The 141,188-nt window shown below is 49.8% G+C and overlaps 2 protein-coding genes across 4 annotated transcripts; one reads left to right on the forward strand and one right to left on the reverse strand.

Annotated features, from left to right (window-relative positions):
* The first annotated feature begins 20,148 nt into the window (after positions 1-20,148).
* Positions 20,149-80,570, forward strand: GSN (gelsolin). 3 transcript variants are annotated; one of them, XM_068974156.1, is made up of 18 exons: positions 20,149-20,204; positions 33,554-33,641; positions 51,985-52,189; positions 52,835-52,989; positions 59,298-59,459; positions 61,361-61,510; positions 63,497-63,586; positions 66,133-66,265; positions 66,744-66,832; positions 67,022-67,237; positions 69,211-69,344; positions 71,523-71,613; positions 72,563-72,733; positions 73,365-73,539; positions 74,960-75,084; positions 75,313-75,390; positions 79,560-79,620; positions 80,203-80,570. In XM_068974156.1, the coding sequence occupies exons 3-18, from the start codon at positions 51,994-51,996 to the stop codon at positions 80,370-80,372; spliced, it is 2,196 nt and encodes a 731-aa protein (XP_068830257.1). In that variant the 5' UTR covers positions 20,149-20,204; positions 33,554-33,641; positions 51,985-51,993; the 3' UTR covers positions 80,373-80,570. The 3 variants fall into 3 exon arrangements, with proteins under 3 accessions (XP_068830257.1, XP_068830256.1, XP_068830255.1); XM_068974155.1 differs by lacking the exons at positions 20,149-20,204; positions 33,554-33,641 and adding an exon at positions 37,789-37,837; XM_068974154.1 differs by lacking the exons at positions 20,149-20,204; positions 33,554-33,641 and adding an exon at positions 50,444-50,581.
* A 6,491-nt stretch (positions 80,571-87,061) lies between these two features.
* Positions 87,062-121,470, reverse strand: STOM (stomatin). Its single transcript, XM_068973738.1, has 7 exons — positions 121,350-121,470; positions 105,063-105,166; positions 103,268-103,340; positions 101,716-101,798; positions 98,451-98,654; positions 97,142-97,276; positions 87,062-89,011 (listed from the first exon to the last, which is right to left on the reverse strand). Exons 1-7 carry the CDS (start codon positions 121,408-121,410, stop codon positions 88,817-88,819), a joined length of 855 nt encoding a protein of 284 aa, XP_068829839.1. The 5' UTR covers positions 121,411-121,470; the 3' UTR covers positions 87,062-88,816.
* Positions 121,471-141,188: the final 19,718 nt, after the last annotated feature.

Consider the following 141,188-nt stretch of genomic DNA (forward strand, 5'->3'; position numbering starts at 1 on the left):
AATTTGGCTACTGTTCTTTAAACTAAAGACTATATTGAAGGCATTTAAGTATTTTCAATACTGTTGAATGTTAGGACCAAACTGAAGCCAGGACAGGCTCTAAGGGGCAGGCTAGGCCTGAGGTTTAGTCTCTAGGAAAGCTGAGGCACTGGGAACTCCCGCAGGCAGTGTAGCTCGACCAATCAGAAAAAATCCCCGTAGTCCCCCGCCTGCGCCAGACCTGAGCCAATCCGGATAGGGATGCGAGGTTAAAAGTCCCGCGCGCGCGTATGGTTTAACCAATCAGCTATGCTGTTACAAGAACAAAGAACCGTCTGTATAAAAGTAGATGTGATTCAGAGCTTGGGGCTCTGGTGGAGGCTCCACTGCGCTGGATGAGACTTGAGCCCTAGCTAGTAATAAACCCCTTCATGCTTTTGCATCGCTGTGGACATCTTATTCTCTCAGTTTTGGGGACTCGGACTCAGGGCACAACATTGAACATTTAAATATGTAAGTATTATGGAACAAACAGAGCTCCTAAAACCTTCCTAGGTGATAAGGTTGCTAGGAGCATATATATATATACACACATATACACCTTGCTTAGTAGCTCACCCATGTCTGACTCTTTGCAACCCCATGGACTGTAGCCTGCCAGGCTCCTCTGTCCATGGGGACTCTCCAGGCAAGAATACTGGAGTGGGTTGCCATTTCCTCCTCCAGGGGATCTTCCCAATCCAGGAATCGAACCCGGGTCTCCTGTACTGCAGCCAGATTCTTTACCAGCTGAGCTGCTAGGGAAGCCCATATATGTGTGTGTGTGTGTGTGCATGTGTGTGTGTGTGTGTGTGTGTGTGTGTGTGTGTGTATAGTTGTAACGTGTGGGATCTATTCTTCTGACCAGAAATTGAACCCAGGCCCCTTGCATTGGGAGGATGGAGCTGTAGCCACTGGACTGCAGGGAAGTCCCTAGGTGCATCTTTCGTACTGATGTTTGGTCTTTGATACTCTGGTTCCCGACAGAGAGCTCCTAAATCTTTAGGAGTGCCCTGGGTGATAGGAGTGTCTGTGTTTTAAGGAGGAGAATTTGGGTGAGTAGGCGTGCGTATTGTTCTAATGAGGAGACCCTTGGTAAACTCATGGATGCTTCAGCATGGGAGCTGGTCACCAGAAAAAACCAAGCTGTGATTAGAAGTTTGGAACTTTCATCCTCCTAGAAGGGGAGAAGGGCTGGGAATTGAGTTAGTACTTGATCATGCCTATATAACGAAGCCTCCATAAAAATTCCTGAACTCCGAGGTTCTGAGAGCTTCCAGGTTGCTGAAAACATGGGGCCGCCGAGAGGGGTGGCCGCAGAGAGGGCATGGAAGCCTGGCCCGTCTTCTTCCACGTTGTGCCCAGTGCATCTCTTCCATCTGGCTGTTCCTGGCGTGTTGTTCAGTCGCTAAGTTGTGTCCGGCTCTTTGAGGCTCCATCACCTGTGGCACCCCAGACTCTGGTCCTCCGCCGTCTCCCGGAGTTTGCACAACATTGTGCCCATCGAGTTGGTGACACCATCTGGCCATTTCATCCTCTGCCACTCCCTTCTCCGTTGGCCTTCAGTCTTTCCCGTGTATTCCTGTTTGTAAACTGGTCACCTAGTAAGTAAATTGGGCTTCCACGGTGGTTCAGTGGTAAAGAATCTGCCTGCAGTGCAGGAGACTCGGGTTCAATGCCCGGGTCGGGAAGATCTCCTAGAGAGGGGCATGGCAGCTCACTCCAGTATTCTTGCCCAGAAAGTCCCATTGACAGAGGAGCCTGGTGGGCTACAGTCCGTGGGGCCACAAAGAGTCGGACACGACTGAGCACGCAAGGGTCTAAACTGCAGTCAAATGATCAACTCAGAGGAGAGGGTCATGGGAGCCCCCGACTCACAGCTGGGCGGCCAGAGGCACTGGAGGCTCAGTTCAGTTCAGTTCAGTCGCTCAGTCGTGTCTGACTCTTTGCGACCCCATGAATTGCAGCACGCCAGGCCTCCCTGTCTATCACCAACTCCCGGAGTTCACTCAGACTCACGCCCATTGAGTCAGTGACGCCATCCAGCCATCTCATTCTCTGTCGTCCCCTTCTCCTCCTGCCCCAAATCCCTCCCAGCATCAGAATCTTTTCCAATGAGTCAATTCCTCGCATGAGGTGGCCAAAGTACTGGAATTTCAGCTTTAGCATCATTCCTTCCAAAGAAATCCCAGGACTGATCTCCTTCAGAATGGACTGGTTGGATCTCCTTGCAGTCCAAGGGACTCTCAAGAGTCTTCTCCAACACCACAGTTCAAAAGCATCAATTCTTCGGCGCTCAGCCTTCTTCACAGTCCAACTCTCACATCCATACATGACCACAGGAAAAACCATAGCTTTGACTAGATGAACCTTTGTTGGCAAAGTAATGTCCCCGGTTTTAAATATGCTATCTAGGTTGGTCATAACTTTTCTTCCAAGGAGTAAGCATCTTTTATTTTATTTATTTATTTTTTAGTATCTTTTAATTTCGTGGCTGCAGTCACCATCTGCAGTGATTTTGGAGCCCAAAAAAATAAAGTCTGACACTGTTTCCCCTGTACTGGAGGCTAGGGCTTGTGTTTGGCATCTGAAGTGGGCAGTCCTGTGGGCCTGTCTTTAACCTGTGGGCTCTGACCCTAATTCCAGGTCCATAATGTCAGAATTGAATTGAACTGAACTGTAGAACACCCAGCTGGTGTCACAGATTTGTCAGTGTGGGGAAAACACCTCCACATCTGGTGACAAAGTAAAGTTCTTTGTGAGTAGTAAAGAAGAAATAGTGTTTCCCCTTTACACATATACACACACACATTTCAGGGTTGTTACAATGACTCAGACTTTTTTAAAATATGAAACTTGGGAAAAGCCTACAGGTGATATCTGATACAAATCTAGAAGGCTAAGGAAGCAGACATTTAGAGAGAGCAGCTTACCCTTACTAATTAATGTAAATTGATAGCAATGTCTTACCTATTCATTGCTCCAGTCATTGGATTTCTGTGGTGATTGTTTTTTAAAGGTTAGCCTTGACCAGCTCCATTATAATTTTTTTCCAGTAGTATAAGCAGACAGAATCAAGAGAGGAGGCTTATATTTATTTCAAATAGTGAAAGTAACCGCTATCAGTTGTTTGTTTCGGAAAGGTTGTTTGGAATGTCTGTATTTGATCGTTTGTTCACCCTGCCTTCCCGTCAGTTCTGCTCTTACTCATTTAATTCATTCGTTTCTTTATTTATCTCGCATTTCCTGGTCTTCTATTGTATGCCTAGTGCTGTGTTGGGCCCCGGAAGCATAACAGTGAGCAGCACTCGGTGCCTGCCCATGCGGGGTTTGCTGGTAGACCTAGAAACATAAAGGGATAATTATAGCACAGTTTGATCGGTGTCATTTCAATGCAGTTAAATGTGTGTGCAGATGGTCTACACAACCCAGGATGCTGGGCTGGCCACTGTCACAGACAGTAGAGAATTAGAGATTTGGCCTTGCCCTCAAGGAGCTCATAGTCTAGTGAGAAAGACAGTGAACGATTGTTGCTGTTGTTGTTCACTTGCTAAATCACGTCTAACCCTTTGCAACCCCATGGACTGCAACACACCAGGCTCCCCTGTCCTCCCCTCTCTCCTGGAGTTTGCTCAAATTCATGTCCACTGAGTCAGGGAAGCCATCTAACCATCTCATCCTCTGTCGTCCCCTTCTCCTTTTGCCTTCGATCTTTCCCAGCCTCAAGGTATTTTCCAATGAGTCAGCTGTTCGCGTCAGGTGGCCAAAGTATTGGAGCTTCAGCTTCAGCAAAAAAAATGGTAACTAATCCATTACAAATAACTGTCATTTATAAGGGAATTAAGCAAGGTTTGGGGATGAAAACTAATAAGGACAGGGGACTCTGTTTTCGCAGAACGGTCCAGGAAGTATTATGATGGAGGCATTGGAGGGGACTGTGGGAGCAGGGAGGGGCGGCTAGTATACTGGATGCTGGAGGAGCTGGGGAGGGCTTTGCTAAAGAGTTCCTCCCAAGTCAAATCTGAAAAGATAGGGAAGAGTTAAACAGGGGGAGAATGTCAAGATGGGCAATCCTAAGAGAGAGAGAGAGAACTGGGGTAGAAAAGTTTGAAGATGTCAAGATGATGGAAAATCTGGGTCTGCTGGAAGATCAACAGATGATTCAGTGGCAATGGAGTACGGAGTTCAGGTTGGAAGGGTTCAGGTGGGAGGGGACGAGATGGAGCCGCAGTGATAAAGCAAGGTCAGATCATGTGTGGCCACCGAGGCCTGGCTAAAAACGCTTGGAATTTAATGATGATAACACATAGAGCTGAGCAGCCTATGGCCCTGAGCACTTAAAGTTCGCCCAGCTTTCCATGGGTCTCATAAAACCAGACGGTACCGATTGTATTTCATGCCATGATTAAGTTGCGTACTTTAAAAGAGTGTTACAGGTTGCCCACTGAAGATCTGTGTTTTCCTTTTTCATCTCTAGGGAAAGATGAGCTTAAAGGACCTCTCTGGGTAACTCACCTTTGGCTGCTTCAAGTTCGCTCACTCTGAAGGGGGACAGGTAAGACACCTGGAGGCGAAAAGTAAAAAGAGGTTTGGAGTCCCAAAGGGCAGACATGCACACAGATTTTGAAATGGACTCCTGGCAGGCTAGAGCCTTGGAGAATGGCTGTATGAGAAACTGGGCATGGGATGTGTGGTGAACAGCGAGAGCTGGCTGGCTCCTGGGGACCCCCGGCGCCTGCCGGGGAGCTGGGCCTGCAGAGCCGTCCATCCAACGTCAAGGTCAACACAGCATGACCACACCAGGGAGAAAGCAAACTCCAGATCGCCTGCTTGCTGTGGGGGTTAGGAGACCTCTCCCTGCTGGGGTTGCTTTAGCCTTGGAGCTCAGGGGAACACTCTGGAAAGTTCCATCAGCGAAGTATCGTGTTTCTTGTTAACCAGGTATTGCCTTTCTCAAGTTGGTGATTTTGATTTGAGAAAAAAAGAAGTGATCACATTTGTAGATTTGAGTTTTTGAAGACAGTCTTACAAATCACAGCTGTAAAATAAAATAACCTAGAGTAATTTGACCTGAAGTTTCTAACATTTTGAAGGTTGACTAGATCTTACAAGACAGAGGCCCTCTGGCTCTCCCCGGGGCCAGTGCAGTAGAAGGGAGGGCTGGGAGAGCTCCGGGGTTTATAAGTCGGGTGCAATCAGTGGTAAAGAATCCACCTGGCAAGCAGGAGATGAGGATGTGATCACTCATGGACTCGGGCGATCCCCCTCCAGTTCAATCCCTGGGTCGGGATGATCCCCTGGAGAAGGAAATGGCAACCCACTCAGTATTCTTGCCTGGGAAGTCCCATGGACAGAGGAGCCTGGCGGGCTGCAGTCCATGGGGTCACAAAGAGTCGGACACAACTTCAAGACTAAACAGCAACAAGAACATAAGCTTTCTCAGAGGTGGTTAGTTCTATTGTCCCGTTTGCCACTGATACAATGGAGGCTCAAAGGAGTGCTGACTTGCCCCGAATCATCCTGCAAGCTAGGGGTGAGGCAGGGAGTGAACTCAGGTGTTCTAATTCCCTGGGCAAGGCTATTAGGACTTCAGCAAAGCGCCACCACTGCTGAAACAGCAGTGAGAAAGAAGAAAGAGAAGAAGTAAGAGGGAGAGAGAGAGAGGCACAAAAGAACAGGAGGAAGGGAAAGCAGAAGTGGAGGAGCCGGAAAGTGGCGGAACGAGCTCAACCTTTGATGCAAACCTTAACCTAGAGGTGCCCAGTCTCCAGGATTTAGCGCCGAATTAGATCTAATCTGAGGTGACATTGACAGAATAATAATAGAAATAAACTGCACGATAAATCTAATGTGCTTGAATCATCCCCAAGTCATCCTCCCCCACCCTGGTCTGTGGGAAAACTGTCTTCCACGAGATCCATCCTTGTGCCAAAAAGGTTGGGGATGACTGCAGCCAAATCAGCTGTTATGCATGACTTTCTGTTGTGTTTTACTTCCTCTCAGCCCAAAGAAGGTAATGCATTGATGGCCTGCTTGTGTTTCTACCACGACTTGCAACCCAAGATGCAGCCCAGCCTCTGAAAAGCCCATTGTTCCGGGCAGCGATGTTATAACTCTCTGTAAACGGGCAGTCCAGGGCACCCAGCGCTGCCTGCCCCACCCCACTGGTGACCTGCAGGGACAGCTGAATGCCTTCTGGTCCACTGAGCCCAGAGGAGTGGGGCTGGGCTTTCAGAAACAGCAGGGCTGATTCATCGAGAACAAAAGCCAGCTCTTCTGCTAAATCCCTGGCCATCAAGGGCAGCGAGGCAAGCAGGCCCCTGCGCCCCTCTGCAGAAACTCCTTCATCCGGCTACCGCGGTGGGGCTCCATGGCAGGAGAGCCAGCTTCCCGCTGCCCCGTCCTTCAGCCTGGCCTGCTCTCAGACGCCCCTGGGAAGCAGTGGCTTGGGAATGAAATCTGGATTCTCGTCCTGGTCCTGCCATTTCCCAGCGGTGCAATGTAAATGAGGAGCTTCACTTCTCTGAGCCTCAGTTTATCCATCTGTGAACTGGGAGTGAAAATAGTTCCAGCCAGAGGAGCTGCTGTCAGATTTGAAGGAGACAATGCCCAGAACAGGAACCTGCGACGGTTTGTCCTCTTGCCATCTGGCATCATCTTTCATAATTCAGTCCGGTACCTCGCATTCCAGACACATTGGCACAGCTCACCCATCTTAGCTCCTCCACGTCATTACCTGTTCAGTTCAGTTCAGTCGCTCAGTCGTGTTCGACTTTTTGCGACCCCCCAGTTCATCACCATCTCCCAGAGTTCACTCAGACTCGCGTCCATCAAGTCCGTGATGCCATCCAGCCATCTCATCCTCGGTCGTCCCCTTCTCCTCCTGCCCCCAATCCCTCCCAGCATCAGAGTCTTTTCCAATGAGTCAACTCTTCTCATGAGGTGGCCAAAGTACTGGAGTTTCAGCTTCAGCATCATTCCCCAAAGAAATCCCAGGGTTGATCGCCTTCAGAATGGACTGGTTGGATCTCCTTGCAGTCCAGGGGACTCTCAAGAGTCTTCTCCAGCACCACAGTTCAAAAGTATCAATTCTTCAGCACTCAGCCTTCTTCACAGTGCAACTCTCACATCCATACATGACCACAGGAAAAACCATAGCCTTGACTAGATGGACCTTAGTCAGCAAAGTAATGTCTCTGCTTTTGAATATGCTATCTAGGTTGGTCATAACTTTCCTTCCAAGGAGTAAGCGTCTTTTAATTTCATGGCTGCAGTCACCATCTGCAGTGATTTTGCAGCCCCCCAAAAAATAAAGTCTGACACTGTTTCCACTGTTTTCCCATCTATTTCCCATGAAGTGATGGGACTGGATGCCATGATTTTCGTTTTCTGAATGTTGAGCTTTAAGCCAACTTTTTCACTCTCCTCTTTCACTTTCATCAAGAGGCTTTTTAACTCCTCTTCACTTTCTGCCATAAGGGTGGTGTCATCTGCATATCTGAGGTTATTGATGTTTCTCCCAGAAATCTTGATTCCAGCTTGTGTTTCTTCCAGTCTAGCGTTTCTCATGATGTACTCTGCATAGAAGTTAAATAAGCAGGGTGACAATATACAGCCTTGATATACTCCTTTTCCTATTTGGAACCAGTCTGTTGTTCCATGTCCAGTTCTAACTGTTGCTTCCTGGCCTGCATACAGATTTCTCAAGAGGCAGGTCAGGTGGTCTGGTATTCCCATCTCTTTCAGAATTTTCCACAGTTTATTGTGATCCATGCAGTCAAAGGCTTTGGCATAGTCAATGAAGCAGAAATAGATGGATTTCTGGAACTCTCTTGCTTTTTCCATGATCCAGCGGAACGTGGACAGAACGTGGTCCACTGGAGAAGGGAATGGCAAGCCACTTCAGTATTCTTGCCTTGAGAACCCCATGAACAGTATCAAAAGGCAAAATGATAGGATACTGAGAGAGGAACTCCCCAGGGCAGTAGGTGCCCAATATGCTACTGGAGATCAGTGGAGAAATAACTCCAGAAAGAATGAAGGGATGGAACCCAAGCAAAAACAATACCCAGTTGTGCATGTGACTGGTGACCGAAGCAAGATCTGATGCTGTAAAGAGCAATATTGCATAGGAACCTGGAATGTCAGGTCCATGAATCAAGGCAAATTGGAAGTGATCAAACAAGAGATGGCAAGGGTGAACGTCGACATTCTAGGAATCAGCGAACTAAAATGGACTGGAATGGGTGAATTTAACTCAGACGACCATTATATCTACTATTGCAGGCAGGAATCCCTCAGAAGAAATGGAGTAGCCATCACAGTCAACAAGAGTCCGAAATGCAGTACTTGGATGCAGTCTCAAAAACGACAAAATGATCTCTGTTCGTCTCCAAGGCAAACCATCCAATATCACAGTTATCCAAGTCTATGCCCCAACCAGCAACGCTGAAGAAGCTGAAGTTGAACGGTTTTATGAAGACCCACAAGACCTTTTAGAACTAACACCCAAAAAAGATGTCCTTTTCATTCTAGGGGACTGGAATGGAAAAGTAGGAAGTCAAGGAACACCTGCAGTAACAGGCAAATTTGGCCTTGGAGTACAGAATGAAGCAGGGCAAAGACTAATAGAGTTTTGCCAAGAAAATGCACTGGTCATAGCAAACACCCTCTTCCAACAACACAAGAGAAGACTACACATGGACATCATCAGATGGTCAACACCGAAATCAGATTGATTATATTCTATGCAGCCAAAGATGGAGAAGCTCTATACAGTCAGCAAACACAAGACCAGGAGCTGACTGTGGTTCAGATCATGAACTCCTTATTACCAAATTCAGACTTAAATTGAAGAAAGTAGGGAAAACCACTAGACCATTCAGGTATGACCTAAATCAAATCCCTTATGATTATACAGTGGAAGTGAGAAATAGATTTAAGGGCCTAGATCTGATAGATAGAGTGCCTGATGAACTCTGGAATGAGGTTCGTGACATTGTACAGGAGACAGGGATCAAGACCATCCCCATGGGAAAGAAATGCAAAAAAAGCAAAATGGCTGTCTGGGGAGGCCTTACAAATAGCTGTGAAAAGAAGAGAGGTGAAAAGGAAAGATATAAGCATTACCTGTCGGCTTCCCATAATGATACCAGCTTCTGTTTACAGAGCCCCTGCTATGCCCCAGGCCTTGCTGCTAACAGTTAACATGGATAATTTCACTTCATTTTCCCACTACCCTTTGAGGTGGACGGTTAGCAAATAAAGAAGCTGAGGCACAAAGCGGGATATTCCAAGCTCCAGCCCATCTCCTTTGAAGTCTTCTTGGATCCCATCCCCGCCCTGAGCCTCCTCTTTCTTAGTTCCTGTAACACCCTGCTGTAATTGTCCGTTTCCTTGGCCACAGGCCCTGCAAATATTGAGTTATGACTGATTCATCTCTATGCCCATTGCCCAAGGCACAGACAGGGCTTGTACACAGAAAAGCAGTAAGTAGATAATAAATAAGGAAAAAACCCCAAAACATGAACTTCCTGTGTGGGTCCAGAATAAAAGAATACAAAAATAGCACTGTATCAGAGGGTTTTTTTTTTTTTTTGGTTTGTGTGTGTGTGTGTGTGTGTGTGTGGAAGGGGTTTTATGAATTACTTTTTATTTGTATAGCACAGCAGTTTACAATTTTTCTTAAAACAGGCTTACATTTCTTAACTCCAGGTACTTTCCACATAAAGAAATATAAAGCATTATATGAAATGTACAGGCAAGGGCCCAACCTCAGTCCCTAATGTTGTCAAGGTGAAGAGAAAAAAAATCGTGACCATGAATAGGAGGCATGGAAAAGGTTTTATCTTCCCCTTACTTTCACTTTGGCTGTAGAAAGAGCCTGGACTTTGGAGACAGACCTACGTTCAAACCCCAGACAGCCACTCAGCACCTGAATCGGGTTCCTTCCCTTTTCTGAGCCTGTTGTTGTTGTTCAGCCGCTCAGTCGTGTCCGACTCTTTGCAGCCCCGTGGACTGCAGCACGCCAGGCTCCCCTGTCCATCACCAGCTCCCAAAGCTTGCTCAAACTCATGTCCATCGAGTTGGTAATGCCATCCAACCATCGCGTCCTCTGTCTTCCCCTTCTCGAGACTTCTGCCTTCAGTCTTTCCCGGCATCAGGGTCTTTTCTAATGTGCCAGCTCTTCATATCGTATCAGGCGGCCAAAGTACTGGAGCTTCAGTCTCAGCATCAGTCCTTCCAATGAATATTCAGGGTCGACTTCCTTTAGGATGGACTGGTTTGATCTCCTTGGGATTATTCATGAGCCTGTTTATTTATTTGTAATATCGAAGATGATACCTAACTTGGAAGTAGCTGCAAGACTTACTTGAAATAGTAAAGTGACCAATAAGCATTCCAAAAGTGGTGCTTATAATTACAATTCTAGTTTTTGTTGTTGAAAGCGCTACTTACTGTCTTAGGACCAGCTATCTGTAGCTGCAGATGGCAGTGACATGCATGGCAGAAAGAAGGGCATCTGGGTGCTTTTGAAATTTCCTTGAAAATCCAACCTGGGAGGCCGGATGGCGGGGGAATCAGAAGTAGAATCCTCTCTGAAGCTCATGGTGTTCAACATCTTGCTGGCATATATGGGGCACAATTATAGAATCAGGCCTTTTAGAAATTCCAGCGATGTGGGACTGTATAAACTATGGGTTAGGACTGAGCTGACAGTGACCTTACGGCACCCACACTTCTAACTCCTCATTAAAATAGTAAGACACACAGCTTCCTCCTCAAGGCATTCAGAAGACATTAGGGCTGGCAGCTCTTGAGATTCAAAGTGCAGCCCTCTCCTGAGGGCTATAGTCCTTCTGACGCATCCCAACTCACTCTCGTTTCCCTCATTTATCGATTAGTTAATTTAGCAAAAACTTGCTAAGCACCAGCTCTGTGCCAGGCACTGTTTGACACTGAGTATATATTGACAAACCAAGCAAACACACTTCTTCCCTCCACCGAGCGCCCAGCCAGTGAGCAGGAGAGGCTCATAGACAGGCAGTCTCGATGCAGAGACTTGATGGGGGAAACCCAGGCTGCTGCCAAATGCTAAACAGGCTCCTGGGTAGGACTGGGGGTGGGGCAAGTCAGGAAGAGGGGAAGCTCTGGTCTCTATCCCCACCAAGGTTTATTTCAGGTTGCCAGTATGACATCACTGAAGGTGAAACTGGGAAGCGATGGGGAACAGCACACTATTTATAATAGTATTTTCACCATAAATAGCTAAAAACAAACGCCTTAAGAGCTTAGTTGCTTAGTTGCTAAGTTGTATCTGACTCTTCCATGGTTCCATGGACCGTAGCCCGCCATGCTCCTCTGACCAGGGAATTTCCCGGGCAAGAACACTGGAGTGGTTTGGCAGTTCCTTCTCCAGGGGATCTTCCCAACCCAGGGATCGAACCAGCAGGGGACGGAACCCTGGTTTCCTGCAGGGCAGGCAGATTCTTTACCACTGAGCTATCAAGGGAGCCTATAGGTCACAGTAGAGGAACCTAATCAGGCTGTGACAGCTTCCGAGACATTATCACCTGCATGATTTTTTTAATAATAAGCATATAAACATTAATTTTTATTGAAGAGTGTGTTTAACAGCTAGCTGTAAAAGTTCCTGGAAACTTAACAAGCAGCTCTTGTAAGCCAGTTCAGGCTGGCTCCAGCACGCCACCAGAAGCACCCAGGCTGAAGCAAAACAGACTCCTCCCTTTCTCCAGCCTTGGTTTCTCCCAGCCTGCACATCTTCCCTTAGCGAAGGATGCCATCCCATTTCTGCCTCCATTCTTACTCTTCACGGCCTTCCCCCGAGGGAAGCTGTTCACTCTGCCTGGCTTCCCCTCCGTCCACAGGTTACAGTGGGAGCGGCCAGTCTAGGGCGGTTTGACCCCACCACTCTGGCTAGAGTCAGCTGGATAAAGGGTAGGCATCTGACCCAAGTTGGCATGTGGGCCACAGACAACGAGTCCAGCTCACTGCTGGTAAAAGTCATTTTGTGGAAGGCAGAGATTCCTTTCTGATGTGATGCAGAGCAGCGAAGCAGATGGGGAGATCCAAATGACGAAGTGACGGTCCTGGCTGGGTTTCCTTAGCACTCAGGCCATGCTGCCAGTCTGACCCCGAGGTCCGGCTGCATCCCTGCCCTGGGGACTTTGGGACGTTCCAGGATCTCCTGAGAGCACTTCTTCAATTCTTCCTTTGCACAAAATCTCCACCTGGGCTTTGCTTCTAGGAACCTGATGCAAGGCTTTCACTGCTCAAAAAACAGTTGTCTTGGGCTTCCCTGGTGGCTCAGTGGTGAAGAGTCTGCCTGTCAGTGAAGGAAACACAGGTTCAATCCCTGGTCCAGGAAGATCCCTCACGCTGCAGAGCAACTAAGTCCATGTGCCACAGCCACTGAGCCTGAGCTCTCAGAGCCGAGGAGCCGTGGCTCCTGGAGCGGGAGCACCCTAGAGACGGTGCTCCGCAGCCAGAGAAGCCTGCACAGTGGCGGCTCCTGGAACGGGAGCACCCTAGAGACGGTGCTCCGCAGCCAGAGAAGCCTGCACATGAGAAGCCCTCGCGTTGCAAGCAGAGCAAAGCCCAGGCGGCAGCGGAAGGCCCAGCACACTAAACATAAGTAAAATTATATTTGAAAAACTCTTGTCTTAATAAGTTGGCCTTCACACGTGACTGGTCCTCACAGGCCCAGTTAATTAACCATGACTGCTCTGGTCCAAACTGTAGTTCCGCACTCGGGTAGTCTGGCTCGGCGGCGGCGTCCACCCCTAACGCTGCCACCGTGTTTGGAGTGGGCTTGGAGTCCAAATGAAGTCATGAGTGCCAAGTGAGGGCCACCCCTGTGGGTGGGGAAAGGCATTCTCAGAAGAGGGAACGGGCACCTCACGTTGTCTACTGCACGGCCTGGGTGTGGCTTCTGTCTCCCCCAGCCTCACTCCCAGGAAAGAAGTGGTCTTCTGACAAAAGACGTCAAAGTGCTTCCGTGAGAGGAGAATCATGTCAGCGAGAACAAGAAGACATTCACTCTGAAGGTGAGATACGGGGCACACAATCCTACTGACCCCTAGACCGATGGGGTAGTGTACAAAAAGGAGTACAAAAGGAGTCTAGAAAGAAATGAGAAAAAGACAACAAGAGAGGGTGTCTATACATCCACGCCAGGCAGACCTGACCCTGACTGAGGGGTCAGGCCGAGGTACACCCCGATTAGGTGTGACATGCCCGTCGCCCCACTGATGTGCATAGAGCAAAGTGTGGCGGATTTGCTCGGCCCTCTGATGTCGTGTTGGCTGTCTCTACTGCTGTCATAATCATTATTCTAAATTATCCCCAGTGAGAGCCTAGATGAACGGGCTTCTCCAGTACCAAGAGGAGCCATCAGAGGGTTCTGCGGGCAAGCCTCTCTGCATTCTTGGCTTGACTTCTCCGCTTCTACAATGAGGGGTGGGACTAGATGTCCCGGATGTGGCCTTCCTCCCAAAGTCGTATCTTCCAGTTCTCTGGACACACAGATTCAGAGGTTTCTCTCTCTGCCCAAGAAAAGTTGCTGGGGTTGGAAATGACACGTTAGATAATTCCAGGTCATGTGGGTGCCAGGGGCTGTAATCAGAGAGCTGAGAACAGAATAGTCTGTGTTTATGCCTTTCTCCCCAACCTGTCCCACAGGCTGCCTCCAGAAAAAGCAGGCAGGGGTGGAGTGAGAGAGCAGAAGTCCTGCGGTGAGTGGAGGCGCCTTGCTCAGTTCTCCCAGGAGGTGGAATTAGACAGTTTCCCAAGCCAGCCAGAGCAGCAGAGTGTGACCCAGGACGCTAAGCAGAGCGGGGGCCAAGCACCCAGCTGTGCTCGGTGTCACCTGTGTGAACGCAGGAGAGCTGCTTAACCCTCCTGGTGCCCGGGGTTCCTCCTCTGAAAATGGCACCCCTGATGCCTGCCTCGGGTAGGAGAAGGTGCGGGGAGTATGCAGGGAGTGTGCAGGGGAGTGTGTGTGGGGGATGGGGAGTGTGCGGGGGTGTGTGGGGAAGGGGGCAGATCAAGCAGGCAAGGAGGTGAGGATGAAGGTTGGGAGCATTCGGGAAGCCGAGAGCATGGCCCAAGCGCTCAAGAAATGGTTCCTATCATCACTCAGTTCAGTTCAGTTCAGTCGCTCAGTCGTGTCCGGCTCTTTGCGACCCCATGAATTGCAGCACGCCAGGCCTCCTGTGCATCATCAACTCCCGGAGTTCACTCAAACTCATGTCCATCGAGTCAGTGATGCCATCCAGCCATCTCATCCTCTGTCGTCCCCTTTTCCTCCTGCCCCTAATCCCTCCCAGCATCATGGTAGTTTCCAATGAGTCAACTCTTTGCATGAGGTGGCCAAAGTACTGGAGTTTCAGCTTTAGCATCAGTCCTTCCAATGAACACCCAGGACTGATCTCCTTCAGAATGGACTGGTTGGATCTCCTTGCAGTCCAAGGGACTCGCAACAGTCTTCTCCAATGCTACAGTTCAAAAGCATCAGTTCTTCAGAGCTCAGCCTTCTTCACAGTCCAACTCTCACATCCATACATGGCCACAGGAAAAACCATAGCCTTGACTAGATGGACCTTTGTTAGAAAAGTAATGTCTCTGCTTTTCAATATGCTGTCTAGGTTGGTCATAACTTTCTTTCCAAGGAGTAAGCGTCTTTTAATTTCATGGCTGCAATTACCATCTGCAGTGATTTTGGAGCCCAAAAAAATAAAATCTGACACTGTTTCCACATCTATTTCCCATGAAGTAATGGGACCAGATGCCATGATCTTAGTTTTCTGAATGTTGAGCTTTAAGCCAACTTTTTCACTCTCCTCTTTCACTTTCATCAAGAGGCTCTTTAGTTCTTCACTTTCTGCCAAAAGGGTGGTGTCATCTGCATATCTGAGGTTATTGAGATTTCTCCTGGCAATTTTGATTCCAGCCTGTGCTTCTTCCAGCCCAGCATTGCTCATGATGTACTCTGCATAGAATTTAAATAAGCAGTGACAATATACAGCCTTGACTTCCTCCTCTTTCTATTTGGAATCAGTCTGTTGTTCCATGTCCAGTTCTAACTGTTGCTTCCTGACCTGCATACAGGTTTCTCAAGAGGCAGGTCAGGTGGTCTGGTATTCCCATCTCTTTCAGAATTTTCCACAGTTTCTTGTGGAAACTGTTTCCACACAGTCAAAGGCTTTGGCATAGTCAGTAAAGCAGAAACAGATATTTTTCTGGAACTCTCTTGTTTTTTCCATGATCCAGTGGATGTTGGCAATTTGATCTCTAGTTCCTCTGCCTTTTCTAAAACCAGCTTGAACATTAGGAAGTTCAAGGTTCACGTATTGCTGAAGCCTGGCTCGGAGAATTTTGAGCATTACTTTACTAGTGTGTGAGATGAGTGCAATTGTGCAGTAGTTTGAGCATTCTTTGGCATTGCCTTTCTTTGGGATTAGAATGAAAAGTGACCTTTTTCAGTCCTTTGGCCCCTGCTGAGTTTTCCAAATTTGCTGGTATATTGAGTGCAGCACTTTCACAGCATCATCTTTTAAGACTTGAAATAGCTCAACTGGAATTCCATCACCTCCACCAGCTTTGTTCGTAGTGATGTGTTCTAAGGCCCACTTGACTTCACATTCCAGAATGTCTGGCTCTAGATGAGTGATCACACCATCGTGATCATCTTGGTTGTGAAGATCTTTTTTGTACAGTTGTCCTGTGTATTCTTGCCACCTCTTCTTAATATCTTCTGCTTCTGTTAGGCCCATACCATTTCTGTCCTTTATCGAGCCCATCTTTACATGAAATGTTCCCTTGGTATCTCTAATTTTCTTGAAGAGATCTCTAGTCTTTCCCATTCGGTTGTTTTCCTCTATTTCTTCGCATTGATCGCTGAGGAAGGCTTTCTTCTCTCTTCTTGCTATTCTTTGGAACTCTGCATTCAGATGCTTATATCTTTCCTTTTCACTTCTCTTCTTTTCACAGCTATTTGTAAGGCCTCCTCAGAGAGGCATTTTGCTTTTTTTGTGTTTCTTTTCCATGGGAATGGTCTTGATCCTTGCCTCCTGTACAATGTCATGAACCTCTATCCATAGTTCATCAGGCACTATATCAATCAGATCTAGTCCCTTAAATCTATTTCTCACTTCCACTGTATAATCATAAGGGATTTTATTTCGGTCATACCTGACAGAATGTGGTCCACTGGAGAAGGGAATGGTAAACCACTTCAGTATTCTTGCCTTGAGAACCTCATGAACAGTATGAAAAGGCAAAATGATAGGATACTGAGAGAGGAACTCCCCAGGTCAGTAGGTGCCCAATATGCTACTGGAGATCAGTGGAGAAATAACTCCAGAAACAATGAAGGGATGGAGCCAAAGCAACAATAATACCCAGTTGTGGATGTGACTGGTGATAGAAGCAAGGTCAGATGCTGTAAAGAGCAATATTGCATAGGAACCTGGAATGTCAGGTCCATGAATCAAGGCAAATTGGAAGTGGTCAAACAGGAGATGGCAAGAGAGAATGTCGACATTCTCGGAATCAGCGAACTAAAATGGACTGGAATGGGTGAATTTAACTCAGATGACCATTATATCTACTACTGTGGGCAGGAATCCCTGAGAAGAAATGGAGTAGCCATCATGGTCAACAAAAGAGTCCGAAATACAGTACTTGGATGCAATCTCAAAAATGACAGAATGATCTCTGTTCGTTTCCAAGACAAACCATTCAGTATCACAGTAATCCACGCCTATGCCCCAACCAGTAACACTGAAGAAGCTGAATTTGAATGGTTCTATGAAGACCTACAAGGCCTTTTAGAACTAACACCCCCAAAAAATGTCCTTTTCATTATAGGGGACTGGAATGCAAAAGTAGGAAGTCAAGAAACACCTGGAGTAACAGGCAAATTTGGCCTTGGAATATGGAATGAAGCAGGGCAAAGACTAATGGAGTTTTGCCAAGAAAATGCACTGGTCATAGCAAACACCCTCTTCCAACAACACAAGAGAAGACTCTACACATGGACATCACCAGATGGCCAACACCAAAATCAGATTGATTATATTCTATGCAGCCAAAGATGGAGAAGCTCTATACAGTCAACAGAAACAAGACCAGGAGCTGACTGTGGCTCAGATCAAGAACTCCTTATTACCAAATTCAGACTTAAATTGAAGAAAGTAGGGAAAACCACTAGACCATTCAGGTATGACCTAAATCAGATCCCTGTCATCACTAGAGATGTAGAAAACGGTTGTGGAAGGAGAAGAACCTGGCTGGGAATCTCCAGGTCCTGTGGCTTCCCTGGCTGAAACTAGGAAAAACCAGGAAGAGATCAAATTGCCAATATCCGCTGGATCATGGAAAAAGCAAGAGAGTTCCAGAAAAACATCTATTTCTGCTTTATTGACTATGCCAAAGCCTTTGACTGTGTGGATCACAATAAACTGTGGAAAATTCTAAAAGAGATGGGAATGCAGGCCAGGAAGCAACAGTTAGAACTGGACATGGAACAACAGACTGGTGGAGAAACATCAATAAGCTCAGATATGCAGATGACACCACCCTTATGGCAGAAAGTGAAGAGGAGCTAAAAAGCCTCTTGATGAAAGTGAAACAGGTTAGTGAAAAAGTTGGCTTAAAGCTCAACATTTAGAAAACTAAGATCATGGCATCCGGTCCCATCACTCCATGGGAAATAGATGGAGAAACAGTGGAAACAGTGTCAGACTTTATTTTGGGGGGCTCCAAAATCACTGCAGATGGTGACTGCAGCCATGAAATTAAAAGACGCTTACTCCTTGGAAGAAAAGTTATGACCAACCTAGATAGCATATTCAAAAGCAGAAACATTACTTTGCCGACTAAGGTCCATTTGTCAAGGCTATGGTTTTTCCAGTAGTCATGTGTGGATGTGAGAGTTGGACTGTGAAGAAGGCTGAGAGCCGAAGAATTGATGCTGTGGTGTTGGAGAAGACTCTTGTGCATCCCTTGGACTGCAAGGAGATCCAACCAGTCCATTCTGAGGGAGATCAGCCCTGGGATTTCTTTGGAAGGAATGATGCTGAAGCTGAAACTCCAGTACTTTGGCCACCTCATGCAAAGAGTTGACTCATTGGAAAAGACTTTGATGCTGGGAGGGATTGGGGGCAGGAGGAGAAGGGGACGACCGAGGATGAGATGGCTGGATGGCATCACTGACTCAATGGACGTGAGTCTGAGTGAACTCCGGGAGATGGTGATGGACAGGGAGGCCTGGCGTGCTGCGATTCACGGGGTCTCAAAGAGTGGGACATGACTGAGTGACTGAACTGAACTGAGTGCTGTGCTCTTAGCCTCTTTGCTACTTAAATAACACCAGATTTTCTGTCTGATTCCAAGCACCCAGCAGTTATTGACTTCGTATATTTTCTCTTGTGCTGGAGGGAGATTTACTCAGCTGAACATGGGGCTGCTCCCAGCACCTAGGCTGAGAATGGACACCTCAGTCCTCTGGTCTCATCTCTTGTAATGTGGGTCTCCCAGCTTGGAGTCACAGAGCAGCTGCAGGAGACGGGGAACTCTCACATGCACCAAGACTGTTAGAGGCTGTTCTCTGCCCTGCTGCTGCTGCTAAGTTGCTTCAGTCAAGTCCGACTCTCAGCGACCCCATGGACTGCAGCCTGCCAGGCTCCTCCATCCATGGGATTTTCCAGGCAAGTGTACTGGAGTGGGGTGCCATTGCCTTCTCCAGTTCTACGCCCTGCTCCACTGTGAATGCATGCCTGCTCAGTCGCTCAGTCGTGTCTGACTCTTGTGACTCCATGGACTGGGGCCTGCCTGGCTCCTCTGTGCATCGGATTTTCCCTGCAAGAATGCTGGAGCGGGGTGCCATTCCCTTCTCCAGGGGATCTTCCCCACCCAGGGATCAAATCTGTGTCTCTTATGTCTCCTGCATTGGCAGGTGGATTCTTTACCACTGCACCACCTGGGAATCCCTTATCCTTCCTAAATGGCTCTCTCTCAAATGCAAGAGATGCTATTACGATAAATAAAATACTACATTTGTTTAGAAGTGACCTTGCATTCATCTTTTTGACAATGTGGATTTGCTCTGTCACCTAAAATAAAATCTTCCATCACAGTAATACCACCTTCCCTGGTGGCTCAGACGGTAAAGCATCTGTCTACAATGCGGGAGACCTGGGTTTGATCCCTGGGTCAGGAAGATTCCCTGGAGAAGGAAATGGCAACCCACTCCAGTACTCTTGCCTAGAAAACCCCATGGACGAAGGAGCCTGGTGTCCATGGGGTCCCAAAGAGTCGGACACGACTGAGCGACTTCACTTCACATCGCACTAATAAAACCTTCCATTTACAGAGAACTCACAGTACTTGATATGGTGTTAAGAGACTTTCTTTCATTAAGTCTTCTCAACAGACGCATGAAGACGAAATTATGATGCCCATTTTACAGATAAGGAAATTGACACTTTGGTACCTTAGGTCACTTGCCGAACGTTTCAGGACTAGGAGGTCAGGGGGTCAAGCCCAGGTGGTCTGACTCCAAAGCCCCAGCTTAACATTTTAAGGACAGGGCTGCGCTTTGGGGTTTCGTGTATTTCCCGTTCTTGAAGGCAACCGGGACTCATTCTGCCCCTTTGTTCCCTTCAGGGTCTCTCGCTGCTGCCCACCCTCCTCTTCTGCTTTTGTGGACTGCCCAGGTCATCCTCTGAGGGTTTTGCCTCCTGGAGCCCGACCGCCCCCGGAGCTGAATCTCACCCCGCAGGCTGCCCATCCGAACGGAGCTCTTTGGCCCCAGCCCAGCTCCAGGCGCCCCCCGAGTCTCCTCCCCTCTCCCCGGGCTCCTGTCGAGCCCCCCGCGGCGCTCCGGGCCTCAGTTTCCTCCCGTGCCAAGCAAGGACCTCGATCCTTTCCTTAGGCAAACGGCACACCGAGGCGGGTCCGGAGCCGGAGTCGCCGTCCTCCCGGCCGCCTGTGGGCGGGGCCGGCGCTCCTCCCCGCCCCGCCCGGCGGCCCCGCCCCGAGGGCGGCCCCCGCCCGCGCCCTGCCCGCCCCGCCCCGCGCCCGCGGCGCCCCAGCCGCGCCGCCCGGAGCCAGCGGAGCACAGCTGGACCCAGCAGCCGCCGTCGCCAGCGCCGCAGCCGCAGGTAGGCGAGGGCGGCGACCACGACCCCGGGGCGCCCGGGGATCCCGGGCTTCTGGGTCCTTTCTCCCTCCTCGCGCGGGCCGAGCTCGCCCGCGCCTGGAGCTCGGCCCAGCAGCCGGGGCATCGCGGAAAAAGGGCCCCCCACCTTGCGGGTCTTCCGGGGGCCGGGGAGAGTTGGGGGGCTCGGGTGGGGAGTGAGGGGGTTCAGGCCTCCACCCACAGGCCCCGTGGTGCACTCGAGCTGACTTTGGCCCACTTCGCGCCGGTGGGGTGCGTGGGCCCGGGGGGTGGTCCCCGGCTTGCAGCGGTCTGGGCGGCGGCTCCGCCGGGGAGTCTGCCTCGCGCATCTCCAGGATTAATGCCTTTGCCTGCGCTCCCCTGCAGATGAGGAGCCCCCCACCCCCACCTCCTTCCGGGCCCAGGACTGTTAGAAAGTTCTTCCTCTTACTGGTCTGGAATGGGCTGGCCTCTGCTACCTGTAGGCGCTGTCCGTCCCTCCGCCCTGCAGAGCGCCGGCCCTTCCCTGACTCACACGGAAACTTCTCCGAGGTGACCACAGGGATTGGAACCAGACTTTCTCCCTGGGCCCCCATCTCTGCTTGGGTCCAGACGCCTCAGAATCTGATAACTGCGTGTCCCCTGGCCCGGCGCAGCCCGGCTGCTCTCGGCAGTGGCCGAAAGCAAGGCCCCGGGCCGAGGAGGCTGGCGGGGCTGCAGGGAGCTTCGCTTCAGACACCCAGCCACCTCCCTTTATTCCGCCCTCACATCTAACTCAAAACAGGGAGGACAGCTTTATGACACTCGGAACTCAGGAGAGCCGGGGACAATCAGGGTGCCGTGGAGGTGACTGCTTTTCGGCTGTGTCTGGAAGCCAGGGCCTCTGGGGACTTTTCTGAGGCTAACCCTGCGGGTCCTGCTCTCCCAGGACCGTGTTTCTGACCAGAAACACGCTTCACAGTGACAGCTTGATGGACTCTCACCAGCCTGGTGCCACAGTGGAGAAGCTGCTGGGCCCTGAGAGTTGGTGAGCGGCTGATACGCAGTGAGGAAGGGGCAGGCCTGGGCCCCAGTGCCGCTCACACTTGGCTGACTTCCAGCTCCTGGGGCTTTAGACTCTTCTTGAGCCTCGAGTTCCATTCACTAAGAAACTGAGCACTGCACACACTCACACGCACACACACACACACACACACACACCCCACACACCCACATCCTCACACACCCCCACACACACACCCCCACACACACACACACACACAGCCCTACACCCCCACACACAAACCCCACACCCCCCACACACACCCCCCCCACACACACACCCACACACATGCACACAGACACACACACCCCACACCCACACACCCACACACCCCCCCCACACACACCCCACACCCCCCACACACACCCCCCCACACACACACCCACACCCCCCACATGCACACAGACACACACCCCCCCCACACCCACACACACACCCACACAAACACACACACCCCCCACACACACCCTCACACCCACACCCACATCCCACACACACATCCTCACACACACATCCTCACACACCCACACACACACCCACCCACAACCACCCACACACGCACCCATACCCCCCCACACCCCCACCCCCCACACACACCCCCCCACACACACACACACCCCACCCCCCCACCCCCCACACACACCCCCCACACACACACAGACACACACACACCCCTCCAAGACACACTCACACTCTGGAGTGCTGGTTGGCGTTTCTTGGGGATGTTAATTAAGGGGAAGAGGCCTGGAAAGGAGGAGGAAGGTTGGGAGGGGGAACTGTCAGCTTCCAGTTCCAGTTCCCCTGAAACTCCGTTTTCCTTTGTGGGGCCTCACTATTTATAAATGCCAGGGAAATCATAAACAGCCGGGGGAGCTTGAATTGGCCCCCGGGTGAGTTTCGCAGCAAAAAAGGTTACCGTGTGAATCAGGGAAAGGAACTTTACTCCAGAATTTTCCATAGTCTGTTTTGTTGGGGACTGACATGAATTTGGAAAAGCAGGCGTCTCCCAGGAGGGGTTTCCGTCCTCCCTTCTCCCTTGATTCAGCGCTCTCCAGGGCCCGTGCTCAGTGTCTGGCCCTGTGAGGGCCCAGGAGCCTTGAGGAAGGCAAAGATATTTGTCCTCAAGATGCTTCTCATCTATAGTGGTCGAAACAAAGCTGCAATACTGAGAATTAACTTCAGCCTATAAAGGGGTGGCTAAGTCTGTTCGGGCCACCCAAACCTCAGAAATGAGTAAAAGTTTCCCAGGAGATAAGGCGATGGGCAGTAAGACATGTGAGAAGCAGGCACAGCTCGTGCAAAGGCACTGAGGCTTTCTGAGCACTCCGCAGGGTGAGGACGCGGATGAGGGAAAGGTGGATGGGCCGGGAGTTGAGACTGCAAATCAAGAGGGAAAGGGAAGGAAAGGAAAGTGAAGGCGCTCAGTCGTGTCCGACTCTTTGCGACCCCATGGGCTGTAGGCTACCAGGCTCCTCTGTCCATGGGATTTTCCAGGCAAGAGTACTGGAGTGGGGTGCCATTTCCTTCTCCAGCGGATCTCCCTGACCCAGGGATGGAACCCGGGTCTCCCGCATTGTAGACAGACGCTTTACCGTCTGAGCCACCAGGGAAGTCCAGAATCAAGAAATCATAAACTAAGATCGTAAACTAAGGGCTCGGATTTTAGCCTGAGGGCAGTGATCAAAAGTCTTAGTAATCCGGCGGCTGATTGTAGCAGATGCTTTGGAAGGGGCTGCCCTGGTGACTCAGACAATAAAGCGTCTGCCTGCAGTGCGGGAGGCCCGGGTTTGATCCCTGGGTTGGGGAGATCCCCTGGAGAAGGAAATGGCAACCCACTCCAGTACTCTTGCCTGGAAAATTCCATGGACTGAGAGGCTCCTCAGAGCCTGGTAGGCTACAGTCCATGGCATCGCAAAGAGTCGGACACGACTGAGAGACTTCACTTTACTTCACACTGAAGGTACAGGGATTCCTTAGAATCTGGATGGTCAAGTGAAAGAGAGTGCAGGTCTGAACCAGACCAGTGGCCACGGGATAGACCAGAGTGGCAGGTTCTGGAATCCCAGCGGAAGAACCCGTCAGAACTGGCAGCAAATTTTATCTAAAAGCAAGCAGTGGGCTTGTAGCTATTGGACAAGGTTGCCAAGTTATTCTGAGATTTTCAGTATTGAGTTTTACTTTTAAAGCAAAGAAATATTGTTAAAGAGTCAAGCCTTGCTGTATGACAAGGGAGGTCAGATCTGGGGCTCTGTGACAACCTGGAGGAGTGGGATGGGGTGGGAGGTGGAAGGGAAGTTCTGGAGGGAGGGGCATGCGTGTACCTATGGGTGATACATGCTGATGTATGGCAAAAAAACAACACAATATTGTAAAGCAGTTATCCTCCAATTGAAAATAAACTCTAAAAAAAAATTCAAGCCAAGATTCAACAGTAGAGTAAGCCTCAGCCCTCTAACCCCCTTCTTGCCCCAGAGGTGGCCCCTGTTAACAGCTGTGTGTGCAGTTCTGCAGAACTGTCACAAGCAAGAGCTGAAGACTGGATGCCTTCACGCTTCTTAGCTACCCAGTGCCAAAGGGTCACTTCTCCCCACTTCGTGTCGGCCTTTTGGGTCTCTGATGAGAAGCTGTCAGGTCACAGAGATGATTTCTGCATAGTCTGTCATCCCTTGCTGGGCACTGGTCTCTGGTTTTCTTCAAGGGAACTTTACAGCCCATATCTACAGTCTCTGAGTGTGTATATTAGTTATTAGAGATGGCAGAACTGAGAGAAGTTAGATGCACTGACTTAGGAGCGGAGCTGTAATCTGAGTTTTTTTGAGTGACTCTGGGCAAGTCCTGGCTCACAGGGCCTCAGTGTCCTCTGTGAAATGGGGAGATGTTGGTCTCCATGATAAAAAGCTACCTTTTAGTAAACCAAGCGCTGGGGCATTAATTACTTTGTTGCTTCTTCACAATCATGTCTCTGAGTTAGGTCCTGTTATCTGCTTCTATAGAGGAGGTAACTGAGGCTCAGAGGGGCTAAGGAATGTACTTTGGCTTATGAGGCAGTCAGGTGTCAGTGCTAGGATTCCAGAGGTCTGACTGAGGGCTGTAGCTCTTAATCACTGCCTTAAATATTCTACCGGTGAAGCCGTCTAGTGCTGACATTATGAGAACTGCTGGAGTTTTGCTGGGGCTGTGAGGTGGGGTGCTAATCCGTATGCATGGCGTGGGGAGTTAAGGCCTGGAGGGGCCTCTCGGGACTGTTAGTTCAGTTTAGTCGCTCAGCTGTGTCCGACTCTTTGCGACTCCATGAACTGCAGCACGCCAGGCCTCCCTGTCCATCACCAACTACTGGAGTCCACCCAAACCCATGTCCATCGAGTCAGTGATGCCATCCAACCATCTCATCCTCTGTCGTCCCCTTCTCCTCCTGCCCTCAATCTTTCCCAGCATCAGGGTCTTTTCCAATGAGTCAGCTCTTCTCATGAGGTGGCCAAAGTATTGGAGTTTCAGCTTCAGCATCAGTCCTTCCAATGAACACCCAGGACTGTTCTCCTTTAGGATGGACTGGTTGGATTGCCCTGCAGTCCAAGGGACTCTCCAAACTCACACTTTTCTGTACTATCTACAGGACTCATCTCTCCTCCATTTCAGGAAATCCAGGCTCTGAGAGGACAAAGACTCGCCCAGGTTCACGCAGAGAGTTAGCTGGGGGCCCAGCCTCCTTTCACGGTTGGATTCGCTGCTCAGGAAAGCTTTCTGAGCAAGCCAGGAAGAATGGGCAGCATCTCTCTCCCTGCCCCACCCCTCCCCATGGTTATTTCCTGAGAAAATGCTGGCAGAAGCAAGGAAAACCTGGTCCCAGGAGCTATGTGCTTTGTAGGGGAGGGAAAGAAAGAGACCAGTGTTCAGGCAGCTGGGGGATGTTAAGTAAAAATATCTCCTCCCTTTCAACCGAGTGGGCGTGTGTCATATTTCAGCCTGATGTGGTCTGTGAGTTTGGAGACCGCAGGCAGGCTGGGTTCCTGCTGCTCTCTGGCTTTTCCTCCCCACCCCCAACCCCCTGCTGTCGCTGACTGCTCTCCCCTGCCCTGCCCAGGACCGCATCAGCAATTTAAGGGCAGGGCGGAGAGCAGCGGTGGGTGTGATGGGCAAGGCTGGGCAGCAGAAGGCCTGGGCTGGAGTTCTGGTTTCGCCACTTGGCAAAATACTGGGTGACTTGAGCTAGTCCATGCCTTCCGCTGGCCCCGTGTCCCCCTGGCGTTAGGCGGGTGGACAGAATAATGTCACGGCCTCCTAGTTCCGGCGGCCTCTGAGCCAGGGGGCTTTGTGCTCACTGCAGGGACATGGGGACCACGTGTCTCTAAGCATGAAGTGAGCCCACAGCAGTCACCCTTGTTTGAGTGACTTGCACCAGCATCAGCTGGAGATTCGGCTACTGTTCATAAATTGGGTCTTTGTGGATTCAGTTGGTTGCCCATTTTGCAGATAAGGCAGTTGAGGCCTAGGATTCCTGCGTGTATCCCATTCCCTGCTCTACAGGCAGTAAGGGTGAGGACCCCTGTCGGTGGCATTCTTACTGTCTGTGTTCTCTTTTCATCTTTACCACCTTGTTTAATCTTTTTAACAGTTCTACTAGGGAGGAGATATTTACTCCATTTTACAGATAAGGAAACTGAGGCTCAGCCCAGAGAAATGAAATGCCTTCCTTTCTCTTTTTTGAGCCTCACAGTAGCCCTGAGGTTGTTATGGGCCCCATTTTACAGATGAGGAAACTGAGGTCTGGAGATGTGAGCGCTCATGCCCAGGGTCCCCAGGCCCCCCATCCTGCTGCTTCCTGGTGCCTTGCGGTTCTGTCTCAGGGCAGTTCTGTCTCTGCACCTCTTGCATTCGATGCTTGGACTCGGGATTAACAGTTTTCTTCATTGGCGGCAACGTGTCCCTAAAACGTGCTCTTCCCAAGGGGGACTCCAGAGGCAGTCTGAGCCATGGAGCTTCTCAGGGAGCTGGGATGAAGGTTCCGCACCGGTGGGAGTGGATTTATTTGTTCTGCTGAACTGGTTAAGCAAACAGCCTTCTTTCCAACTTCAGCAAGGATATCGTTTGATCCCAGCTTATTTGTCAAACAAAGAATATATATATATGGTCTATGTGAGCCTGCAGGGCGGGGCTTGGCCCTGAGCTTTCCTTCTGTAGTGGCTGTGGCGGGGCTGGGCTCTTGGTGGGTACTCAGTAAATGCTGGTTAATTTTGGAGGAGTGGCAGAGTGGCGTGGGTGGGATACCCATAGGATATGTCTTTTTTTTCCCCCCTTCTCCAGTGACTTTTTTTCCTTTTTATAAAAACATAGTAACTATGATAGAAAATGTAGAAAATAAAAATAGTATAAAAAATAAGAACTGTCCATAATTCTGCCAACACAAGATAATCAGTATTAACATTTGGGTGCATTTCCTTCCTAATATTTTCAGCACATTTTCTTTTACTCCTGACAGAACTGTGGTCATACCACATTTGTAATTTTCTATTCTGACTTTTTGCATTTTTTCCCAAATGTTATAGCATAAATATTTTTTCATGTTATTTAGTACTCTAAATTTAATTTTTAAAGAGTTTTAAAAGTATATCTAAGTGGATAAATGCATGTTTATCTAAAATCTTTCGTTCTAATAGTCTGGGGGATTAAAGAAAATAATGAATTTTATTTGTAAAAAAAATTTTCACATTTTTATTATTAAAATGATAAATGCTGACCTGATTTTTTTGTTATTCTCTATTATTGTATCTGTGATGTGAGTGATTCACTTCACATCTTCTGTTATTAGGCATTCAGGCTGCAGATAAACAGTGTTGCAATGAACATTCTAGCACATAAATTATTCCTCTCTCATTGTTTTCTAAAACAGAGCCCAGGAAATGGAGTTGTTGATTCAAAAACGACAAATTTACAGCTTTTGCTACATTTTGCCAAATTTCCACCCTTGAAAGGTTGTAGCAGTTCGTATTTCCACCAGCCTTTCTTTGGGGAACATCTGAGGCTGGTTATCAAAAGCCTAACTGTGCTGTTAGAAGGCTTGGGGACCATTCTTCTGGAACATTTTTTCATTTAGCAAATACAGGCATAACTCAGAGATATTGAGGTTTCCATTCCGGATCACCACAGTAAAGTGAATATCACGATAAAGCAAGTCATACAAAATTTCTGGTTCTCCAGCACACGTGAAAGCCATGTGGACACTGCGCTGTGGCCTGCAACAGCATTCCGTCTCAAAAACAAGGTACATACCTTAATGCAAAAACACTTCATTGCTAAAAGCTACCCATCGTCCGAGCCTTCAGCTAGTCGTAGAGGTAACAGCATAGATGACCGATGACCAATCACCATAACAAATGCAATAATCATGGACAAGTTTAAACAAACTATGGCGAGAGTTCCCAAAATGTGATCCAGAAACATAGAGTAAGCAAATGCTATTGGAAACATGATGTCACAAGAGCATTTGCTCAAAGATAGCCACAGACCTTCAGTTTGTGAAAAATGTAGTCTCTGTGAAGCACAGTAAACTGAAGGCCAGCAAGAGCTTCACCTGTAGATTTGCACCGTTCGGCATCAGCAAGCGCTGGTGATTAAGATCCCGGGCAGCAGAGGCAGGGAGAAGCTGGTTCGCACTCCAGTCTCTGCTTTGCACTCGCCACAAGACCTGAGCTTCGGCCCGGTCACTGTGCTGCCTCCGTGCTTAGGATTAAGTACTTGCCTTTGTGTTTCCAGACTTCAATGTGACTGAGGTCACCCTCTGCTGAAGGCCCGTCTCCTGACTGCCTCCTCACCTAGAAACCCTTTCCAGATTCCGACCCTTACAGTTAGACCTCAGAAGCTGCCTGGCCCCACCTCCTCACTTCGTGGCCAGGAATACTCAGACCCAGAGAGAGCGAGTGCATTTCCTAAAGCTCAAAGTAGGTTCTCTGATTGCTGGTCCACCACTTGTGAGATTTCAAAGTACTCATCTGAACCAAAATGATTTCAGTGAGCATAAAGCCCAAGGCCTGGGAAGATTAAGGAGCTCGGCCGTGGTCAGACCCCGAGCCTGTCCTGGCAGTGTGGTCCTGGGAAAGTCATTTTCCTTTTTAGCCAGTTTGCCCTACTGTGAATTGAAGCCTGCCACCTTCTCTTGTCCACCTGGTTACTTTTCCACCAGTTGAAGGCTTGATTTCGAGACTCGGTGGCAGGTCTTGGTCTCTTGAGTGTGCGTCCTGAAGCGGGGTGTTTTTTGAGGTCACTGGTGGCGCTAGTGTTAAAGAATCTGCCTGCCAATGTAGGAGACGTAAGAGACCCAGGTTTGATCCCTGGGTAGGGAAGGTCCCTTGGAGGAGGAAATGGCAACCCACTTTAGTATTTTTGCTGGGAGAATACCTTGGATAGAGGAGGCTGGTGGGCTACAGTCCCTGGGGTCACAAAGTGCAGGCATGAGGGCAGAGACTTATTTTTTCACAACACCGAAAAAGATGCCTTTGGACCCTTTCTCTCCTCAGGGGAAGGGTTTTGTCAACATTGTTGCGATTGGACGTAAGAGACCTTTTAGAGCATCTCAAACTTACCGTGCTCCCAAATCACCTGGGAATTTTGTGAAAATGCAGATTCTGGCTCAGTATGTCTGGAGTGGGGCGTGACAGTGCTTTTTTTTTTTTTTTTTTTGGTCAACATGTGGCATCTTCCCTAACCAGGGATGGAACCCGTGCCCCCTACATTGGGAGCACAGAGTTCTAACCACTGAACCACCAGGGAGTCCCCGTCTGCACTTCTAATGCCCTCCCGGCTAATGCAGATGCTGCGGGCCCAGGGACCACACCTGGCATGCGTGTGCGCGTGCGCTCAGTTATACCCGACTCTGCAGTCCCGTGGACTGTAGCCCGCCAGACGACTCTGTCAATGGAATTTTCCAGGCAAGAATACTGGATCGGGTTGCCATTACCTTCTCTTGGGAATCTTCCCGACCCAGAGATCGAACCCATGACTCTTGTGTCTCCTGCGTTCACAGGTGGGTTCTTTACCAGCTGGGCCACCAGGGACGCCTAGTAAGATTCTAAATCCTTCGTTCAAGGCCCAGACTAGAGCCCAGAACTCTTGATATCTTATCCTCGAGGTTCTTTCTACCCGTTGTATTTGCTTCTGTCCTCTCATAGCACTAAGCTGAACTGTATTTGGCCCGCAGTTATGTTTCTGGAATCTCAACAGCCCTTGACTTATTTTGCTGCCTAATTTCAGATCAAGGCAGGGCTCTTTAGGAGAGAATGAGTCAGTAGGATGCCATCTGAAGGGGGAGAAATACAGCTGAAGGGCCTAGCGTTTGGCATAAAACATTTCCACCAGAAGTTTTTATACTTAAGGTTTTAAGTATTATCCTCTTACAGCTGTAGGCTGCAAACTACAGCCCTGGGGAAGCCCCAGCCTGTTTTTGTATGCCTCCAAGCTAAAAATAGTTTTTACATTTTTAAAATATTGTAAAAAAGAAAATCCGAAACTGAACAAGGAAGAATATGCAACAGGGTGTGTGGCTGCAAAGCTTAAACTACTTCCTATCTGGCTGTTTTCTCTCTCTCTCTTTAAAAATGTTGGCCATGTCACATGGACGTGGGACCTTCGTTCCCTGACTAGGGATCGAACCTGTGCCGCTGCAGTGAGAGTACAAAGTCCTAACCACTGGACCCCCCCCAGAGAAGTCCTAGCACTTCACAGTAAAAGTTTGCTGAGCCCTGGTCTAGAGTAACTGGAGCTTCATATTCTTGTCTAGTAAGCGAGAGGCCCAGCTTGAAATCTAGTGAGCCAAGCTATCGGCGAGGCGGCCTGACTCGGTGGCAGCTGCTCAGGCACCTTAGCCGTGTGACCCTGAGCACAGCACTTCACCTCTCTGAACTTGTGTTCTTCCTTCAAAAGACAGGGACTATGACAGCTGCCCGCTGAGCTGTGAGGATGAGACATGATGTATGTAAGGAACCGACACTTGGTCGGTGCTCAGAAAATGACAACTGGTGTCATTTGAGCCCTCCTGGCGTTGCCTGGCAGATCACACGCCCTCACCAAATCTGACTGGAGGAGGAAATGGCAACCCACTCCAGTGTTCTTGCCTGGAAAATCTCAGGGATAGAGGAGCCTGGTGGGCTGCAGTCCATAGGGTTGCAGAGAATTAACACACACACACACACACACACACACACACGCACACGCCAAATCTGAGGGTCCTCTCAGCGATCTGGAAACAGTCTTTTGGAAGAAAAACACCTCTGTTCCCGCTTTCCTCTGTCACCCCTTCACCCCCGCAGGGCAGAAAGCTCCTCTTTAGCCATCCAAACAGATGGGGTTCCTGATGCTTATATCCCTTCACTAATGGCAAGCTCTCTACCCGCCCTTTGGTGGGCGGGCAGCTCTAAGATCTAACCCAGCGAACGGGCTTCACAGGAGCCCCAGGCAAGGATGCTGATTACTAGAAGCCCCTCTTGAGGGCTCCGTGCACCATGTGGGCAGCGGACTAAAGCCAGTGGTTTACAGACCTTGTTTCTAAGTTGTGGCAGCCTTAAGGTCCAAAATGGAAAACAGACCGACTTGGAGTTAGCTAGGGTTAACTATTCTTGCCTGGGAAATCCCAGGGACAAAGGAGCCTGGCGTCCATGGGGTCGCAGAGTTGGACACGACTTAGCGATTAAACAACAGTGCTGTGAATCTGAAATTCGAGGGCTCCCTGTGTCCGGAGCGCAGGAAGGCGTGTAATGCTCTTTTTGTCCACAGGTGGCAGCACCTGCACCCTTTGCCGTCTCTGTGAACGTCTTTGTGCATGAGTGTTTACGCACGTGTGCACACACGTGAACATGCGTGTGATTTACTAGTTTCTGCCTTCGTGGAATCTTGAGGTGGCCCTAGGCTAGACTCTGGGATACAGGGGAGCGGGTCTTAGTCTGTCGGGGGAGGCAGACTTGGAAACAGTGTAATAGCGTGGCAGGGAGACGGGCCGAGGCTCAGAGGAGCTCAGCCTCACGGGGAAGGGGAGGTTAGAGATGAGTGCTTGCAGGAAACCTGGGCTTGATCATGAGCGGAAGGAGAAAAGAACGGGGATGGAAGAGAGCTCGGGAACAGAGGAGACAGTCTGTGCAAAGATTACAGGGAGATTTAAGGGCCAGTGCAGCTGCGCCTGGCTGGAGCTTGGAGGGGTGTGGGTGGAGGATGGAACTGGGGAGAGCTGAGGCTCAAGACTGATGAGGGCAGATCATAAAAGGCGCGGAGGGTTAAAGGGCCGCTGAGGACGTTGGGTTTTACCTGGGGACGATCAGGGAGTCATGGCTGAGTCTGCGCAGAGGAGCAGCGTGGTCTGGAGGGGAGGAGGGACGAGGTGGGAGGACGGGTAGGAGGCACAAAAGTCTCTCAAGTGAGAGGCTGAGGGGCCTGGACCAACATGTTGGCAGAGTCGGGGTGGGGAGCGGTGGTGCGCTTGGTGTTGGGAGGCGCGAGTGACGGAGCAGGGGAGGCTGAAGAGGATGCCGGGCATCCGTCGGGACGGGGGATGGTGGTGCTGATGCTGAGATGCGGAACCTTGAGCGTAAAACAGGTTGCCCTTGGGAACAATTACAGCACCGCCAGAGAGGGTGAGGGTGAGATGTGGAGGTGTGTCGAAGAGAAGGGGGCTGGATATGAAAGGTTCATCCTCACGGAGTTAACGGAAGGTGGGAACTTATTAATCATTGCGGGAGCCCAGCTCTGTGTTCATCCACCCTGCGGAGCTGGGAAGTTTCTACAGAACTCTTTGAAGGGAGCCCATGAAGGTGGCACTTGACTCCAGGTCCTAGGGCCCAGAGAAGCACCCAGCCTCTTTCTAGACCTCTTCTGTGCGCTGGTGCCACTCACGATGTAGAAACCCCCAGGAATGTCTGGGCCGTCTACTGTCAGCTAAGAATAGGGTTCACTTGCCGCTTAATCCAGGGAGCCCACGGGCCCCGCTGCCTTTGGGATCTTGGAGTCTCTCCGCCTGGCTCGGAGAAGCTGGTTTGGGCAGAGCCCTTTTCCAGTTCAGGCAGGAGCCAGTTTGCTCGGCGGCTCCCTGAACGTGGCCGACTGGGAGTCTGGGAGTGATGAAGGGTGAAAACCCAGGGTGTCTCTGAAAGTGTGAGCGCTGAAAGACTGGGGCTGCACAAACTGCTCTGAGTGTGCGCGGGCTGGCCCTGCATTCGGTCACCCAGCATACACCCACGGGTCCTCCTGTTTGCCGGGTCACTTGCCAGGCCTGAGGCTTCAGAGGCAAAGCAACCTAATGGAGCCCATGGTCTCATGGGCGAGAAAGACTCGTCAGCGTATCATGGCAATACAGTCTTGCAAGAGTGCAGCAACGCGAGGCATAGAGGTGGGCATGTGGCCTGTAAGCAGCTTGCGTAAGTACAGCATGAGAAAGATACACTTTTCAGAAACAGACTTAATTAAGTGATAGAGTAAGGTGACAGACAGACAGTATTCAAAATCCTTGTCGTATTTTATCTCATTTGATCTTCAGAAGAGTTCGGACACGATTGAGCGACTTTCACTCATTCACTCACTCACTCGATGACCTCATGGGGTAGGTTAGGTAGGTTCTAATACCTACCTTATAATTCCTGTCTTACGGAGAAGTGAACTGAGGCTCAGAAAGGTGACGGGCCCTTTTGTCTAACCTCACGATCTTAAGCCACAGCTCTGAAGCTGACCATAAGCTGAATTCAGTCATACAATGGGGTTACCTTAAATGCTCATGGGATTTTCGGCTGTATTAATAGAGCCGTGGTATCTAGAATGATGGAGGTGAGAGTTCTGCTTGCCCTGCCCTGAAGAGAGCTCATCCAAGTGTTCAGTTCTGGGTCTTGCGCTGTCAGTAGGGACAGGGTTCATTTGAAGTAGATCAGGGAAGCCAGGGGAGGGAACCAGACACCTTGATCTCAGGAAGAGCTGGAGCATAGGGGTAGAAGACGCGAGGGCCCGGGGTTTCCGTCTTCAAGTCTCCGAGGAGCCCCTGGGAAACGGGGTGGCAGACCTGCTCCGGGTGAGCCCAGAGGGCAGAGTTAGGGCCAGTGCGTAACGGGGCACGGGCAGAGAATTCCAGCACATCCCAGTGACGGTTCTTTTAACCAGCTGGACTCTCGAATAGAAGGTTTGCAGCCTTGGCAGGAAGTGAGTGCTCCAGTGCTGGAGGTGCGCGGGCAGGGGCATGTGCCCTGGATGGGGGTGGAGGGGGCTGGGGAGGAGTTGGAGCATGAAATGGGCTCTGACCAGATGACCTTGAGCCCCTGAGCCTGGGAGTCTTGACCCTCTCTTTACAGGTGGTGCTGGGAACCCCCCGAGCCGCGCTTCCACAGTGGTGCCGAGCCCTTCCGAGGGAGCCGCCCTCTTCACTCACAGCCCCACGAGGTAGGTAGAGCAGTGCAGCCACCGCTGGGCCCTCCTAAACCCAGCCTGGCTGCCGGGGGCTCTGGATGGGCCTGGGGAAGCAGCCTCTGGGCGCCACTCGTGGATGCAAAGGCAGTCCCTGGGGCTCTTCTCGTAAAGCTCAGAGAGCACTCTGCCCTTGCCTCACCTGCTCCTCACCTAGAGAGGGAGGCCAGGCAAGGGTGATCCCTTGGGGAAGAGGCACGAAGCCGGCTGGGTGCCAGGACTCCTGGGCCCCGCCCTCGGCTGTGCTGCTCCTGCGCTGGGTGACGGTGAGAAAGTGCTGGTAGCGCCTCGGTGGGAGGGTGGACTCCCGTGAGGAGGAGGTGCAGGGATTCTTTGGAAGGGTGAGAAAAGCTGGGGTGCGGCTGCCAAGGCTCCGGGCTTGTTGACCGGAGGAGGAGTGAGAAGGGTGAGTCACAGGGAAGGTGCATGAGTCACACTCACCTGGGACGGCTGGCAGGGCGGGCCCCACCTGACTATCAGATTCACAGGTGAGCCGCCGGAGGAGGTGGAGAGGCAGGGCACGGAGTGCAGAGTCCTCTGGCCAGAGCAGGAGACCTGGCTCAGGTCCCCGCTCGGGCCTGTTTCTCTGCCTGTGAAATGGGTGCATTGGTCTCCTCCACCCACCTACAAGGTTGTCGCGCAGACTGCATAAGCTCACAGATGCCGAAGGGCTTTGTGAGCTGGAGAAAGGGGAAGGATCATCACTAGGGGATAACCCAGCTTCCAGTGCTGAAACAGAGAGAAGCGAGTTTCGGATAGTAACTGTGTGGGAAGCCTGGGAAACACTCCCCTGGGTCATGACATCACCCTTGACTGCCGAAAGGAGAAGGGGCCGAGTACCTCCAGGGCTTACTCATCCCGCAGCCCGGCTGGCTTCCAGGCAGTGACACGACAAGCTGACCACAGTTGGTGCTGTTCCTCTTTCCCCAAGCTCAGATGCAAGGGCCTTCCAATGCTGGGACTCCCACAGAGGGGGACCAGCCGCCTCCCAAGGGCACGAGACAAAGGGGCCTCCCCCAGCTGCCCAGATGGACCGGCGGGGCCCGCCTTGGCTCTGATGCTCTCGAGTCTGAGACTCAGAGCCTTGACAGCTCCCAGAGCCCCATGGCCTGAGTGCTGTGTCCCCATAAAGGGTTGTACTCTCTGAATGCTTTGGCAAGTGACACAGGAACCATCGTCTGCTTTCCCACTTCTGCAGAAGTATGCAGCCGCTGAGCGCGTCAGCTGAGCGCTCTCTGCATCTTCACCGTCCCGCCCTCTCTGTGCTGGGCCCCGCCTTTTGCCCACTCCCCAGTGACCCTTCCGTGTCCACGCCTCCTGGTGTTTCCTCAGCTCTCCTTGCCCCAGCTCGCTGGAGCCCCGGGTGCCTCCTCCTCCTCGAAGCTCGCTCTCGTTTTCGCTTCTGGCAGGCTGCACCGTTCACTTTAATCTCCTACTTCTCCAGCCTCCTTAACTGGGGCCCTGTTTTTTTTCCCTCAGATGCTCAGCAGGAGTCTGACTGCTTCCTCTCTGGTGAAACAGAGGTTCATTCACCCATTCATGTGTGCACGCATGTGTGCCTTCATGTGACAGATATTTATTTAGGCCCTGGACTGGGGGTCGGAGAATCAGCAAAGAATGAGATTTTCCTAGCCCTCGTGGGTCTTACCGTCTTGGGTCTTATATAAGTTATTATTATTGTTGTTTAGTTGCTAAGTTGTGTCCAACTCTTTGCTACCAAGGCCTGTAGCCTGCCAGGCTCCTCTGTCCATGGAATTCTTCAGGCCAGAATGCTGGAGTGGATATCCATTCCCTTCTCCAGGGGATCTTCCCACACCAGGGATTGAACCCAGGTCTCCTGCATAGGCCGGCGGATTCTTTCCGGCTGAGCCACCAGGGAAGCTCTACAGAAGCCATTAGATGGATAACAAACTCCTCCCTTCTTCAGCTGCGAAGGAGGGGCCAGCGTTAGGAGAGCAGAGGGGACTGCGCGGGTGTGACGGGCTCTTGTCTGGACAGATGAAGGAGGCCTCCCCGAGAACGCTCAGGCTCAGACCGAAGATGGAAGGGACAGTGTGAGCGGGGTACAGTGTGAGGGAGAGGAAGGAGCTGGGAGAAAGAGCACGGCGCAGGGAGAGAGGCCTGGAGACCAGGCGGCGCCTCCGTTGTGCGGGCCCTGGGGGCCTTGGTTAGGGTTTGGAGTTTTATCTAGACCCCTGGGGAGGCACTGGAGGTTTTAAAGTAAGGGAGAGTTTTGCCCCAATTTCAGGATTGGAACCCTTGAAAGAGACAGTCGCCAAGTCCCACCCTGATGAGCCCCGAGGCTGTAATTTTTGGCTCTTCCACACTGTGGCGTCCTGACGCTGCGCCTCAGGATGAGGCTTGGTGTCGGGCAGTCCTGGAAATGTGTCCTTTCCAGCATTCTCTGGGCTCCTTGCGGGTTTTCATTGTCGAGCTTCTGCACTGGAGAGTGGAGGTGAATCAAACCTGGGGACCCTGGGAGATCCAGACCTGTGCTGGCTGTTGCCTGGAGCCCCGGGAGCCTCAGAGGGCTTCCCCCGAGTCTAGCGCTCTGCTGAGGGGTTGGCAAGGGAGGTGCGCGTGCAAAGGCTCAGCCCCCTGGGGGGTGCCTCTGTGTTTGGGAGCTAGTGGGCAGAGTGGCTAAAGAGGCTTTGAGTGCAGGGTCCTGACCCTCTGGATGCCAGGAGCCACGGCAGGTCTTGAGTTGAGGAGCTGCTTGAGCAATGAGATGTGAGAACAATCCGTGGGTGGGGTGCAGAGGGGCTTGGAGAGGATGAGTGTCACTGGGCGTGGCCTCGTCCCTGCCGCCCACCTACACGCGCAGTACATGGCTCTGGGCCCGTCTCTCTCCTGCCCCGTCGGTTCACTCCCCTGGTCTCTCTCCTGCCCCCGTCGGTTTGCTCCCCCCATTGGTCAGCCCTCCTCGGTTGTTTCACTGGGGTTTGGTTACAGCCTGAACTCCAGAGGCCAACAGGTCCAAGCATTACTCTCGCTCTGACTTGCTCTGTGCCCCTTGACATGTCCTTTAACTCCTCTCAGCCTCAGTTTCCTCATCTGTGAAATGGGAATGACAGTCGGGTTGCTGAAGATTAATAATGGGTACGTAAAGTCCTAAGCATATGCCTGGTACCTAGTGATGGCTTGGTTATCTTTCCTTCCCTGTTGATAGGTAATGGCCAAGTCCAGGTCATCATCCATCCCTCTGTGACCATAAATCTGTAATTTGAACTGGAAACAAGGTGTCCCCAGAAGCCCTGACAGAGGCCTCTAGCGGGACACCGCGTGGTTTGGAAATGCCTTTACGTTTCCCCACTAGGGGCTGGACCAGGGCGAGGCTCTGGGGGCCAGGCCTGGGGGCCAGGGCGTGGCTCCGGGGGCTGGACCAGGTCTTGGCTGGTCCAGCACTCAGTTCAAGGCTGGCCTGTCCTGGTTCTCTTAAATACTAAACAAACACACAAAAAAATTAATTAATTAAAAATAGTCATGAACTTTGGGCATCAACCTACCAGCACCTTCATCTTATGATTGAGGAATCTGGGGCCCAGAGAGGGACAGTGACCCTTGCAAGGTCACACAGCCTTTCAGGGGCAGGGCCTAGACCTGACTCAACTATTTATTGCAATTCTAATTTTTAAATGCCAGTCACTATTAACTTAAAAAAAATCCCCAAGTCAACTGGGAAAGGGGTAACAGTGGCATGAGCATTTGAAGGCAGGGGTCACCCCGAGGCAATTCGGGGGAGCCTCCAGGCTGGAAGGGCCCCAGTGATACCATGTTCAACCTCCCAGTTTACATTTGGGGAAACTGAGGCCCAGAGAGCAGAAAGCAGAAGAGCAGTCACAAGCCCACTGCCGTCATCTGCCGTGGGTGGGCGGCTCTTCCCCTCAGCCCACCGCCTCATGCTTAAGAGAGTGAGTTAGAACATGCGCAGGGGTCTCCCAAGGAAGTTTGGGGTTTTAATTGTGTCAGCGAGAAGGACCATTTCCGGAACCGTGCGTGCCCTGGTGGTGCCTGTGGTTTTGGGCCTGGCACAGCTATTTCAGACCAAGCCACAGGGCCCTATTTATAGGCCGATGCGATTAGGTTGGTGTGGTCGGGAGAGGCTCGCCTGTCCTCTGCCCAGCCCAGCCATGGTGAAGGAAGAGGCCCTCGGGGGCGACTCTGACCCGTGGGTGAGTAGCCGGGGGTCTAGATTTTCCCCAAAGCCTGCTTGAAAGAAGGACTCCAGGGGTCCCCGTGCTGACTCCCCATTCAGCCGCTGGCCAGGCCCCGTGGAGAGATGAAACCGGCTCCAAGCCTGTTCTCTCTGGGCTGAAAAGGTCCTCCCCGGCCTCCGAGCAGGCCAGGACCCCTGGCAGGCAGGCCGCTCCAGTGTTTGCCCGCGGTCTGCACCGCAGCCCCGCCTGGCCAGCGTTTGCATCCTGCTGTGGGGCCACACCTCTGAGCCTCGGCCTCTGCTCTTCCCTCCCCCTGCCTGCGGGCTCCCTGCTCCCCAGAGACAACCGCCCACTCTGTTCACCCGTCACGGCCCTGCTGCTCCCGTGCTCCTCCCGGCTGGTTCTTCAGGCCCTGGGTGCTTCCTGCCTTGTGTTCCTGCTGCTGAGGAACCCCCAAGCTCACGTGTACACCCTGCGGGGCCGGGAGGTCCTGAGGCAGAGCCTGATAAGGGAGAAGAGGAGAAAGCCCTGCGTGCTCGGGCCCCTCCTGGGCCGTTCACCTTTCTCGTGTAGATGAGACACTGTCTACGTGCCGTGCTACACAGGAGGTATTTTTAAAAGGTGTGTAGGAGTGAGAGCCAGGCTTTCGAATCAGACGGTCCTGGGTTCCGGACTCTGCTCTGCTCTTCTTAACTGTCACCTCGGGCTGACCCTTTCTGAGCCTCTGTTTCCCCATCTATAAAATGGGCATGTGCTAGCTTTGGGACGCACTGTCAACAAGACAGAGCTGAGAAGGACTGGCCATGCTGTCTGGCCCATTTTGAGCCTCCTGTGTGCCGCAGTGAGTGCTGCTTACTTGGGGGGGCAGGGAAGCGCCCTCTCTAGGGCTCAGTGGGCTTGGGGTCCAGGCGCCCAGCTCCACCCAGTGTTCTCCTCCCCTCCCTTGCTTAGCCTCCTGGGCCTATTCTGTTCCCCAGATCTGGGAGGCTTTGTTTGGGGATTGTTTTGCCTAAGAAGTTTCCTCTGTGGTGCCACTGGATGACTCAGAGGCCTGAGTCACCAGGAGGCTGGAGGCCAGGAAGGAATGGAGTGGGCGGAGGAGGGAAGAAGAGAAGGAACGAGGAAGGGGCCTCCATTCCCGCCCAGCCCCCCCCCCCCCCAGCTCCGATGGGCCAGAGCTGGCAGCTCCCCGGCACTGCCTGGCCTCAGTTTCCCCCAGAGTGAGAGGTGCTGGGCGTTGAGTGGTTCTCAGTGTGGGCCGAGCCTCAGAATCCCAGGTTCCCAGGCCCTACCCGGAGCCGTAGACTCCGAGGCTGGGCGTGGGGCCTGGGAATCCGAGTTCTCAGGAGCTCCCCGGGTGATTCGGCTGCACACCTGCTCTGCGGAGGTGTCTGGGAACCAGGGAGCCCAAGGCTGCTTGCCTGTGGGCCTCAGAGGGGCTGCTCAGCACTGCTTGGCCGTCTCCACTCACAGAGAGAGCACTTTTCTTGCTGAATGTCTTGGCAGAATGGTGCCTGGAAAGCGCATGGGCTTTAAGCAAACAAACCGGCTTTCTGAAGTACAATTTACATCAGTTGCTGGAGTAAGTAGACAGATAACTTACCTACATGTAATCCACCAGTTTGAATTAATTCAGTGATTTTTAGTAAACTTTCAGACTTATGCCAAAGTCATCACGAGACACCCAGTTCAAGCACATTTTCATTACCCCTCATCTCCCCTAAAAGGAGCCCGTGCCTGCTGGCTGGCACGCTGCACACCCACCCCCTAATCCCTCAGTGCTCTCCTTTCCGTCTCTTGGGATGCACGGACCTGCGTGCCGCTCCCAGCTTCACCCTTTTCTGGCTGTGTGACCTCCTGTGGTTGTTGCCCCTCTCTGAGCCTTTGATTTTTCCCCCTGTTAGAGGGGGAGGTATAGCCTCCTTGTAGCTGTCGTTTGAATTTCACTAACGTGATAGAGTGTCTGATGTGTGGTAGGTGCTGGGGTCGTGGGAGCCTGGCAGGTAGCACACACGATGTGGTACAGACACCCGGCACAGCTGTCACAAATCAGCAGACACCCGGTAGACTCGTCACAAATCAGCAGACACCCGGTAGGCTCACTGTGTCTCAGACACGGGGCTCAGCCCCAGAATTGCTGTGTCTCCTTCCGTCCCCCCAGCACTTACTGGGTGAGTGTTAATGTCATTTCCGTTTCATAGCCAGGGAAACTGAGGCACTGAGAAGGGGCGTGGCTTGTCATGGTCGTGGAGGTAACGGGCGGTAGGGCTGGGAACCTGTCCTCCTGGACCTTCACATGTGGGGGTCACGCAGCAAGGGACACATTTCGTGGAGCCAGGACAGGGTTATGGCGCACAGCTCTCCTGGGGCCGGGGCTCGGGATGGTGGTTGTGATGTTGAAAATAGCGTAGATAGATGGTACAGGTCTTTCTTGACTCACTATGGGGTTACATCCCAATAAGCTGAAAAAATCTCAAGTTTATCGATGCATTCACACACTTTTCCAATCATACACTTTTCCTGTCTTACCTTCATACAGCAGAGCTTAGCCTAGCCTACCTTACATGTGTTCAGAACACTTACACTAGTCTACAGTTGGGCAAAATCTAACACGAAGACTCTTTTTAAATGCCGTCCCAGGCAATCTACTGAATGCTGTACTGTCGATGAACAATAGAATGGTTGTCTGGGTGCAGAATGGTTGTAAGCCTACCGGTTGTTGCCCTTGGGATCCTGTGGCTGACTGGGAAAGATCGCTGGCCCAGGAAAGATCAAAACTCCAAGTACGGTTTCTACTGAACGTGTATTGCTTCTGCACCATCCTAAAGTCAGGAAATCGTGAAGCTGGACCTTTGCAAGTCGGGGACCAACTGTGCAGAGACCCTCATACGGCAGACGTGGCATGATGCCGGGGGCATGATCCAAGGTGTGAGTGACGTGGGACAGACAGGAGGACCGTGCCCCCCGGGTGCACAGGCAGGACACGTGTGAGGAGCACAGGCCAGGTATGTGACGCCAGGACAAGGTCCCCAGGGTGGGTGTGGGGTTTGATGCTTGGCAGTAAGACACAGAGGGTCCCCTTCTCAGGTCAGCGCCCGGGGCCCCAGCATGCAGTGGCTGGAGCCGGTTTTCTCCTCTCACAAAGGCCTGTCTGTTGTTTTTATTTTTCCCTCCTCTTCTGCCAAAGAGTGGGAGTGTCCCAGAGGAGCGGGGCCCAGGGCAACTACCCTCCCCGCTCCCCATCCCACCAGCTCAGACCGCAGTCAAGGCTTGGGGCCAAGTCCTTGGCGCTGGCAGAGCCTGCCAGCCCCCCAGGTCCCCGCTGTCAGAGGCAGCTGGGAGGCCGTGGTGGCTGGGCCAGCGCGGAGTAATTTTCCTCTAAGCCCCCCCCGCCCCTGTCCCCCTCCCTGGCTGCAGCTGCTGGCTGTGAGCCTCTGCTTCAGGGCTTAGGGGAGAGGGAGCCCCGCCCCTACGGAGGTGGAGGAGCCGATCCAGCCCTGCCAGCTGCTGTCAAAGTGCAGGGAGGAGGCTGCAGCTCACAGACTTGCATTTCTGGAGCCCTCCCGGCATCTGTCGCTCACTCCCTTACCTCGTCTCAAGCTCCCCAGGAGCCCCATGAGAAGACTGAGGCTCAGAGAGCCAAAGAGCCGGCGAGGTCTCACAGTCAGAAGCAGAGCCCAGGCTAGACCCCTGCTCCCCTGGCGGCAGGACGAAGAGAGGCAGGAGGTGTCGCAGAGGGTGTCCGGGGTAGCGTGGGGGGACTAGGGGATGAGGCTGTAAGAGCATGTGGACACCGGAGCCAAGCTTAGGAGCCAAGCTTAGGAGTCCTGACTTCATTCAGTTTGCGCTGGGGGCTGCGGAAAGGTTTTGAGTCGGGAATGGCGTGATCTCTGTGGATAATGGAGAGTTGATGCACCGAGGAAGCTGGCGCTGTGGCTCCACAGGGGAGATGGGGACCCTAAACCAGGACAGCGTCTGGGAGGCCGACGGGGAAATGAGTGTGAAGGGGAGCGCGCGGGGTTAAGCATCCCTGCTCTGGCCTCAGCCCTTTCCTGTCTCCTCGGGGGATGATTCTGGAGTGTCCCAGAGGGTTCTGGAAGCTCTCAGGAGGGGGTACCTATACGATGAGGTGGGTGGTTGGGCATATACCCGGATGGAGGTGAGGCCGGAAGCAGCCCTGGGGAGAGGCCACACCCATTCTGGCTTAGGCCACGCCCATTCTGCAAGAGGCCACACCCATTCCGGAACTCTGTCGTGTGCCAGGCCCCGTGCTCTGCCTGGATTTCATTAAATCTTCCAGCTGGTGATGCTTACTCTCTCAGCTGGGAAAGGAACACAAGCATTCCAGTCTTATACCTCTGTTTATGTTTGAGAGGGGAAAGGATGTTTTTAAAAAGCCTTATTAAAATGAAAGGGATTAGCAAAGATAAAATATATCTTTGAATCTCTGGTAGTTCTATTGTAGTTCAGCGTTTGAGATAAATTGCAAAGGGTTTCTAACCCCGCTATAGCACTTGGAGTTTTTCCGTAACTGATTTTCACCGGTATCAAGTTCTGGTAGGCCTGGGGCATAATCTTGGCTATTCTGTACCCAAGGACCCAGGCTCAGAAAAGTTGAGTCACTTTGCCCAGGGCCACCTAAGTACTGAGAGACAGGGCTGGGGTTGAGCCCTTGTCCCTTGGGGTGGGGGCAGACCAGAGGAGGGGGAGGGCATCCTGAAGAGATTTGTGGATGCGGTGGGAGGCAAAGTGGGCTCTTGGAGTGCTGGCTGGAGACCCTCTCCTGAGATGAGTCCCTGCCCCTGGCACCAGCTGCGCCTCCAGGTCTCCGGGCCTCGCCCGGGACCCTCCGGCCCTCCATCGCGTTGGGGGCAAGGATGCAGCGATGAAAGTCAAGGCTGGGCACAGGAGGCCGGTGGGCGTGTTTGCAGGGCCTAGACACGTGCTGGGGGTTGTTGTGGTTATTGAGCACCTGCTGTGTACCAGGAGCTCCTTCAGTTTTCCCAGGCGATCCCCAGGGTAGGACTCATCACCCCATTTTATAGAGGAGGAAATTGAAACGCTCAGAAGGGCCATTTGCCCAAGTGCCCCCTGAGGTAGGGATTCCGGCTCCACCCATGCTCAGCCTGGACATTATCTTGTTTTCCCCTGGATGGAAGTTTGCACAGCCCTCACCCCGCTGGTCGTTCTTGGTACGCTGAGCTGGCCGAGGCTCCCCTCGCTGTTGTGGGTTCTGTACTGTCTCCTCTGTCCCCTTTATGATTCTCAGAAGTTCTGCCTGCAGTGTGCAAACTGGTGCCTAGAGGATGGGCTCCCGCTGTTGCTGGCTGTGAGGGGCTCTGAGACAGAGAAAGGTCCATTTGGAGCTTGCAGCAGGAGGGACCTGTCACTGTCCTCTGAGGTCCTGACACTGTGGTTCCCATCGTGGTGATTATCGGATGAACTTGATCCCCAGACAGACTGGGGGAGGCGGCGCAGTGGTGGGGTAGGGAACCTTGCTTGACCAGAGGTGCAAGCATATTTTGCCTCTTGCTGTTCCTTTCAGAATCTGATTAAAGTTCCAGGGCTCGAAGGGTCTTTAGGGATGGGCTGGTTTGCTCATCGCTGTATCTCCTTGGCTGGGTCACCACTGGGCCACTCCGTATCTCTCTGGAAGAAGGGGGAGGATACTGGCATTTTTGAACCTCTGTCTTATGTCAGGCATGATTCTGGAAACTTCCACATGTATGGTCCCGTTCGACCCTCAATAAAATTCATTTTGTTTATTTATTTGGCTGTGCCAGGTCTTAGTTGCGGCCTGTGGGATCTAGTTCCCCAACCAGAGACTGAACCTGGGCCCCCGCACTGGGAGCAGCGTCTTACCCACTGGACCACCAGGGAAATCCCTCCGCTCACCTTTTAAAAAGACATTTTAACCCTGATTTTGGGAACTTGAGGGTCAGAGAGAGATTAACAGAGGCTTCCTAAGCTCCCAGCAAACAACCACCACAGTTTCCTTTATACGTGCGCACTGTGCTAAGCCCCAAACATCTTTTACTTTATAAAATTCTCACAGCGAACCCACCAAGAAGCTAGTCTAATCCCATTTTACAGATGAGGAAATTGAGGCTCAGAGAGCCGAAGCCACACAGCTGGAAGTGGTAGGTCAGGGATTTAGACCCAGATTTTCCTGGCGGGAGCTCTTTCCACAGTCACACAGACTGTTTTTCTTCCTGCTGGGAAGCCCTGCCCCTCTGCAGCAGGGCGCTGCCCCCTGTGGCTGTTGCTGCTTCTGGCTCTGGTTGGGGCCCCATAGGCCCTGCTGCCCCGGGAGGTTGGCAGGTGAGGCTGTGTCCCCCATCCTGTCCTGGTCCTGCTTCACGGTGCCTGGAGTTGGGCCTCCTTGTCCTGGTGCTGACGTGTGTTTGTGCCTGGACTTCCCTGTCGGTGGGCTGGGGTCCTGGGGCAGCTAGGGGACAGTGGTTCGCAGCTGTTTGCAGCCTCCCAGGGCCGCTGCCTCCCCTGAGGAGGGGAGACCGACTTCAAAGGGGACCCCGGCAGGCAGGCACTGGCTCGCACCCATGGCCAGATCTGGCTGCTCCCAGGGCACGGGGTCAGGAAGCGGCAGGGCTAGCCCTTTCTGAACGTCCTGTCCTGGCTCTGGGCACTAGGTGGGGTAGCCTCCGGAAGCTGGGAAAAAGCCAGTGGCTTCAAGCCCTGGGAGAGGCAGCCTCTTGGAGGTGGCTTCAGCCAAGCCTCACTGGCCGTCTCCCCAACAGCTGTCCAAGCCTGGGATGGACGGAGCCAGGGCAGAGGTCCAGCTGGCCCTTCCCAGGGGCCTTGTCGTGTTGTGGGCTCAGGCCTCAGCTCTGGCCTGGGAACGGAGACCTCTGTCCTGCCTGGTGCTCACTAGGTGACTCTGAGAAGTTATACTCTTGCTCTTGGGGTCATAGTCTGCAAAGAGAGGACGGACTATAGAACGTTGCTACAAATAAGCCCTACTCTGTGCTACTTGCCCCAGAGCTCCCAACCGCCCTGCAGCTGGGCAGCACTGCCCCTTCCTACCAGTGAGTGCCCCGCACTCAGAGGGAGAGCAGCTTGCTCTGGGTCACACAGCCTGGGCCTGAGGTCAAGAATCTCACTGTGAAATCTGTAACCTTTCTCCGGCACCACTAACTGCTCACGCATGGTGTGTACACGCTGAGAGGCCTGTGTGCAGAGAAGCCAGCTCACACACGGGGCACTGACTCGGGGCTCCGTCCGTGTTGTGTGTCAGGCCTTGGCCCTCCTCACTGCCCTGTGAGCTCCCCGTTTTACAGATACAGAAACTGAGGCCCTGACCACAGGCGCTGAGTCTCCCAGATTCTAAAACACGTGTTCTTTCAGGTCCCCAGGGCTCCCCATGCTGAGGCCCTGTCCAGTTTTACCAGGTTTCATAACCGGCTTCTCTGTTTACTGACCATTGTCCTATTTAACAAAACCCCGGCCAGCAGGGTGGGTGTTCCCAGGAGGACCCAGAACCCAGCCGTGAGCCAGAAAGCAAACAAGCTCCGAAAAAGAGGGCTGCTCGTGAGTGGCCAGCTGCCTGGGAATCAAGAACAACAGTGTTTGGTGCGAAGAGACGAGAGCAGGGTGGTGTCTTCCAGGAGTGGCCAAGGGCTTTTGTACACTGCGGCCAAGGGCGGAGGGTGAGGCTGCCTCCTCCCGGCGCGGGTAGCTGCCTTGGGAGGCCCACGGAGACACGGAGGCTAGCCTGAGGTCTCCACGGGAGCACAGCCAAAGCTGGTGGTGGGTGGTGGCGGTCCTGCGTTGAACTGCAGGGGAGGGATATCATTGGATGCTGAAAACTGCCTACTGTGTGGAGCGCTAGGCAGGAGCCAGAAATGCCTGAGATCAGAGGGCGAGGGGGTCTCTTGCGGTTCAGAGGAGGGCAGGGGCTAGGGCGTGCTCGGAGAGCGACTGGTGGCCGAGCAGGCTGCTCCCGGCACAGGGGGCCGTGCCTGGCCTGCGTGCCCTGTACACCCTGGGAGTGGCACAGAGTGTAGACGCCACGGTTCGCCCTCCGCCCAGAGGCTGCAGCCCGGGGACCTTCCTAGTCATGCCTCTGTCCTGGGTGCCCTCCCAGGTGCAGGGCTGGAGGGCTTTCCTGGGCTGCCCTCTTCAACCGGGGAGGCGTGGCAGCGACGCCACCCCAGAGAGCCCGGGCTGCCAGGCTTGGCTGGGGCTCGCCTGGGTCAGCAGCCGCACGCCTTCACCTGTAATAGGAGCTGCTGTTCCCTTGCTGCCCAGGCGGGATGGTGCTCGGGGCCCTGCCTGAGCCCCAGATAGAGTCTGGGCGCTGGAGCCAGCCAGACTTGGGCTTGAATCCCAGGAGTGCCTCTTTCCAGCTGAAGGACCCTGAGCAAGTGCCTGGAACTCCCTGAATCTCCGTCTCCTGGTTGCTGTGAAGAGACTCAGGGTCAGAGCCCACCTCCTTTCCTCGCTGTCTCCTCCCAGAGATATGCAGACCCAGAGGTGCGGTGGCATGCAGCGACTAGTAATGCTCTGGCCCCCTTGTGTAGGTCAGGGGCTCCGCACTGTCTGCTTCAGAAGGACCTGTAGAGGTGCCCTGGACAAGTGTTCCCATTTTACAGGTGGGAACTTCGAGGCTCAGAGACCTGTAGGTTCCCGATGTGGTCGCAGAGCCAGGATCTGGGGCATCCTGAGGCTGAGAACGAGAGTTCTCGGAGTCAGAGCTGCAGGGCCTGGCCGTTCTTTTCCGTATGGAGACCGGAAGAGCAGATGAGGACGGTGATTTGCCCAAAGTCACCCGGGAAGTCAGCAGCAGAGGGAAGCCTGGCACGGGGTGGGGAGCTCCTCCTTCCTACTTAGAGGTTTTTCTTTTGCACTTAAGCTCTCCCCGCTCTTCTGAACCTGTACATCCTCTTCTGGGCAGGGAGCCCAGGGGCCTGTGGCCCCATCACAGTCTCTACACATCACTGCCCTGCAGTGAGAGTTTCCAGGCCGTGGATGCCCCGAGGGCAGGGGCCAGGGCCTGTTCTGTGGGTCTCCAGTGCCAGGGACCCAGGCTCCAGAGCTATGTGACAGGCACAGCTGCAGGGGCCTTTGTGATCATTAACCTGGGGTCAGTGACCCTGGGCTGGTGGGCCGTGACCCCTGGGACCAAGGCCAAGCCACACCAGCCCTCTGTTAATCACCAGCTGAGCAGAAGGGACTGCTCGGCTGGGCTGGATCCGGCTTAGGTTCACTTGGGGTGGGGGTGGGGGTGACTGGGGATGATAAGGAAATTTCCTCTTCCTGCTGGCTTGAATTTTCCAAATTGTCTAATGAGCAGATATTACTATATCTGTTTTTAAGGTATTATTCCTAGATCAGTCTTTAATTAAAAAAAAAAAAACTACATCAGAGAAACACTTGTAAATAGTTTCAAACCCTATAGCACATTGAAAAATTTTTCACACAAGTGTACTGAGGTGTAATATAGAAACCATTGACAATTCACCCATTGTAAGCGGACAGTGTTATGCCTTTTAGTACCTTTTTCGGTTGGGTAATCATCACTGTAATCCAGTGCTGGAAAGTTTTCATCACCCTAAAGTGTTCGCTCGTGCCAGCTGCGGTGATGTGGGTGCCTAACCCCGAATTCTTCATCTCTTTCAAACAAACTGACTTGACAGTTTGGTGTTTACTCTCTTGATTTTCTTAAGAAGAAAGTGTATGCAAAATCAGACACCCTTGTAAAGCAGAAGCAAGGCGCTAGCGTAGAGCCGCTGCACACGCTGCCGTCTTGCACTGTGAGGTCATGCCGTGCTGGTTGGCTGCCTACTGTGTGCCGGGCTGGGCCTGCGCTGGCTCGCTCTTGCGCAGCTGCGGAGCGGCCCATTGCCTGGCGGCTCCGTGATTTATTTAAGCAGGACCTTCGGGTCCTCTCCAGGTTTCTTCAAGCGAAGCTTCAGTGGACACCCTTGCACGTGTATTTCCGTGCTCCTCTGTAAGTCATCCTGCAGGAAACGGCCCTGTTGTCACATTGCGTGTTTTGAATCTGTATAGATGTCAGTTGCTCTGCGGAGAGGGGAAACTGGGTTATGCTTCCGTCAGGCGCATGTGGGAGCAGTGGGGTTTTATCATCCTCCAGATCCTAGGGAGAGGGAAGAGCTCTCTGAATTTAGGCCAGAGGCATCCAGTGGAGGGTCTGCAGGCCCAGGACCAGACATACAGCCTTGAGAAGCCAGGGACCTCTTTTGGGTCCCCACGGACACTAAGATAAATTTCAGACTCTTCAGGGATTTCCCTGGTGGGCCAGTGGTTTAGAAAGCCACCTGCCAGTGCAGGGGAGACAGGTTGGATCCCTGGTCTGGGAAGATGCCACATGCCGCAGGGCAGCTGAGCCAGTGCGCCACGACCCTTGAGCCCGTGCTGGAGCGCCCATGCTCTGCAAGAAGAGAAGCTGCTGCAAGGAGAATCCTGCACATTGCAATGAAGAGTAGCTCCTGTTTGCTGCAACCAGAGAAAGCCTGCTCGCAGTAATGGAGACCCAGCACAGCCAAAAATAAGTAAATAAGCAAAACAAAAAACAGGCTCTCTGAGAAACTCTTCACCTATACCCATATGTCTTAAAAAGTATTCAGACTCTTGAGCGTGGCACACAGGCCCTTGTGACCTCTGCTGCCCTCTGGAGCCTCGTCTCTTCCTGGCCTGGTGTTTCAGACAGGATCCCTATCAGTCACTGCAGTGGCCTGCGTTTGCTTGCCCTTTGCCCTTGCTGTTCCCTCCCCTGGAATGCCTCTCTTCTCCATCTCCCTCCTCCCTGTCCTTCAAGGCCCAGGTCACAAGTCCCTTTGTCCGTGAAGCCTTCTTATAATCCCTGCAGTCCGATTTATCTCCTCTGTGTGTGTCCCTTTAGCCCTTTATCTGACCCACAGTCCCCCTTAAATGGGAGGAAGTTGTGTGTGATGGAGGGCAAACTTCAGCCTGATTAGACAGAATCTGGGCTCCAGGAGGAGCTGGGACGGATGATTGGAGCTTGCAGGGAAGGAGGACAGGAACTCCCATTTACTCACTGGCAGACCAGGCCATTTTCACACACACAGATGGATTGGATTCTCAGCAACTACTTTATACCCGTTTACTAGATGAGGAGACTGAGGCAGAGAGGAAGAAAGTAGCTTACAGTGGAGCTGGGCGTCAAGCCCTGGTCTCCAGCTCCTTTGTTCTCTTCCCCGTCATTGTATTTCCCTGTTACTGAGAAAGGAGGAGATGTGAAATGCAAAGGGAACTAAGAAACAGAAATTGAGTCCAGCAGAGTACTGGGAGGGTGGAAAGAGGGGTTGTTGAAGGTGGGAAGCAGGCCTGGATGAGTCTGAACAGCACTTATAACCCAATGACTGTAAGTCTCCAGGAGAGTAAGGGATGGGAAGGGAGCCTGGGCGAAGGGGAGGAGGCTCGAATCCTTGTCTTCCCTAAAGAGAACCATAGATGAGATCTAAAACTGAAAACACAAGAGCAAAATCAAAACAAACAACCCCCCACCCCACCCCCAGACCTCGAAACCATCAGCTCAAGGAGGAAGCTAGAAGTGGGTTGGTTGCCTGGAGGTACAAGTAAGTGGGGTTGAGAGGTGAAACTGTATAAATGAAGTGACTGAATTTAAGGTTTGATTAAAAACAGACTTTTAGCAAAGAACTGTTAGACTTCCCTGGTGGTCCAGTGGTTAAGAATCCACCTGCCAAGGCAGGGGACGTGGTCAGGGAAGACATCATGTGCCACAACTGCTGCGGGAAGAGAAGGCACTGCAGAGAGAAGCCCGTGCCCCCCTGCTTGCTGCAACCGCAGAAAGCCCTGGTGCATCGAGCTGCAACCAAGAGCAGCCCCAAAACATTTGTTTTAAATAAAAAGTAACTTTTTAATGCGGAAGGAAAGAAGGGTGGTTTTGAGTAAAATAGAGCCTGCAATCCCAGAAGTGGAGAGATCAGCTCGCCCTTCTCTGTTCGGCTTGCTCAAGGGTCCATTGAAGGTCAGCCCCCTGACCCGTGTCCTTAGCTGGTGACAGCCACGTGCTGCCTAAGCGGCCATCCACCCGGACCACTTTCATTTCCTAGTTGCGTGCACATTGGTTGACGGTTCTCAGCTCAGTTCCCACCTCTTTAGAATGGGGCTGTGAATAGTACCCAGTTCATAAAGGATGTTCATGTGACGCTGAAAACCTTCAATACCTCTTAGTTAGCTCCTGTGATTTTTTGCTGGAGATGTTAGGGGTGGAGAGGGGAGGGGTCCTGTGTGGATCAAACAGGAAACCCAGCTAGGAGGATCCCTGCCGTTCATGCGTGTGTCCATTTAGTGTGCACTGAATTAGCACCTGCTGTATGCCCGGCCTTGTGCCTGGCCTCCACCCCGGAGCTGGAGTGAAGGGGCGGCCGCACCCGTTGGGTCGGTCCCGGTGGGAACCCCGATGTCTCTTAAAAAATCCAGGCCAGATTCCCGCCCCTCCCCGCCCGCGGGGGCCCAGTCCGGCCCTGCGCCCTCCCAAACGGGGCGGTCTCCGGCTGGGGCGGAGTGGGCCGGGCGGCTACTTAAGGCCGGGGCGAGCCTGGCGGCCCGGCTGCCCCCTGCCTGCCTCCCGGGTCTCCTGCCGCCGTCGCTGCCATGGCTGCGCATCGCTGCGCGCTGCTGGGCGCGCTGGTCCTGGCGCTGGGCGCGCTGTCGCAGCCGGCCCGCGCGGCCGCCCCGGCGCGGGGGGCGACCCAGGCACGGGCGCCGCAGGGGCGAGTGACCGAGGCGCGGGTGAGTGCCCGGGGGGCCCCCGGAGTAACTCTTTATTGTAAGTTCTTGCAGATACAGCGCTAGGAAAAGGGGAGTAATTCAGGTCTAGGATGGAAAACCTGTTTTGTTGCTTTGTAAGTATCTCTTGCTGCTTCCGGGGCTCCGGTGGAGCGGGTGGGCGCCTCCGCCTGGCTGTTTCCCTCCCAACAGGCTAACCTCACCTTGGCCGGATTCCTTCCCTCTGCGCTGCCTTCTGACTTCTTACCCATCTCTGCCGCCCGATTTCTCCTTCCTTCTGCCTCATTTCTCGCCTTCCCTCTGGGATTTCTCCTTTCATTTCAGAGTCTTCTTTCTCGTCTGATTTCTCACAGGATTCCCCTCTTCCCTGGATTCCCCCCTCTTTCCTGTACCATCTCACTCTCGCCTGCTTCCCTTCATCACCGTCATTTCTTCCCCCGTCTCTGACGCCGCCTCTGCCTTGTCTGGTTTCTCCTGGCTTCTTTCATGTTCTCCACTCCGCTGCCTGAATTCTCCCGTCTGGTTTTTCGACTTCTTCCACCAGATCCGGCCCGAGGTGGCCCGCGCCTGCTGATTGCCCGCGTCTGACTCCCAGCTAACCATCCCTCTCCGCGCCGTTTCCAGCCCCGTGCATGGTCTGACCGCCTGTTCCCCGTTCTCCACCACCTCGTCTCCAACAGGCTCCCGCAGACCCCGGCTGCGTCCTTTCCCCTTTTCCAAGAAATGGAATTTGGGGGGTGGGGTGGGGTTTTAGGGGCAGGAGGGAGGAGGCCGACAGCTCAGGAGGCCGCTTGGGCTCAGCCATCTAGGCTCTTCTTGGAGATGGGATGGGGCGTGGGGAAAAAGAGCCAAAGCAGGCAGGCCCCTCCCTTCTTGGGGACTCGGTCTTCCGATCTGTAGGGTGGGGCTGGATAATGAACTCTATGAGGACCCTTATACTTCTCAGGGCCACTGAGGATGCTGGAAGGGTTTAAGCTGAGCCTCTGGCCACCCCCAGATTTACCATCGCCATCTGAGGGGTCTCCCCGTGGTCCCAAAGCTGTTGGAGTCTGGACCAGTTTCTGCTCTGTCATTTCCTGGCTGGGGGTCCCTGGCTTCACCCCTCTGTGCCTCAGCTGCTGCATCCAGTTGGCACTAAGACAGGAAGGGAGAAGGGAGGGAGAGCCTTCTGTTCCCCCATCACCAGGGAGACAAGAAGGAGCGAGAGATGCTGGCCAGGGCAGGGCTTGGAGCCTAAACTCTGCCCTGTGTGCTCAACTCGTCGAGGGCAGGGTCCTAGGACGCGGTGGGGAGAGTCAGGCTCAAGTGAGGTGCTCTTGGTGCTGGAAACCAGCCTCCCTCGTGCCCCAGGGTCTGTCCCCGCCACAGTCCCTGCTCCTGCTCAGGCTCTGCCCCGTCTCTTGCAGCCGAGCAGCATGGTGGTGGAACACCCCGAGTTCCTCAAGGCGGGGAAGGAGCCCGGCCTGCAGATCTGGCGTGTGGAGAAGTTCGACCTGGTTCCCGTGCCCCCCAACCTTTACGGAGACTTCTTCACAGGCGATGCCTATGTCATCCTGAAGACGGTGCAGCTGAGGAATGGGAACCTGCAGTATGACCTCCACTACTGGCTGGGTGAGATGGCCCCGCCCCGGCCCCGCCTCTGTAAAGCACAGTTTGAGACCTGGTCCCCAGGAAGCCCCAAAGGGAATTTAGCGATTACTGAGCATCGAGTAAGTGCCAGGCCCTTGGTTACGTGTTCCCAGGACTCCAGAGGCAGCCTCCCCGAGTTCAGACCCCAGCTGTGCCCTTTGGCAAGACATGCAGTGTCTCTGTGAATTGGATGTGATGATTGCTCCGGACTCCCTCGTAGGACTGTTGTGAGGGTTAAACAGGCCACCGTCTATGGACTCAGAGTGGGCGGCGACTTAGAAATCCAGGACCCGCCCTTTCCAGCCAGATTCTAGTTTGCCCTTCCGAGTCTGAAGTCCTGCCGCGGCTCTTGTGTATGACCCTGTGAGTCCTGGCCCCCCCTGTGCCTGATTTCTCTGATGCGCCCTGGCCTGACCTCAGGGGAGTGAGTGCTGGGAGGACTCTTAGAGACCTTGGAGCCAACTCCCGCCTCCCCCATTATACAGATGGATTCACCGAGGCTCACAAGAGACAGAGCCTTTCCCAGCTTCTCCAGCCAGGCTGGGGCACTGCCGGGGGCTCCGGATGCCGCCTCTGTGGGCGGCCGCTGGCCGGGAGCCAGGCTCATGCCGCTCTGATGTCCCACAGGCAATGAGTGCAGCCAGGACGAGAGCGGGGCAGCCGCCATCTTCACCGTGCAGCTGGACGACCACCTGAACGGCCGGGCGGTGCAGCACCGCGAGGTCCAGGGCTTCGAGTCGGCCACCTTCCTCGGCTACTTCAAGTCCGGCCTCAAGTACAAGGTGGGTGCCGGGCAGCGGGGACAGAGGCACCAGTGGCCGGGCTCACTCCTGCCCGTCTGCCTTTCAGGCTTGTGCAGGTGTGTAGGCAGACAGGCCGGAGCTCAGCCCTTGGGGTTGGCTAGCCCTGGCTTTGAGTTTCGGGCCCTTGCTAGCTGTGTGACCTTGGACAAATCACACGCCCTCTCTGAGCCTCTGGTCTCTTATTAAATTGAGAGAGGAAAATTTCCATCACTCCACGAGGTGGTTTGCCTCGCCCTAGCAGTAAAAGGTGGGCCACACGGGCCCTGTGCCCTGTGCGTAGCATCTGCCGTATGCACACCCAGCACCCCCGGGCTCGAGCCTACACCCATTAGTCCTGAGGCCCTGCCGACAGAGCGGCCTGTTTTCGATATTTGAAAGGGGACCTTTGACCCCATTCTCTTTCTGTTTGTTGAACTCTGAAGACTCTGAGCTCCAGCCCCTAGTCAGGTGGGGCTGAGCAGAGCCACGCGGGGAGCCCCAAGAGGCTGTTGCCAATATGCTCTGTGACTTCTGGCAAACCACTCGGCCTCCCTGAGCCTCCCTGTCCTCTTCGGTTACATGAGAGCCACTTGCACCTGCCCTTCAGACCTGGGGTGAGGGCAAGCTGGAAGATGCCGTGCACGGGGCCTGGCCTCTTGGAAGGGGGTTCTCTTTGGTCAGCATAGGGAAGGGATCACAAGCTTTGATGGCCTTAACGTCAGAAGGCAGACCGCTTATTTTAAGGGAGGGAGGAGAAACTGAGGCACAGAGAGGTTAAGGAATGGTCCAGGTCACACAGCAAGTCAGCCTCCGAGCCAGGACCGGAGCCCATGTTTCCTGACTCCCAGCTTTTTTCCGGTACACCAATCTGCCTCTCGTGAGACCAGGGTAGGTATTAAGCCTCATCTATGCTGCTAATATGCTGCGCGACCTTCGAGAAGTCATGGTCCATCTCTGGGCCTCCAGTGTCTCTGTGTTAGCAGGGTGGTGGTGCTTTCTGCCCAGCGGACACACCAGGGCTTCCCAGGTGGCACTAGTGGTAAGGAACCCACTTGCCCCTGCAGGAGATGTAAGAGACATGGGTTCCATCCCTGGGTGGGGAAGATGCCCTGGAGGAAGGCGAGGCAGCCCACTCCGGTATTCTTGCCTGGAGAATCCCATGGACAGAGGAGCTTGGTGGGCTGCAGTCCACGGGGTCGCAAAGAGTCAGACACGACAGCAGTGACTTCGCACAATGCTGTCTGCCCAGCTGACACGCCAGGGATTAGATGATGGGAAAGCTCTAGAGATGGCAGAGGGCAGGGTGTGTCCTGGGAAGTGGGCCTCAGCCCTGGGCTGGGTGAAGCTGGGCTGGATTCCCTGGAGCCTCCCAGCACCCCGTCAGCCAGTTCATCCCTCCCTAGAGCTCCTTCTACAGACCTGTCCCAGCTCTACGTTTTCTGGAGTCTCCTCTGGGGCCCTGGTACCAGCAGGAGAGGAGTTAGGAACCCAGGCCCTGGACGGGGAGAAAGACCAGGGCTTTTTGCAGCTCCTAGAGCAGAAAGTGGAAGGAGCGCTTAACCAGGAGTTAGAGAGATTGGCCCTAAGGCCACCCTTCTCCTTGCCGCGTGCCTCTGCGTGGTGCTGGCACACGCTCCGTTTGTCCTTCATTCCAGCAAGTACTTATCAGGTCCCTTGAGCAGCAGTGCCTGCTTCCTGGTGTTGCTGTGTGGACAGCAGCAACTTAACTTGTGAACACATTAAGCGGCTGACGGAGCTGGTAAGCGATTGAGCTGGGATTTAAACCCAAATACGAAGGGCCTAGTTCAGAGAAACATTTGGAGACTCTCTGGCCTCGTATCTTAGCCCAGATGGAGCCCAGGCATTTGCATGTTTAGCAAGCCTCCTCCCTGCTCTGGTGATTTTCCCAAGGTGTTCTTGGACCGTACCTACTCTGAGGATGCTCTAGGGGAGGGGCTCCCAACCCCTCCTGCCTTTGGCTTCCATCCTCAAAGGCCCTGCTTTTGGTGGGAACGTGAGGTCCACGGCCGGTCCTGTTTTCCCCCTTCTGCAAGTCCTCTGGTCGCCCCGCCCTAGGCCGGCCCAGCCCAAGGCTCTCGGCCTGGCGCCCTCATCAATTATGGATCTCCAAGGAGCAGAGCTTGTTATGCAAGAGTTGTTTCTGTGAAAGCCTGCTCCTCGCAGCTGGTTCTGTGCTCGGGGTGTGAGCAGGGGCAGGGAAGGGACGAGAGCCCCTAGAAAGGGCTTTCCTAGGGCCCGTCTTATCTTGTTCTGTGACCCTCAGATCCTTCAAACGCACTGTTTTTGATCCCTCCTCCTTTTTTTCTTCTTTCTCCTCCTCTTGACTTTCGGATAGAACCCCAGAGACCCCAAGGAGCTGGGTTATCTGAAACCCTTTGTTCCAGCAGAGTCTGGGCTGGGCTGAGTCCTGGAAGCCCCTGGCCCCGAGGAACGCGGTGGGAAACCCACAGAATCCCCTGGGTCCTTCCTGTCCTCCCTCCTGTTTTTAGATAAGGAACCCAGAAATTAGAGGGTGGAGGGGATCAGCGCCAGTCACTAGGTTTTTCTTTGTTTTATAAAGAGCTTAACATATTTTTAAAAGGTAGATCTTTACAGCTTTTACTTTTCTCCAGACTACAAGTATAATACACGCGTATTGTAAAATGTCAAACATAGAAATAAGGCTTTTAGTAAGTAAAAGTTGCCCATGATTCTACTCTTAGAGATATACACCAAATGGTCTGTAATTTTTCTTTATGTATGAACGTATAGATGTGTATATTCAGATATAGATACAGAATTTATCCTGGCCTCCCAGGTGGCACTAGTGGGAAAGAACCTGCCTGCCAGCTCAGAAGACGTGAGACCCGGGTTCGATCCCTGGGTCAGTAAGATCCCCTGAAGGCAGGCATGGCAACCCACTCCAGTGGAGGAGTGCCAGTCTCTTGCCTGGAGGACTCCATGGACAGAGGAGCCTGGCGGGCTGCAGGCCACAGGGTCGCACAGAGTCGGACACGACTGAGCGACTAAGCCCAGCACGGCACGTGATTATACAGGGCTCCCCGGTGGCTCGGTGGTGAAGAAACCACGTGCCAATGCAGGAGGCACGGGTTCCATCCCTGGGTCAGAAAGCTCTCCTGGAGAAGGAAGCGGCAACCCATTCCAGTGTTCCTGCCGAGAAAATCCACGGACGGAGGAGCCTTGGCGGGCTACAGCCCCTGGGGTCACAAGAGTCAGATACAAAATTAGCAACTAAAACAACAAAGATACATACATATATGTGTGTGTGTGTTTATCTTCACTTTAATTTGGAAAATAGCTTTAAAAAAATTTTTCTATTAAATTTTGTTCAAATAATTTGATGCCAATCTCTGTCCACTAATGATTAGACCACAGAAAGCAGCAATAAATCTTAAATATTAAAGTAAAAATAATAAAAAATAGTAAAACTTTACAAAAAAAACCTTGCCCCTTATGCTTGGAGAGTCACTAATGTCTCCTGAGAGCTGGCTTTTGTTTTTGTATTAACTGATCTTCCCAAGTCTAAGTTCCTAGATCAGCAAGATTAGAGGAGCTAATTAATCAGGAAATGCCTGTCCACACTCATTAGAAATCTGTAGCTTTTAATTGATAAATTCATATACAGAGAATTTACTGGAGCTGAGATTTATGACATTGAACAGCCTTTTTCCTTTTTTAAAAGAAAAGTTTAAGTTTCTATTTTTTTGACAAAAAATAGAAGGCACGCTTGAACAAGTAAAATATTTTAGGGATGTATTAAAAAATGTTAAGGGTCTTTCTCTTCCCTGATTTTCCCATTTCCTCCTCTCTAAGGAATCCATGGAAATGGTCGGTGTGTCCGTTCAGCACCTTTGGGAAAGCTTCTCAGACCCGCTGTCTCTTTGCCCTCACATATGGGGTCCCGGGGTGAGCACTGCCCATAGACACTCAGGAGGTCCTGGGCTGGTGGACCTGGGCAAGGCTGGTCCCAGGAAGGGCAAACTTGGGGGTAAAACTTCCACCAGTTAGCTGGGACCCTGGGCATGGGGCTGGACCTCTTTGCACCTCAGTTTTCTTGCCTGAAAAGTGGGGTGATGAGATTTGCGACCTCAGGAGTTTGTGGGGACCACATTGCGTGTCCGTGACAGAGGAGCCTGGCGTGGACTTGGTAAGGGGCAGCCTCCGCGGTCACTCCCAGATGAGCATGGGGCACTGAATCGTCTTCCCCAGCTGCCCTTCCATACACGCTTCCCAGCTGGAAGGCCTCTGAAGCCAGGTGGAAAACAGGGCCCTGAGAAGACCAAGGCGGTCCTGCTGAGCCCTACCAAGCGGGTGCTGCTGCAAGGCTTCACGCTGGTACCAAGAACGGACACCAGAGGGCGCTCCCAGTCACAACAGTGAAAACACGTTTCTACTTGATGACCCTGCTCAGAACAGTGGTTTGTTCCTGCCTCCCATCCTGGATGACCCTAGTGACCTGGGCTCTAAGACAGCCTGCCATTGGGCGAAAATGTGGGCCTTACAGATTCGTTTGCACCTGGGTTTGAAACCTAGCTCCGTCACTCACTAGCTTTGAGATCTCAGGCAAGTCTCGCTGCTTCCAGCATCCGTTCTCCGCGTCTGTATATCTGATGGTGATAATGACGCCTCCCTCACAGATGAGTCCTGCAGAAGGCCCAGCGCAAGGGCATTATCATGTCACAGCCAGTTCTGTGTTGCTTGCTGTGTGTGGATGTAACAGGAACCCAGTCACGCTCCGTTTGTCCCTTGCCCTCGTGGACTCAGTGCAGCAAGTCAGACCTGGCTTTGCTCTGCAGGGTGAGGCGTCAGCAAGGGACCTGGGTGGGGGCAGGGGGTGGCCGCAGTTCCGGCCTTAGTGGCCCATGTCGTGTGCGGCTTTGGAAACGGGAGGCGGGGTTACACTCCGTGGCTCTGCCGCTGCCCACTGAGTGCCCTTGAGTACGTCGCTTCCCTTCGCTGGTCTTCAGCATCTGTGCAGTTGAGTTCCGTCGCTCAGTCATGTCTGACTCTGCGACCCGTTCTTCGGTATACTCATGGGTAAGATGGGAAGCTTGTGAGCGCCTTCTCTTTTCTGACTTGACCTCCCTGGGGCTTGGGGCCTGTGAGCGTCCAGGGCTGGGGGCTGCTCATAAGGACACCCAGCCCACTAGACTTTCTCCTGTCCCGAGGGTAGGGTTTTTTCCGCCTGGTTGGGCGGGTTTTTCTCTAGTTGTGGTCCGTGGGCGTCTCATTCCGGGAGCCTCTCCTGTTGCAGGGCAAGGGCTCTATAGCACTGGGGCTTCAGCGTTTGCCGCGTGTGGGTTCAGCAGCTACGGTTCCCGGGCTCCAGAGCACAGGCTCGATAGTGGTGGCCCACGGGCTTAGCTGCTCCGAGGCATGTGGGGTCTTCCCAGACCAGGAGTCAAGCCCAGGCCTCCTGCATAGGCGGGCGGATTCTCCACCCCTGAGCCACCAGGAAAGCCCCCCACAGGCAGTTTTGACCGCTGCTGGGAAGCCCTCCTGAGCTTCCCCCGGGACTCGATGATGACTGCAGAGGGCGGCACAGCAGGGGCTTAGATCGCAGTTGCAGAAGGAGGAGGCCTGAGGCTCAGAAAGGTCGAGACACTTACCCAAGTCCCCCAGCACTCTAGTGGCGGGGCAGGGACTTGGGCCTGAGGTCAGTGTTCTGTCCGTTACCCACGGCTGCTTCTGAAGGCTCAGCTGTGGAGCTTGCTGAAGCATCATGGGAGGGGGAGGGGGGCAGTCTTGACTCTTCCTAGAGCGCCTTGAAGGATGGGAAAGATTTGAATGAGCGCTTCTTAAAGCGGGTTTTGCAGAACACTTGAGCTGCAGGCAGGATGTGGAAGAGAAAAGCAGTTTCTTGACTCAAGGCAGGGTAGTGCTCTCTAAAACATGCCAAGTGAGCGTATTTACCCTTGGACTTCCCAGTGCCTTTATGATGCGGATGTGTGTTCTGTAGCAGTCAGGGGGCAAGTGAAGGGCATGCCTTGTGCTTCCCTGATCATGGAATCCTTTCCTTGCAGAATATCCTGGGGGGTTAGTGTTCCTTAGAACATTCCCTGGGGAATGCAAATTTTGAGAAGGGAATATTTATAGCATTCTGATCCAGGAAAGTGGGCCCCCGGGGTCTTTGTTAGAGTATGAGATTCAAAAGGCTGGCAGCAAGGTGCAGAGGTGGGGTATCTGCTGGAAGTCCACTGGTGCGTGGGCCACAGTGCCCTTCAAATCATTCCTGTCCGTTCCCAGACCTTCCCCCCTGGACTAACGCTGTCTCCTTGACCCAACAGAAAGGAGGCGTGGCATCAGGATTCAAGCACGTGGTCCCCAACGAAGTGGAGGTGCACAGACTCTTCCAGGTCAAAGGGCGGCGTGTGGTCCGTGCCACGGAGGTGCCTGTGTCCTGGGAGAGCTTCAACAATGGCGACTGCTTCATCCTGGACCTGGGCAACGTGAGTCCTGCCCTGCCCTTTCTCAGGGGCCACTGGAGTGCCCCAGGCTTGACCTGGGGAGGTGGGCTCATCCATGTGAACAGTATGAAGACACAGTGGGGCGGGTCGCAGGGGCAGTGGGCCCTGGGCTGTGTATATGAGTCAGACGCACCCGCAGAGACTCAGGTGGAGATGCGCGTGGTGCATAGACTCAGACCCGTCACCCACATGCACACAGGCCTGTGAATGGCTCAGTGGACGTACGGTCCCCCTGACGTGTTGATGTGCACGCCTTGTGTATCTTTTTATTCATAGTCACTAACTTGCAGGTATATGGCGGGCGTGTTTAAAAACGACAGGCTCTTGAAATACAGCCAATATGTTATAATCACTGCAAATGGCATATAGTCTTTAAAAATTGTAAATCACCGTGTTGTACCCCCGAGGGTTATATAGTATTGTAAGTCAACTGTACCTCAATTAGAAAAAACTATAAGCTCCTGCCTAGCAGGTGTAGACGTGTCACCCTGATGAATGTCGACACGTGGAGACTTGGGGGTGTTGTTCAAGGACCCACATGTGTTGTGTAGTTGCACATGCTCACTTGTCTGTGGCTCGCTTGTGTGGGTAAGTGTGGGAGGCACTTACCGGACCCACCTTGCAGACGTGTGATGCTTTGTACACATTCTTCCCAAGTCCACGTACACGCATCCCTGCAGGAGGACGTGGCCAGACGTTCTGTCCCCAGCCTCATGTATGCATGAGGTATAGTGTCTGTTGGAGAGGGAAAAGGCAGCCCACTGCAGTACGCTTGCCTGGGAAATCCCATGGGCAGAGGAGCCTGGTGGGCTGCAGTGCATGGGGGTCGCAAAAGAGTTGGACGTGACCTAGCAACTTGCCAGCAGACAGACACACACACTGAGTGTGAGCTTGTGATGGAAGTGCGACAGACACACAGAGGAGCGCGTGAATTCTGTGGGCGCCGCTCGATGGGTCTGCTGGAGCGGACGTGCCCGTGTAGTTAACACCAGCTCGAGGAAAAACACCTCCAGCCCCGGGAGGCCCTGTATGGCCTCCTCTAGTCCCTTCCTCCCCATGGGTAACTCTCACCCCAGAGTCCCTCCACCAACAGTCCCACCTGTTCCTGAGCTTCATGTTCCTGGAACCTTTCCTGTTGACGTCTGACTCTTTTTGCCCATCATTCTCTTTGCAAGGGCCGTCCATATTGCTGCTGCCTTCAGCTGTAGCTTGTTCCTTCTCTTCGTTTTATAAACTTTTCCAGTGTGTCTGCTCTACTGTTGATGGACACTTGGGAGAGTTTGGGGCTCTTCCAAGGGGTGCAACTCAGCCTTCTTGCACAAGCCTGTTTTTAAAACAGTTAGGTACACAATTTTATAAATGCTGATATTAATTCATGATTATTCTGCATGAATGAAAACCCATGGTATAAAAAGAAAGAAAGGGAAATACCATCAGTTCAGTAATTCTCAGGGATGATGCTGAGCTATCCTGCCAGCAAGCAGTCTGAATCAGACACTGCGTTCTTGCACATGTCTTTTCGTGGACATTGCTTTACTGCTGGGTGTGTTCCCAAGAGAGGGATGGCTGGGTTGTAGGATATTTGCATGTGGAGCTTTAAAAAGGCACAGTCAAATGGTTTTCCAATTTCACTCCCACCCTCAGGCAAACATTTTTATGCACATTCTGTAAGTAGGTGTACCTATGAAAAATGCATATCCACAGCAGACCCTCACGTGCCCTGGTACACACAAGTGACACCTGTTGTGCTTGGATGGGGGTGTGTGTGCTCCCCCAGCCCTCATCTGGGCAAGCAGAGAACAGGTGAGCTTGTCACGTCGCTCGGCCGGGCGTCTGTGAAGGTGGGCGGGGGCGCTGCCTCACGCGGGGGCTTTGTCTTACAGGACATTTACCAATGGTGTGGTTCCAGCAGCAACCGCTTTGAGAGGCTGAAGGCCACACAGGTGTCCAAGGGCATCCGGGACAACGAGCGGAGCGGCCGGGCCCGCGTGCACGTTTCTGAGGAGGGCGCCGAGCCTGAGGCCATGCTCGAGGTACCTGCGGCCGCGTGCCGGGAGCACAGGGTGGGGCTGAGCAAGGGAACAGGGGGCTCATTCTTTCTCTCCATCCAGTAGGCAATTGTGGGGTGATTTTGTTTTTCTTCTAAGCCAAGGAGTCTCCCCCTGACCTTCCCCAGACTCCCCTGAGAGGTGGGGCTGGCATCCCAGGATCCAGTGCGTCCGGGCTGTGAGCCACAGCCTTCTGCCAAGAGGGTCGGATCCTCTAAAGAAGCTGAGCAGGGGGGTCTTGGCGTCCTCTGAGGACAAGCCTGGTGCTAGAACCAGGCCAGAAAGAGACAGTGGAGACCCAATCCCCTCTTTCCTCTTCTGAACATTCCAATTAGTTTATACCCATTTCGTCAACTGCATGGTGGGCATCGCCAGCCAGTATGCTTTGAGGACATATCAATAGAGGCAAAGGTCTCTGGGGAAAGGAGGAGACCACAGGCTCTGCTTCATGCCGCTTGTCTCTCCTGCTTGTCTGGGGACATTGAGCGCTGGTTTTTAGGAAGAGCAGAAGGTGATTGTTACGGGGAAAGAGCCTGGATGCCAAGCATGGCTTGAGAGGGGCAATAGCTGGGGCCATTGAGGCTGGAGATAGTGCAGAATGGAGGCGTGAAAATAGATTCTAATGTCGCAGGGATATGGGTTCAAATTTCTACTTAGCCACCTTATAGTGATGTAGACTTTATTTTTCTGGGCTCCAAAATCACTGCAGATGGTGACTGCAGCCGTGAAATTAAAAGACGCTTGCTCCTTGGAAGGAAAGTTATGACCAACCTAGACAGCATATTAAAAAGCAGAGACATACTTTGCCAACAAAGGTCCGTCTAGTCGAGGCTATGGTTTTTCCAGTGGTCATGTATGGATGTGAGAGTTGGACTATATAGAAAGCTGAGTGCCGAAGAACTGATGCTTTTGAACTGTGGTGTTGGAGAAGACTCTTGAGAGTCCCTTGGACTGCAAGGAGATCTAAGCAGTCCATCCTAAAGGAGATCAGTCCTGGGTGTTCATTGGAAAGACTGATGCTGAAGCTGAAACTCCAATACTTTGGCCACCTGATGCGGAAAGCTGACTCATTGGAAGAGACCCTGATGCTGGGAGGGATTGGGGGCAGGAGGAGAAGGGAACGACTGAGGATGAGATGGCTGGATAGCATCACCGACTCGATGGACATGGGTTTGGGTGGACTCCGGGAGTTGGTGATGGACAGGAGGCCTGGCGTGCTGCGATTCAGGGGGTCGCAGAGTCGGACCCGACTGAGCGACTGAGCTGAGCTGAGCTGAGTGCTGTAGGCAAGGTGCTGCTTCTCTGTGGACTTGGCTTCCTCGCCTGTGAAATGAGAGGTAATCTGTGCCTCTTGAAAGTGAAAGCTGCTCAGTCGTGTCCGAGTCTTTGTGACCCCATGGACTTTACAGTCCATGGAATTCTCCAGGCCAGAATACTGGAGTGGGTAGTAGCCTTTCCCTTCTCCAGGGGATCTTCCCAACCCAGGGATCAAACCCAGGTCTCCCGCGTTGCGGGATTCTTCACCAGCTGAGCCACCAGGGAGGGCCCTGTGCCTCTTAGCATGGCAGCAAAGGTGAAATGAAGTCTGCTGAAGGCATGTGGTGGGAGGTGTTGGTAGCTGTAATTATCCTTCTCAGAAGGCTTGGTGGAAATGGTGAACATCTGAAGGACTGTCCTGGGGCAGTGGAGCACGGGGTCCTCATGGAGCTCCTGGAGACAGGCCTCGGGGAGGGACAGACTCCACAGGCAGCCCTGGCTGGGCTCTGCACCCCGGAGGCACGGTCAGAGATCCAGGACATCTCCAGAGGGGGTCCTGCCCTAAGTGGAAGGTCGCTGTGGATGGTGGAGGCCCACGTGGTCCCTGCCTGCCTGGGGAGAAAGCTCTCTCTGGAGCTCAGTCTCCTCCCTGGGGGAGTGGCAGGCTGCCGGGAGCTCACTGCCACGCTTTCTTCCATCTCTCCATCTCCGCAGGTGCTGGGCCCCAAGCCAGCTCTGCCGGCAGGGACTGAGGACACAGCCAAGGAGGACGCAGCCAACCGCAAGCTGGCCAAGCTGTACAAGGTGAGCCTGGGCTGAGGTCCCTGGGTTGGGCTCAGGATGGGGCTGCAGGAGACCTGGGCTTCCCCAGCTCTGCTGTCCGGGGGCTTTGAGCCAGGCACGTATGGGGGTGCCATGGGGGGACTCAGCTTCTATGGCTCCAGGGGACGCCTGTCTGCTGCCTCTGCGTTTCTGCCCCAGGACAAGCGTGTGGGCGACCGCAGACACATCGGTGTCGGTGTCACCGTCACCAACGGGGCCCATGAAGTGGGGAGGGCAGAGGGCCACAGAGTCAACGTTGCAGGATCTCTAGGGGGTCCAAGGAGAAAAGGGTTCTAGGGAAATCCAGGAAAGTACTACAGAAGTGTGTGTCTGTGTGCGTGTTATGGGTAGTGACTTTATTTATCATTTCTTCTCATGATTTTCAGAAACTGAATTAAGGCTCATCTTGAGCCAAGGATGTCTGGCCTCTGAGCCCGTGTTGCCCATGTTGTGCCCTAAGCTCATTTGTGGTAAAATAACAGCAGAATGAGGTGCAGATTCGTATCGCCACCACAGGAAGACCACATTACTGATATTTATTCTGATATTGAAGTAGTAACACATATTCGTTGTAAATATTAGGGTTGAGCAATACTCAGAAACATAAAAAAATAAAAGTCAAATCTTACTGGTTTAAGATAACCAGTACTATTTTAAAATGGGTTCTAATTAAAAAAGTAACAATGCTCGATTTAAGAAGGTCAGCCTCCTCTCCTCCCCGCTTCATGGGTCGCTGTGGTTACATGGTTATCTTGTTGGTAAAGGAAACTCCGGATACAGCTTTCTGGGTCTCCTTGGTGTTTCTCCGTCTCTATTTAATGTTAACAGATGCGAGCTATTCGCACTCTCCCGTGGCCTTCTTCCACTGGACCCTTTATAACAGCTGTATGGTTCTTTATTTTATGCGTGTGGAAATCTCTGCAGATCCCTCATTGATGGACATGAGAATGTTCCCACCTTTTCTGATCGCCAGCAGTCTCTCTTTGTGCCCGTGTGCTAAGTATGGCATTAGGGGAGGTTTCCAGATGTGGATTGTTCGGGTCACAGGCTGAATGATGAGTCAGTGATTGAAAATACTGGTTCCTGCACAGAGAACTATAGTCAATAGCTGGTAGTGACCTATAGTGGAGAATAATCTCAAAAATTATATGTGTGTGTGTAGCTGAATCACCTTGTTGTGTATCTGAAACATTGTACATTAACTAGTCAACTAAACTTCAGTAAAAAATATATATATTAAGAAAAAAAGAAACTGGTAACAAAATAGTTAAGTATGTTTGACTCCTCAAGATGAAAAGTTTTTGGCATATACCAATTGCCATAGATAAAATAAATGGCAAATAAAAGAAGGCACTGCCCCTTGGGAGTTCTCTGGCTGCGAGTGGTCGGACTGTGGGCTTTCAGTGCTGGGGCCCTGGTTCAGTCCCGAGACGGGGAGCCGATGTCTGCATTCAGCTGCGTGGCAGGACCAGAAAAAAACAGAAACACAGAAATACCAGGTCTGGAGTTAGACTGTCTGTACTACCCCAGGGAGGAAGGTTCTGCCATGAGAGGTAGCTGACAGAAACACAGGTTCTGGACTTAGACTGTCTGGTTGAATCCCGGATCTGGCGCCTTCTAGCTGTGCAGGTGACTTACCTCCCTGTGCCTCGGTCTCCTTGTGAATGAAACAGGGATATAATAAGATCACCTATAGCGCTGCTGTAAGGGTTAAAGGAGTTCTGAACCTGTAGAAGTTACTAAATTACATAAATTTTTTAGAACAGTGCCTGGCACAAAGTAAGTTTTCAATAAATGCAGAACACTTACTATTTAACTTCCTGGCGCATGCTACTAAACTGCATTCTGGAAGGCTCCTCGATCACCCTCACCTGTTTACCCAGAGCCTTGTCAGCCCTGGGTACTGTCAAATCTTTTGAATTTGGACAAGCAGGGTACCCTCAGAAAAGTTCAATGAACTTTATTTTAGAATAGCTTTTAGATTTACAGAAAAATTGCAAAGATGATTCAGAAGGTTCCCATATACCCTTCACCCAGCTTCCCCTGAACATCTTAACATAAGCAGGTACTTTTGTCAAAACTAAGAAACATCGGTTCAATGCTGTTGACTAGCCTACGAACTTCATTCAGATTTCCCCCGCTTTTGCTTCCAGGTTCCAGCCCGGTATACCGCGCTGCACGTAGGCCGCGTTACTTCCGTGTACCTCCCTTTTTAAGCCAGCGAGCTTGAATGCCGTCCCGTCAGCTGGGCGGCGGCCTTCCTCTGCCAGCTGTATTCCCGCGCTTGATTCCCCTTCCCTCTCTGCGCGCCATTTCCGCGCCACACCCATGTGTAGGTCGCAGATGTGGTTGTGAGAAGGTGGAAAAGGACCAAGAAATCCCACATGAGCCTCAGGGCTGTGTTTGTCCGCAGCGTCGTTTGAGGTGGCGGGGTTGCCGGCCTCCGCAAGTGCGGGCTTGGGGGCGCCCGTGGGCAGGACGAGGCAGGGACGGTCGCTCACGGGCCCGGGGCCCCTCTCTCCCCCCAGGTCTCCAATGGTGCAGGCACTATGTCGGTCTCCCTCGTGGCTGATGAGAACCCCTTCGCCCAGGGGGCCTTGAGGTCAGAGGACTGCTTCATCCTGGACCACGGCAAAGACGGGAAGATCTTTGTCTGGAAAGGTACTGGGGCGAAGGGAAGGGCTTCAACAGGGCCTTACACGGGCGCCCCTGCGGCCTTGCAGGAACTTGGCTCGTGAGCCTGGGGCAGAGGAGGGAGGCTGAGGCTCTGAGTCGCAGCTTCCCTACTGGCTGAGTGGCCTTGGTCACGTCACGTAATGTCTCTAAGACCCTGACTTCCTTATATGCAAATGAGGACAAGATAAGGATCGTCATCACAGAAGGGTGCTGTGTGGATTAAATGCAGCAAGTTGTGTGTAGTTCTGAGCTCAGTAAGTGGGTCGGTGTGCTCGCGGTCGTTAGCCAGGACCCCTCACTGGACCCCGGGAGCTCATGGCGTGGTCAGCTCTGGGGCCTCTGGCCTTGGCCGTCCACGGTCTAGGAACAAAAGGGAGGGAGGCTTGCCTTCTGCTTTCCCTGGGCCGCTGAGCGCTGGGGTGCGGCCCTGACCCCAGGCCCCTTGCTCGCCTTTGGCCGACAGGCAGGCAGGCCAACACTGAGGAGAGGAAGGCCGCCCTCAAAACAGCCTCCGACTTCATCTCCAAGATGGACTACCCCAGGCAGACCCAGGTGAGCCAGGGAGCCAGGTGGGACAGTGAGAGTGGGCCCAGCGGGGTGGGGAAGGCTGGCTTGGGGGGGTGTCCTGCGCTCAGCCTGGGCGGGGTGTCTGAGGCTCCCTGGGGGATGCTGGCTGGGTGGCCTCTGCCCTCCGAGGGACTCCGGCCCAGCCACTACCTTCTCTTCCTCCATCCCTGCCAGGTCTCTGTTCTTCCCGAGGGCGGGGAGACCCCGCTGTTCAAACAGTTCTTCAAGAACTGGCGGGACCCAGACCAGACGGAAGGCCTGGGCCTGAGCTATCTCTCCAGCCACATTGCCAACGTGGAGCGCGTGCCCTTCGACGCGGCCACCCTGCACACCTCCACTGCCATGGCGGCGCAGCATGGCATGGATGATGATGGCAGAGGGCAGAAGCAGGTACCCGGGGGGGGGCTGGGGTGGGCGTGTCGAGGCGCCTTCCGGCTCCCGCCCTGGCACCTCTGGCCCACCTCTTCTCTGAGGATGTTTCTCTAAGAGGCTTTGACCCCAGTTTTGATGGGTGGGATTCTTTTGTCTTGCTTGAGTTTTACAACCAACATGCCCTAAGTCTCTGCTATCTTACAGGCTCCCTGCCAAGAGTCTGAGACCCCGCCCTGCCCATGAAGAGTGTCTGGGAGGGGAGGTGGCCACAGCTGGTTGCTGAGGCCTGTGTGGTCAGTGGAAGACGGGGGGTGCACAGGGACTCTGGGAACGCAGGAAGGGCAGTGAAGGTGGGTGGTTGGGGCGTCTCCATAGAGATGGGGGCCCTTGGGTGGGGCCTCAGAGTATGAGTAGGAGTTTGCTGCCAGAGTAAGAGTGGGTATTCGGGCAGGAAGCTGTCCTGGGAGCCTGGTGTTGATGATGTTCTCAGGGAAGGGCCTTAAATTCCTTGTCCAAAGATGTGGCCTTGATTCTGTGTCAACCGCTAGGTGCTAGTGAGGGTTGTTTTTTTTTTTTTAAAGGCAGAAATGTGACAGGCGCAGTTCTGTGCTTCCAGAACTCGCTGTGAATGTGAGTTAGAGATGGAAGAATGAGAGTGGAGGCCTCATGCGGAGGTCGTGCAGCAGTTTAGGGAGAAGAAGTGGCCTCGAGGTCGAGCCCAAGGAGCTCACAGTGAAGTTGGAGAGGTGGGCAGTGGGGCTCAGGGATGTTTAGGAGGTAGGATTAACTTCAGACATTGATTCCACCCTACATACTAGAAATGGCAAAAAAGCTCATTTTTTTTTATTACTGGTTTTGCCGTTGGTTTGTTAGTTCAGTGGCAGAGGAGCGTGCGATGAAAGCGATCCAGGATAGGGCAGTGTGGAGAGAGCCCTGGCAGCTCAGCGGAGTGGTCTTGGGCAAGTTACTCAGCCTTTTTGAATCTCACTTTCCTCATCCGTGAAATGAAGCTTAAGTTAAATTTTAGACCCTGGACTGTAGCCTGCCTGGCTCCTCTGTCCATGAGCAAGAATACTGGAGTGGGTTGCCATTCCCTTCTCCAGGGGATCTTCCTGACGCAGAGGTCGAACGCAGGTCTCCTGCATCGCAGGGAGATGTTTTTACTGTCTGAGCCACCAGGGAAGCCCCTGGGAAAATGAGGCTTAATCCCACTCCATCACCTTCAAGAATTTTCAAGGTTCAAAGATTCTATTTGCCTGGACTCGCGGCACCACCAGGTGGCGCTGCAGGGCTTCATGACCGCTTGGAAAACCGTGTCATCCGAGCTCTGCAAAGAGATCTGCCAGCAGGAGTCATTCTGAGGTCACTCAGTGACGACCCTGCCTCTGCAGGTGATATTTAAAATCCAGACAGCTTGCTGATACAGCTAATGGCAACATTAGTAATCATCATCACCATCGTAATTATTACTAAGAGTAGCCACCACCTGCAGGGCCATCATCCTGTGCCAAACGCTGCTCATGAATTAGCTCATTTGATCCTTACAATGTCCCTTATTATTCCCACTTTTCAGATCAGGAAACTGAGGCCCATAGACATTAAGCAAGTTGTCCAAGGGTGCACAGTCTGCGAGGGGGTAGAGCCTGATTTGGCTCCAGGTCGTACATTGATTTGTGCCCCGAGCCTGTGCTGCACTGTGTAACACGCAGCAAAAGCATTTTCTAAACCCCACCATGCAGCTGCCAGTCCCTGGGCTGCTCTCGAGGAGGAGAAAGTACGGGGGAGCAGGGGTGCGCTGTCTGGATCTGGAACAGAAGACCTGGCTTTGAATCTTAGTGGCTCCGTGATTCCAGCAAGTTATTTAACTTCAGGCTGAGTCCGAGGGCAATCCTGTGGTGTAACCGCTAGCCAGCACCCTCTGGTTTCTCAGCTGGTCAGAGTTGGGGGCCGGGAATGCCGCCCGATGTCTGAGCCCAGCTTTGCTCTGGTAGATCTGGAGAATTGAAGGTTCCAACAAAGTGCCCGTGGACCCCGCCACGTACGGACAGTTCTACGGCGGTGACAGCTACATCATCCTGTACAACTACCGCCACGGCGGCCGCCAGGGACAGATCATCTACACCTGGTGAGGGTCTGGGGTCCTGTGCTTGGGGCGGAGCGGGGCCCCATGCCGGGAGCGCGGCCACCACGGGGGCAGAGGGGGCGGAGCCGGGGCAGAGGGGCGGAGCGGGGGGGTGTTGCCCAGGCGGGGAGCATGGCCACCGCAGGGGCAGAGGGGGTGGAGCCGGGGCAGAGGGGGCGGAGCCGGGGCAGAGGGGCGGGGCGGGGGGGGCGGTTTGCGCAGGCGGGGAGCATGGCCACCGCAGGGGCAGAGGGGGCGGAGCCGGGGCAGAGGGGGCGGAGCGGGGGCTCACGCTGGGAGCACGGCCACCGCGGCGGGCAGAGGACAGGGCTGAGGAGAGCTTGCAGGTGTGTGAACCTGCACCAGCACAGCCGTGCTCCACTGGGAAAGGCTTTTGTTTCTGGGGCAAGACCGCTGGTCTTACTCTCAAAACAAATTGTAAACTCATCTCATAAAAGCATCACATGTCCATTGTAGGAGAGACGTGGGGACTAGGGAGAAACGAACAGAAAATCTCTCCCTCAATTCCACTCTAAGTTCTGTTTATCCTCTGATGTTTTCTAACTAAGAATTATTTTTAATTCTTTAAAGAGAGATGATATGTTTACGACTTTTCCCACCTTGCTCTAAAACCCTCACTCCTCTGTGGGTGCTTGCCTTCATTAGCCTCTTATATACCCTTCCAGCCATTATTATGCAGATAAAACCAAAGCTGACCCTGTATCCCTAGTTCCCCTCCCTTCCTTATGCAAAAGATGGCATACTGTGTATACTGTCCTGCACTTTGCTTTTTTTTTTCAGTTGATACTTCCTGGAGCTCAGACTATGTCAGTCCATAAAGAGCTCCCTTACTCTTTTTTTTTTTTTTTTTTACAGCCACATAATATTCCACTGTGTGGCTGTCCTGTAGTTTATTTAACAAATTCCCTGAGGATGCATGTTTGCTTTGATTCCAGACTCCTACTATTATAAGCACTGCTATGATTAGTTGGCTTAAACAAACATCATTTTGGATGTGTAGAGAAATATCTTCAGAGTGAGTTCCCAGAAGTTGGACTGCTGGCTCTGACAGTGAATGCGCTCGTCCTTTTGACAGACAGCACCCAGTTTCTCTAGGTGAACTTTGTGCCGTTTGCATTTTCACCAGTGACAGATGAGAGTATCTGTTTCCTCCTGGTCTCACTGGTGGACTGTGTTATCACACTTCCGCTGTTTGTCAACTTTAGAGTTGATAAAATGATATCTCAGTATAATATTTTTCAGTTCGTTTCTCTTACTGTGCAGTCTTAAAGGTTGACTGATGGGTTTCTTCTTTTTTAAACTTTTCGTTTTGAAATGACTTGCTGAAAAGTTGCAAAAACAGTGCAGACAGTTTCCATATACCTGTTACAGTTCCCTCTAGGGTCACCTCTTACTTAACCATAGTTCAGTTTTCAAAACTGGGAAATTAACATTGTTGCAAGACCATGTCCTGCTCTATAGACACTTCTTGAATTTCGCCAGTTCTCCCACTAATGTCCTTTTTCTGGCCTGGGATCTAACCCAGGGTCTCACATGATATTTAGTCATCACACCTCCTCAGTGGCATTTAATCATCACGTTCTCCGTCTTTTAATCTGTGACAGTTCCTCAGGCGTCACTCTTCTTTCCCAGTTTCGATGCTGTGGAAGAGCATTAGTCTTATTCTGTAGGTTGCCTCTCAATTTGACAACCTCAGACTTTTAAAAGCAGCTTGAAAGAAATGTTTCTGGACTAGATATTAATAATACACACATGGAACAAAATTCACGAGAAGGCTTTTAGAACATTTCCTTTGACCAGCACGTTGATCTGTTAGACTGCTTATGCAGATAACATAGGTCAATGGGAAATTTAGACGGCAGAGGAAGGGGTGAGGCAGAAAGCCCCCCTCCATGCGTCTCCCCATGGGGCAGGTTTAGGACGAGGACGTCCACTGGTTGTGGTCAGACTGCTGTAAGAAGACGAGATGCTGAGCTGGGATGTGTGGTGTGTTGGTTTGGTTCCTGGCTCTGGTTCCTTTTCAGAGAAATCTCTTTTCCTCTCTATTTGTCAGTTTCATTTACCTGTAATCTGGAGATTTGTGGGTTTCTCAAGCCCAGGGTGACGGAGGGGCCCTGGCCTCTGTGCAAATCGAGGTGCTGAGGTTCTCTTCCCTTCCAGGCAGGGCGCCCAGTCCACCCAGGATGAGGTCGCCGCCTCGGCCATCCTGACCGCTCAGCTGGACGAGGAGCTGGGAGGGACTCCCGTGCAGGTGAGCCCAGCCTGCTGCTCACTCATCTGACCGTCCCTCATCCCACGCGTCCATCCTTTTGACAGACATTTATGCAGGATGCGGACGCTGCGTCTGCAAACGTGAACACACAGATAGATCCTCCCCCCCCCCGGCTCCCAGCCCCGCCCTGCCCTGAACCGCTGTGATGTGGTTTATTACAGTGTAGTCGTGGGAGAAAGAGGTTCATTAGACATGCAGGCAGAGGGTGTACGATCACACGCGGCCTGAATTCTCACCAGCAGGGTGGAGCTGGGGTCTAGGCTCTGACCCAGCAGTGGTGGCTCTTGCTAGGAAGGGACCACGAACCACCATGTGCGGTGATCTGGATATAGGCAGCACGGGCCACAGCTGGAATCTGAAGTGACGCGGGCACACAGGGCAGGAACAGATGGGAGGAAAGAGGAGGTCTGTCCTCCGCTCAGACCTCCTTGTCCCCTCCTCCCACCGCCAAGCCCTTGACCGCAGTCTGCACTGGCTCTGCAGGAGGGCTCTCTCCAGACCTGGAAGGCTCGTTTCTCACCACTCTGCCAGCTTTCTTGGCCGAGGCTGACGTCACAATCCGGGAAGAATGTCCACGAACCATCCCTGGGCTTCCATTTAAGGGAATGTTTGCAAACATGGGCTCTCTGGGTTCTTGGACTAGACCCAGCCTCAGCCAGGCCAGGCCTTGTGGGAGGGGAAACGCCAAAGCAGTGCCCGGGGGACCTCAGCCAGCAGGGCCCTCTCCAGCCCTCCTGCACCTCCTGCTCCCCAGCCAGCCCCTGCGCGCTGTAGGGCCACGCCCCGCTCCACACACAGACCCAAGCGTGACGGCTTGTTTGGGGGTGAGCCTGGGCCACGCCAGCTGCCCTGAGCTGATCCCAGTGTGTGCGCACAGCACGATGCTCGTGCCCCCCTTTCCTGACCCATGCTCCCGTCTCCCTCTCAGAGCCGTGTGGTCCAAGGCAAGGAGCCCGCTCACCTCATGAGCCTGTTCGGCGGGAAACCCATGATCATCTACAGGGGCGGCACCTCCCGCGAGGGTGGGCAGACGGCCCCCGCCAGCACCCGCCTCTTCCAGGTCCGGGCCAGCAGCTCCGGAGCCACCCGGGCCGTGGAGGTAATGCCCCGGGCCCCGGACCCCCGGCAGGATTGGCTTCTCAGAAACCTCTCAGGCCTGATGGGCAGATCTCTGGGCACAGGATCTGGTGGGGTGGCTGAGGGGCTAAGAAGCAGCTTTTTGTACCTCCCTGCCCTGGCAGCAGGATTGTATGTGTTAGACTTCCCCTTGTTTCAAGAATGCCCAGTGTCCCTCACATACCTTCCATGATGGGCAAGTCACTACCTAACAGATAGTCCATTCTTCACAATCTGGATGTTGTTCTTGATTCCATTCCACTTGGCTGCTGTCCCTTTCATGGTGGAAGGTGCAGAAGCTGAGCATAATCCTACTGTGCAGCGTAGAGGACAATGGGATCATCACCTCCTTTGTTCTAGGTGCTCAACTTCTATTAATGCATCCCAGGTTTCTAGAGTCTCCTCGGCTGAGCACAGTGCATTTGTGACTCACGGGAGTCAGCGAGGCCTCTCAGCGTCCGAGTCCTTGTCCTCAGCTCTGATGGGGCACACGCTCCCTCCTCCAAATCCACCCTGAAGAGCTGCTCTTGCTGCAGTGTCTCCTGGACCATGAGGAGGGGACTGAAGCCTTTTTACCTGTTTCCTGATTGACTAATTGAGCACTACCCTCCCAGGTGATGCCCAAGGCTGGAGCACTGAATTCCAACGATGCCTTTGTCCTGAAAACCCCCTCAGCCGCCTACCTGTGGGTGGGTGCGGGAGCCAGTGAGGCAGAGAAGACCGGGGCGCTGGAGCTGCTCAGGGTGCTTCGGGCCCAACCCGTGCAGGTGGCAGAAGGCAGCGAGCCAGGTAGGAGTGAGGGGTCGGGGGGCTTGCTGCTCTCTGGGGATGGAGCTGCTGGCTTCCCCTGCCTCCTGTCTGCTCGGGGCTTTCGTTAACCTCCTCCTGCCTCAGCACTTGTCCCCTAACGTGTGTCCATTAAAGTGGGTGAGATGAAAATGGGGCTTCCCTGGTGGCTCAGACAGTAAGGAATCTGCCTGCAATGCGGGAGACCTGGGTTTGATCTCCGGGTTGGGAAGATCCCCTGGAGGAGAGCATGGCAACCCACTCCAGTATTCTTGCCTGGAGAATCCCAGGGACAGAGGAGCCTGGCGGGCCACAGTCCATGGGGTCACAAAGAGTCGGACACGACTAACACATACACACGAGATGAAAATGAGAATGTGGTCGGTGGGAGGGAGGCGTCTGGGAGTTAGAGAAAGGAGAGCTCAGTGTGGGCTGGGGCAGGCAGGGAAGGCAGCTGGAGGGGGCTCACTTGCGGGAAAGCTGTGAAAGATTGTAGGTGGCGGCATCGGCCTAACCTTGAGAAGCTTCGTGGACAGAAATGCCACAAGCCTGCCTTATTTCCAGAGTGTGGGGCAGGAACACGTGCATTATGCTGACCCTAGACCTTCCCTCCGTACTTTTAAGCCCGCTCTCTCTTGCTTGATGCTGAGCAGAAATGGGGAAGAATAGTTCAGTCTACAGTCGCATGATCCGCTGAAAACGCTGGAGAGAGTGGACATGTCCCGTGTCTGCTGGGTCTCATGCGGTGGCCACGAGTCACATGCCTACGGGCTTCCCTGCTGGCCCAGGGGTACAGAATCCCCCTGCCAGTGCAGAAGACTCAGGTTCAATTCCTGGGTCAGGAAGATCCCCTGGAGAAGGAAATGGCAGCCCACTCCAGTATTCTTGCCTGGGAAATCCTGTGGACAGAGGAGCCTGGTGGTTAGTCCATGGGGCTGGAAAAGAGTCAGACACGACTAAACCACCGCCAGTCACATGCTTCAATTAACGTGTATTTAAATGTGACTGCTGGGAAAATGCATTTGAATATAAAAAGCACGCGTGGCTAGAGCAGGTATGGTGGGAAAATACAGGGAACAGGAGCTGGATGAGGTGGCTTACTCCGCGCGCGCTGTGTGGCGCTGGGCGAGTGACTCGGCCTCTCTGAGCCTCAGCCGCCTCGTTTGTCAAGGGCGTCGCCAGTCTCAGACCAGGAGCAGCCCCGGCCCTGTGTCTGCTGCCGAGTCCACCCTCCCGGGCCTCTGCTTCATCACCCTCGAGTCCCGCAGGCCCTTTCCTTCTTTGTCACACTGGGGTTTTAAGATGCCGGGTGGCGGTTGAGAGCACTTGGCTGTGCGAAGGCAGCGTCTGTCCCAGAGTCTACGAGGAAGTGCTGGAGGGGGAGGTGGTGTCGGCTGGTAACTGGCGTGGCCTCCCCTCGCAGATAGCTTCTGGGAGGCCCTGGGTGGGAAGGCCGCCTACCGCACGTCCCCACGGCTGAAGGACAAGAAGATGGACGCCCACCCTCCTCGCCTCTTCGCCTGCTCCAACAAGATCGGACGTTTTGTGGTGAGTCCCAGGGGAGGTCTGAGGTCGCTGCCTCTGCTCGCCCCTTGGGAGGTGTTTTCCAGGGAGCAAGCTGAGGTATCCACAGCGGGGGCAGGGAGAGACCTTCGATGACCCAGTGCAGACCCCCACAGGCTGGAGCCAGCTCAGCCCTCCCCATGGAGGGCAGAGAGAGCTGGGGGAAGGCGGTTTGCAGGTGGGCTCTCATTACCCTCTTCCATCCCTTCCTAGATCGAAGAGGTCCCTGGCGAGCTCATGCAGGAAGACTTGGCCACTGATGACGTCATGCTTCTGGACACCTGGGACCAGGTAATGGTCGGTCCCACAAGTAACTTCCCTCTCTGAGCTCCATGTCCTCATCTGCAGAATGGGCGTGATGGTGCCTACCTTGCATGATCCCCGCAGATGAGAGGCAGATAGAATCCCCTTGCCAATAGCAAAGCACCTTCGAGTGGCAAATCAGATGACCGGCATTCTTCCCAGGCCTTAGGGGAACATGAACTCTTACTCTGAACCTGTTGGTAGAGAAAGTTGGACTTTGGTTCACACCTCATGCAGGCGTAATCTCTCACCTAGAAGGAGACATACCCCTGTCCCCGAGGGCCCTGTGTCCTCGTGCGGGATGGCAGTCAGTAGCCCTTCCTAGCAAGCTGTCTCCTCCCCGAGTTGTCAGGGTTGGACACAGCAGCCATGCAGGTGCGAGACTGCCCGCCATCTGCCTGGCTTCTTCTTGGGCTCCCCGGTTGGAAGATCGATACCAAAAGGTTTGCAATTTAGCCGTTCAGCTGCGGGCAGCTTTGCTCCATCGGCTCCTTAATCGGCTTGCTCATCTGTGTGTTCATGCGCTCAGTCAGCACGTGTGAAGCACCACAGTCTTCCAGGCAGAATGCTGGGTTGCTGGGAGTCCTGTGAGGAACAGGATAGGCCCCGTGAGAGCTGGGGTGGAGGGGTCCGGGCAGCAGGTGCACAGCTGCACATGCGTAAGGGCGAGCGTGCCTGCATCCTGTCGTCTGACACCATCTTATGGATGGGCCCCCTGGTGGCTCAGATGGTAAAGAGTCCCCCTGCAATGCAGGAGACTCGGGTTCAGTCGCTGGGTTGGGGAATCCCCTGGAAAAGGGAATGACTACCCACGCCAGTATTCTTGCCTGGAGAACCCCAGGGATGGAGGAACTTGTCAGGCTACAGTCTGTAGGGTTGCGGAGAGACATGACTGAGTGCTGAACACTTTCACAGTTTATGAATGATGGGCATTCATTAAAATATTCAGATCACATCAGAACAGATGACACATAAAAATCAGCTGAACTGATTTTTTGGTGTAATAAAGCTCGTCTTAAGAAGCTGAAGTTGAATGGTTCTAAGAAGACCTACAAGGCCTTTTAGAACTAGCACCCAAAAAAGATGTCCTTTCATTATAGGGGACTGGAATGCAAAAGTAGGAAGTCAAGAAACACCTAGGGTAACAGGCAAATTTGGCCTTGGAATATGGAATGAAGCAGGGCAAAGGCTAATAGAGTTTTGCCAAGAGAACGCACTGGTCATAGCAAACACCCTCTTCCAACAACACAAGAGAAGACTCTACCCATGGACATCACCAGATGGTCAACATCAAAGTCAGATTGATTATATTCTTTGCAGCCAAAGATGGAGTAGCTCTATACAGTCAACAAAAACAAGACCAGGAGCTGACTGTGGCTCAGATCATAAACTCCTTATTGCCAAATTCAGACTTAAATTGAAGAAAGTAGGGAAAACCACTAGACCATTCAGGTATGACCTAAATCAAAGCCCTTATGATTATACAGTGGAAGTGAGAAATAGATTTAAGGGACTAGATCTGATAGATAGAGTGCCTGAGGAACTATGGACTGAGGTTTGTGACACTGTACAAGAGACAGGGATCAAGACCATCCCCATGGAAAAGAAATGCAAAAATGCAAAATGGCTATCTGGGGAGGGCTTACAAATAGCTGTGAAAAGAAGAGAAGCGAAAAAAGGAGAAAAGGAAAGATAAAAGCCTCTGAATGCAGAGTTCCACAGAATAGCAAGAAGAGATAAGAAAGCCTTCCTCAGTGATCAATGCAAAGAAATAGAGGAAAACAACAGAATGGGAAAGACTAGAGATCTCTTTAAGAAAATTAGAGATACCAAGGGAACATTTCATGCAAAGATGGGCTCGATAAAGGACAGAAATGGTATGGGCCTAACAGAAGCAGAAGATATTAAGAAGAGGTGGCAAGAATACACAGAAGAACTGTACAAAAAAGATCTTCACGACCCAGATAATAATGATGGTGTGATCACTCACCTATACCCAGACATCCTGTAATGTGAAGTCAAGTGGGCCTTAGAAGGCATCACTATGAATAAAGCTAGTGGAGGTGATGGAATTCCAGTTGAGCTATTTCAAATCCTGAAAGAGGATGCTGTGAAAGTGCTGCACTCAAGATGCCAGCAAATTTGGGAAACTCAGCAGTGGCCACAGGACTGGAAAAGGTCAGTTTTCATTCTAATCCCAAAGAAAGGCAATGCCAAAGAATGCTCAAACTACCGCACAATTGCACTCATCTCACACGCTAGTAAAGTAATGCTCAAAATTCTCCAAGCCAGGCTTCAGCAATACGTGAACCGTGAACTTCCAGATGTTCAAGATGGTTTTAGAAAAGGCAGAGGAACCAGAGATCAAATTGCCAACATCCACTGGAAAAAGCAAGAGAGTTCCAGAAAAATATGTTTCTGCTTTATTGACTATGCCAAAGCCTTTGACTGTGTGGATCACAATAAACTGTGGAGAATTCTGAAAGAGATGGGAATACCAGACCACCTGACCTGCCTTTGAGAAGCCTGTATGCAGGTCAGGAAGCAACAGTTAGAACTGGACATGGATCAACAGACTGGTTCCAAATAGGAAAAAGAGGAAGTCAAGGCTGTATATTGTCACCCTGTTTTTTTAACTTATAAGCAGAGTACATCATGAGAAACGCTGGGCTGGAAGAAGCACAAGCTGGAATCAGGATTGCCTGGAGAAATATCAATAACCTCAGATACGCAGATGACACCACCCTTATGGCAGAAGGTGAAGCCTCTTGATGAAAGTGAAAGAGGAGAGTGAAAAAGTTGGCCTAAAGCTCAACATTCAGAAAACTAAGATCATGGCACCTGGTCCCATCACTTCATGGCAAATAGATGGGGAAACAGTGGAAACAGTGTCAGACTATTTTTTTGGGCCCCAAAATCACTGCAGATGGTGATTGCAGCCATGAAATTAAAAGACGCTTACTCCTTGGATGGAAAGTTATGACCAATCTAGATAGCCTATTGAAAAGCAGAGACATTACTTTGCCGACTAAGGTCCATCTAGTCAAGGCTATGGTTTTTCCAGCGGTCATTTATGGATGTGAGAGTTGGACTGTGAAGAAAGCAGAGCGCCGAAGAATTGATGCTTTTAAACTGTGGTGTTGGAATACTCTCTAGAGTCCCTTGGACTGCAAGGAGATCCAACTAGTATTCTAAAGGAGACCAGTCCTGGGTGTTCTTTGGAAGGACTGATGCTAAAGCTGAAACTCCAGTACTTTGGCCACCTCATGTGCAGAGTTGACTCACTGGAAAAGACTCTGATGCTGGGAGGGATTGGGGGCAGGAGGAGAAGGGGATGAGAGAGGATGAAATGGCTGGATGGCATCACCGACTCGATGGACGTGAGTCTGAGTGAACTCCAGGAGTTGGTGATGGACAGGGAGGCCTGGTGTGCTGCAGTTCATGGGGTCGCAAAGAGTTGGACACGACTGAGTGACTGGACTGAACTGAAGACTCAAGATGGTGGTAGTGATGATGAGTTATTTCTCCTCCAAGGCTTAGATCCTTGTTGGCTCAGACACCCAGAGAGTGGCCCCCGCAGACCCTCAGTGCTCGCTGGTTGGATGAATAGACAGTGAGCACATGAGTCTGCTCATTGGTTGAATAAGTAGATGCCCCGAAACGGATCGTTCGTGAGCTTCTAGGGAAGGAACTCGTCTCTTGGCTGTCTTCTCTTGGTTGTCAGCGTTGGTGACTGAAGCAGGCTGGGGTGGAGGGCGCGAAGTTGTGGGGGAGTCTGAGGCCGGGTGGAACTTCCCATCACAGGGGCAGCTACTGCTCAGCTTCATCCACCTGCGAGTGATGGTTGTTGCCAAATCCTCCCCATTCTCAAGGGGAACTGCAGTCTGGATTGGATGTAATCAGCTAGTAACTCCACTTGTCTAAAGAGACACGGCAGACCACCCCCCCAGGGGTGGGCAGGCCCGCAAAGCAGGCTGTAGGTCAGCAGTACGCCGAGTCTGTTGCCCACTTCTCTAGTCACAGTCCGTGGGCTTTGTGAATTGGGGGGTGCGTCTGGCCCATACCTGGAACCTCCTCCTCTTCCTCCAACAGTGAGCTGGGTCAGCGCCCCTCATGCGGCTTTATCTCATACCTTCCCTTTCCCGCCTCTCCTCCAGGTCTTTGTCTGGGTTGGTAAGGATTCTCAAGAAGAGGAGAAGACAGAAGCCTTGACCTCTGGTGAGGACCCATGCGTGCCTGCGAGTCTGTTTCGGGTGGTGGGGTGGGAACAGCTTCCTGTGCGGGTTTGGGAGTTCGTGACAGCAGGGTGGGGGCTTCCTCCCCCACGGCCAGCCCCTGGTGAGCCCTCCCTGGGTGGTGAGAGAACAGCTCGGTTCCTGCAGAAGCCGTAGGTCACACCAAGAGGAAGAGGCAGATAGAAGCTGCTTCGGGTTCCCAGGATGCCCAGGGACTAACCGCATCTGGATTTAGACGCAGGAAAGCAGGTCTCTGGTAGCTGAGTAGAGTCTGATTTGGGAGCTGGAAATCCAAAAGCTGGTTTCTTTAACACCTTCCAGTAGGGAACGCTAGAGAAAAATGAGGCATGTTTTGTGAAGCTGGAGGTTAAACTGTGACCCCTGGCCTTTCCTGTGTTTCTGGGCGGGGCAGTGAAGGAGTCACGTGGTTGTCGTTGCCTTTAAGGAATGGTGGTGTCCGGGGTGGGGGTTGGGTGTTAGGGGCAGTGGGACCAAAACCACCTTGGGCGTGGAGCCACCTCCTTGGTGCTGGAGACGCTGAGGATTCTCCTGCCCGTGTCTGCAGCTAAGCGCTACATCGAGACGGACCCAGCTAATCGCGACAGGCGGACCCCCATCACCGTGGTGAAGCAGGGCTTCGAGCCCCCCTCGTTCGTGGGCTGGTTCCTCGGCTGGGATGACAACTATTGGTCCGTGGATCCCTTGGACAGGGCCCTCGCTGAGCTGGCTGCCTGAGGAAGGCAGGTCCCACCCCATTGCCGGCCAGTGCCTTTCAGAACTGTCCGCCCTTCAAGGAGACCTTGCAGTGAGCAGGGTCAACCTGGTGTGTGCGCGCGCGTGGTTGGTATTTTCTTTTTCCTTCTTCTTTTTTTTTTTTTTTTTTACTGTAGCTAAAAACAGTCCTGCAAAAATTCAGGGTCCTTGCAGAATTGTCTCAAGTGTCTGTGCTTTTTGAAATTGAATTCAATAAAAAGCTTTTTGAAGTGTGTAACCTGCTGTGGCTCAGTTTGTCCTGAGAAGTGTCCTTCTTACTGTTCTGGGAAGGGTCCATGGGGTGGGGGTGGGGGGTTGTGCCTGTGCCTGTGACCCAGTGAATGAGCTTCATTCAACCCACATATAAATCTGATCCTCCGAGAAGCAGATGCCAAGATGAGATGGAATGTGCAGAGACTGGACTAGGGGGAGAGTGCTTGTATGGAAGGAGATTGAGAGGCAGCCAGGGAAGGCTGGAGAGCCTTCAGACAGATGCCATCTGACCCCACGTGAAGCAGGGAGGAAGAGGGGTTGGGTGGATGCATCTTAGACTGCCGTGCAGTCCAGGAGGCTTTTGCATAGCTTTGGGGGAGTCCTGAGCCAAAGTAAAAAAAAATAATAATAATGGCATAGTTCCATTTTTGTTGTTATCATTTTAATCATTTGCAAATGTACAATTCAGCAGCGTTAAAGACACTGACAGTGTTGGGGAGCTGTCCCCACCATCTCCACCCAAACCTTTTTCGTAATCCCCAACTTAGATTTATACCCTGTGCCCATGAAACAACTCCTTCCGCCTTCCTACTTCCCATCTGCCCCTGGGAACCTTTATTGCACTTTCTGTCTCCATGAATTTGCCTGTTCTAGGTACATCATAGAAGTGGAATCATGCACTTGTCTTCTGTCTGGCTTATTTCACTTAGCTTGACGCTTTCAATATTCATACATTTTACAGCCCATAAAGTAACTGCATTCCTTTTTGTGGCTGAGTACTATTCCATTGTGTGTGTATATACTGTTTCATTTATGCTTTCGTCCATTGATGAACACTCAGGTCCTTTCCACCTTTTGGCTGCTGTGAATGATGCCTCTGGGGGTCTTCCCTGGTGGTCCGTCTTCAACGCGAGAGACACAGGTTCAGCCCCTGGTTGGGGATGCCGCAGGGCGACTAGATCCTGTGTGCCGCAGCTGAGAGTTGATGTAGCCAAATAAATAGCTTTTCTTTCTTTTTTAAAAAAACAGTGCTACTCTGAACGTTGGTGTACAAATATTTGTTTGATTCAGAATGTTCTGGAGCCCATCAGCCAACAAAGGCATTGGAGGTCTCCCAGGAGCGGATGAAGTGTGTCTAATCGCCCCACTTTGGTCAGTTGTTGGGAGGCATGGCCTTGGAGCACTGGGGGCAAGGAGTTCAAGGCCAGTAGCAGGACCCTCTTACATTCCCGGGGGTTGCCCTGCCCTGGAGCATCTGCCTGACTCTTGCTCGTTCCCTCCGCTTGCCATGAGTGTTTCTGCTGACACGAGGTGCCCCTGGGATGCTCTCCCAGTTTGCAGCATGGGTGAGGGCCTTTGTGCCCCTTTTGGTTCCCCAGACCCTGACTCTGCTCAGGCTCACGTTGCCACAAAGTCCTGTTAGGCAGTTAGAATAGGAAACAGGAGTCCAGAATGGGAGTGGCTAAAAGACAAGGAGGGGAAAGCCCGTGAAAATAGGACAAAGGACCATCAGGACCAGAGTGAGGACCTCAGATGGAACAGGCACTCCTGCCTAGCCCAGGTCACCCAGCGCAGGCCCGGGGTGGGGGGAGGGGGAAAGACCTGTAAAAACATCGAGATCCCGGCAGGGCTGACAGCTGCTGCTGCGCAAACTCCGACCAGAAAACGACTCTATCTACTCTATTTTAGCTCGTTTACCCTCTCCTTGTTTTTCTTTTCACCAGTGATTCCAGAAAACTTAGTGTACAAGTGGACCTAATGTAGTGACTTGTGAACAATGTATGCTTTCATCTTGCTCAACTCCTCAATATAATGTTTGTTCTCTTGTGGTATTGAAACGTCCACCCTATCTTCTGGTAATTATGGTCTTGCTGGGTAACAACAATTATTAGTTACTGTTATTGCTTTTGTTACTGTGGCAGCACTATCATTGACTCAACAAGTGCATACTGCCCAGTATGTTGATACTATGCCCGGAAATGTTTCTTTGGTGTTGGCGACACAGGAGGTTGTAGAAGGGAAGCGAGAAGTGGGGGTGGATGCCCTAGAGGAGGCGATGATGCGTGTTGGGACTGAATTGTAGGTTTTGAAAGTAGAGTTAACACTGTCTTGCAGATTTGTGTGACACCCCTGAGGGTAAATGAGATAGACTATGGCCAGGCTCCAACATTGGTTTGGATTTGGAAAAACTTCACGGTCAGAGAGACCATGGAACACTCCTGATTAGATTTTACTGCCGCAGGAGCAGCCAGTGACTTTTTTCCACACCTTCTCTAACTTCATTTCTGGAAAAACATTCTGTCTACTATTTTTAGCTATGCTGCTGTGGCTACTGTAAGTCTGCTTCTCATAATTATTAAAAAATAAAAAAGGGGGAGATGCCGGGAGCCAGCACGGGAGATCCCACCCATGACAAGGTCATGCGGAGAGGCCTGATGGGCAAGGCGAGTCAGGTCTCGAGGGGTCCTCTGTCTGAGCATCTACCCCGAAACCAAAACCTGTCTGTTTACTGTCTGCTATATTACACTCTTCTGACATTGCCACCTTTTCTCTGGAAAGAGTTAATTCAGAACTCCAGTTAACGGTCTCCTGCATATGAAAAGAATGTCTCGGCTTAACCCCTCTGAAGGCTCTCTAACTTATCTGCCCGGAACAGCCCCCAACCGTGAGAGGCACGAAGCTCAAAACATCTTAAAGATATAGAGCCTTTTAGAGCTAAGAATTAGTTTGGTGAAGAGTTTGTTGAGTCAATGACTGCTGCCAGGCCTCCATATCCTTTATCTTTTAGGCACCTGAAGGATATTAATCAATGTAATTGGGATATAGAAATAGGAATATAGCAGTTTTGATGTTAGCAGCACTAGACTTTTGAGTTAATTACTTTTCTTCGTTATAAATCACTGTACTCCTTTTACTTGTTATAAATTGTATCTTTGCTGTGTAAGAATGTAACTTTATTTAGTGCTTTCTGAGAGTGGCACCAGACTTTGGGAAGAGCAACATAAATAAGTCTTCTGGTTGACAAACCCTCATCAGAAAAAAGGCTGTAAAATGTTAATTGGCTCTCTGGCCAGAAGATGATGCAAATCACCTAAGACTTGTGTATACAACTAGGTATGCAGAGAGAAAGCCTGGTTTTGATAAGAGTCAGGGCTGCTGATGCTGCCTAATTTTATATTATCCATTGATGTCTATGTACAAACAAAGGTATAAAAGGCCTTTCTAGACAATAGGGGATGGGCCAGTCGCTGGACTGGTTCCCCCCATGTCTCCTCTTTACTCTATTTTCTGGCTGAATTCCCATCTGGGGCGTGGAGGCTCGCCATGTCTGCTTACTTGCCCCGGCTTCTAAGATCCACGAGAGAGGGAGCCCAAGGTGGAGCTATTCCCCATTCAAGAGGACGCTGGTGGCCCAACGTAGACGGTGCAAGCTCCTAGTCTGGAACTTTACTGGCTTTCCACGTAAACGAAGTTATTCAGCCTCTTTTCTCCACTAAATTTTCCTACTACACTATTTCTTAATCTAATCTTATATTTCTAAATAAATAAGCTTTCCTCGCCCACGCCCTTCGCGCTTCAAATTCCCTGGATCCACTGGGGCAGCACCCCGGCAGGCAGATTCTTTACTGTCTGAGGCAGGGTGTGCAGCAGCCCAGAGGCGGAGCTGGAGGGAGGCTGCTGTGCTCAGGGACAAACAGCAGGAATTGCGGGGCGGGGGGCGGGGTTAAGGGGAGGCTAGGGCAGAAGACGGGGAAGCCAGGCATTCACAGAGGGCCTCAAAGTCCACAGGGAGGGGGTTGGACTTGATCTTGTAATGCCTGCCTTTATTCCAGAAGGCCAATTTCAGGGGCAAAGCTATCAACAAGACAAATGTGAAATCCTGGAACAAAGGGGCCTTGACCACCTGGAGCTGCTAGGGCTTCCTTAGAGGAGGTGAGGCCTGTCTAGACAGCTCCCAGTCCTGGCAACCTGTGGGAGGTCCCGCATAGGCGAACCTGCCCTGCAGTTTTCATTTCCTTTTACCGGCATTCAAGGAGGTTTATTGGCCAATTTCTGTTTATTGGTGTCTGTGGCTTCAGAGAGAGAGAGACCTGTATGCTCTGAGAAAGGGAGTTGCCTGAGGCAACTGAACTGCTTCAGCTCCATATTTTTTCTCTCAAAGGCAAAATAATAAGTCAGGAACACTATCACTTCAACCACATATTTTTCTCTTCCTAATGGTTTTTGAGAGATGGTGGATTCCATCATGTACCGATGGAGAAGTCATTGCAAAATGCCATGAAATGCCCAAGTGCCAATGGGGCATCTCCTGGAAAGAGGTTGGCCTGGGCTTAGAACTTGCATCCTATCTTGGACAATTCAGTTGAATAGATAACACATTTATGCCAGGCAGTGTGCAAGGCATTAAGGACAGGACAGAAAATTTATGTGAGCTTCAGTTTCCCCCCCTGCAAAATGGTAATATTGTCTTTGTACAGTACCTAACCAGAGATGCTATAATGTAGGTGTTGAAAGCTGGACTTTGAAGTCAGACCTGGGTTCAAGTCAAATTCAGTGATTTTAAAACTGGGATCAATAGAATTCTATGAGGTGCTTCAGTAATTTCACAATTTGACTGAAATTTAGTTTTTAAAGTGGTAACAAACATCACAGACACTTGAAACAAAACGGAGAGATTGAAGGTTGAGCCTCATTTAAGGATGTAACTGCCTTTCATAACTCCAACTTTTTTCAGTGCAGCCTCATTGATTGACATTAAGTAACTGTTATAAATGTGAACTTGAGAATTTATTCCTTTGTTTACTTTGGAGTTTCCTTTGAAAAAACAGGGGGAAAGGTTGCTGCTAAAAAGAAGTTTGGAAAGAGGTGGTTCACTGTTTCCTAGCAGAGTGACCTGGTGAAGGCCAGTGTGAAGATCACAGATTTGAACGGCCGTGTAACCTCAGAGACCTGTGGAACCCTGGTTTCCTCCCATGCGGGTGAGTTGCAACATGTCCTGGCTACAAACACCCAATCTACTTCCTTCACCTGGACTGAACTGGCAGCCCCAAACTAAAGTTTGAGGCCTGCGTGGCTATGAACGCACGATTTCACTAGTCAGATTGGAATCTCGACAGTGTTGAAAAGCTGTGGTCTACGTATAAAATGACCGTTGGTGGTGGTGTGCGCCCGGGAGTGGTGGAGGCAGGCGCTGTCACATGACGCAACAGGCGCCTCAGGAGCCTCTGACAGCAGACGGGTCCACGCTGGACTCTCAAGTCTGCCGCTTGCTAACCACGCGACGCTGGGTAAGCCACTCTGAACTCCAGGGTCCTCATCAGTAACATGGGGATAAAAATGCATCACAGCAAGCTGTTTCAAAGATAAATGTGTGCCCAAGTACTGGAGCACAGAGCCAGGCGCCTGCTGCGCCACAGGTGGTGGCCGGGGACCCAAGGCCCCTCTTTGTTTTCTCTGGGCTTCTCGGGGGCACCAGTGGTAAAGAACCTGCCTGTGACACAGGAGACACGTGGAATGTAGCTTCAATCCCTGGGCTGGGAGATCCCTTGCAACAGGAAATGGAAACCCACTCCAGTGTTCTTGCCTGGAAAAGTTCATGGACAGAGGAGCCCGGCAGGCCCCCGTCCACTGGGTCACAGGGTCAGCCGTGGCCATGCATGCCTTTTGCTCATCTCGGCGGTGCTGGGCCTTCTCCGCAGCACGTAGGCCTTCTCCAGCTGTGGCCGGGGGTGGAGGTGCTGCCTTGCGGCACGCCGGCTTAGTTGCTGTTCGGCATGTGGGATCTTGGCTCCCTGACTTGGGACTGAACTCTCGTCCCCTGCATTGGAAGGCGGATTCTGAACCACTGGACACCAGGGAAATCCCTCAGGACAGTTCTTTAAAGGTTGAATGTCGCAGGTAACACCCCTAGCTTTTTGGAGGGTAGGGGTTGTTTTTTCTCTTTATTTTAAAGCTTTCCAAATGGAAATATCCTATTTGCTTTTTCTGATAGATCTGTGATTATCATAAAAAATTAAAATATAGAAAAGGTGAAAGCTTCTATGTGATGTCTTCCCCACACATCCCTTCCTAACTCCTGGTATAGGTTTCTACGCCCCCACTGGCTTTATATCACTTACTCCTCTTTATAAGTAGGGTTTGTGCCAGTGGGTTAGCTGGGTGACAGGAAGAAGTGAGGCCCTGTCCTGTTTGGGAAATCAGACCAGCCAAGGATTCGTGAATCTCAAACTCCTCAGGGAAGCTGCATGGGCACCAGAGGGAGTAAGATGTGACAGACGGTGGAAGGCCATGGGCTCCCCTCTTCCTCTGGCCCAGGAGAGCGCACAGCAGCCAGAGCAGCCAGTCCGGGCCTGGAGAAACGCATGTGCCACTTCTGAAAAACGAATCCACACGCACCACATGCAGGCGGAAACAGATTCTCATCCCAGAAAATCAGTATGAGCGTACACTTTATTATGCACGGGGTTGCAGAGGGGGCCGCCTGGGCAAGCCCTCGCACACTAACACTGCCCGCTGTCGTCCTCCAGCTCCTCCCTCCCAGGCGACTTAACTTCAACCCACAACCCACGAGGCAGAAGAGCAAAGACTGGCTGGTGTCTGGAAACAGACTCAAGGAACAGAAAGCATTAAACCTTTAAGTCTGAGAAGAGACTTTTAGCCAGGATATGTGTTTGTCTCCTGGTCCTTAGTAGTCAAGGGTGAGCCACCTCGCAAAAGAGAGAAAGTCACTATTTTAAACTTGAAAATAGAAAGCTTGACTTCCCAGTCAGAATGCTCCATATGCATCTAACGAGCTCAGCCAGGACCCATATCCACGGTGGTTCAAGGCTTCAGAAAATAAACCTGGAAATGGGCTGCTGGGGAGGGGGCTCGTGATGACTGACAGGGTGACCCAGCTAAGGACAGATGTGAGGGCGGCTCTGGGTAGGGAAGCTGCCGTTCTTAGAGCTTTAAAAGTGACCTCACAGCTTCCAAGAGGAAGTGGTACAAATGTCACCAGCCGGCTTCCCAGAAACCGACAGGAAGAATAGCAGGGTGCTTGGCTTCACAGGCATTTGTGAAATGGAAGATGCTTCCTAAAATTATAGCAGTTCAGAAGCACTGACCAGTTCCTCCTTCAGCATCAAATATATGACAGAAAAATGACCAGGCAGATAAAAAAGAGCCCTATCTACACAGATATGCCAAGTTTGACAGTGTTTTTCCAAGCTCCTTGGATGCTGCGTGCCTGACAGACTGAATTCCTTCTGTTACTTAATGAACGGTAACCAAGATAGCTCACAGCATCCAAGAGTTGGTAGCAGGCAGACAGTAAAATATAAGTTTTCTAAAGATATATTTTATCAAGTATTAGTCCTTAAGCTATTCAAATTGGTATATAAACAACTACTTATAGGACTTAGAGAAAATTTTATTTTAAAAATTCGAATATTTAGAATCTGATATATGAGAATAGGCAAAAGTGAGGAAAAAAGCACTTCTGTGATTAAGTATTTAGCTGGTTTGAAAGACAGAGGAATCATTTACCCATAAAGGGGCTCAATGAAGTAAAAAAAAAAAACAACGCCCATTGTTCTAAAAGGACCTCTAAAGCAGTGGGTTTAAGGCCCTCAAGAATCAGGGTGATCATGTTCCTTGACCTTGACCTCCAGTGCTGACAGGCGCTGGCAAGAACACGTCTCCTCTCAAGTAAGGAATAGTTTGCACCTGCTCTGAGTTTAGAAAGTAGACGGATGTTAGGAAAATTTCCTTAAATAAGATTCCCCGGAAGTAAGGCACGCGTGGCCCAGAGAAGCTGGTTGTAGCCCAAGGTGACTATTCTCTGCAAAACGTTTGTCTAGCCAGGCTGTCAGGTTGGGAAGATACTCTATCTTCTTGCTTCTGGCCTGGAGGCTGATAGAGGGTGCAGAATGACTCAATGAAATTTGAAATAAGACGGATTTCACCTATCATGGAGCAATCTAAACATATGAACTTTTAAATATTTTAGAGTAAGGTTATCTTACATTAATCACCACTCTCTCTCTCTCATGTCGTATTTACAAGCTAACAACCTTCATCTGTTGCCAGGATCACTACACATTGTAAGAACATCACACTCAACCTATGGAAAAGGGGAGGGAGGGAGAAAAGTCAAGGTTCCCACCCTACTACCTCCTCCTGGGCGAGAGGCTGGCTTGGTCCCCATCTCAGCTCTGGCCAGCCCCCGCGGCTCACTGTCTTTTCTCCATGATAGCCTGCAACATATCTATGGGCAGAGGGAAGATGATGGTAGAGTTTTTCTCAGCAGCAATGGTGGTCAGCGTCTGCAGGTACCGCAGCTGGAGGGCGGCAGGAGACTCGGTGATGACCATGGAGGCTTCCTTCAGAGCCCTGGACGCGTTCATTTCTCCCTCCGCCGCAATGACCTACGGAGCGGCAGCAAGGAGAGATTAACCCAGAGGAAACGCTGTTGGCGAGCTGCAGCCTTCAAACTAGGGCACATCTGGCTCCGGCAATACACGGAGTTTCCCAGGGAGTTGGCCGGAATAGCTCTAAGGAAAACAGTTTCCAGATCCTCAGTTTCTATGTGATCTTTTCCCTGTAACTGATTTGCCTGAGTGTGTGCTGGAGGTCAAGACATCCCCTGTAGAGGAGAGGGGATGGACTGGGGACTGCGGACTGATTTATATACAATGTTATGGATATAACGGATAACTAAGGGGAACTGACTCCAGCACAGGGGACTCTCCTCAAGGCTCTGGTGACCTAGATGGGGAGAAAATCCAAGAAAGCAGAGGGGATATATGTACACGTATCGCTGATTCACTTTGCTGTGCAGCAAAACTAACCTTATGAAGCAACTACACTCCAATAAGAATTGAAAAAAGACGTCCTCTTTCACTATTTATTGTCTTTCTCCCATTTCCAGGGCATCAAACAAAGGGAAAATTCAGAATGCTGTGTAGGAGTTGAGAACGTGAATGACCCCAATGACTGGATACAAAGCCTTTTGCAAGTCAGATAGATTTCCAATTCTTTGATTTCAAAGAAAGGGAAGAGGACCTTATTGTACTGCAAGCTGATAGATAATTAAAATGTTTTCCACAAAAGATCAAAAAAGTCATAGGATTTTTCAGCACATAAATTCAGAGGGAGCACTAAGTATTGTATAAAAGTACTTTAAAAAAAACCCTTCCATTTCTATCTACTTATTTATATAAATAAGGTTTCTTTTTCCTCATACCTGTAAAAATGAAAAGTAAGGGAACTGAACTGATGCTGAATCTTGCCTTATTCCAGCAGTAAGTAACAGCCATCGACAAGACATGAATTCATTCTTCATTCACCTCGTTGGGGCCCTTGGTTGCAGTCAGAGAAAACTGAGAAGTATCCTAACTTATGCACTAGAGGCGCTTCAGAAGGTGATAAAATAACTCATAACAAAATGTATTAGGAAAAGACTCTGTAGGGGATGTGAGATGAAATTATAAATTCAAGGAGAAAAAGGGAAAATGAAAATTCCTATTAAAAGAGCTTATTTTCTCATCATTCTATAAAATAGAGAGTGGAATCATTATGTTACCTACATTTCAAAGAAAGCATTTAAAATGAATGATGTTAACAGTTTTACCTTAAAATGTCAATTTTTAAAACATGCCAGGACTTGTATGTTTGGCAGATATCCACATTCAAAATGAAAAAATGTACATGTCTATTTAAAATGGGACACACAGATTTTCTGAATTCTTTGAGGGGTTATGTGAGCAAAGCTTGAAGGCTTTTGGAGAGGTGAGGAGGGCAGGGGTTTTAGAGTTTAGGTGGCTGCTGCTGCTGCTGCTAAGTCGCTTCAGTTGTGTCCGACTCTGTGTAACCCCATAGATGGCAGCCCACCAGGCTCCCCCGTCCCTGGGATTCTCCAGGCAAGAACACTGGAGCGGGTTGCCATTTCCTTCTCCAATGCATGAAGTTGAAAAGTGAAAGTGAAGTCGCTCTTAGCAACTGACTCTTAGCGACCCCATGGACTGCAGCCTACCAGGCTCCTCCGCCCATGGGATTTTCCAGGCAAGAATACTGGTGTGGGTTGCCGTTGCCTTCTCCGAGAGTTTAGGTGGTCTTGAGCCCAAATTGCAAACCTAACCCTTCCTAGCTGAATGTCCTCAGAAAGGTTATTTAACATTCTGAGCCTCGGTTTCTTATTCTTAAGATGGGATAGCACCGCCCTCATGGGACCATTGTAGGGAAGTCAGAGGTCTAGTGTGCACTGGAGTGTATAAACAGAGGCTAATTATATAGCAAGGGCAAGTGACAAGACCTAATTTTTGGATCCACCTATGCCCTAATTCTTAAAAGATTCAGAAGCCAAATGAAGGCAGCTATTCCTAAGTCCTAATCCTAGGAGGAGAGGTGCAAAGATACCATAACCCTCTTAAAAGTGAAGTTAGGTTGTTCTCACAGGAACCTCAAAATATTAAGGGTTCTTTTTTTTCTTTTCATGCTAAATTTTTATTTCAATGTTATGCAACTGCGTAAGTATGCATATTTATTCAACATATAACAATTATGACATCCACAGGGGATTTCTTAGGGAAAATGAGACGGCAAACACTAGATCCTAACAAACTACTGAGCAGGTAAATCTGCAGCTGGGAGCACTACGAGGGTTTAGTCCTTCTCTGAATATGAGAATTGAAAGCAATGGTCTCATGACCAGTAAAATTTCATTCAGTTACACAGTAAACTTTGGGGGGCTTCCGGGTGCCAAGACCTATAAAGGGGCTAGGGATAGAGGAGGGACTCCTCCACGTCCTTCAGCTCCTGGCCAAGCAGGGGGGATGGACTTGGAAGCAGATCATTTCGTTCCAGTGTGACAAACGCTGGCCGAGGCAGGTCCAAGGCCCAGAGCTGGCAGGAACAGCAAAGCAGTGTCTGCCAAAGGCGAGGCGGTGGGGCTGTGCCCACGACGAAGCAGGACAATAGAGCATGGGGGCCTTGCTGTTTGGACTAAGGTGAGGGAGAATATTTCAGGCAGAACACATGAAAAGGTGCTGCAGTATAAAAAACCTAGTGTCCCAGGAACCTATAAGCAGGTGAGCACTGTGAGGAAGAGGGGGAGATGGGGGCGAACAGGGCAGAGGGGGAAGTGAAGTGTGAGTTGGGGAGGGAGGGTAAACAGGAGGGGGAGGTGAGGAAGGGGGGAGGGGGAGATGGGGTGAAGGGGGGAGGGGGAGGTGGGGTGAAGGGGGAAGGGGGAGGTGGGGTGAAGGAAGGGGGAGGTGGGGTGAAGGGGGAAGGGGGAGGTGGGGTGAACAGGAGGGGGAGGGGGAGAGGGAGGGGGTGAACAGGAGGGGGAGGGGTGAGGGGGAGGGGGGTGAACAGCAGGGGGGAGGGGGTGAACAGGAGGAGGAGGGGGGAGGGGGGAGGGGGGTGAACAGGAGGGGGAAGGGGGAGGGGGGAGGGGGGTGAACAGCAGGGGGGAGGGGGTGAACAGGAGGGGGAGGGGGGAGGGGGAGGGGGTGAACAGGAGGGGGAGGGGTGAGGGGGAGGGGGGTGAACAGCAGGGGGGAGGGAGTGAACAGCAGGGGGGAGGGGGTGAACAGCAGGGGGGAGGGGGGCGAAGAGGAGAGGGCAGTAAGGGCAGCAGGGGCCCAGGTGTTTGGTCTTTATCCTGAAGGTGATGGGAAGCCTCAGAGCTAGTTTGAGAAAACACTCCAACAGATGTTGGAGCATCCGTATAAGAGACGGAGGACAGCTTTCAGAGCGACCTGGTGCCAGGAACCAGTGGTGTGAGTGGAGGAGGAAATGGGCCGTTGAGAGAGACTCAACAGTGTGGAATGGACTGGGCAGGATGCAAGGGGGACAGGCTGTGTCTGGGTTCTGTGCTGTGCATTAGGTGAGACAGAGGAGGCTTACTGCAAGAAGGGACCAGATTAGAGGATAAAAACCTGAATTTATCAGGCAAAGCATTATGTCCCCCTAGGTGTGTGGGAAGGGACCAGTGCCAGCCACACTGAGAGGGGCTCTGGGAACTGTCTCCCAGGCGAGGCCTGGACAGAACTGACAAGCTGACCCTGCCACGGGCACAGCAGGCTCTGATTTTCCCGTCAGCTCAGATGTCCAATAAGGTGCCTTTTTTTTTTCCTGTCTGGACAACTGCAAAGACAGCTCAGCTCCCACTACCAATCAACACACCATCTCTTGGCTGGGAAGCCAGACCCACCCGGCTGGGCACACCTTTTGTTACGAGAAAAGCTGGTCTGAGTGAGCTGCCAAAGATATGAACACAACACCCTCGCTGTGTCTAATACAAGCCAAGCAGACGCTGTGGGCAGGGTCTTAGAAAGCAGCACAAGCTACCCGCAGGCATGCAGTTTCTCCCAGAAGCGCCGGAGGCCCCGTCAATCGACCCTTCCTATTTACAGAGCATCGTGTCAAAAGCTGGCGAGTTCAGGCCTGTGGAAGGGTCCTGCTGTCTCCTGTGGCCCAGGGGGCTGCTCCGAGGGAAGGGCTGGGAAGGTGACCTGCGCCCTGTACTCTACCTGCTCAGTTATCACACAACTAGGCCCAGAGACACGAGCCCCAAGCCCATGCCAGGCACTTTTCTGAGAATCGCGACAAAGGAGAAAAGGGAGGGTCTGCAAGCACAGAAGGTATTACGCGTCCAGCCACGGTCTGAAACCTTAAAAAGAGGTCCTGCCAACACACCATGCTCAGGGGGACCTGTCCTCGTTTGTAACTTTTCTCTCAAGGGACGCTCGTGAGCACTTAATGAGCTCGTTCTCTTTGCGGAGTAGGACGCCTTCATCTTGGCCGACCGTCATCCATCCAGCCGGCAGCGGTGTTCGGATGATCTCCAGTCGGGGTGACTACAAAGTGCTGCTGTGAACGCTCCAGAGCACGTCTTCTGGGAAACCAGCATGCGCTCCGCTCAGATCCACACGGCCAGACGCTCCAGAGCTGTCGCACCAACGTGTGTTCTCACTGCCGAGACCTCCCCCCACCCACACCTGGATCGCTTTCTTTCTTGTTTAAAGCCGTTTCAGTGAACGTTTAGTGTGGCATCTGCTTGTGACATGAGTTTGCATCTCCGGCTAATTAACTTGAGGAATTTTTCTCTGAAGTCTCTTAGGCTATAGACTCTTGCAACCTTTTCCTTTGCAACTTATTTAAGAAACAGTGACCCCTGTTTCCCTGAGAGCTTGAATACTGGGCCTCGTGGTTGTTGCAGGGTAACTGGACTCTATGGAAGAATTAAGACTCCTTGAGATTCTGTGTGTTAACCCCACCCTTAAAGACAGCCAGATCCCTTGAGAGCCCAGTAATTCAGAATCCTAACTGACTTTATTTTTTCTTGTAAAGCGAAGTCAGGACTCTCTTTCCTAACTGGTCAGAGTGTTTGCAGAGGGGGCTCAGTCCTTCCTGGAAAGAAGGCCGTGAGGAGCACAGGGAATCCTAATTTCCACAGTCACTAATCAGCTGTGTGATTCTGAGATCGCATCACTTGTTTGGGGTTTGATATTTTCGTCTAAATGGTGGGAATGGCAAATAAGTTTCATTTTTAGGCCAATTTCCAGCAGCTGCAGGTCGTTACCTAGAGCGCATCAGGGCTTCCCAGGCGGCGCTGGCGGTAAAGACCCTGCCTGCCAATGCAGGAGACAAGAGACGTGGGTTTGATCCCTGGGTCGGGAAGATGCCCTGCAGGAGGAAACGGGCTCTGTGTTCTTGCCTGAAAAATCCCATGGATAGAGGAGTACGGTAGGCTACAGCCCATAGGGTGGCAAAGAGTCAGACATTACTGGATTGACTTGGCACGCCCGCACGCACACCTGGAGTGCTTCAGCAGCATTCTCAAGTCAAGTCAACGCTCAGTGGGAAGCAGCGCTGTGGTCAATGACGGGCACGGGAGTGGCGGGGGGACAGGCAGCATCTTCACTTTCAGAAGATAATCTCTAAGGACCCTTAGGGCGCCAATATTCTATGTCATCTATGTATGATACATTCTATTATTCAACGTGGTTTGGAAACGGGACTTTTGGTTAATGACAGATTCTAGGTAAAAGGGATCCCTAATTTTCAAAATAACTAGATTATAGTGAGGCATAGTTAATATCATTCTCATAAATACAATTTAATCTTCTAAATAAAATACCATGGTTTGGAGAGAAAATACATGAGGGCTCTGTAGTGCTCAGTAGAGCTCTGGAGGGGTCTGGGGGGGCTCTGTAGTGCTTGGTAGGGCTCTGGGGGGCTCTGGAGGGCTCTGTAGCGCTCTGGAGGGGTCTGGAGGGCTCGGTAGGGCTCTGGAAGGGTCTGGAGGGCTCTGTAGTGCTCTGGAGGGGTCTGGAGGGCTCTGTAGGGGTCTGTAGTGCTCTGTAGGGCTCTGGGGGGGCTCTGTAGGGCTTTGTAGTGCTCTGGAGGGCTCTGGAGGGGTCTGGAGGGCTCGGTAGGGCTCTGGAAGGGTCTGGAGGGCTCTGTAGTGCTCTGGAGGGCTCTGGAGGGGTCTGGAGGGCTCTGTAGTGCTTGGTAGGGTTCTGGGGGGCTCTGGAGGGCTCTGGGGGGGCTCTGGAGGGCTCTGGAGAGGTCTGGAGGGCTCTGTAGTGCTCTGGAGGGGTCTGGAAGGTTCTGAAGGGGTCTGGAGGGCTCTGGAGGGGTCTGGAGGGGTCTGGGGGGCTCTGGGGGGCTCTGTAGTGCTTGGTAGGGCTCTGGGGGGTTCTGGGGGGCTCTGGGGGGCTCTGGAGGGCTCTGGGGGGCTCTGGCACCAGAAGCACCAGTTAACACACTGTTGTTGTTTAGTCGCTCAGTCACGTCCGACTCTGCGACCCCACGGACGGCAGCCCACCAGGCTCCTCTGTCCACGGGCTTTTCCAGGCAAGAACACTGGAGCGGGTCGCCATTTCCTTCTCTAGAAGATCTTCCCGACTCAGGGATCAAACATGAGTCTCCTGCTTGGCAGGTGGATTCTTTACCACTGAGTCACCTGAGAAGCCCAATTAACACATTAGGAAAATCTAAAAGTTCTGGTTAGTAAAACATTCTGGATGCAGTGTGTCAAATGAATCTATCTGGTGCTGGCTAAAAAATTAGAGTGACCCTTCTCTGGCTTCGGAGAAGGTGATGGCAACTCACTCCAGCACTCTTGCCTGGAAAATCCCATGGACGGAGGAGCCTGGTGGGCTGCAGTCCACGGGGTTGTCAAGAGTCAGACGCAACTGAGCAACTTCACTTTCACTTTTCTCTTTCATGCATTGGAGAAGGACATGGCAGCCCACTCCAGTGTTCTTGCCTGGAGAATCCCAGGGACGGCAGAGCCTGGTGGGCTGCCATCTATGGGGTCGCACAGAGTCGGACACGACTGAAGCGACTTAGCAGCAGCAGCAGTAGTATCTGTGGGTTACAGGGCATCCTAACAGAAGGGCAGGGTTCTGTGGTTAGCCAATTATCACCAGCTGCTACTGGTTTCTAACAACAACAATCTGGTTCGTTGCTGGTATCTTGGGAGATCTGTCATGCCCACAGCAACTGCTCCTGTGAAGACTATCCCTCTTTCTCCATCCATTCACAGGTGAGGGGTTGTGGGACCTTTTCAGGATCTTTGATTGACGCTGGATCAGAAAGAATCACTCTGGGGTGAATTTGGAATGGGGGCTGGTCTGTTTCCCACAGCACTCAGCTGGGAGACACACACACTTGAGAATCAGGCCTTCTCCCCTCCAGCTGTCTGCAGTGAGGCGAGGCCCGGGATGTGGAATGCCTGGCTCCCCTGAGGCTGCCCCCCGGTCTCTGGCTTTGATTCTGGTGAGGCTTGACTCGACTTCCTGCCCTCGGGTTTGGTAAGACATCCCTATGGACTCATTTGAGCATGTCTTCTTTTCCAGATTCACAAATATTCCCTCAGCACCTCCCATGGATGTCACACACCCATGCAGGGTTAAGACACAGCCAGGGATGATGATTGAAAAAAAAAGAAAAAAAGGAGAAAAAAAGCAGACATCAAGGAAAAAGAAGTGAAAAAAAAAAAAAGCAGAAAAAGGAAGATGGAAACTGCAAGAAGGAGGAACAACTTGGGAAAAGGAAGAAAGAGACAAAAATAAGGGGGGAAGAGTGTGCGCAAACTGATGGGACAGCCCGTCCACTCTGGAGTCAGACTGTCAGTGCGTCCTCAGCAGAGGACCGGGAGAATGACGCAGGGGGTGCACAGTCCTAACGGAACGACGCAGCTGTCTACGTACCGGTATCCCCAGGAGAGGTGGTTTGTAAAAAAGCAAGGTGAAGAACAGTATGTATTGTACCCCTACTTCTGTAAAATAAACAGGCCAGTAGACTAACAGCTTAGTCAAATAAACCCCAAATGAAAATCTGGGGGTATTAACATATACACTAAGCTGTTAAGAGTGGCGGCCTCTGGTGGCAGGGGGATATGATTTAAAGTGATGAGCAGAGCTTTCATCTTTACTACTTTGGGACTATTTCGATTTTTTACAACCAGCATGTTTTACATTGTATATTTTAAAAGGAAGCCTCAACAGGAAAAACAAACCACACAGAGAAAACAAAGTCACCTTGGCTCGGGCCTCCCGGGACGCCTCCGCCTCCGCAGCCATGGCCCTCTGCAACTGCACCGGCAGCTTCACGTCCTTGATCTCCACACGCTCCACCTTGATTCCCCAGTCATCGGTGGCATCATCCAGGGTGCACTGTCAGGAAGAGAGAAGGCAGGCTGAAAATGCTCAGCCCTCGCACAGGCGCTTAGGGCAGCTGTGTTCACTGGGATCTGGAGTGGGCGAGGTGCTGGTGGAGGGCTGCAGAGAGAGTTACCCATGGAGGCATGCAGGCTGAAGTGGGAGCCTGGATTACTGGGAAGTTGTTCTTGATTCTGCTACTAATAAGCTAATGTGGGTTGGCAAACGTTTTCTAAAAAAGCTAAATTCCTTCAGTCGTGTCCAAATCTTTGCGACCCAGTGGACTGCAGTCCGCCAGGCTCCTCTGTCCATGAGATTCTCCAAGCAAGAATCCTGGAGTGGGCTGCCATGCCCTCCTCCAGGGGATCCTCCCGACCCACGCACTGCACCTGCGCCTCTCACGGCTCCGGCACTGGCAGGCGGGTTCTTTCCCGCTGCCGACACTGGGGAAGCCCTTAAAGGGTTAGATAGTGGTTACTGGTTTCCAGTGTCTGGTGCAACTAACTCAGCCTTTGCAGATTAAAAGTGGCCGTGGGAAATAATGCACCGATCAGTGGGTGTGGCTGCATTCTAACAAAGCTTCACTTATTAAAACAGGCGGCCAGAGGGCTGCTGAGCTCCTGTGAGCCCGTGGGAGCCGTGCTGTTTCTCCGCGCCTCAGCCTCCTCCCTTTGCAGGGCTGGAGCGACATGGTTGTCACATGGTTGCTGGGGTGTCACATGAGACCAGAGACAGCTGCACAGACAGCAACAGCTCAGATGCGCAGCACTCGATCTTTTCTGACCAAGTCAGATCTGATTCATCATCTGTCATGAAGGCAAGATTGAAAAGTGTTAAGAGTTACAAACGAGGTCAGGACTTGCACAGAACATGGCTCCAGCTGTACCTGCCCTGTCTTGCAGAACAGCCTCTGAGCTATTATGCTAGAAGAAAAAGGCTAACACTAACTTTGGGGAAAAAATTATACTGGAGGGAATTAAGAAACATGCACGCATTGGAGTGTTACTGCCCTATAACCTCCTCATATGAAAAAGATCCCCTTCCATCAAGCCTGGGGAGAGTTTTCTGTGAAGGAGAAAAGGCCAGTGAGTCTCCAGGTTGACTTAATGAAACGCTCTCAGATGCCCACGGGCCCTGAGCTTCTCTTCCCAAACCTGCAGCTGAGTCGCACCGGCGGTGCCCTCCTCACCTGCATGTTGTGCGCGATTTCTTCCCTGTCAGAGAGGATCTGGGAAAGGTTCTTGGTGCCCAGGACATTCCTCAGGGTCGTTTGTGCCAAAAGACGGGTTGCGGAGTCAGCGTTGGTGATGTTTGCCACAGCCAGAGTGGCGTTCTGCACGCGGTAATAGACCACGCCGTCCACGCTGATGGTGACCGAGTCCTTGGTGAGGATCTGCGAGGCAGGGAAGCATGGGAGACCCGTCAGCCTCCTCTTTAGTGAAGCAGCAAGGACTGTGATTCCACCCAACGTCTTAAAACAAGAGCTGGTTTTTTTTAGTAAGTGCTGTTGACTGAATGTTTGCATCTCCCTAAAATTCATGTTGAAACTCCATCCCCAGTGTGTTGGTGTTTGGAGGTGGGGCCTTTGGGGGGCCATGAGGGTGGAGCCCTCATGAATGGGATTAGCATCCTTGTAAAAGAGACCCCAGAGAGAGCCCTCCCCCTTCTACTATGTGAGGATATAATGAGCAAACAGTGATCTAGGAATGAGGAGGCAGGTCTTCATCAGACACCAAATTTGCTAGAGTCTTCACCAGCACTTCTTCAGAACTGTGAACAATACATACTTGGTTTATAAGCCACCAAATTTGTTACAGCGACCCCAAGGGACTCAGACCACAAAGTATCAGAATGTTCACTATGTCTTAAAAATTTTAATAAAGTACTTTCGTTTACTACTAATTCCATTCACTCATTTGATCATTCAGCAAACACTGAGACTTAGTCGCAGTCAGTAGCTGACGCTGAGCTGGGCTTCAGGGATAAAGGCATGAAAACCCTCACTTCCTACTTTCACGGAGGTCAGGGAATCAAGGGACGCTCTAAGGAAAAAAGATGGACAGTCGTAGCTGACAGAGGTGAGACATGAACTAAGTCTTGAAAAAGGATATTACAATTTTCTGAGGATAGAGTGAAAGAGTATTCAAGGCAGACGATCACGTGTGAGACGGAGCAGAGGCGCCAGAGAGCCTGTGTCTGATGAGCCTGAAGAAGCACAGTGTTATTGGGACGAAAGAGCTGAACTCTTCTCGCAGGGCGATGTCAGGGTGAAAGTCTATTTACAGTGTGCTTCATGAAACGCTCGCAGGACACAGACCCCGTGTGTCAGTGCTTCCTGTCACGTTCAAGGGCAGAGTCCTTGGTTTGATACCTGCCCTCCGGCCTCCTTCCCCCCCACTCCTGCACATGTCCTCCACTAGACAACGTGGGGCTCCCACACGCACCGCGCTCCAGGTCCCGGGCCTCCCTGCAGGCGTTTCCCTCCCAACTCCTCCCCACGACGTCAGACAGATACGGCAGCTGAGACACAGCTCAAGTGTCCTCTTCTCTGTGAAACCCGCCTGGCCCTCCCGGCAGTTGCATGCGCATCCCTTCACCCACTCCCTGCAGTGACGTGATCTATTGATACCGCTGCCTCCCTGCTCGACTGTGAACTGCTGAAGGCAGTCTGTGTTTGTGTCTCTAGCACTGGCAGAGTGCTCGGCGCACAGCAGGCAGGCAGTGAAACAAGAGACGGACTGGACTGGAGCGCGGCCCCGGGGCTGGAGGGAGGGAGGACCGGTGTGGGGAGAGGCAGGGGCCGCAACTCCGGCTCCAGCGCTGCTGGTTCCTCCCTCAGGGACCTCCAGCGAGGGGTCTCGACTGTCTGACTTAGCGACTCCTCATCTGTATGCCGGGGCTACTAATATTGCCCAATTCTAAGCAAATTTCTTTGAAGGTCAAGTAAGATGTTTGCAAGTGAAGCCATTTTGAGAATGTAAAGAGCTATGTACATGGAAAAAAAGTCATAAAAACGATAATAGCTGTTTAGTTCTGCCAGGCATCAAAAGAGTTAATTCTTTTTTCTCAGTAACCTAAAACTTCAAATTTGGAGAAGTGGGGAGTTTGTAAATAGATATATAATATATTCCCATCTTGGGTGAAAGTTAATTTTTCCCCACGATGTGATGGGAAGTGTAGGTCATTTCTAAAGGAATTGTTGCCATGGAGACTCTGCCGCGGCTGGAGGTTCGTAAAGCTGCAGCCTCTCTGTCTACTGATTATTGTAGGCAGAGTGTTTATCTTCCTTCATAACAAGCTCACAGGGGATCAGAAAAAGGACTGCTTGCCAAGTTTCAAACTGCTCTGCGTTCAGGGAGCAGCTGGAAGGCAGAAGCTTGCCGTGACCCTGCCAGATGACCGCCGTGTTTACAGAGGAAAGTGCCAGAACTCCCCGCTACCCTCAGAGGGCTCCTTCTGAGAGTCAACCTTCCACACAGAGAATATAGACATGCTCTCAGTCTTGCTTTTATGGGTAAAAATGATTTCTGGTGTCACTACGTATGTGTGGATTACAAAGTCTCACCTCGCTAACTATGTGGCTCAGGACCAGCAGGGGAGCTTCTGAGCTGGCCTCTGAACTTTGTGACCAGGCTCCACCGCTCTGCTGAGGACCTGGCCTCTGGCCAGCAAACGCCAGCAGTCTCTTTGGTCCTTTCCCTGCATCTGCTTTCAGGCTCTCTACCTGTGACGGTCATGACGCCTCCTCAGACACAAGGGCCAGGATCCCCGCCGCTGTGTCAAGGGCTGGGACGGCGCTAGTGGAGGGTGCACGTGGCATGGGGCTGTCCCACGCTAAGCCTTGAGCAGGGACTCTGAGGCCCTGGCCCCGCCCGTGAGTCCGGAGGAATTCCTGTCTGCTTTCTGGGATTCTGCTGTGAGCCTCAACGGTGAGGCACTTTGAAAAAGCCTGAAATAATCACTAATATAAAATATCATATTCTTATCTAAAATACCAAATGGGCAGTCTCTAATTCTTTGGCTTATAACCAGTTTATCTAGAATACTGTCAAGAACTGTAAGAGGAATGTTCTATCAGAAACCCAGAGAGAAGTGTGGTCGGGGGTATGCTGATGACAGTGGTAACATTATACTTACATTAACATTATAGCCGCTTTGTAATGATAATAAGCACTTTCATAGCACTTACTATTTATCAGCCTCTGCTCTAAGCACTTTACATAGAGCGTCTCATTTAGTCCTCACAAGAACTCTATAGGGTAGGTCCTGCTATTATAACCTCTATTTTATAGATGAGGAAATGCAGGCACAAAGAGGAGAACTTGCTGGAGGCCACACGGCCAGAAAACGCCGAGGGCAGAGGGGCTCTCAGCTGTGCTGTGGCCGCTGGCCCCGCTGCCTCTCCACGCCAGGCCCAGGACAGCTCAGCCACCCACAGCAGGAGACAACCTTACCTCCTGAGGAGGGATGTCAAATGAAATAGTCCTCATGTCCACTTTGATGAAGCTGTCAGTGCACGGCAGAATAAAAAACAAGCCTGCAACAGAGACACACCCGAGATCAGGGCACACCGGCACCTCACTCATCAGCTCACTGTGCCCTTCGGTTCTAACAGGGTCAACCCGATTAACCGCGAGAAAGCTGGGCATCTCAGGGGATGAGCTGGGAGCCAGGAGCAGCAGCCTCGACTCCCGCGGCTTTCTTCCCACAGCCGGCTGTCCCCACGAGACCTGTGGGCTGCATCTCCTTACTTGGCTTGTACTGGCACCCGTTTGCTTTCACTTACCATTTTTTTTGTGGCCATCCCACACAGCAGGTGGGATCTTAGTTCCCCGCAGGGCCTGAACCCGTGCCCCGCTACAGTGGAAGCGTGGAGTCTTAACCACTGCACCACCAGGGAAATCCCTGTTTTCACTCAGATCGATGCGATTGCTTCTTACGTCATCTTGCTATTTCTTCCAGTCTGTTTCCTACACACAAGCCGCACCACGCCCTGCGCAACCTGTCCCTGCTCACCTCTTCACCACTCCCCTCTGTACCCGTCCTGCACCCCGGCTACGCTGGGCCCCTCTGCTCCCGTCCTGCACCCCGGCTGGGCTGGGCCCCTCTGCTCCCGTCCTGCACCCCGGCTGGGCTGGGCCCCTCTGCTCCCGTCCTGCACCCCGGCTACGCTGGGCCCCTCTGCTCCCGTCCTGCACCCTGGCTACGCTGGGCCCCTCTGCTCCCGTCCTGCACCCCGGCTGGGCTGGGCCCCTCTGCTCCCGTCCTGCACCCCGGCTACGATGGGCCCCTCTGCTCCCGTCCTGCACCCCGGCTGGGCTGGGCCCCTCTGCTCCTGTCCTGCACCCCGGCTGGGCTGGGCCCCTCTGCTCCCGTCCTGCACTCCGGCTGGGCTGGGCTGCCCGCAGTTCACTGAGCTATAGTGCTTTCCTGGATGGCTCTGCACATGCTCTGATCCTGGGGACACCTCTCCCCCAGTTCTCACCTTTTCCTGCCAAGATGTCACCTCCAGAAAGCACCCTGCCACTTGGGGTGGACACTCTTTTCTGGGCCTCCACAGCCACCTGTGGCTTCTTGACACAACACTCACCATGCAGGACTGTGACTGTCAACTGTCTCTGCTGGCGACCCACCACCAGGCAGAAAGACCCTTGGGGCAGGGACTCTGTTTCCGTGTCCCTTGAATTCTCAGAGCCTGGAACTCAGTGGGAGCTTAACTGAAGTTTGCCGAAAATAATGACTGGAAGCCATTTATTTCAGTAGGGATTCTCACGCTCAAATTTCGATAGCTGCAGCTATTTCTGGCCTAAAGATAATCTTATCAACTCAAATAGGAAGGGGAGGGGAGAGGCGGGAAGGAAAGGGTAATTTCTGGTAGGCTGTACTGCTATTGTTGCACAAATTCTGCTGTGAGAAGTCTTCTAAGTCAACAGAGACCTTCATGAAGAAAATCACATCAGTAAAAGGATGAATTTTGCTTTCCAGACAAACAGTGCAAGCACTCACCAGGTCCTTTGGCTCCTCCTTGTAAGATGCGACCCAGTCTAAAGATGATGGCTCTTTCGTATTCTTTTATGATCTAGATTAAAAACACAAATCATAATTTAACATGAGAAGTACAAGTAGTTACAGGCATAGCTTTTGAAATATATATGTATTTCTCCTCTAAATAGGTGAGCTGTTTATAACACCAGATAACAGCTACAGGCAACACGTTCATGTTTAATGACCCCTCCCAGAATAACCAAGAATTAATTACTTTTTTTGTGGATTACAAAGGCAGTAGATACTCACTGTGTAAAATCTGGATAGTATAGAAAGAGTATACAAAAGCAAATTCACAACTTCACTCCTCAGCTGTTAACATTATTATTCAATTACTCATGAATCGTCAACACAGGGGGAGAAAAGTTAACATCCTCATAGTTTGTCTTCTGGTTCCTTAAACTATAATAGTAACTAATCTGAAAATTCTTAGAGCATATTTTATCTTTTTAGCAATATGTAAGTGACTGTCATTTATCACAGTATTAATAACTTCATGGCAAATAGATGGGGAAACGGTGCAAACAGAGGCAAACTTTATTTTCTTGGGCTCCAAAATCACTGCAGATGGTGACTGCAGCCATGAAATTAAAAGACACTTACTTCTTGGAAGGAAAGTTATGACCAACCTAGATAGCATATTCAAAAGCAGAGACATACTTTGCCAACAAAGGTCCATCTAGTCAAGGCTACGGTTTTTCCAGTGGTCATGTATGGATGTGAGAATTGGACTATAAAGAAAGCTGAGCACCAAAGAACTGATGCATTTGAACTGTGGTGTTGGAGAAGACTCTTGAGAGTCCCTTGGACTGCAAGGAGATCCAACCAGTCCATTCTGAAGGAACTCAGTCCTGAGTGTTCACTGGAGGGACTGATGTTGAAGCTGAAACTCCAATACTTTGGCCACCTGATGTGAAGAGCTGACTCATTTGAAAAGACCCTGATGCTGGGAAAGATTGAAGGCAGGAGGAGAAGGGGGATGAGACGGTTGGATGGCATCACTGACTTGATGGACATGGGTTTGGGTAAACTTCAGGAGTTGGTGATGGACAGGCAGGCCTGGCGTGCTGCAGTCCATGGGGTCGCAGAGTCGGACACGACTGAGTGGCTGAACTTAACTGAACTGAATAACTTTAGAGAAGAAATAACCAGCATAGGTGGGACAATAACCACGTGCCAGGTGCTCTACTAAGTACGTAGCTCATTTAATCTTCACAACAGCCCTGTAAGACAGACGTTGCCATTTCCTCCCATCTGACAGGTGAGGAAATTCCGCGAAGGTCACACAGTAAACAGCAGCGCCTGCAGTCACACCTCAGAATCCTGACAGTGCAGGACTTTTTCTCACAGGATTGTCCTGCATCCCTGATTCCAGAAAGCTTTAGATGGTGATCCTTACTTTAACCCACAGGAATGACTGACTGGATAGGGGCTGAAAAGAAGTCTGTTTAAAAAAAATTTTTTTTATTTTTTTGCCACACCCCAAGGCATGGTGGGACCTTAGTTCTCTGACCAGAGGTCAAACCCCCACCCCAGTGCACTGAAAGGTGGAGTCTTCACCACTGGATCACCAGGGAAGTCCCTGAAAAGCAGTCTGAGAATTCCATTGTAATAGGTGGCTAGAGCAATTTTTCAAGAGATGAAGGGAAAAGAATTATAGGTCAGTATGGTTTCTCTTACACACACACACCCCCTTTCATGGGCTTATGTACTTATGAGTTGGCCCCTTTCCAGATGTGAATGAAACCTTTTTTACCTTTATGCACATCCATATTGACATTGGGAAAGTTATAACCGTGAACAAGAATGATATAGCCACCAAAATCCATCCACAAACACCGAGGCCTGCACTGGGGCTATCTGTGAAAATAAAAAAGCATACAGTTCTTATCACTGTTCTTAGCATGATCCCCCCCGTCTTCATCCTTCATCACTGAACGTCGGTCGTTTACATGAACTTTCCCATCGAATCCACATAAAAACCGTGACGTGCAAATGCTACTCCCCCTAATCTTTACTGTGTGCTGAAGTGATGAACCTTTTAAGATCCGGACCAACTACCAAGAAGGTTAAGTTTAGTGGCAAAATCATTACAATACTAAGCGCTAAGTATAGACGCAGTATCTGTTCAGAACATTTTGGAAACACAAGAATAGGAGCAACTCACAGCATACGGCTGGGATGGAGGTGAAACCAGAGTGGGGTGGGTAGGCAGTGGCGGCAGTCGTTAGAGGGGCTTCTTGCAGGACGTGATGGTTAAGAGAACACCAGTGACAAGGGGAAGGAGGATAAAAGGCATTTAAGCTGAGGGCACAGCATAATTAAAGGTGAAAATCATATGATATACTTGTTCAAGCCCACTTAGGTCGTCTATTTAAAATGCCTGTCAAACATCTCACTAGCTATACGTACAGTTTATCACCCATGTTGGTTCTGATTTCTTGCTGCTGGTGCTGCTGCTAAGTCGCTTCAGTCGTGTCCGACTCTGTGCGACCCCATAGACGGCAGCCCACCAGGCTCCCCCGTCCCTGGGATTCTCCAGGCAAGAACACTGGAGTGGGTTGCCATGTCCTTCTCCAATGCATGAAAGTGAAAAGTGAAAGTGAAGTCGCTCAGTCGTGTCCGACTCTTAGCGACCCCATGGACTGCAGCCTACCAGGCTCCCCCGTCCATGGGATTTTCCAGGCAAGAGTACTGGAGTGGGGTGCCATTGCCTTCTCACTATTATGAAAATGCTATAATGAACATCTCTGTACATGGTTTTCCTCCCACATTCCTAAGTTTACCTTTTCTGTAACATGAAATTGGGTTTTCTTTTTTTGGCTGTGCAGTGTGGCTTGTGGGATCTTAGTTCCTTGATCAGGGATTGAACCCATGCCCTTGGCAGTGAAAGTGCAGAGTCCTAACCACTGGTCCACAAGGGAATTTCCTGAAATAGCTTTTTGTCTGATCACAAAGATAATATTAATACATGTCCCACTCCTAATATTAATACATGTCCCACTCCAAATAGTTTAGAAAAGTACAGAAAAGGAGGGAGAAATTGCTCGATTCCAAGTTGATAAATATTCTTCCAAGCCCTTTTTGTGCATGCACGTTTTTCAAAGTAAATAAATAACATGTGCAACCTGTTTCCCTCCCTTCTAGGTATTGCTCTTTCAGCTTCCTTTTCGGGCTTTGCTGCTACACATTTGTGCTTTTTCTGTGTCAGTTTTATTTTTATCAATTTGTGGCTTAGTTGCCAAGTCATGTCCAACTCTTGCAACCCCATGGATTGTAGTCTGCCAGGCTCCTCTGTCCATGGGATTCTCCAGGCAAGAATACTGGAATGGTTTGCCATTTACTTCTCTAGGGGATCTTCCCAACCCAGGAATCAAACCCGGGTCTCCTGCATTGCAGGCAGATTCTTCACCAATTGAGCTACAAGGGGTCAAGGAATTTTTATCAATTACACTTGCACAAAGTTAAAAAAGTCAATTAGTTCCACAAGATGAGTGCAAGAGAGAGGGCAGTGCTCTGCTCACCTCTTCCGATTTCTTCCAAGGCAAGTGCTCTTGCAGCTGTGTGTTGTGGTATACGACTTACCTGTTTCTAAAGAACACACTAGTTTTGTTATTGCTTTTACAGTTTTAAGCTTCATCTATTGACTTCCTACCCCTCCCCCACCACATAAAGACACCTATCCTTGGGATTGCATAAAAATATCAAATTTTATATTTCACAAATATGCAAATATGATTCAGAGCTAAGCCATGCAGTGAGGCCTAAGTTGTTTTTCACGCATACCATTTACTGATTTTTTTTTTTCCTGGAGTCACTGTCCTCTTTTTCTCTCGCTTAGTTTTAGGTGTACTTAACGATTCAACTTTCTTCAGCTGTCTACACCTCCTTTCCGCAGGCTCAGGTATTCCACCCATTCCACCTGCTGAGGAAGCAGCTCGGAGCCGTGTCTGCTACGATTCTCGCTCTCCCTCTGCTTGCCGCTCACTGCCACCCCGGAAATCCCCCTTCTCTTCCTGAGCTGCTTCCTACCCTCTGTATCTGAGGTCTTCCTGGCTCTTGCTTTCCTTTTCGTGGGGGACAGAGGGCCTGAATAGGCTCAGGGATAGATCCCTGTTCTTTTCAAGCATGGAAGGCTGGTCTTTCCAGGAGGCGTTTTAATGATGAGAGGGAGGGAGGGGGCCAGAGAGGAAGAGGTAGGCCAGGCATGGGTGATTCCTTAGATCAGAGGAGCGATTTAGATGGCAGTGAGAAGAGGTTCCGAATAAACAGGAGGCCAAGAAGGCAGCAGATGATGGCTGGGAGCCCAGAGAAAAGATAGACACACATGAGCACCCAGGTCAAGTGCTCCACAACCTGAGATGAAGCATGAGAAATACACAGGAGTACTCTGGTCTGGTCTGGACCATGCCATGTGGGATCTTCCCAACCGGGGATCAAGCCCGTGCCTGCTGCAGTGGAAGCGTGGAGTCATAAGAAGGCCAGGCAAGTCTCTACATGAGTCCTTTGGTTATATGTGACTTTGCAGTTTTCTGATCCCATGTCATAGTGTGAGGTAAATGTTCTACAAGTGATCTAAGTTAACCCTGGAGGCTTCTAAGTTATCTCTTTGAGGGGCATGGACGCATTCAGTGAGAAATTTCAAGCAAGGCTACATGCCACTTGTGGAGAGAAGTCCGGTCAGGCGCTGTCATAACAGGTACAAATCACAGCAGCCTTTTTAGGTGGCTTGTTATACTTCCTGCACTATGTTGAATTACTTTAGACACATATCTCATTTACTCCGTACAAAGTCCCTGGGAAGTTAGGTGTTTTTAATTCCACTTTACCATACCAATGAAGTCACTGAAGAAACATTTTTCCTGAGGTCACACACAATGGAGGACTTGGGCTTCAAATATAGGTCATCTCACTCCGAAGCCCATGTTATAAATCAACTCACTCTTTGACCTTTTGCCTCTGAATAATAATAATTTAAAAATCCTTATTAAAGAAGCTGTTGTGTTTGGAGCACTTCCTCAAGACAAACTCTAAACTGGAAAAGCATGGTAGGAGTTCTGAGAATGAAATCTGATATCCTTACCGAGAAAGTCCTCTTAATTCCAGTTGTGCCTATTTATAGCAAAAGACAGTCTCAAGGCTCATTTCCAGGCTCAAGCCTAGGTTTCCAAAGTGAAAGGAATTCCAAACAAGGAATAGATGGGCCACAAAAACTTATCTGACAGCATCTGGTACTTTCTCAAACACGGCTCCAAGACTCCCTTACTCCAGGCAAAGCTCCGTGTCCTCAACATCCTAGACGATAAACTCCCTGAAGGCAGGGCTGTTTCTTTTTTATGTTTATATTTTTAATGTCTAGCACAGTTATCTCCCAGAGAGAGGATGTAAAATACTTCTTAGCTTACCTGCTGGATGTATGATTTCTTTGTGCATTTATATCCCTTATAAGATCAATTTCTAGCTTCAACTCTGTGACTTCTTACTTGTGTGATCTTTACCTCTCTGAACCTTTGTGTCTTGAAATAATCAGACTGGCCTCCCAGGACTGAGGCAGTGCTCAACACACACAGATGAGTTTTCTGTCACTCTCCTATTTTACTGCCGGGAGAAATATCAATCACCTCAGATATGCAGATGACACCACCCTTACGGCAGAAAGTGAAGAGGAGCTAAAAAGCCTCTTGATGAAAGGGAAAGAGGAGAGTGAAAAGTTGGCTTAAAGCTCAACATTCAGAAAACGAAGATCATGGCATCCAGTCCCATCATTTCATGGGAAATAGATGGGGAAACAGTGGAAACAGTGTCAGACTTTATTTTTCTGGGCCCAAAAGTCACTGCAGACGGTGATTGCAGCCATGAAATTAAAAGACGCTTACTCCTTGGAAGAAAAGTGATGACCAACCTAGATAGTATATTCAAAAGCAGAGACATTACTTTGCCGACTAAGGTCTGTTGCCGGGGGCCAGCGTGAGGAACTCCGCCCATGGCAAAGGTCATGAGGAAGGAGGCTTGGCATACGCAAAGGCGTGATCAAGCCTCAGGAAACCCCGTTCCCGAGCATCTAACCCCAAAACCAGAGTCTGTTTTATGCTCTCACCTACACCTCTGACTTTACGGGGGGCTCTCCCCCATCACCGTTTCTCTCGGAGAAGGAGTAAACGTGCAGCTGCAAGGCAATAAAAGTTCCTGGGCGTGACAAGTGTTTCAGCTTACGAACCCCTCTGAAGGTTATCTAGCCCACCTGTATAGGTTCGTCCGGCCACATGTGATTGTTTACAGCCTCCCAACCTGAGAGGCACGAGATGTTTTAGACTTATTAAAGGCAAATTCTTTGGGGAAGTTAGAAATTATTAGTATAGTGTGTTGGTTAGGAATTATATTGGTGAAGGGTTTTTTATTTGTTGTGTCAATAAGTGCTGCTAATTCCCTGCTCTGGGTGGGACAAGGATGTCTCAGGTCAAACCTCTCTGCTGACAGACTAGCTTGTGTGACAGGATTATCCATACTCCTGCCACATGATTGTTTACTACCTCTCAACCATAAACAGCACAGAGAATTTCGGAGTATTTTGAGAGTCTTAATTAGCATAGGCCTTTTTCTTCTTGTTGAGTCAATGATTGCTGCCAGACCTCCATATCCTTAGGCACCTGGGAATATATTAATCAATGTATTTGGACTATGGAAAAGGAAATATAGTAGTTTTTAAGGTTAGCAATACTAGACTTTTTGAGTTAATGGATTTTCTCTTTTGTAATAGATCACTGTGCTGTTATAAATCAGTGTCCTTGCTATGTAAAAACGTAACTTTATCACTATCTTAAGACTAAATAGATCTTAAGGGGAACATTGGTGAAAGGATTTTCATTTGTTGGGCTGATGTTTGCTGCTAAATCTCCATGTTCCCTGCCCTTATAATGAATATAACTAGCATATAGGAGAAATAAGTATTAACCTTTAAGATTAATCATGTTAACCTTGGGTTAAATAAATTCCTTTCTTGATTGCAACTCACTACACCCTCACCCTATAGGAATGTAACTTTATTTGGAGGGTGGTGCCTGCTTTAAGAAAAAACACCCTTGGAAGAAATAAGTTTTTTGGTTATTAGGAAGAAAGGATCATAAAATGTCAGTAGGTCTCACTCATGGCCAGAAGATGATGTAATATTCCTAAGACCTTTTTCTTACATTTATGTGAAGCACCTGATTTTGATAAAGGTCAGGACTGCTGACCGCCAAGTGACTGTATTCATCCCTATGTGTAACAAAAGGTATATAAGCAAACCTGAAAATAAAGAAATCGGGATCAGTCTCCGGAAAGACTGATTCCCCCATGTCGCTTCTTTCTTGCTCCCGTTTTTCTGGCTGAATTCCCACCTGGATTCAGCCTCTTTTCTCCACTAATCTTCCTACTCTAATCTCTCTATATATCTGTAATTAAATATGTATTTTTCCAAAGACACGCCGTCCCCCTACCTTCAAATCACCCTGGATCCACCAGGGCTGGACCCTGGCAGTCCGTCTAGTCAAGGCTATGGTTTTTCCTGTGGTCATGTATGGATGTGAGAGTTGGACTGTGAAGAAGGCTGAGCGCTGAAGAATTGATGCTTTTGAAGTGTGGTGTTGGAGAAGACTCTTGAGAGTCCCTTGGACTGCAAGGAGATCCAATCAGTCCATTCTGAAGGAGATCAACCCTGGGATTTCTTTGGAAGGAATGATGCTAAAGCTGAAACTCCAGCTATTTTATTCAAGTGTTCAATTTCCACCACAAATAATGGGGAAAAAAATCGGAGAAGGCGATGGCACCCCACTCCAGTACTCTTGCCTGGAAAATCCTATGGACGGAGGAGCCTGGTAGCCTGCAGTCCATGGGGTCGTGAAGAGTTGGACACAACTGAGTGACTTCACTTTCACTTTCATGCATTGGAGGAGGAAATGGCAACCCACTCCAGTGTTCTTGCCTGGAGAATCCCAGGGATGGGGGAGCCTGGTGGGCTGCCGTCTATAGGGTCGCACAGAGTCGGACATGACTGAAGCGACTTAGCAGCAGGCACCTTTTCCCTTCTTGATAAAAACCTCTGAAACTACTCAATTTTCCCCTCACTTTGTGCCTGACTGGCGAGGCCTGGAGAGTCAAAGACCCTCAAGAAGCTCATTTATGAATGAATTATTAATACCAGGTGAGTACAGGGGATTTGACTGCCAATCAAGAGGAAGAAGAAATTAAGTGGATTTTCAGAAAACTGGGCTTGGTCTTTCACTTTTCAAAAGCTCAGCTAGAAATAATCTGAGCATACACACTGGTGAATCAGCACTGTTTCACCCTGAAACTCTTCCTCACCTGGTTATAGCTTTAAAAGATGCATAAAATCACATTCCTTAGAAAGGTGAGGTTCAAACTCCACCAGGCTGTAACTGAACCCTTACTCATCTACAGTTACTACTAGTCAAGGGGAAAAGAAATCCTCAGTTACTCCCCCCAAACTGTAGGAAATTCATTTCCTCCAAGACGCCCATTCATTACCTTGAGGTCTGGATCCTGCCTCCTACCTTTGTGAGGTTAAAAGACCAATAGCGAGTGACAGGTATTTCTGAGATGTCTTTGCTGATATACCTGTTGATATTGCTGGGTAGAACAATCGTAAATGTCAGGGACCCCAGGATAACTGGTTGTAAACACTACTTCGCCCTGGTTTAGAGCATTTTTTTTTCTTTTACTATCAAACTCTTTCCTGAAAACTGTGTTAGAATAAATTTTTGACCAAGCAAGGTTCTGAAAACAGATATAAGCCCATACGTTAACATTTTTTTATTGAGCATTCCAATTGGGCTTTCTTCCAAGAAACTCGCACACATTTAAAAAGAATCTTACTTTCTTTATTTTAAAAGCAAGGTATTGTCACTATATTAAACTTATAGTTCAGAATAGAGGAAGGAAAAAGTGATGTATACTTTCATTATCTCTAGATGGTGATTATTTTCTGCCTTGCTATATATATGTCCTGTAAATTTTTGTCCTTTTTCCCCAAAATTATATAGCTGTATATGTAATAATTTAAAATCTGTTTTCCTCCTCTATACTGTGGATACCTTTTCATATCAGGAAATATCTTTTTTTATTATTAATATCCTATATTGTTAATATCCTTTAGTATCCTTTCTTATTAAAGGATATTATGAAATATCCTTTATTATTATTTATCCTTTATTAGTATCCTTTATTATTAAATAAATATCATTATTATTAAAAGGATGCAATTAAATGTCCTTTATTACTACACTATTCCATTGTTTCATATGATGAACATTTAGGTTGTGTCCAGTTTTCTCCACTAGAAACTCAGTTGTTTTGAAGATACTTGTAGTAAAGCTTCTATACATCCTCATTGTGTACACTAATTTTGCTGAAAAGATGAAATTACACAATTCTTAAATTTCTCTCATTCTGGAGGTATCTTTTATGAATACTAATAATAACCATTTATTGACTGCCTATTACATGTCAGCCACAAGCTAAATTCTTATATACAGTATTTCTCATATTTATAAAAATCTGTAAAGTAGGTATAAAATATTCCTCTCAGAGTACCAAAGTACTAAAGAAAAAGACTTTTTTTGGGAAGAGACAAAAGAAAAAAACAAAACAAAACCATGAAACAAATGAGGGGAAAAAAAAAGAACAAAATCGACTTGTAGAGTCGTTGTTGTTGGGTTGGCTTCCAGACAAGCAGCAAAACAGTCTTTTCAAGACCATAACCTGCACAGTATCAGAGCACTGCACGTTGACCATGATCCCATATCAGCCAATTTCCTTAAGGCTGATTAAATTTGTCGCCATTAGAAATTATGTGAAATGATCAATTCTGTTTACTATTGTGACTCTGCTCTAAAGTTCAAAAGATACTGGATTTCCTCTTCAAGCAAGTAGCTCCTGGTGTATCTGAAAATCTGACAAAGTCATACATATTACTCACACAGGAAGAAGCGGTGTGGCCGCGAATATTAAAATACCAACATTGAAAGCTGGAGAAGGCAATGGCACCCCACTCCAGTATTCTTGCCTGGAGAATCCCACGGACAGAGGAGCCTGGCAGGCTCCAGTCCATGGGGTTGCAAGAGTTGGACATGACTTAGCGACTAAAAGAGAGAGAGAGAGAGAGAGAGAACGCGGAAAGCATGATGTTTTCCTTCCTCCTTCCCAGAATGCAGCTGAAATACTTCATACCAGAAATTGCCAAGAACAGTGTTGCTTGGGTCATGAAAGATAGCCTGGCTAATTTAGTCTCAAAAACATGTTATCTGGTTCTAACAGCAAGTTTTAAGGGGTAACAGTAGGTCAAAATGAAAGGTCTTGGGATTTTTTGAGTTTTTCTTAAAAGCATATTTATTCAGCATACAGGTGTTCTTTTTTGGCCTCACTGGAGATTCAAAGTCAAGGTGTGGCAAACTTTTCCTGTAAACGGCCAGAGAATAAACACAAGGCTTTACTGACTGTAAAGTCTGTTACAACCACTGACTACTACGCACAAGAAACTGCAGACTACACACATGTGAAGAAGACGGCTGTGTCCCAGGCAAGCGTAACTTATGAACACTGGAATCTCAGCTCCATATCGCTTTCAGATCTTCCTCTATTTTAAAAAATGTATAAACAACTATCCTCAGCTTGGGGGGCTGACAAAAGCAGGTGGTCGGCCAGATTTGGTCCATGGGCCACACGACCCATTCCTGTTCCACACCGTATTCATCTATTTGAGGAAGAGGAAGTCATAAGTTAAATAAGACACTGGCTCTTTCTCCCAACTTTTCAAAGAAGGCTATATTTTCCACAGTCCCAGTTTCTCTTCCCTTATATTGTTTTGAAACAGGGTCTTTGAAAGATCTGCTAAATAAGAACTCAAGGTGGAAACAAGCAAAGGGCAGATAAAATATGTGAATGTAAGTACGTCTTCAATTAATCAAAATTTTATATAACTGTTTTTCAATCAACTGGGATTTTAGGAGACACAGAAGGGAAGGAAACAATAGAAGAAAAGGTAAATAAGAAAAATGGAGAAAGGAAGAGAAACAACCGAAGTGAGGGTAGCATCCTATAGAGAGAAAGACGAAAACAGGTAGAGAGGGGAGAGACAGGCAGAGGCTAGCCCACAGCAGGGCATCGACAGATACATGCTGAAAAAATGATGGCATTTACTCGACTGATGACCACAACTTGCAATTCACTGGGCAGAAGCTTTGAAAGCAAACAAGAGCATGCTATAATCCATCTTTCAAATGATTATTTTAATTAGGCATGGTAGATGGTTCTCTGAATGCCCTTATCCTTAAACCTCTAGGGAAGAAATTATTCTCTGGGCTGGACTGGCTACAGGCCAGGTGGTATCAGGTTAAAAACCATGGCCAAAGACTGACTTCCCTCCCTGTTATAAACCTGCACATCCTAGACTCAAACAGCTAGTACTGATGAAGCATTACGCGACCTGAACTATAAAACTTAAAATGTGTTTACCGTGAGAAGTAAGGAGATAGACTAGTCCTTTTAAGGAACATTTTCAATTAAAAAAAAAAAAAAGAAAGGGAATGCTGTGCTTAGCTCAAAAAGCATACAGAAATTAAGTAAGTGTAAGTATTTTATTTCCCAAGCATCTTGAGGATTTTCTGCAGCTTTCCTTCATTTGAATATTTCTGGCCATAAAAGAGGAGAAAGAATAGGCGCGAGTATCATCAGTAACTTCAAATTTGACCAGCTGCGTCTTTAGAAGGCTCCCCCCCCCGCCGCTAGTCTATAGCACTTCACCATCTCTAAATACCATTTATCGTATCTGTAACTACCTTACTCAGTGTCTGTCTTTTCCGGACTTCTGGCCTTGTTAAAACAGTGCAGCACCACAGCTTCAGAGTTGGCTTTGCTACTTATCAGCTGTGTGTTCTCTGCAAGTGTCTAACTCTGTGCTTTGGTCTAATCATCTAAAGAGAGGGCTAAAAAGAGCACCTCCTCAGAGGGTCAGCGTGAAGAGTAAGTGAGCTGTCACGCAGGATACCTAGTGTACAGCAAGTGCTCAAGCATTTATTAAGTAAATAGCTGTTGAATGAGTTGAGTGATTCTACTGTTTCGGGTTTTTTGTTTTGTTTTGTTTTTTTGGGCTGTGCCATGCAGCTTGTGGGATCTTAGTTCCCTGACCAGGAACTGAACCTGGGCCCTTGAACACTTAAGAGCAAGGAGTCCTAATGACTGGACCTCCAGGGAATTCCCAGATCCTGCTGTTCTGCAGGGAAGAGAAGAAAAGGCTGACTATTAGAGAAGATAAATGGAAGTTACATGTCCATATATAGGATCCCAAAATATAGTTCATCAATTTTTGGCGGTGAGCAGGTAATAGGAGAGGTAGTTAGAAGTAGAAATACAATGCTGTTTTACTCATGAAACTTAGACGTTATAAACCAGTGTTATTTAAAAAAAAATCACCACCACCACACACACACACACAATTCAGATTCATCCTCTGTCCCAAAGCGGTGGTCACACTGCTTTCTCCAAATGTTTTCTTTCCTTTTCTCTTTAAAATCAGCCCTTTACACCCATGAGGTTAGAGAATTCAGGGAAAGTATGGACTGAATATGACCCACGTCTGGAAAGACTGATGTTCTTTATTAAATTTAGACTGACCCTGAAATGTATTAAATAAAACAAAACCCTTATACTTCTTCAGTTTTTTCCCCCCTAGCGCTTTCACTTGGATGTCTTAAGTGTTAGTTACTCAGTTGTGTTAGACTCTGTGACTCCATGGACTGCAGCCCGCCAGGTTTCTCTGTCCATGGGATTCTCCAGGCAAGAATACTGGAGTGGATAGCCATTCTCTTTTCCAGGAGATCTTCCCGGCCCAGGGATCGATCCTGAGTCTCCTGCATTGCAGGCAGATTCTTTACTGTCTGAGCCACGAGGGAAGAAGCCCTAGACATCTTAAGTTAATGTGAAAAGTGAAAGTCTCTCAGACTCTTTGCGATCCCATGGACTATACAGCCCATGAAATTCTCTAGGCCAGAATACTGGAGTGGGTAGCCTTTACCTTCCTCAGGGGATCTTCTCAACCCAGGGATCGAACCCAGGTCTCCCTCATTGCAGGCGGATTCTTTACCAGCTGAGCCACAAGGGAAGCCCTTTAAAGAACCTATAATTGAGTTTTTCTCATAAAAGTCTTTGGAGGGCAACATCATTTTAATTAAAAAATGGAAAACAGAAACGTAAGGGAACTAGCTCTTAAGGTTCCCAATTCTTCAGCTGAGGTTGAGTAGCTAAGCAGTGGCTAAAAGCTTGGGGTTTTGCTGTTAAGAGTTCCATTCTACTGCTAAATTTTCTTATTAGTAAAGTGAGGAAAAGTGAAGTCGCTCAGTCGTGTCTGACTCTTTGTGACCCCATGGACTGTAGTCTACCAGGCTCCTCTGTCCATGGGATTTTCCAGGCAAGAATACTGGAGTGGGTTGCCACTGCCTTCTCCAGGGGATCTTCCTGACCCAGGGGTTGAACAAGCACTGTAGGCAGATGCTTTACCATCTGAGCCACCAGGGAAGTGAAATGAAGGAAGAGAATGGTTATTATCTCATATGAGAATATATGTAGAGTGCCTGACACTTAGGAAAGTGAAAAGTTTTAAACGAGTCAGGTGACTCAGACAGTAAAGTGTCTGCCCACAATGCGGGAGACTTGGGTTCAATCCCTGAGTCAGGAAGATCCCCTGGAGAAGGAAATGGCAACCCACTCCAGTACTCTTGCCTGGAAAATTCCATGGATGGAGGAGCCTGGTGGGCTACAGTCCATGGGGTTGCAGAGAGTCGGACACGACTGAGCAACTTCACTTCACTAAACGAGGGAAGAGAATAGTTATTATCTCCTATGCAAAAATATGTAGAGTGCCTGACACTTAGGAAGGGTTCAGTAAACAGCAGCCATTATTATGATCAGAACTGCAAGGTAATTATTGACAGTACATAGGAATAAACTTTATATTAAGTGAACTACCTTCTGGGACCTGCACACCACAGAGAAACATCAAGACTAACAACCTGCTTGGGGATTCTGTCCCTGGAGGAGAAACAGACCACATTTGGGGAGATAAGTCAGAGTCCTAAACATTCTTGGACTTTCACACTTTCTGCCCATAAATTTTAATTTTCAAGCTGTTAATGTTTTTATTGTGTTGTCCCCAATAAATAGTATCTTAATAATTTACATTTTAAAGTTTCAAAAGTACATTCACAAAAATGTTCTCATTTGATACTCACAACTTTGGAAGCTAGATAGTACGGTAAGATGATGCTCATATCTAGATAAGGAATTGACTCTGGAGATCGAGAGGCTTCCCCAGGTGACCCAGGTGGAAAGTGATGCTGCTGAGGTCTCAGTTCAGACCTTTGAATTTTAGATTCTACCCTCATTTCACTATCTATACAATCTTACCATCCATGCATATTTACAACTAGGCAAGGCTAGTATCTAATTTACATTGTCTGATATTTTAGGACAGACCTGTTATTGCCAGTAACTTCAAGGCTAATCTACTGAAATGTCAGGGCAAATGTCTGGGGCTCAGGTGTCTTTACAAGTCTCAGAGTATAGACAAAGGTCCAAAAAGAATGGAAGAATGGTGTGTGTTAACAGAGACTGACGCACACTTCCTTCTTTCTACTGTGACCTAACACCGCTCTTTCCACACTTTCATAAACAAAGGAGATTCCTTATTAAGTACAATATATTACTTTGACAATTACAATCCTTTTATCGATAACATAAACCCAGATAGTCTATCTGTAATGAGGACATGTATGAGGAACAAGTCCATACCCTAAAATCAATCATTTGAGTTGTAACAAACTTCATAAAACAAACTGTAAACAGAAAAATGTCTCCATTAATGTAAACTTTATCTCACTTCTTCCTTTTTCTTTCAACAAATATTTTTGCAAACCTACTAGGCACTTGATTCTGAACTTACTACCGTGATCAAGGACACAATCCTCTGCTTTCAGAAGCTCTCCTGGTCTAACAAAGGTGATTATAATTTATATTTATAGTACTGTGTAATAAACATTATGATGGAGGCCGGCACAGATTGTCAGGCAGAAACAGAGAAGAGGGGGTCACTTTTTCTGGTTACAATATTTTTCAGGAAAGTGTTTTCTGACATCTTCTTACAAAACAGACTTTGAATCCAATCTTTATCATATTTATCAACATTAAAAAATTTTTTTTCTTCAAAGTTGACCAGGTGATCAATGACTTTGTCTTTTACAGTGTGCAAGTTATACCATGAGGTGGGTCCAATAACCTATTTAATTATAAAAAGTGACATAAATGCCAACTTCTGCAGACTTGTCATCCTTGAGTTAATCTATGACCACTGATGAATTTAACTCAGATTAATCATTAAATAAGTTACAAAGTATTCCCCATCTGATCGACTGTAACAACTGAAATAAACAAAGCAGTCCCCTGATTCTGCTTATTTTCAGGCATTCTCCCAAAGGGATTTATCCTGTTGACATGACTCTTAATTATAATCATGCATGTCTTTGTAACCCACCTGCATTATTTCATTACAGACTGAACGCACTGGCTTTAAAGAAAGACTAGTCTTGCCTGAGGGTATGGTCATATTTACGTTCCTAAGACTAATTATCAGCAAAATCATAACGGGACAGTTTGGGCTTTTACATTCCACTGCTTCTCTCGGAAGCAGCCCTCTGGAGTTGTCTTATCCAGGAGTTCTTAACTGAAGCTGGGCTCCTTTGCGGTCTCCCAGCTTCTGCTGACGCTTGACAAGCTCCTCCTTTTGGGTCTGCATTCCAGAGAGCCCGAGGACTTCCCTGATGGCTCAGACAATAAAGAATCTGCCTGCAACGCAGGAAACCTGGGTTCAACCTCTGGTTCTGGAAGCTCAATCCCTGGGTTGGGAAGATCTCCTGGAGTTAGAGAATGACTAGTCCAGTATTCTTGCCTGGAGAGGTCCATGGACAGAGAAGCCTAGTAGGCTACAGCCCATAGGGTTGCAAAGAGTACCACACGAACTGTGACTAACACCTTCCCTTTCTGGAAACAGCTCTAGGATGGGGGAAATGATTTGCAAAGTCAGTGCAGGGCTGAACCTAGTTCACAGGTGTGTGTGATTTTTTCCACTCTGAGCTTCAGTTTCCCGGCTGTAAAGGGACAGAGAATGACGTTCTCCTTGTGGAGCTGTTAGAGGATTGCACTGGATAATGCTTCTGAAGCATTTGGGCTGTGTTTGGCACGTGGCAAGCACTCGGTAAATTCTATTTAATAAATTCTCGTATTGGCTTTCCTATCAGTGGCCCATCTCTAAGTCTTACATTTTTTTAAAAAGGTGACAGAGCCCAGGCAAAATGTTGTTTATATGTATGACTTTCAGAGGAAAAGGTGCACAGTTTTCATTAGATTCTTAAAAAGACTCCTGTCTAAAAAGTAGTGAAGTACAGAATCAAGAAAAAGAACTTAAAAGAGTGAATGCTGTTCTGTGAGCAGGAAAAACAACTCACATTAAGTCCAAAGATCATGTTTATTCCCAAAGAACTTCCACGGATTTCCTACCAGAGTGTCACCAAACTTAAGGTATAGAAAAGTGACAATTTAAGATTTCTATAATTCTTTTGATGTTCCTGGAATGGAACTAAAGACAAAGATTGCTGGAAAAGGAAATGAGGGCATGCTGGATCAGTGGACAAGGCTGTCATCACAAATAATCAGAACTGATGAGTCCAGTGCAGCGGTCCTCAACCTTTTTAGCACCAAGGACCAGTTTCCTGGAAGACAATGATTCCACGCATGGAGGTGGGGGTAGGGGTGGACGGGATGACTCGTGCATCACCTTCACTGGACACTTTATTTCCAGTATTATTACATCAGCTCCACCTCAGATCATCAGGCATTAAATCCCAGAGTCTGGGGACCCCTGCAGTAAAGTGTTCTTTGTGGGGTGCTGGAAAAGCCCATCCAGCCCCCTAAATTTTTCACTGTCATTCTGTCTGAAATTCTGTCCTTAGAAAGAATTCCTTTGGATCACTAAAAACCCCTGGGAGGGAACCAGTACTCCTGAGAGGTTTACAGCCTCTCTTTATGAACCACCCCCATCTCCCCCAAGGAGTTAGCCAGTAACGGTTCGAGGAGCTAGCCCTCTCAAGGGTGCTAGTCCCTTCAGAGGGGAACAAACTGAGCCACACAATTTCTGTCTTCAAGACTGGGAAGGCCCTGGTAGGGTGGGGAACTCACAATTCCTAGGGAGGGCCCAAAGCCAGGATGCCTATGTTCCCAGAACAAAGGAAGGAAAGTGGAGGGGCCAGAGTGAGGCGGAAAGTGAAGCTGGGAAGAGATACAGGAAGGATGCCAAAAAGGGCCTTCTTCCGCAACTGTGTAGGGAACCTGTGGCGAAACCGCACCGGTCTGTTCCGGGGTTTAGTAGGACAAACTGGCCAGGGTGGGGAGCAGGAGGAGTTCTTTCTAGCTCGGGAGGACCCGGGCTTACTCTGAGGGTGGGCGAGAGCGGGGTGGCGGAGCTGTCCTCGGATGGGGCTGGAAGGGACGGGGGCGAAGACGCCAACTTCCCCCGCGCCCCGGGCGTGGCGGGCAGGTTTGGGCCCCGATTCCACCAGCCGCTGCCGCCCGTCACTCGTGCACGCCACGAGATAACGAGCGGAAAGCGCTGGCACAGGGCCTGGCATCTGGCAGCCGCTGGATAACGCGAGTCCCTGCTCTGGCTGTGGGCACCGGAGACACGCCCTCGATGCCGCGTCCCGGCTGTGCGGGGCACTGGGCGTGCATTCTGCACCCTAACATCCCTAAAACTTTCCCCCCAGCCTGGGAAGTAGGGTTCATCATTCTCCGCGTACAAGGGGCAGAGACGTCGGTTGTGAGCAACAGTCACTCGGCTATGGAACCTCGGAGATATTCCTGGGGCTTTGGGTTGGGGCTCTTCCCGAAAGGAGATGAAGGGGACGGCGGGCGACCCCACGGGCCTCGCCAGGGGCACGGGGCTCACCCTTGAAGGAATCGGGAAGCCGCCGAGCTTGGGTGTCCACTGCTGGCCGCTTGTCAGACATGCTGCCCGAACCAGAGTCGCTACTCTCGCGTCGAAGTCGCCGGAGCCCGAGGTGGAGCTGCGAAGAATGCCCGGAGCCGACCCGGGAGCCCCGAGACACAGGCAGCAGTCCCGCCCCTTCTCCGCGGCCCAGCCAATCGCCGCCCAGGACGGAGGAGGACACGCCCCCAGCCGCCGCCCGCCCCTCCCGCGGGGCCTCTTCTCCCGCCCTCCCAGCTAGCCAGGGGCTGAGGGGCGTGGCCTGAGGGGCGAGGCGCGCCTGAGGCCGGGGTCCGGGCCGGGGGCAGCACCGGAAGGAGGGGCGTCGCCGGAAATGAAGGGCGGAGGCCACCAGCGTGGGAGCGGCGGCTGAAGAGATAGGGGAAGGGGCTGAGAGGGTGGCCTGAGGGAGGGCTATGGAGAAAGGCTCTGAAACGGCTTCCTTCTGGACAAACGAACTGGAAGAAGATGGTGCCCTCCTTGGGCGGGTAGGGGCCAGGTGAAGGGAGGCAGCAGAGGGGCGCGCGTCCAGAGGGAGGGCACCAGAGCCGCCCTAGACCGGGAGCTCCCGCGGTGAGAGGGGAGGAGGGCGGTGCGGCCAGCCTCCCGCCCAAAGGAGTGAACTCGAATGAGGTGCCCTTTGTTGAAATAAAGCCCTTTCCCCGCCGTAGTCAGGCAGGGCACTCATTGCTGGGGACCCAGACGCGGGGCCGGCCCTCCTGGAGTTGTTACAGGCGAGTAAACAAAGCAAATCATTGCGCGTGGCCACGGGCGCCCGCAGTGAGGGGCTCGGGGAGCTCGGAAAGCCCCGAGAGTAGCCCCTCTAGATGCCGGGCCAAGGGAAAGCCTCGGTAAGGAGGCGGCACTGACTGAGAGGTGAGAAGGAGCCACCCGTGGGAAGGAGGACAGGCGCGGTGGGAGGTCGGTGAGGGAATCCCAGGCGGAGAGAAACGCACTAGCGAGAGGATTCCCCCCCTCCAGCTTTCTGCTGGGTGGTGGCTGAAACCTCACGGTGGAAAACCAGGCTGTGTTTTATTCTCGATGACTTGTCCGGATGCAAGCAATTCAAAGTATGGCGAGGTGCACGAGCAGATGCCCTTAAAAAAAAAAAAATTTCATCTGGAAATAAATACAGATTCTCCGCAAGTTGCGAAGACAGTAGCGAGAGCTTATGTGTCCACTCTAGCTAGTTGCCTCTCATAGTTAAATCTTACGTGTAGTATCAAAACTAGGAAATCAACAGTGGCTCGCGAAGTATGCATCCTTCTGTGCCATTTTGCCTCATGCCTAGTTTTGTATAACTACCGTTACAGTCAAGCTGCAGGGCTGTTCCATCGGCCTGGCCTTAGAATATCCAGCACTGTGGTGTTTGGGTAGCTGATATGGTAGACTTTTTAGCTTTAGCTCTGGAGCCCCGTGGTTGTTAGGGTAGACAGCGGGGCACACACAGTTGTAAGGGTGTTGGGTGGCAGATCACGGTTGCTTTGGGGTGCAGGCACTAGCGTATGGTACAAGCCTAAGGCAGAACTCTCAAGTTTATCTCCAGTCACATCGGGAAAGAACTGTTTATATTCGCGGGAGTGGAGTACTGCTTGTGAAGTGGCTTGGTTTATAAGCCTTCTGGAGAAGATAAGGAGGGGAGTATGGCGATTTAAGGCTCCTTTCCCTCTCAGTCACCCTTGAGAAAGTCCACAGCTTCATATTTTCCATTCCGCAACAAATAAGCCCCGGAGGCTTGAACTTCCTGTTTATGCCATGGTTCCCAGGAATAAGGAGTGAAGGCGCAAGCAGCTAATTAAAACCTTTAATAAAGGAGGGCTGATTACAAATTGGAAATGGTGGGAAAGTAGCTTTCATTTTTGCTGGAAAGGGAAATATTTCAGGATGAATTTCATGTTTGTACTACTACTCCTGCTGCCCTGATTCAAATCTCAAGGCAATCCCAACAGCCTCACTTCTGGAGGCTTAGAAAAGCGGCTTCTCCCTTTGGGACGAAGACTTTGGTAAACACTTGTTGGCCCTGGCTTCAGATTGCATCAGTGTGGGAGCTAATTCCAGGCCCCAAACTGAGAACAAGCTTTGACTTGATTTTTAAATTACTTTCAAAGTAGATGGGAATTTCCAGATTTAAGAGTTTAAAATGCTGAATTTTATTTGCCCATGAAGCTATTGTATTCTGGCTTTCTCATGCATATTCTGTGTAAATTTATTGATTAAACATACTTTAGGACTTTCTGGTGGTCCGGTGGTTAGCAATCCACCTGTCAATGCAGGGGATGAGGGTTTGATCCCTAATCTGGAAAGATTCCACATGGCATGAAGCAACTGAATCTGTGGGCCACAACTACTGAAGTCCCGTTCTAGAGCCCGAACACTTCAATGAAGAGTAGCTCGCACTTACTGCAGCTAGAGAATGCCTGCGTGCAGCAACAAAGACCCAGTGCAGTAAAAAATTAATAAATAAAATTTAAAACATACTTTGAAAATAAATACTGTTGTATCATCCTCTCTCTTTGAGGGAATTTCAGTAATGATTTGAGCTCCCTGGTGGTTCAGATGGTAAAGAATCCACCTGCAATTCGGGAGACCTGGGTTCTATCCCTGGGTTGGGACGATTCTCTGGAGAAGGGCTTTGCAACCCATTCCAGTATTCTTGCCTGGAGAATCCACATGGACAGAGGAGCCTGGCAGGCTACCGTCCATGGGGTTGCAGAGTTGGACACGACTAAGTGACTTTAACTTCAGTAATGATTAGAAGTTAAAATGTTTTTTTGAGAACTTTATGCTTTAAAAACTGAGACATATAAAATTACAAATTGAAGAGAGAAAGAATTATTTATAGTATTATTGCCTCTAACAGAACTATTATCATTTTGGTGAATTTTTCCTCTAGCTGTTATTTAAAGGACATGCTGTGCTCTGCTTAGTTGCTGTCTTTTCTGACTCTGCAAACTCATGGACTGTAGCCCGCCAGGCACCTGTCTATGGGGACTCTCCAGGCAAGAATACTGGAGTGGGTTGCCGTGCCCTCCTCCAGGGGATCTTCCCAACCTAGGGATCAAACCCAGCTCTCCCAAATTGCAGGGGGATTCTTTACCATCTGAGCCACCAGGGAAGCCCTATTTAAAGGATATTTGCATAGAATTTAAAATCAGAGTATTCATTCCATATTTCTTTTGTTTTATTTTGCTGTTATTTTCCTAGCATCTTCAGGGTACCAAATTAAGTACTGATTGATGGTAATAGTGATGACATTAAGACGTGGATATGTGTTTAAGACAGACATGCACCGTGACTTTGTAACTGAATATGTAAGAAGGCAATTTAATTAGTGTTTTTTCTGTGTCCACCTAAAAAGCACCTGAAGAACAGCAGAGAAAAGTCCTTATTTATTTTTCCTTTAAATTATGATTCCAGGCTGTTCACAATGCCTGTGGTGAAATCAACTAACCAAATGCTTTTGTGAGAACAGCATTACCAGCAAGCTGTATCTGTTCCTGGAATTTTCCCCAGGAGTGGTTTGACAAGGTTGATCTGTTTCTCTGTGTAGACTAATTCACATTTATTATATTACAGTAGTATTTTTGTCTTCTTGACTCTTCTGTTCTTCAGGAAATTACTCCAGGAAGTAAATCATAACGGGAGTTTCACCAGAGGACTTTTGTATATGGGCTGTGGCAGCAGACCAGTTACACCATAGTACTTGGTAAGAGCACTGGCTGTTCGTGTTTTCAGATCTTATGAAAATAGAAAACATCATTGGTATTTAGTAGAGTCATCTATGGCAAGAATTTTATTAATCTGCTTTATTAGTTCACAAAGCAGATATTTATCAAACACCTATTATGTGCCAGGCACTGTTTTAGGTGCTTGGAATATAACAATGAACGAAAAAGACAAAAATTCTTGCCTGCATGGAGCTTGCTTTCTAGTATTCCTTTCCACATGTATTGGTTTGCTCTGTGTGTGTACTCAGTCGGATCCTACTGTTTGCAGCCCCCTTGACTACACCCTAGCAGGTTCCTCTCTCCCTGGAATTCTCCAGGCAAGAATACTGGAGTGGGTTGCCATTTCCTCCTGCAGGGGATCTTCCCAGCCCAGGGACTGAACCCAAGTCTCTTGCATCTCCTGCATTAGCAGGCAGATTCTTTGCCACTAGTGTCATCGGGGAAGCCTGAATTAGTTTGCTGGGGTTTACGTAGTGAAGTGCAATGGGCTGGATGGCCGAAGCATCAGAATCGCATTTTTCTTGCAGTTCTGGAAGTGAGGAATCCAAGATCAAGGCTCAGCAGAGTTGGTTTCTTCTGAGGAGCCTGAGGGAAGCGTCTGTCCCAGGTCTCTCTTCTTGACTTGTAGGTCAGTTTCTTTTCTTGTGTTTTCGTGTTGTCTTCTCTCTGTATACTTCTGTGTCCAAATCCCCTCTTCCTGTAAGGACACCAGTCATACTGGATTAGAGCCTAGCCTAATGACCTCATTTTAACTTAATTACCTCTTTAAAGACCCTACCTCCAAATACAGTCACATTCTAAGGTGCTGGGGGTTAGGATTTCAACATACGACTTTTAGGGGAACCCAGTTCAGCTTCTAATACCACATATGACTATGGTGTATCCAAATATTTCTCTTGTTTTCTCATACCCATATCTCTGAGGTATTCAAAACCATTTATGTTCAAAGGTACCGGGTAACACAATGTACCAGGTAACCTACTTATGAGTGATTTTTTTCTAGACATGATTTATTTTTATTAAATACTAAATGGAAAGTCCTTGGTTAGGAGGGATTACTCTGCTAGGAATGTTGCTCCATCTAGTGACTGCTGTATTCAACTACTTTTGTCAAAGTTATAAAAATGAAAAATGGAGAATTATGTTGGAGAAAAGGTTCTCTTTTCAATAGGTTATTATTCACAGGGCACTATGGAGTCATGGTAAAAACAATATTTCTTTCCACCATTGTATGTGGAAGGAAAGAGAGGTGTATATAATGACACTATTTTTAGTAATCGAGTAATATTAGTATCATCATTTACTATCACCACCAATTACTATTTATTTTTTTATCCCCTGAGGAAACCAAGACTGGGTTTACTCCCTTGGCTGAGATCTCACAAATTTTAAGTAGTGTTTCCCTCAAGTCTGTATGACTCCAGAGTTTAAGCTCGTAATCGTTCAGAATAAATAAGCGAAACAGAAGGACTCAAACATTTCATAATACAGCCTTGATGAATGACACATCTAAGCATGCATCCAAATGAGTGCGCGTGTGTCTTCAGTCTTGATGCAGGTGCTTAATCTTTATCTTGAAAGGCTGCTTTACTGTTCAGTGTTTGCATTGATATGTTGTGTCAAAATGTGTCTGTTTTAGGTAATGAATTTATAAAGGACACAATCTACAACCAGGTCAGTATCATATAGCTTATTGTATACCTTGAATTACATGGGACATTTAAAATAACTATTTAAAAGCTTGGAAGTTTTGGTTGTTTCAAAGAATAGTTTTTGTTTCTCTATTACACAAGTTGAATGGGGCAGCTAAACTGCCTGGAGACATCAAGAACAGCTTCTGCAGAAAGCTGAGTGTAGTAAGACAAATCCAAGTTAGAAAAGGATGCCTTTGGAATACAGAGGATGCCTCTGTAAATGCGTGTGGGTATGTCAGAGCTTGATATTTTGGGGGGAAATGTATGTAATCAGATATGCAGGGATTGAAAGTGGTAAGAAATGACAATGGACTAGAAAGCATATGCCAAACTTAGAAGATAATTATGAAGCTGTAACTTATGAATGATCTTGACAAGAGGGATGGAATGACCCCTCTTATCAAGATCATGTAACAGAGAATCTGAATAGGCCTTCATCTATTAAAGAAATTAAATAAGTGATAACCTTCTGAAACAGACAGTACTGGGCCCAGATGTGGTCCCTGGTGATTTCTACCAAACATTTAAGAAAGAAATTATACCAGTTCTCTACAGTCTCTTCTATAAAATAGAAACAGAAGGAATACTTCCTAACTCCTTCTATGAGACCAGCATTACTCTGATAGCAAAATCAGACACACACATTACATAAAAGAGAACTATAGACCAATGTTGCTCATGAAGAGAGGTACAAAAGTTCTCAACAAAATGTAAGCAAATGTCATCCAACAACATATAAAAAGAATTAGATGCAGTTACATATGAAATGGTTCAGCATTTGAAAATCAGTCAGTATAATCTATCACATCAACAGGATAAGAAAAGTCACATGATCCTATCAACAGATGCAGAAAAAGCATTTGACAGAATCCAATACTCATAAGAACTGAGTAAATAGAAAGGAATAGAGAAAGCTTCCTCAACTTGATAAAGAACATGTACAGAAAAGTTACAGTGAACGTCATACTTAGCAGTGAGACAGTAGGAGCTTTCCCCACTAAGATCAGGAGCAAGGCAACTCATTTCCAACAGCGTACTGAAGTCCTGAAAGTGAAAGTGATAGTCGCTCAGTTGTGTCCGACTCCGCAACTCCTTGGACTGTAGCCCACCAGGCTCCTCTGTCCATGGGATTCTCCAGGCAAGAACACTGGAGTGGGTTGCCATGCCCTTCTCCAGGGGATCTTCCCGACCCAGGCGTCAGACGCAGGTCTCCCTCATTGCAGGCAGATTCTTTACCACTTGAGCCACCCAGGAAGCTCCCAGCTAATGAAAAAGAGGAAGTAAAAAGTATACAGATTTGGAAGGGAGAAAATAAAATAGTCTTTGCAGAAGACATGATTGTCTGTGTAGAAAGTATATACTCTTACAACATTACATAAGGAAGCAAAAGAAACGAGGAAGTTAAAGAAAGGGCCCAGAACAGATAGTTTCACATTTAATAATGGTGTTTTCTTATGTAGTCAACAATTAATATGTGAACATAAGGTTATTGAATGATCCCAGCTTCTCATTTGTGGCTAGCTGAGCATAAAATATCTTCTCACTAATCTTGAGATCTTTTTGCTTGGACTTTAAAGCATAATGGCTTGGGACTTACCTGGTGGTCCAGTGGCTAAGATTCCATGCTCCCAATGCAAGGGGCCTAGGTCCAATCCCTGCTCAGGGAACTGGATCCCACATGCTACAACTAGGACTTGGCACAACCAAAGAAAATAAATATTTAAAAATAATAATAATGGTTTGAAGTTACTGGATACATCATTGGAAATTTTATGGGTGCTATATGTACACTGCATCTTTATTCTAAAAAACCTTTATTTAAGGAAGTTAGCAATAATCATTTCCATATCAGCCGTTAAGGAATGCAAGCGTAGTAATGTAGGATTTGATTATTGTGCCTATGCTACCCATCTTTCTGCAGTACAGTATTCCCATAGGACGCGACAAGTATTCACTAATGTTGCCTTTTTCTTGCATACTGATTAATCTCCATTTATAGAATAGGCACAAATGAGTGACATTTTAGCTACTGAAAAATACTAGCGGCTGCTGCTGCTGCTGCTAAGTTGCTTCATTCGCGTCCGACTCTGCGACCCCATAGACGGCAGCCCACCAGGCTCCCCCGTCCCTGGGAGTCTCAAGGCAAGAACACTGGAGTAGGTTGCCATTTCCTTCTCCAATGCATGAAAGTGAAAAGTGAAAGTGAAGTCGCTCAGTCGTGTCTGACTCTGCTGCTGCTGCTAAGTCGCTTCAGTTGTGTCCGACTCTGTGTGACCCCAGAGACAGCAACCTACCAGGCTCCCTCGTCCCTGGGATTCTCCAGGCAAGAACACTGAAGTGGGTTGCCATTTCCTTTTCCAATGCAGGAAAGTGAAAAGTGAAAGTGAAGTCGCTCAGTCGTGTCTGACTCTACCATGTCTTAAATGCTTACTGTATGCCAGGAATGATAGTATCTCCTTTAATCCTCATAAACACCTTGCCTGGTAGTTTTCAACCCCATCCTAAATTGAGGAAGCTGAGATGGAAAATAATTTGGTCAGAGTTGCTTTGGGAGACAGCATAGAGGAGTCGTGAAGACCATGGGCGCTGTCGCCCCCCTGCCTGGGTTAGAATCCTCGTCCCACCATCTCATAGCTCTCTGACCTTGGGCAAGTTATTTAACACCCTTAAGCTTCATTTTCCTCATCTTCAAAATGGAAGAGTAAGTGAGATAACCCATGTAAAGTGCTCAGCACGATGCCTGGCACATAGTAAGCAACTTCGCATGTGTTAGTGGTTGCTAAAAGTAATTGTATATTATATAGGCTTTATATACTAATTTTTATTATTACAATAAGCAAGCAACACCACAGATTTAAACTTAGGTCACTCTGACGCTAAAGCTCCCCCATTTCCCTCTAATCAGCACCATCTCTGTAAGTTTTCAGTCACTGTTGAAGACAGAACCGATTCTCTTTAAACTGCTTAGACTCTGTGAAAGAAGATGTGCCAGTCTATCAGTTAGGACAGAGTAGATTCTGTTGCATTAATGAGGATTGGAAAAGACTTGATGCTGGGAAAGACTGAAGGCAAGGGGAGAAGGGGACGACAGAGGACGAGATGGTTGGGTGGCACCACTGGCTCAGTTTTGAGCAAGCTCTGCGAGGTGGACAGGGAAGGACAGGGGAGCCTGGCATGCTGCAGGCTGTGGGGTCTCAGAGTCAGACATGACTGAGGAACTGAACAACAACAGCAATGAACAGCTTTCGTATTTCCATGATTTTTCACAGAAGTCTTTATTTCTTACTCCTGGGATGACAGAGGCTTTTTCATCACGGTCAGCCAGGGATCTCAGCTGATGGAAGCTCCACCTTGACATGCGCTTCCACCATCACAAGGGAAGGGAAAGGGGGTGCAGAGACTTGTGCACTGTCTCTTGAAGCTTCTGCTGAAAGGCACACGTGCACTGCTGTCTAGGTTTCTGGACAGAAGCCAGTAACTTAGCGGGGTCCAACTTCAGACAAGCAGGGAAAAGTGTGGTTCTCTGGGTTTAGGAAAGAGAATTAGGTAGACATCAGTGAGCAGCATTAAATGACTACTGATACCAATAATTTGAATTTTTTTTAGTTTCCTAAGTTGATATTTATATTTTCAATTTATAAATCTGCCCCCACCCTTTCTTATGTAATAGGTCTTCCTTGACTTGTGATAGAGTTATGTCCCAATGAACCTAAGTTGAAATCATAAGTTGAAAATATTATAAGTCAAAAATGCATTTGGTGCACCTAACCCACAGAACGTCATAGCCTAGCCTAGCCTACCTTAAGCGTGCCCGGAACACTTACATCAGCCTACTGCTGGGCTAAGTCATGTCACGCAAAGCCCATTTTATAACAAAGTGTTGGCTCTCTCGTGCAGTTTATTGACTTCTGTATTGGCAGTGAAAACAGGACAGTTGTGTGGGTACAGAATGGTGGAAGTGTATCTGTTGTTTCCCCCTGTGACTGTGCGGCTTACTAGGAACTGTGGCTGCCCAGCATCAGAGAGAATGCCATTGCTAGCCTAGTTCAGTTCAGTTGTGATTGTGTGGCTTACTAGGAACTGTGGCTGCCCAGCATCAAGAGAGAATGCCATTGCTAGCCTAGGAAAAGGTCAAAATTCACAATTCAAAGTACAGTTTCTTCTGAAGGCATATCCCTTTCACACCATTCTAAAGTCAAAGTCCTAAGTCGAACCATTGTAAGTCAGGGATCATTTGTATAAGTTCTTCAGGAAAAAAGCCTAAATATGGTTTCAGAGAAACACTTATCTTTCAGAGAGATTATATCAGAATTGTCTGGAGACTTTTTCGAGGTCATGTGCCCGGACCCCACCCAAGAAGTGGAAATTCCTTCAGGTCAAGCTCTACATGTGTCTCCTTTGGAAAAGCTCCCCAGCTGGCTCCAGCTTCCTCTCTGTTGTGACTGTGCAATTGTAAACTCATATTTGTTTTCAAGGATTACGCGTAAGACAGATGGGAAGAAACAGCTGAAAGGGTCAGAAAGAGGAAGGTATCTCTGCAGAAATTACAACCTGGGTGTAGCAGAGTTCTTGGCTCAAGCTGAAGCCTTGCTTACCTCACAAGTCAGTGTATCTGACTTGTGGCATGCCTAGGTGACTTCACGGTTCCATGTATAAAAGGGATCACCAATCCTCATGAAAAAAACCTCATTTTAAGTTTAGGAGTGGCTGTGCATCACAGGAGCAGCCAAGAGGAGCTACCCCATGTCCAAGGTCAGGGTGGCGGCCGAGAGAAGCTACCTAACGTCCAAGGCCAGGGGCGACAGGCAAGAAGAGCTACCCCACGTCCAAGGTCAGGGGTGGTGGCCGAGAGGACCTATCCCACGTCCAAGGTATGGGCAGTGGCCAAGGGGAGCTACCCCATGTCCAAGGTCAGCAGTTACAGCTAAGAGGAGCTACCCCACATCCAAGATAAGGAGCCACGGCTGCACTTCACTGGAGCAGCCGTGAAGAGATACCCCAAGTCCAAGGTAAGAGAAACCCAAGTAAGACAGTAGGCGCTGAAAGAGGGCATCAGAGGGCAGATAGACTGAAACCACGTTCACAGAAAACTAGCCAATCTAATCACACCAGGACCACAGCCTTGTCTAACTAAATGAAACTAAGGCATGCCATGTGGGGCCACCCAAGACGGATGGGTCATGGTGGAGAGGTCTGACAGAATGTGGTCCACTGGAGAAGGAAATGGAAAACCACTTCAGTATTCTTGCCTTGAGAACCCCATGAACAGTATGAAAAGGCAAAGAGATAGGACACTGAAAGATGAACTCCCCAGGTTGGTAGGTGCCCAATATGCTACTGGAGATCAGTGGAGAAATAACTCCAGAAAGAGTGAAGGCATGGAGCCAAAGCAAAAACAATACCCAGTTGTAGATGTGACTGGTGATAGAAGCAAGGTCCGATGCTGTAAAGAGCAAACGGAAAGTGATCAAACAGGAGATGGCAAGAGTGAACGTCTACATTGTAGGCAGCGAACTAAGATGGACTGGAATGGGTGAATTTAACTCAGACGACCATTATATCTACTACTGCAGGCAGAAATCCCTTAGAAGAAATGGAGTAGCCATCATAGTCAACAAGAATCCAAAATGCAGTACTTGTATGCAATCTCAAAAATGACAGAATGATCTCTGTTCGTTTCCAAGGCAAACCATTCAACATCACGGTAATCCAAGTCTATGCCCCGACCAGTAACGCTGAAGAAGCTGAAGTTCAATGGTTCTATGAAGGCCAACAAGACCTTCTAGAACTAACACCCAAAAAGACGTCCTTTTCATTATAGGGGACTGGAATGCAAAAGTAGAAAGTCAAGAAACACCTGGAGTAATGGGCAAATCTGGCCTTGGAGTACAGAATAAAGTAGGGCAAAGGCTAATAGAGTTTTGCCAAGAGACTGCACTGGTCATAGCAAACATCCTCTTCCAACAACACAAGAGAAGACTCTATACATGGACATCACCAGATGGTCAACACCAAAATCAGATTGATTATATTCTTTGCAGCCAAAGATGGAGAAGCTCTATACAGTCAGCAAAAACAAGACCGGGAGCTGACTGTGGCTCAGATCAAGAACTCCTTATTGCCAAATTCAGACTGAAATTGAAGAAAGTGGGAAAAACCACTAGACCATTCAGATATGACCTAAATCAAATCCCTTATGATTATACAGTGGAAGTGAGAAATAGATTTAAGGGGCTAGATCTGATAGACAGAGTGCCTGATGAACTATGGACAGAGGTTTGTGACATTGTACAGGAGACAGGGATCAAGACCATCCTCAAGAAAAAGAAATGCTAAAAAGCAAAATAGCTGTCTGAGGAGGCCTTACAAATACCTGTGAAAACAAGAGAAGTGGAAAGCAAAGGAGAAAAGGAAAGATATACCCATTGGAATGCAGAATTCCAAAGACTAGCAAGGAGAGATAAGAAAGCCTTCCTCAGGGATCAATACAAAGAAATAGAGGAAAACAACAGAATGGGAAAGACTAGAGATCTCTTCAAGAAAATCAGAGATACCAAGGGAACATTTCATGCAAAGATGGGCTCAATAAAGGACAGAAATGGTCTGGACCTAACAGAAGCAGAAAATATTAAGAAACGGTGGCAAGAATACACAGAAGAACTGTACAGGAAAGATCTTCACGACCCAGATAATCACGATGGTGTGATCACTCATCTAGAGCCAGACCTCCTGGAATGCAAAGTCAAGTGGGCCTTAGGAAGCATCAGTACCAACAATGCTAGTGGAGATGATGGAATTCCAGTTGAGCTCTTTCAAATCCTGAGAGATGATGCTGTGAAAGTGCTGCACTCAATATGCCAGCCAATTTGGAAAACTCAGCAGTGGTCACTGGACTGGAAAAGGTCTGTTTTCATTCCAATCCCAAAGAAAGGCAATGCCAAAGAATGCTCAAACTACCCCACAATTGCACTCATCTCACACGCTAGTAAAGTAATGCTCAAAATTCTCCAAGCCAGGCTTCAGCAATACGTGAACCATAAACTTCCAGATGTTCAAGCTGGTTTTAGAAAAGGCAGAGGAACCAGAGATCAAATTACCAACATCTGATGGATCACCAAAAAAGCAAGAGAGTTCCAGAAAAACATCTATTTCTGCTTTATTGACTATGCCAAAGCCTTTGACTGTGTGGATCACAATAAACTGTGGAAAATTCGGAAAGAGATGGGAATAGCAGACAATCTGACCTGCCTCTTGAGAAATCTGTATGCAGGCCAGGAAGCAACAGTCAGAACCGGACATGGAATAACAGACTGGTTCGAAATAGGAAAAGGAGGACGTCAAGGCTGTATATTGTCACCCTGCTTATTTAACTCATATGCAGAGTACATCATGAGAAACGCTGGGCTGGAAAGAAGCACAAGCTGGAATCAGGATTGCCTGGAGAAATATCAATAACCTCAGATATGCAGATGACACTCCTTATGGCAGAAGGTGAAGAAGAACTAAAGAGCCTCTTGATAAAAGTGAAAGAGGAGAGTGAAAAAATTGGCTTAAAGCTGAACACTCAGAAAACGAAGATCATGGCATCCGGTCCCATCACTTCATGGCAAATAGATGGAGGAACAGCACAAACAGTGTCAGACTTTATCTTTTTTGTGCTCCAAACTCACTGAATATGGTGACTGCAGCCATGAAATTAAAAGATGCTTATCCTTGGAAGGAATGTTATGACCATCCTAGATAGCATACTCAAAAGCAGAGACATTATTTTGTCAACAAAGGTCCGTCTAGTCAAGGCTATGGTTTTTCCAGTGGTCATGTATGGATGTGAGAGTTGGACTGTGAAGAAAGCTGAGCACCGAAGAATTGATGCTTTTGAACTGTGGTATTGGAGAAGACTCTTGAGAGTCCCCTGGACTGCAAGGAGATTCAACCAGTCCATCCTAAAGGAGATCAGTCCTGGGTGTTCATTGAGGGCAGGAGGAGAAGGGGACGACAGAGGATGAGATGGTTTGATAGCATCACCGACTCAATGGACATGAGTTTGGGTAAACTCCGGGATTTGGTGATGGACTGGAAGCCCGACCTGCACTTCATGGAGTCGCAAAGAGTTGTACACGACTAAGCGACTGAACTGAACTAAACTAAATTTAGAGGCTTCTCCCTGCCCCAACTTTTTATTGAAGAAAAATTTAATCATAGAGAAGATGAAAAGTATTTCAGTTCAGTTGAATACAGTCGCTCAGTTGTGTCTGACTTCACGACCCCATGGACACCAGCACACCAGGCTTCCCTTTCCATCACCAACTCCCGCAGCCTACTCAAACTCATGTCCATTGAGTCGGTGATGCCATCCAACATTCGCATCCTTTGTCCTCCCCTTTTACTCTCGCCTTCAATCTTTCCCAGCATCAGGGTCTTTTCAAATGAGTCAGTTCTTTGCATCAGGTGGCCCAGGTATTGTAGTTTCAGCGTCAACCTCAGTCCTTCCAATGAACACCCAGGATTGATCTCCTTTAGGATGGACTGCTTGGATCTCCTTGAAGTCCAAGGGACCCTCAAGAGTCTTCTCCAACACCACAGTTCAAAAGCATCAATTCTTTGGTCCTCAGCTTTCTTTATATTCCAACTCTCACATCCATACATGACCACTGGAAAAACCATAGCCTTGACTAGACGGACCTTTGTTGGCAAAGTAGTGTCTCTGCTTTTTAATATGATGTTTAGGTTGGTCATAGCTTTTCTTCCAAGGAGCAAGCATCTTTTAATTTCATGGCTGCAGTTACCATCAGTAGTGGAGCCCCCCACCGCCCTGCAAAATAAAGTCTGTCACTGTTTCCATTGTTTCACAATCTATTTGCCATGAAGTGATGGGACCAGATGCTATGATCTTAGTTTTATGAATGTTGAGTTTTAAGCCAACTTTTTCACTTTCATCAAGAGGCTCTTCTTCTTCACTTTCTGCCATAAGTGTGGTGTCATCTGCATATCTGAGGTTATTGATATTTCTCCCGGCAGTCTTGATTCCAGCTTGTGCTTCATCCAGCCTGGCATTTCACGTGATGTACTCCGCATATAGTTAAATAAGCATGGTGACAATATACAGCCTCGGTCATACTCCATTCCCAATTTGGAACCAGTCTACTGTTCCCTGTCCAGTTCTAACCATTGCTTTCATTGTTATTCTTTACACACACTGCTCAGACTATCTTTTTCTAATGTAAAAGTTACCATGTTTTCATAGAGTGGCAATGCAGTGATTAGTAAAAGTGTTTGGTCGTGTCAGTGATTTATTTTCCCCTTTCAGTGTAGTTACTCAGTTTTGTACTCAGTTAGCAGTCATTGAATCATTCTTAGCTCTATGTCAGATATTTTATTCAGGTGATGCAATCATCAAAAGCCTTTTTTTGAGACCTTCTAGGCCTTCCAAAGGGGTAGCAAGTTAATTGCCCCTCAGCAGTACTAACGGGCGCATTGGGCATGCACCAGATTGTGACTGCAAGGTATGTGAGCAGCACCGGGCTGGCATCTAGTGGACTCCATGTTCAGGAGGAGCCTCCTCTCAGGATCCGCCATGGAGTCCCTAATTTAGAAGCAGGTGAACCGCAGCACTAACCAGAGAGCAAGTGAAGTACAGAAGTAGGAACAGAAGATGTTTCCCAAGTCTCGAGGTGATCTTAGGCAAGTTGTTGCTTTGTCTTTGGCATCCTTTCGCTTCTCGTATCTGCCCCTCTTGTGCTTCGTGGTGCTTGGTGCTCATTACCACGATGCTCCAGTCCATCTGGGCTTGTCATCTTCTGTCAAAACTCTCTTTGATCCAGAATTATCTACATTCATCTTTTGGAGAGTCTCTGATATTAGAAAAAAAAGTAACTCCATTGTATTGATTTGCCCTAATGAATACACGGGCTTCCCTGGTGGCTCAGATGGTAAGGAATCTGCCTGCAATGCAGGGGCCTACAGTTCGATCCCTGCGTTGGGAAGATCCTTTGGAGAAGGGAATGGCTACCCACTCCAGTATTTTTGCCAGGAGAACTCTATGGACAGAAGAACCAGGTGGGCTACAGTTCATGGGATCACAAACAGTCAGACACGACTGAGCGACTCTGAGAGAAAGAGAGAATGAATATATGGATTATTAGTAGCCAACCTCTTTATGTGTTCGGATATAATTGATACTTTAAAAAGGAATGCCTATTCAAATGAACTTAAATTTGAAAGAATTTCTTTCATTATTAGAATGTAAAAAAAAATTCAGGCTGTTTTAGGAGGGCACATTTAGGGGGTAGAGGTGAAAGCAGTTTGGTTATCTTTTGGAGCCCAGTTCTGTGGGTACTTAGAAGCCTAAGCTGTTAGGCCTTTCCAGGTTTACTTCCCTGTGTGAAGAGCCTGTTATTTCTTGAGCTCTCAGTTCTTTCAGAGTTTCTTTTGACGATGGTAGTAGGGATGTTGACTTTATTGTAGGAGTTGTTTGAAAGGTCTTACTTGTATCTTGGTTACTAGGTTACTAGGTATCTTTGTTATTAGATCTCTGCCTCCAGAGACTTAGTGGAGGAGGGAAAACAGATGAAGAAAAATATGTAATAAGTACTATAATAAAGTTTCTTAGAGGAATTGACATTCAGCAAATATTAACTAGGTGCCTGCTGTGTGCCCAGCACAGCCTAGGTGCTGGGGATATGGTGATAAACAGGACAGGCTTCGTCCCTGCCTCCATGGAGCTTACTGTCTAGTGGTTCCGGACACGGGCTTCAGGCAACATGTTGTCAGGGAAATGTTTACTACATAGAGGTCAGGCAAAACACAGACTTGCTTTCATATTCTATCTTGGTAGAGTGGCATTTCATATGAAATGGAAAAGTAGCTGATCAAGTTATCTTGTATGATTATATGGGAATATGTACTCACTGAGCAGGAAGTTCTGGGGAATCAGATAGCTGTGGCCATAGGTCAGTTTAAAGGGGAACAGGCATGATTGAACCATGATGGCTGCCTTTAATGGCATGGGGTAATTTAAAGCAAGCAGGTGACACATTCAGATTGCAGAAGTATTGCTTTAATGGAGTACAACTGAGAGCCTTTATGGGATAGTGTTGTAAAAAAAAAAATCTCTTATAGCTTATAGTCATAGGGCTGAGATAACTGAAAGCCATATTCAGAGATTGATTCTGTGATTTGGTAAATTATGTTAGTACATGAATTCACATACTTTGCAAGCATTTTATATGAATGTCAGGTTAAGCTAGATTAGGGAATAGTGGGGACTTAACAAATGGAATAGCAGCATATGAAAACATCAAGGCTTAGAGAACCCCAAACTCCTAGGTTTATCCAAATTAGATAAATAGATATCTCTGTTGTGGCACTGTTAACATTTTGGAATGGATTATTTTGTTGTGGGGGCTGCCCTGGGCATTGTGAGATGTTTAGCAGCATCCCTGCCTCCAGCTCCATCCCTGGCCAGTAGCACCCCATCCCTGGGACACAGCAATCAAAAATGTCTCCAGATATTGCCAAATGCCCACCCCCACCCCAGGTGAGGCAAGGGAGGAAATTGCCTCTGGTTTGAGAAGCATTGGATAAATGTTACCTGTTGTGTAAACCTCGCTTGATGAAACCATGACTCAGAGAGAAAACCGAGAAGTCGTCTCATGCTCCATCTCCCATCATCATGTATCTAGTAATTCACACTTAACACTTTGTTAAAATCATATTAAACACTTTATAAAAGTAAAACAAATTGCAGTTCTAGAGTAAGAATCCATTTGTCAGGGTAAAATGCATAGCTCACTTCACACTTGTTCCATCTGAACATAAATACACACATGGAATTAGTAATATGAATTATTTAATATTACAAAGCGTTTCTCAGCTGCCGCGCATCCTGGCGTTGAGTAGTATGCTAATTGGTGAAAAAATGGACATGCAACACTCTGAGACTTGAATATACAAGTATCTACTTCATCCCTGCTCAGAGAGGATTTGTCCAGCTGTTTAATTTGCATTTTCTCTTACCAAAGTGCTTGTGCTGCTCCTGTTCCTCCCATAGCAAAGTCTGTCTGAAAGCAGAAGCACAGCCCACACACCTACACAGGCCTCAGGGACAGTCGCCTTTTCTTTAGAGGGGAACGGAGGACAAGAACAAGAGATGCAGAAGAACATCTCCCTGGAGCCCAGATTAAGTTAGTGTCACACCGGGGACCTGTTTGAGGTGACAGATTGCTCTGTGCCAGCACTGGGTGCTGGGCCCTGACTGATGCCGATATCCATGTGTTCTTCTATGAGTTTATTCTCTCTCTCTCATACGTAGGGGGCTCTCTAACAAGTGGGGCCCAGGTGACCAGTTCGAAGGCTGGTGTAGGGTCTTACCATTCAGTGTGTACTGCTTAGGTCACGCCCTTTGTTCCCAGTAGGGCACCTACTCCACAGCTATTCAGTCATTCTGTGCTTACCAGTTTAGTCTTTGCAGAAAGCGTTCATGCCACGAGGGAGCGGAACCAGGGCTCTCGCTCCTCTTTTTATATTTTGAACCTTTCTATTTGTAAATACTTTTGTTTCTTTAATAACTGTATGGATTTATTTTGGCTGTGCTGGGTCTTCGTTGCTCCGCAGGCTTGTCTCTGGTTGCGGGGGGTGGGGGCTGCTCTCCAGTTGTGGTGGGTGGGTTCTCACTGCGGTGGCTTTTCTTGTGTGGAGCACGGACTCCAGGGAGCACGGGCCTCAGCAGTTGCGGCTCCCAGGATCTGGAGCACAGGCTCAGGAGCTGTGGTGCTGAGTTAGTCCTCGGCACATCCTGGACCAGGGATCGAACCTGTGTCTCCTGCGTTGGCAAGCAGGTTCTTTACCACTGAGCCATCGGGGAAGCCGTTGAAATTACAAAACAAACTTGCAAAGACAGTACAGATTTCCTGTGCACTCTTCCCCAGGCTCCCCTGAAAGGTAACGTCTTCCATAATCGAGCTGCATTTACCAGAACTAAGACATCAACATGAGTACAATACTGTTAACAAAACCACAAACTTTATTTGGCTTTCCCCAGTTTATTTTTGCTGATGCCCTTTCTCTGTTTCAGAAAGTTACAGTGCATTCAATCATCATGATCCTTTAGTCTCCGAACTGTGATAGTTTTTTCTTGGCTTTTCCTTGTCTTTAGTGCCCTTGGCAGTTTTGACGAGTTCAGTTCAGTTGCTCAGTCATATCCAACTATTTGCGACCCTATGGACTGCAGCATGCCAGGCCTCACTGTCCATCACCAAATTCCGGAGTTTACCCACTCATGTCCATTGAGTCAGTGATGCTATCCAACCACCTCATTCTCTGCCGTCCCCTTCTCCTCCTGCCCTCAATCTTTCCCAGCATCAGGGTCTTTTCAAATGAGTCAGCTCTTCGCATCAGGTGGCCAAAGTATTGGATTTTCAGCTTCAACCTCAGTCCTTCCAATGAACACCCAGGACTGATCTCCTTTAGGATGGACTGTTTGGATCTCCTTGAAGTCCAAGGGACCCTCAAGAATCTTCTCCAACACCACAGTTCAAAAGCATCAATTCTTTGGTGCTCAGCTTTCTTTATATTCCAACTCTCACATCCATACATGACCATTGGAAAAACCATAGCCTTGACTAGACGGACCTTTGTTGGCAAAGTAATGTCTCTGCTTTTTAACATGCTATCTAGGTTGGTCATAACTTTCCTTCCAAGGAGCAAGCGTCTTTTAATTTCATGGCTGCAATCACCATCTGCAGTGATTTTAGGGCCCCCCAAAATAAAGTCAATCACTGTTTCCACTGCTTCCCCATCTATTTACCATGAAGTGATGGGACTGGATGCCATGATCTTAGTTTTCTGAGTGTTCAGCTTTAAGCCAATTTTTTCTCTCTCCTCTTTCACCAAGAGGCTTTATAGTTCTTCACTTTTTGCCATAAGGGTGGTATCATCTGCATATCTGAGGTTATTGATATTTCTCCCAGAAATCTTGATTCCAGCTTGTGCTTCTTCCAGCCCAGTGTTTCTCATCATGTACTCTGCATATAAGTTAAATAAGCAGGGTGACAATATACAACCTTGACGTACTCCTTTTCCTATTTGGAACCAGTCTGTTCCATATCCAGTTCTAACTGTTGCTTCCTGATCTGCATACAGGTTTCTCAAGAGGCATGTCAGGTGGTCTGGTATTTCCATCTCTTTCAGAATTTTCCACAGTTTACTGTGATCCACACAGTCAAAGGCTTTGGCACAGTCAATAAAGCAGAAATAGATGTTTTTCTGGAACTCTCTTGCTTTTTCCATGATTCATCAGATGTTGGTAATTTGATCTCTGGTTCCTCTGCCTTTTCTAAAACCAGCTTGAACATGGGAAGTTCACAGTTCACGTACAGTTG

Source organism: Capricornis sumatraensis, chromosome 6, assembly GCF_032405125.1.
Source record: "Capricornis sumatraensis isolate serow.1 chromosome 6, serow.2, whole genome shotgun sequence".
Taxonomy (NCBI): domain Eukaryota; kingdom Metazoa; phylum Chordata; class Mammalia; order Artiodactyla; family Bovidae; genus Capricornis; species Capricornis sumatraensis.

Excerpts from the sequence above, each read along its gene's own strand:
- GSN (XM_068974154.1), top strand. The coding sequence starts at position 50,444 with ATGGCTGCGCATCGCTGCGCGCTGCTGGGCGCGCTGGTCCTGGCGCTG. Across the intron at positions 66,266-66,743 it reads GAAGATCTTTGTCTGGAAAG|GCAGGCAGGCCAACACTGAG; the intron begins GTACTGGGGCGA and ends TTTGGCCGACAG. Across the intron at positions 75,085-75,312 it reads ACAAGATCGGACGTTTTGTG|ATCGAAGAGGTCCCTGGCGA; the intron begins GTGAGTCCCAGG and ends ATCCCTTCCTAG.
- STOM (XM_068973738.1), bottom strand. The coding sequence starts at position 121,410 with ATGTCTGACAAGCGGCCAGCAGTGGACACCCAAGCTCGGCGGCTTCCC. Across the intron at positions 103,341-105,062 it reads CAATATGGATGTGCATAAAG|ATCATAAAAGAATACGAAAG; the intron begins GTAAAAAAGGTT and ends TTTTTAATCTAG. Across the intron at positions 97,277-98,450 it reads AAATCGCGCACAACATGCAG|TGCACCCTGGATGATGCCAC; the intron begins GTGAGGAGGGCA and ends TCTTCCTGACAG.